Source organism: Amaranthus tricolor, chromosome 5 (assembly GCF_026212465.1).
Source record: "Amaranthus tricolor cultivar Red isolate AtriRed21 chromosome 5, ASM2621246v1, whole genome shotgun sequence".
In the NCBI taxonomy this organism is placed as follows: domain Eukaryota; kingdom Viridiplantae; phylum Streptophyta; class Magnoliopsida; order Caryophyllales; family Amaranthaceae; genus Amaranthus; species Amaranthus tricolor.
This window is the reverse complement of record NC_080051.1, coordinates 15,663,664-15,804,677: the sequence shown is the minus strand read 5'-3', so window position 1 is coordinate 15,804,677 and position 141,014 is coordinate 15,663,664. Positions and strand designations below refer to the sequence as shown.

Genomic DNA, 141,014 nt, shown 5'->3' with positions numbered 1-141,014 from the left:
TGGAAAACAAGATATGCATTATGCAGTATACGAGGTGGAGTACATGATGCAAGATCCATAACCAATAGCTAAATCGAAATTTTTTAGCTAAAGTTGACCTTTTTATGACCTTTTGTAATCTAAAGGATAAACTCAATGGAACATGAAATAGTTAACTAATATTCATTTGTCCCTAAGCTCCATAATGTTCAAAGTTTCATAAACTTTTTATTTTAAAGTACAATGGTGATGAAGATGATGGTGGTGAAGAAGATTGTGAAAATGATGATGATGATGAAACGAAGGTCTGATGAAGATGATAAAAATAAAGTTGTGTTGAGTCAAAGAAGATGAAATTGAATGAAATTTATCATGTCGTACAATGGTGGTTTCCTTTTATTAAGTTTAAATTATTTTTCTTGATTTTTAGAGTTTAGAATAGGTCAACTTGAATCTCTTTTTCTTTTCTTTTTTTTTTCTTTTTCTTTCTCTTTCCTTTTCTTTTTCTTTTTATATTCAATGTTACCTGCTGTAGCAAGTTAACTTTTAACTAGTGATGTTCTTGGGTAACTTTCAAAGTTGTAATTATTGAGGGTTGATTAAAAAGTGGGATTATTGTAGGAAAATGTGTGAAAGATGGGATTATTTTTGGTAATTTCCATTAATTTTTAACATTTAAATTGATGAACACTCATTACTCTTTAGTTTCTTCTTTTTTTTTTTTTTGCAACAAAGAAGTTTGGTTACTTCATTTTAATTTTTGTATAGAATAATGGGAGACTAAGATGCTTCTACTGTATTTCCATTGCCATATGCAGGATCTTGTTGATTCATTGAGCATAGAAGTTGAGGTAGGTGGTGATCTTGAAGAAAAAGATGTGTATCTCACAAATGGCAACCTCAAGAAGCCTCTCTTAGGGGCTTCTAATCATGTATAGACAACAACAATTCCAAAACCTTAATGCTGTTAACTGCAAAATTACACAAGCTCTCTTGCTGTTAAACCTCCATGTATATAATTCTATATGCATTAGAGAACTTCACTTTCCTTTTGTTTGTGCTCAGAAAAATAGGTGCTTATCGATATGGCTTTTGATGCTTGTTTTCCTGAGTTTGTAAAATTTAATAATGGTGAACCTTAAGATGTCCCAAGTGCTCCTATTTTGGTCATATTGCTTAAAATTATAGGTATGTTAAGAAAGCTTCCACTGATGAAGGCGAATCTTTGGTTACCTCTCCTTTAGCAACACATGAAGTGCATTCAGGGTGCCCTTAAGGTTTTAGATGCTAAGGAGGTAGGTGATTTAGGTTAACAGGCTGTTGAGGTTATACCTGTTCAATTCCTTAGGTTATGATTAAGGTTTATGTGTTTGTCCCATCATTTTTCAATCTTCTGAGGTTCTGGCCAGTTCTGATTATATTCCTTCTGGTTCAACGGTTCTGTTCCTTATGGTTTTGTGGTTTTGATTAGTACTGGTAATGTCCCTTAACTATGGCTGTGGTTAATTTGGTTTTCGTTCTTCTGGTTTTCAGTCTTCTAGTTTTGTTGCTGCTCACTATCTGGCAGGTGCTTTAGTGCTAAGTGATTGGATACCTACTCTTATGGACTTGATGTGTGTCTTAATTCTTTTCTGGTTTTGGTTGAACAACAATTTATTTCCTCTGATTCTTCTGAACAGGTTATGTCTGATGATCTTTATAGAAAGAAGTGGATGATATAGGGGTGATTCCTCCATCCTTTGATATCTAATCTTCTGGTTTGTAATGCTAGAGGTCTTAACATGGTCTTAGGAAGTTAAAGTCTTGACAAGTGCAAGAATTGGCACTTGAGGATTGGGTTGCACTTGAGGATTGGGTGCACAATCCAATCTGGTCTGGTTTGACACTAAAATTAAACTGACCAGAAATTTCGGTTTGAAAACGTTTTAGACCATATCAGACCAGTTAAACACCAGACCAAATCAATCTTGTTGTATAGTGTAAAAGGTTATCTTGGTGCATTCTTAGTAAACAGCCCCTATAGTTGGTGGTATTTATGTTTAATTAAAAGTTGAGATTTTTATAGAAAAATCAGTAAAAATTGGATTATTTTGAGTAGTTTTTCTTAAATTTTTCAATAAAAAATTTCAAAATAAAAAAAATTATGAAACTCAAACCTTAAAGGGCCAAATCAAAAAAAAAAAAAAAGAACTAAATTTCTGAAAAAATTAACAAAAATTTGAACTCAAAACCCAAAGGAAGAAATCAAACAAAACAAACAAATCAATTACATAAAATTTAAACAGAAATTTGAAAAAACAGCTCTATTTATCGAGAAAATATTTGAAGAGAGTAATATACTTAAATTAAAAGATTCTACACTTGAATCCATTTAGAAAATTAGAACTTATGAATTAGAAGAAAGAAAAATGAGAAGGGAAAAGAGGGGTGACGACAATTAGTGTATGAACTAGGGGTTGAAAGTGGAGACGAGAAGGAAATGTGTATGCAGCAGTAATAATGAAATGGAACTTTAGAAAATTGATTAAATGTTCAGAAAATAATAATGGGGCATGGCCGCCAGACATAACATAATTTTTTGAGTGTTTTTCAAGTTACTTCAGCCTATAAGTACTATAGTCTATGGTCTTCGGTTTACGGTTTACAGTTTACATTAGATCAAAAAATATTATTGTTTTTTGTCTTGTCCTATTTAAAAATTTTTAAAACCTAGATCAAACCGAAAATCGTAATTCTTAAAATAAAAAAACCATATCAGACCATTTAGATTGTAGACCGGACTAAATACTTAAATTACGGTTTGATCTAGTTTGCTTTTTGGTTTTGACCAAACTTTGTTCAGCCCTACTAAAGATGATTAACTTGTGAAGGGAAGGTCATTTGCTTGACTAGCAATAAGTTGAGACATTTGGGAACCATGTGTACATATTCCAGTCCATGGTTCAGTCCAAGATAATGACAAAACTAATCCAGCCCAAACTCAAGTGCATAGCTCAACCTATGATGATGATCCAACCCCAGAACATGATACAGGCTAGGATAGATCAACCCATGGTCAATACCCAGCCCAGAAGGACCAAGGCAAACCAGCAGCAATATCATTTCATTCACAGAATAACAAAGCCCCAGTTTACCAGTTTCCTGATGACCAGCCCACCTTGCAGCACTGCCTGAGCCCTAACCAGATGAGCCAGGACCTGGACAACTCCAGAAACGTCATCTCTACACATGGACCTAGCCACAAAGGCCCAAGAACCCTATTAATGGTGCACACAGCCTACTAAAACCCAAGCACAAGGTGGCCCAGCCAACGGATCAACACTGATAACATATCTGAAGACTTACTTTGTTTTCTGTTTAAAGCAAGTGATGCTTGTCACATGAGTTTGTAAAATAGTCGTTAAAACATTAGAAACCTATATATAGGTCTCTAATCATTGTGTAAAGGGCAGATTTCATTCTTAATATTCATTACTCATTTTTTCAGTTGAAGTGTTGAAATTCTCTCTTTCATTTCCTTGTGTGTATGCGTGTGTGTGATCAATCAACCATTGTAAAGAAAATGTGGAACACTTTCTGTTTTCTAGATTGTGGAACAATTTAGAGTGTAGCCTTTTATTTCATTGAGTGAAACTCAGAGGAAGTTGTGTGCAATCCATCCCATTGGTGAGTGAAGCCTGTAGGGAAGATTGAAGGCTGGCCTAAGAACCAAGAATTGGTTTCTTGGGTTCACTATTGATCAGATTGTGCGTTTGTGGGTCATTCAACCTTACTCCATTGATAAGGCTGGTTGTGTGCAAGATTAGGAGTGTGAAGGACTCAATCTTGGTGCAAATTGGTATCAGGGCGTAAGTAACGAGAGGGCACAAGACACCATTGTTGAACATTTAAAGCATTCTGCACAGAAATATCAAAGGAAACTGAGAACTTCAACACTACGCAAAAAAAATTGGTAAAATCGTTCTAATTCCTTCCTTTAGATTACATGCAACTGTTAATCTATATAAAGGTGGTATAAAACTAATCAATTCTACAGTTCTTAGAGGATAATTCAATTTCTAATTGAAATAGATGATTTTTTTACAGATATTAGTGAAATCGTATTCTGAATTTTGTGTTATTCTGTTTCATTTAATTTTCTGTGGTTATTTGATTGCATTTGATTGTTTTATTGGTTTTCACGAATAAATTTGTGTTTCTTTACATCATATACATTAGTAATCATTGCCCTAACCATCAGAGAACCAAATTTTGAGAAGATCAGTATCATTTCAGTTCTTGTTGCAAGTTCTGATTTCTGTGTTGTCTGGAATTTTAGTAAATACATTTTTGTTTTCATTTTTACATCATTACATTCATCCATATAATAAATCTTGTGGTGAATTTCAAAAAAATCTGAGTATCTTTTGTTTGTGCTGTGTTTTCTTGATTTTTGTCAGAAATATTGTCATTGCATCTTGTCTTTGTGTTCATTGCTATGCTGGTTCCTAGCTGTTGAGACTTAGAACCATGGATGCTAGAATGGAGGCCATAGAAGAGACTCTATACAGAGTGACCCAACTCTAGCCTAGGTTGGATTAGAAAACCTGGAAAGACCACCTATTGCCGACCCTGATGAGCAAGAGGATAGGACAGTTAGGATTGACATCCAAGAGTTTGATGGGCAGTCCAATAAACCTGAGGCATACATTGAATGGGAAGCAAGCCTGGACAGATATTTAGAGTACAAGAACACCACACCTGAGAGGCAATACAAGCTAGCCAAGATTAAGCTAACCAAATTAGCAACTGTGTGGTTAGAGGGCATTCAAAAATAGAGAAGGAGGGAAGATAGGGCTAGGATTGATACTTGGGATAAGTTGAAGAAGCATTTGAAGAGAAAGTATGTACCCAATAATTACAAACACCAATTGTACATACAATGGAGCACCTTAAACCAAGGGGGAATGAGTGTTAGTGAATACATACAGGAGTAGGAGAAGCTGACTGTTTTGTGTGAGATTAATGAGACAGAGGATTTGAAAGTAGCTAAGTTCATAGCTGGTTTAAGGGAAGACATTAGGAAAAAGCTTATTTTAATACCTAATCTTGATCTACAGCTAGCCTTTAACATGGCCACCACTATTGATCAAACTTCCACCAAAAAGAAAGTGCCTAACAACAATTACCCAAGGACCCCTAGGAGATTTACACTCAGGAACAATAACAGTCCACCTAACCTACAAAAGAAGGATAGTCAAAACCCTAGCACCTCAGGTAAGGCAGTTGTACCCATGAGGAAGATAATTTGTTTTAAGTGCCATGGTCATGGACATTATATGGATGTTTGCCCTAATGCTTGAGCCTTCACTGCATAGGAGTGGAGAGATATTAGGGAGGACACTAAGCCCAAGGTCATGCTTGTAGCCAAGAATGGGGGAGAGGAAGAGAGCTGGCCTTCAGTACCTAGTGATGAACTCGAGGGATCCTACAAATTGACTGAATCAGGAAGGCTAGTTAGGTTTGAGCATAGTACTGAGGAGAGTGAGTCAGAGGAGGAAAGAGAAATGGTTTTGCCTGAGGATGAACACTATAATTTGATAGTAAGAAGGAGCCTACACACCACACTTGAGAAGAAGGAGAGCAACCAAAGGGAAAATATCTTCCAAACCAAGTGTGGAGTGAGAGATAAAGTGTGTGATTTGATCATTAATGCAGGTAGTGAATCTAATTGTGTGAGCTTAGACCCGGTTACTGAGCTAAATCTAAAGACTAGACCTCATCCACACCCTTACAAACTTAAGTGGCTAGACAACAATGCTAGTGGATCAGTGAGCAAACAATGTCTTTGTGGGATTTGCCATAGGATCATACAAGGATAAAGTGTTATGTGATGTATTGGAGGTGGCAATATGATAGGAAAAGCATACATAATGGTTTCACAAACACCTATACTGTCAGACATCAGGGAAGACTTAAGGATTTGATTCCCTTGCCACCACACAAAGCCATACCATTCCCTACCAGGAAACCAGTCCATTTAATGAGTAGGAAGGTGTGTGAGAAGGAGCTTAAGAGTAAGGAGATGATCTATGTGTCGTTCACTAAGGAAGTAACCAAAGCAGCTACTATACCATCTGAGGTTCAGCCTTTACTGCAGCAGTATGCTTATGTTTTTCTGATGATCTTCCTATAGGTTTACCATCTATTAGGGGAATAGAGCACCAAATAGATCTCATCCCTAGGGCAGCCCTACCAAACAACCAGCCTATAGAACCAATCCCACAGAAACCAAGGAACTGTAGAGGCAGGTTGAAGAGTTATTGCAGAGGGGGTATGTGAGGGAAAGCCTTAGCCCTTGTGTTGTACCTACTCTCCTGGTGCCTAAGAAAGATGGAACCTGGAGAATGTGTATAGACAGTAGAAGTGTCAATAACATCACTATCAAGTATAGATTTCCCATCCCAAGGATAGATTACATGCTTGATGAAAAAGGTGGATTTTAGGAGTGGTTACCATCAAATCAGAATGAAGGAAGGGGATGAGGGGAAGACTACCTTCAAGACCAAGTATGGGTTGTATGAGTGGTTAGACATGCCATTTGGATTGACAGGAGCACCCAGCACATTCATGAGATTAATGAATGAAGTGCTAAGACCTTTCCTAGGCAAGTTTATAGTGGTTTACTTAGATGACATTCTGATTTATAGCAAACACCTTGAAGAACACCTTGATCATTTGCAGCAGGTGTTTGAGACCTTAAGAAAACAGAAATTATATGGAAAGTTGGAAAAATATAGCTTCTTAATGCAGGAAGTAGGGTTCTTAGGGTTCCTCATAGGTAAAGAAGGAGTGAAAGTAGATCCCTGTAAGGTAGAAGCCATAAAAAACTGGCCTACACCCACCACTGTCACCCAGGTCAGATCATTCCATGGCCTTGCATCATTTTATAGGAGATGCATAAAGAATTTTAGTGCTATCATGGCCGCTATCACAGAGGGCACAAAGAAAGGCACCTTTAGTTGAATCCCAGAAGCTCAACAAGCCTTTGAGCTAATCAAAGACATCATGTGTAAGCCCCCTGTTCTGAAATTACCTGATTTTACTAAGCCTTTTGAAGTTGAATGTGATGCATATGGCACTGGTATAGGTGTTGTATTAATTCAGGAAGGGAGGCCAGTAGCCTTCTTTAGTGAGAAATTGAATAAATATAGGCTTAATTATTCCACATATGACAAAGAGTTTTATGCTATGATTAGAGCCTTGGAAAATTGGTCTCACTATCTTAAAATGCAACCTCTTGTATTATATACTGATCACGAGTCTCTGAAAAACATACATGGGCAGAATAAACTCAGTCCTAGGCATGCTAGGTGGGTTGGATTTTTGCAAACATTTAACATTGCAATTAAGTATAAAACAGGCAAGACTAATGTGATAGCTGATGCACTAAGTAGGAGACATGATTTGTTAGCCATCCTTGAGACCAAGATGATTGGGTTTGAGGTGGTTAAAGAACAATATATAGGTGACCCTGACTTCAATGACCTATATACAGCATGCTTAAAGGAACCTCAGGGCACATTTCACATACAACAGGGATTTCTGTTTAAGGGTAATAGACTATGCATACCTAAAACATCACTTAGACTGTTTTTGGTCAAAGAAATACATGAAGGGAGTTTGAGTGGGCATTTTGGAATTCAAAAGACCTTAAACATGTTAGGTGAGTACTTTTATTGGCCCAAGATTCTAAGGAATGTAGGAAAGCACATATTTCTGTTTAAGGCTGAATACATACCCTTACATGTAGCTAGTAAGCCTTGGGAGCACTTAAGTATGGATTTTGTCATGGCCTTGCCTAGAACACAGAGAGGAAAAGACTCTATCATGGTGGTAGTTGATAGATTCTCCAAGATGGCACACTTTATTGCTTGCACAAAAGTTGATGATGCTAGGCACATAGCTAGGTTATACTTTGCAGAGATTGTGAGGTTGCATTAGGTGCCAAAAACTATTGTGTCTGACAGGGATAGCAAATTCCTTAGTCATTTTTGGAGAACCCTATGGAGACTGCTAGGCACCATTTTGTTGTTCAGTACAGCCCATCACCCTCAAACTGATGGAAAAACTGAGGTAACAAATAAGACCCTAGGATCCATCTTAAGGACATTAGTGAGCAAGAACCTTAGGGATTGGGATCTTAAGCTGTGTCAAGTAGAGTTTACTTACAATAGAAGTCCTAGCTGTGCCACCAAGCATTCACCTTTTGAATGTGTGTATGGGGAGAACCCCCTATTGCCAATTAATCTTACTCATGCTAATTTGATTAACAGGAAGCAAAGGGATATAATGGAGCAGGCAAAGGACTTGATGAAACTACATAGAGCCATCCAGGAGAATATCAACAAAGCTAATAAGAGGTATAAACAGAAGACAGATAGAAAGGACAAAGTCAGAGAGCCCTTGAAAGTTGGAGACTTGGTTTGGGTTCATTTGAGGAAGGACAGATTTCCACAGCTTAGGAAGAACAAGTTGATGCCTAGAGCAGTTGGCCCTTTCCCAATCATTGCAAAATATGGTTACAATGCTTATAAGGTTGATCTCCCAGCAGAGTACAACATATCTAACACCTTCAACATAGGGGATCTGCAACTGTACTAAGAAGATCAAGAATTGAGGTCAATTCTTCTCCAAGAAGGAGGAATTGAACCATGTGTACATAGTCCAGTCCATGGTTCAGTTCAAGATAATGACCAAACTGATCCAGCCCAAACTCAAGTGCATAGCTCAACCCATGATGATGATCCAACCCCAGGACATGATACAGGCCAGGATAGATTAACCCATGGTCAAGACCCAGCCCAGAAGGACCAAGGCGAACCAACAGCAATATCATTTCATTCACAGAATAACAAAGCCCCAATTTACCAATTTCCTGATGACCAACCCACCTTGCAGCACTGCCTGAGCCCTAACCAAATGAGCCAGGACCTGAACAACCCCAGAAATGTCATCTCTACACATGGACCTAGCCACCAAGGCCCAAGAACCCTATTGATGGTGCACACAGCCTACTGAAACCCAAGCACAAGGTGGCCCAGCCAACGGATCAACACTGACAGCATATCTGAAGACTCACTTTGTTTTTTGTTTAAAGCGAGTGATGTTTGTCACGTGAGTTTGTAAAATAGCCGTTAGAACATTAGAAACCTATATATAAGTCTCTAATCATTGTGTAAAGGGCAGGTTTCATTCTTAATAATCATTACTCATTTTTTTCAGTTGAAGTGTTGAAATTCTCTCTTTCATTTCCTTGTGTGTATGCGTGTGTGTGATCAATCAACCATTGTAAAGAAAGTGTGGAACACTTTCTGTTTTCTAGATTTTGGAACAATTTAGAGTGTAGCCTTTCATTTCATTAAGTGAAACTCAAAGGAAGGTGTGTGCAATCCATCCCATTGGTGAGTGAAGCCTGTAGGGAAGATTGAAGGCTGGCCTGACCAATAATTGGTTTCTTGGGTTCATTAGTGATCAAATTGTGGGTTTGTGAGTCATTAAACCTTACTTCCATTGATAAGGCTGGTTGTGTGCAAGATTAGGAGTGTGAAGGACTTAATCTTTGTGCAATTTGCCTAACAACTGATACAACAATCATAGATACGCATGGTAGGGTGGAGCTCGACTATTTGACTATCGAACAAATTAAGGCGGCAACCCTTCTCGGCCACATTTTAAATCGTTAATTACTTAGGAAAGAAAAGAGTTCATTATTCAAAATTCTATGAATAATCAAAAAACAGGTTATAATAAAAAAAAACCCCAAAAAAAGGTACAATAAAAGAAAGAGATAAGCAAATTGGGCTCCAAGCAAAGCTTACTTGCATGAGACCCATTTTTCGCGGTCAATTTATTGACGACTTCTTCCCCTTCTCTTCCCTTCATCGTAAAAAAAGAGATTCAACATCGCCATCGAAAGCGAAAACAAATAGCTTTTCTTACCCAGCAAAAAATCCACAAAAATTAAATTGCAGTTAAAAGACTTGGTCTAAATTGATTTTTATGGGTAAAGATCGTAAAAAAAAATGTATTGTGTTTTCACATTTTAATTTATGTTAGGTGAGGATTACTGTAAAATATCTTAACTTTTAAACATTTATTTGATTTGGGTAGAACAATGATGGATAAGATCAAAAATTAGGAGTTTAGAGAGAAGTTAGGTGTTGCTCCACTATCTGCTAAGATACGTAAAAATAGGTTAAGATGGTTTAGGCATATGTAAAGAAAGCCAATCAACTATCCCATCAGAAGGATAGAAACCATTATAGTGGAGGGTTAGAGGATTCCTCTGAAGATCTAAGTAAACGTGAGTTGAGCAAATAAAGGACGACTTGAGTGAGTTGCACCTCTCCAAGGACCTAATTAGGGATATAAATAGTTGAAGACGTCAGATTCATATTCTAGAATATTAATAGTTTCTTTAGTTGTCGTTCTTGCCCTGATGTCTAGCTATTTCTTACCTACCCATTTTTGTCCTTTTTTTACTCAACGGATTTATTATATTGTGTCAACCCTTGTTTTGGCTAATGTTTTTCTGCAGGTAGTTTTTTCTCTTGAGACAACAGTGTCAGTCACATTCCTCTCTATGCAGGGTTCTTACCTTTTGGGAGTAAAATTGACCGTTTTCCTCTGGCACTCCCTCTCAATTGGTATAAGTATGGATTGTCCTTCACCTTCCCTAGTTCCTTTACCCAGACCTTATTTTAATAATTAGGATCCTTATATTTTTCCACTATTTTTATTATTTTTAATGCTTATAAATTTTATTTTTCTTCATTAATTTTATTATTTAATTAAATTTTATATATATATATATATATATATATATATATATATATATATATATATATATATATATATATATATATATATATATATATATATATATATATATATATATATATATATATATATATATATATATATATATATATATATATATATATATATATATATATATATATATATATATATATATATATATATATATATATATATATATATATATATATATATATATATATATATATATATATATATATATATATATATATATATATATATATATATATATATATATATATATATATATATATATATATATATATATATATATATATATATATATATATATATATATATATATATATATATATATATATATATATATATATATATATATATATATATATATATATATATATATATATATATATATATATATATATATATATATATATATATATATATATATATATATATATATATATATATATATATATATATATATATATATATATATATATATATATATATATATATATATATATATATATATATATATATATATATATATATATATATATATATATATATATATATATATCAGACCCTAGCTATAAATGGATAAGCAATCCCTGCACATTGGTACTGATTTGCGCATTTGATATATTCAGGGTTGGCCTTGAGGATAGGTCTAAATCGCTACCGCTTAGGACCCGATTTAAAAATCAAAAGACAAATGTTGGAGGGAGCCTCTAAGCCGGCATTTAAAAAGCTAAAAATTAAGCTTGAAACCCAAAATTTATAAGGAACTAGGCCTAAAAATAAGAGGAAAAAGAAAACATGTGAATAAACAGCTTGTCTTGTATGAGACCGTTTAATCATGAGACAGATCCATATAATAGCCCATTTCTTCAATTGATTACTTTAAGATTATTAGTAATCGTTTTAAGGTTATGAGTAGTCACTCTAAGATTATAAAAAGTGATTATATTAAAATTATAAGTGGTCACTTTAATGTTATAAGTGATCATTTTAAGACAAAAAATGTATATTGGGCCAGCTCACTAGAGATGGTCTCACCATGAGAGCGTCTCATTTAAGGATTAGTGATGAATAAAAAGGAATTGAAACTTCCGACATGTAATTATTGCAACTGCTTCCTTTTTATTTTTTTCTTGGAAAACTAAGACTTAGAGGCTAGAAGCTCTGTAACAGGCTCAAAATTTCTAATTTTAATCATTTCCGATTAATTTTTAAGTTATTCAATTTAATAACTAATTCATGATTATTAAGCTCCAACTTTATCTAATTCCTAAAATCTTATATTCCTTTTAATCATAAATTTTTTTCTTATTTATTTCTTAATTTAATTTCTTATTTAATTTCCAATTCGATTTTCATGTTCTTTGCTTATTTAATTCCTTTAAGTTCCTAATGCTTGCTCGATTTCTTAAATTATTTCGAATATGAAAATTTAATTTTCTTATTATTTTTTAATACTATTTTATGAGCCCAAACTTTTTGATTATTACTTTATATTACAAAAATCTCAAAATAGTTTAATTAGTTTACGGTTTAGTAAAATTTTACGTTTAAAAATTCTTATTTTCTTAATTAACTTTGTTAATAATTATTTTAATGACTTTAACACTTTTATTTAAACTATTTTAAACTAGTATATTTTTTTTATTATTATTTACTTTAAGTAAGTTTCTAAGCTAATTTTGCACCTAAACTAATTTAAATCACCTAAATTAATTTTAGTCAAAACCTATCCAAATATTTAAATACTTTAGATGCTTACATAAGTAAAGAAAAGTTAGAAAAAATTTCAAAACCCATATCCTCCATGTTGGCCGATTATGACCTGGTGATTTGGGAAAGATTTTTGCAATTTTTTTTATCCAATGGATTACCCTTTTGTCCCATGAATATCCACCTTAAATACTAGCTTTTATCCAAGAGATTTAGTTGGTAAAATTGAACAAAACCATCAAAAGACACCTTTTTTCCATGAGTCTCTACTCCATTTTAGCCATTTAATTTCTTCACTTTTTCCTCCAAACTTTACTTCATAAAATCGCTTACTAAATTTCCTAATATTAATAGTTGAAGAAACTCAAGAAATTGGAGCTTAGAACACTAGCTAAAATCATTATCATTTTGGAGTTGAAAAATTATTATAGGAGCTTATAAGAACATTACTTTTGGAGCATTTTATTATTTTCCTAATTAGTACTTAGTACTAATCATTGGTGTTAGTATGGTATAACTTCTTACCCTACTCTTTATGTGAAACTTTACATTATATTTACTTTTCAATATGTAAAGTATAAAATATATTGAGTATGTTTAAGTAAGAAGTTAGTTTAAGGAAATTATAATTAAGATTAAAGTTAATATGGTTATGCTACAAATATTTTTAGTATGTTAAATTAATAATATTTGGACATGTTTAGGAAGTTGGATAACTATTATATGCTAGTGATATTAAGTACTACCTATGTTATAAACTAGTATTACTATGTATATGAGTTATGTAGGAATGTTATTATGTTTAAGAATGGTTATGTTAGAATTATGTTAATATTTTTATGTTAAATTAGTTTATAAAGATGTGTATTATTTTATTAACGTATTTTTTTTATTTAATATATGGTTATGCTACGAATGTTGTTATTATACCTTATCTTTTATATTAAAGCTTATCCCTAAAGTTTTATTAGTTATTGTGTAATAATCTTAGTTATACAAAATTAATTAAATTAAGTTATTTAAGTGAAAAAGACCAACAATACCCATGGCCCATTCAGTCACTATCATATTAAAAAAAAAAATTATTTAATATTTTAAATTACTACAAGCTATGTTTTTATAATAATAATAATAAAAAAGTTAAAAATATATATTTGGAAAATTTTTGTAAGTTATTATTATTAAAGTGTTCTCTTGAATACCCGAGATTCTATAATAAAAAGTAACTTTTGTGATATTAAATAACTAGTTAGTACACAATATTTCTTTAGTTGACTATTAATAAACCTGTCTTTTTGTAAAAAGATGTAAAAGTACATTTAATAAACATGTCTTTTAAAATTACGCGTGAAATTTTAATTTTATGAAAATATTGATAAAATAAAGTTTTACTTAATTAGTTTATAACAAGAAATATTGATTTTCTTGTGAAAATATAAGTTTTATCTATTTTATAACTAGAAGTATTGATTTATGTGAACTTATCAAGTGCTACTTGTTTTATAACTAGAATAATTGATTTCGTGAAATTATTAGTTTTATTTGTTTTATCATTAGAAATTTAATCTTTATTTTGTGAACTTAATAAGTTTACTTGTTTGAAAAACTTGAAATATTCATTTTTGGTTGTTTGAGTATTAAAATTTATCCAAAAAATACAGTTTTACTTGATTTTTAATTAGAATATATATTTTGTGAAAATAATAAGAATTTTATTTGTTTTAAAGTTAAATATGTTGATTTGAGAACTTATTTCAAGAGAAATAAACTATTTAGTAGCTACTTGTAAAAATACTAATTTGGAGACTATTAATAAAATATTAAGTTATCAGTGTGAATTTATTTAACAAGTAAACTATTATATATAAATTTTTAAATAAATTTTAATGAGTAAAAATTTAGTAGTGAACTTATAAGAGTATAAAGGGTAAATTTAATATTCTGATTAAGAATCTTATTAAATAAAGGAAGTTACCACCTAAGTTGGTCAAAGTCAAAGTCAACTTATAGTGATTAAAATGTGATGTGCTTGTGTGAACTTATCTAAGTATTGATTGAATGACCCTGATAATAAGGTAAAATCGAACAATAGACCGGCATGTAAAATCCCGGCGCCCGTGTTATCCGGCACTTAAAATGCGGTGTAAAACAGGGGGTTACCCACCTATCTTGTAGATTCTCAAGCATAATTTTATTGGAGGGGTGACGACTCCCATAGTTAGATGTAGGGCTTTAGCCCTAATCTAGCCAGACCCTTACATATATCAGGTGTCATATTGTTGTGCTTGTTGATCAGTGATAAACTTGATTACTATGGACGCTATGATGCATGGTACGGTTATGAGTATTAACCAAATGAACCTGCTTAAGTATTAAGATTATCGAATTGTATAAGTGGCAGTAATGTGCTTCTGCCAGGGCTGAAAATGGTATCTCAATGACTTAAAAGTATGGAACAGTAAAAGAATATAGTAAAAGTATACGGTGGTATCAATTAATTATAAGTTCTTACTTTAATTATTATTTTGTAAATATGGTGTATAAATTTTGTATGTTGAGCTAGATAGGGAATTATGCTCGGCGTTAAGCGCTAACCGATTCAATCGGCTGTCATCTGTATCATGGATGATAGCATTTTGCAGGATTTAGTTTCAGGTTCCAATCGAGACCACAGTTACAATTAGTTATGATATCAAGGACTTAACTGCATTTTGTTATCCCTTGATATTGATGATCTTGATGTACTTAAATTTACTTGTTTTTGGAACAAACGATATGTATTTGATTTTCCAACTCTGATGTAATATTTATCGTTTGTCAATTGTCATAAATAGTTTTCAGTTTTTTAAAATTTTAGCAGATCGACATTTTGAGACTTTCACATTATTGAAAACATTGTCATTAATGTTAATTAGATACTGAGACTGTCGCTTCCTGCTACAAGCTCCATGTTCAAGAATTCATTTAATGCGTCTGAATTTCTGGAGCAACAATTTAAAACACCAAACTCATTCAATAAACAATCTTTCACCTTCTCTTATCAGTCTTCATCAATGGTGATGATAAGTGTTTTTTTCAGTTTACAAACAGGCGAACTCCTCATTCATCACTCATCAATGGTGGTAGCGTCTGGACTACAATATCTTTAAGATTTCTGCCTCATTTGGTATGACTTGCAAATTGCAATTCTATTAATTGGAATTTGTAATTTTGTATATTCGTTTTATATTTGCAATTGTCTTCTGCCTCTTTCGGTATTTACTTGCCAATTGCATTTGCCTCATTTTAGTTTTATATTTTCCTTCGTTTTCAAATGGAAATTAGGATGAGGTAGTATTGATTATTTGATTATTTGAATTGCTAATTGCAATTGTCTAGAATATGATTTCCTTGTATACCGTATAATTTGGTAGTATCTTTACTATGTAGTAGTATTGATTATATTAAATTTAAATGGTACTTCTTCCGTTTCAATTTACTCGCAATATTGAAAATACTTGCACTATATATTTATCTTCCTTGTATTGTGATTAATTTGTAATTTATAAGTTAAAATATAGTTAAGTGAGATGATTTTGTTTGATTTGTTTCAATGCAAGGTTTATAAATCTCAAATTTTTATATTTTTTTTATTATACATAAATATAGATATTAAGGATTGAATTAGTACATTGGATCGCATGAAAATGCAAACATTATACGTATTTTGAAACAAAGGAAGTATAATACTAAATTGTACTAGATAATAGATAAACGGAGTATCTTTCTAATATTATACTTCTATTCATTTCACTTTTTACATTTATTTTTTCACATTTGCTAGGTAATTTTTTAACCATTAAAGTATCTAATTATACATAATTAATAATTATGAAAAATTAAATATTAATAATTCTTGCATTCAGTTGAATGAAAAATATTCCATTTGATTAGATTTTAACCAATAAATTAAAAATTAAATATAAATTTAAATTAAATAGAAAATAGTGACAATAAAAAAGTAGGACAAGTGAAATAAATAAGATGCCAAATTTAAAGGTTTTTGAGTTAGCACTGACATATGAAAAATAAGTAATTCATACCAGGTGCTATTGTTTTATATCATATAGAAATAATTTTTAAAAATTTTTCTATTATTATTCTTTAAAGACTTAATTATACTACTTCGCCTAGGACGTCAAAATGTTTGTCAGAAACGACGAACGACCCTGAATATATTACACAAAATGATGGTCACACGTATTTAAGTCTTTTTGCACATCATTCTTTTTTTCCGGAGTTACTTCATATTTTTTCAAAATTTCCTCCCCTCTCTTCTTTAAAATATCAACCTTTTTACAACTTTTTTCTTAAACCATTATGGATGATGTACAATTTTTTGTTTATATTCATTATCAAGCTACAAAAATCTAGATTTTCTTTAATTAAACTACTAATTTTAGAAATCAGGAATGTTTTTTTTGGTGCATTGATTTTAGCAATAACCATGGTTTTTGTATTTAAGAGGGAGTAATAAATCTAATACAACACATTTTCATGTTTTTGCATTTTGGTTATTCTATTTTGTATTTTATCTTTATATTATTATTATTATTTAACGTTAATATATAGTTTTGAAAGTGCTAATGTTATGCCATTGCGCCATGCAATTATTGAAACTGTTTTACGAGAACATCATAACTTGTTTAATACTCCCTCCTATTTAGCTTATGTGTCTCATTTTTTTTATGGTCAAGTCACCTTAATTGTTCCATTTCTATTTTGGGTATAGGTTTTTTACTTTTATGCCCTTAGTAGCTTTATCTTATTTTCAATTATACCCTTCATTACCCATACTAATTTTCTCCCTTACATTAAAAACTCATAATATCACTCTCTTTCCTACCCTTAGGGTCTCACTTTTGACTTTTTTTAAAATCCGTAAAAAGTCAAATGAAACTCCTAAGGTGAATAGGAGGGATTAATATGTTATACGTAAAAGAATAGTAAATGGTTTAAATGACGAAATCTTGAAACACACGAATGCTTTATTTTATTTGAAGCCGATCGGAAACAACTGTTTTTTTTGTTTTGCTCCAGCAGAAAACTATGATAAAAATTTCAGAGAGATGATTTTGATAAATAATGATTCAGCTTTTGAATATCTCAAAAATTAATACACATTTTACCCATTAAATTAAAAGAAAATTTATTATTATAGATTTTTTTTATGATACTATGAAATACAACTAATAAGAAATCTTTTGACTTTTTAATTGATAAATTACTCATAAATCACAATTTATCATTTATGATATATGTAATTATTATATTATTATTTGACTCTTAAATCATTATTTTATAGAAATGATATAATTTTTGGTGATACAAAAAATAAAAAAAATTATAATCAATAAATAGATTAAATAAATAATAAGTAAAATTATCAATAAAATTATTGTAAGAAAAAGTCGAAAACCATATTGGCTCCCGGTGAAACAAAATTAGAGAGGGGAGTGATAATTTAAAAATTACAAATTTATGGGAAAATTTCTTTCAGGATAAAATGTGAACCAGAGGCCGAAGTAATAGGTCGTCTTCGGCAATACTCATATTTGGGATCCATAACTTCTCGTACTTACTCCTATTCACCTTAGGAGTTCCATTTGGCTTTTTACGGATTTTAAGGAGAGTTAAAAGTGAGACCCTAAGGGTAGGAAAGAGAGTGGTATTATGGTTTTTAATGTAAGAAAGGAAAATTAGTATGGGTAATGGATGATATAATTGAAAATAGGATAAAACTACTAAAGGCATAAAAGTCAAAAACCTATACCAAAAATAGAAATGGAACAATTAAGGTGACTTGACCATAAAAGAAAATAGGACACATAAGCTGAATAGGAGGGAGTATTATTTTTAGGTTAGACAAAGACCAACATTAAAAAACATTAAAAAAAAAAAATACAACCACTACAATGATACAAGTTGTTGAACCAAAAGTTTTAAATATATTTAAGAGCAAATGAAATCAATAAAGAAATACTAAACATCAACGTTTTGAGATAAAATATGAAATGTAACAACCAACATGATAATAACATAAAAATGCCCGAAAGAAATTGGATTTGAGTCATTACCCTCCCCAATAAACACTTAAAACAGATTTATTTATTTTGAAATACATTGAGAAATATAAATTCTTGAAAGTTTATTTTTTATGTATGATTTAATAGTTTAAAATACAATAAACATGTTTAATGCTAAAACCAACATACTAATATAACAGTGGATTTTTGTAGTATATTTTTTTTAATTGATATTAGATGAATTCCTGTGCATATTTTTAATTAATTATTATCCTATGACTTTTAAATCATTGTTTTAAGCAATAATACATTTTTTTGGTAATATAAAAATGAAAAAATAAAAAACATTATAAGCAAAATAAATAGATTAAATAAATAATACTCCCACCACCATTCGGTTATTTGAGCAAAAACATTATAATCAAAATTAGGAGCAAAAACTTTTCTTCTTACAGTGTTACTTGAGCTGTAAATTCGGTTATTTGGTCGGCTTTTGGGTCAAATTTTATCGGGTTCAGATATTCTCGGGTTCGGGTTTTCCAGGTGATTTAGCGCTTTGAATCGGGTCGATTCGATTAAGGGTCCAATCGGGTAAGGGTCTATATCGAGATAATAAAACACCGGGTCAGTTTCGTTTTCGGATCAGATCCATTTCAGTTTGGATTTGTATCGGGTTCGGTTAATACAATTCGGATCCAAATCGGTTATGTTGCAGGTCGAATCGAGTTCGGTTAGACTATGGGTAAGGTCATTTTTGTTTTAGGTTTAACATTAATTCGGGTTATTTTGGTTCGGGTTGACTTTGGATCGATTATATCATTTTTTAGTTGCGCATTTGGTTATTCTCTGGATTCGGGTCGATTAAAATCCAATTTAGTTGAGTTTTACGTCAAATGAACTTTATGTTTATTATAAAATTTATTTAATTAGAAATCTTTGTGATTGGAGCATGACGAGTTGTAGTCAGTTAATTAAGTTGTCGATTACTAGATATATTTGGTTTAGCCTAAGATAAATTCGGTAAAATTTAATTCTGGGCCTGCATTTGTTGTTTAATTTTAGCTAAACTAAACTTGATTCAATTACATCAAACTTATTATTAGTTGAATTAAACTTGATACAGCTAAATCTAATTACATTTTATGTAAATATTGTTGATGGAGCTGTATCAAACTATTTTTAGATAAACAAAACTTATTTCAGCTGAATCAAACTTATCTTTAGCTAAACTATACTTGAAGTCCTTGAACTAAACTTTTTTTTAAATGAACAAACCTTGATGCAGCTCAATAAAACTAAATTTTGGCTTAAAAAATTTGATTCAGTTGAATTAAATATTTATTTTTTTCGAAACTAAACTTGGTTCAGCTAAACAAACTTACACAATATAAATTAGAAATTCTTTTACTTGTATGATCTCATTAATTTTGATTTTATATATTTTCTTTTATTTATAAATATCCCACTATTTTAATTCACTATGATCATTTTATTAGTATTTGTGCTAAAAGCTAATAAGACTAAATGACATGGACAAAGTCTAAAATAATAATAATGATAATTATTATTATAAGAATAATATTTAGAAATTTACTTTCAAAAAATAAAAAGAGTAACGCCATTATCAAAATTAAAATAAAATAAATTAAGTGATATAAATTAAAATAAAAAGTGACACAAAATAATAAAAATCAAGTACAAATTAGTGAATGACACGGCTAACCGTTAGGTTCTACTTTTCATTTCCATTACTCCTCACCTTTATTCCCAATAACCATTCCTTAAAACTCAACTACTCCATAATGTTTTTGAGGGTATTCAATTATTTTTTCTCAAAACTACTCACAAAGCAGCAATTCGAGTACCTATTAGGTTAAAGGCAGGTTCGAGTTGTAACAAGTCCGGTCTTCGTGTTCGGTTAACCACATTGTTGGGTTAATCTCGAGGTGTTGATTATGGGTCATTTTGAGTGGGATTATGTCGAGTACCTATCGGGTTAAAGACGGGTTCCAGTTGTAACAGGTCGGGTGCAAATTGAATTCGGTTAACCACATTATCGAGTCAATCTCGGGTGTGGGTTGTTCTCGAGTCGGGTGCTGGTCGATTATGGGTCTAAAATAATCGGGTACATGCAAAGTTGTAAAAATCGCGACCTGGATCGTAAAATCGTATGATTTTACAATTCCAATTACACCTATCAAGTTGAATCGAGGTTAAAATAGGTCATGGGTAAAATCGTTGGCAAAATCGTTAGAATAGGTTAAAATCGGTAAACTCGTAGAATCGTAAAATCGTATCGTTTTACAAAATGGGCATTTCAAGCGAAAATTCTTAAATATTATAGGCCATGTGACAATTCTCGACCTATTTGATACTTTTAAATTAGAAGAAACATCTTTTCACATCTTCTTTTCACCTCTATTTGTCATTCTGCAATTATTCTATCATTTTTCTTCTTGTTCATATCTACTCAAATTTCTAAGTCATTCTTCCCCTACCCTATTGTAAGTGATTTTTATAATGCACTTAAATTTAAAATACTGGAAAATAAGTTTCTTAGTGGTGAAAATTAGTGTGCGCACCCTATTTGTCTAGATTTATGTAGATTGACTAGACTCTAAGTCAATTTGTCAGTTTTTTGTTAAGTGATAGAATTAGATATCTTATGAATTATTGCAAAAATGATGGATAAAAATGAATCTAAGTGTATTTTACATTGAAAATATCTCAAAAATACATACAAACAATAATTACGTCTTAAGCCTGCAAAATTTGTAGAATCGATCGATTTTACGATTCGACTTTACGATCTAATTCTGAGAGCTGCTTTTGATTCAAAGTAAAATCTCAATTTTAACAACCTTGGGAACATGCATGATTATTAAAATCACGATTCTAATTTACGATTCTACGATTTTAGGATCCAAAAAAAAGCGAGCGATTTGAATTGTAGGTAGAATCGTAAGCTGGTAGAATCTTTTGATTCTAATTACAATAAAATTTGTAGAGGTAGAATCATAACACGATTCACCGATCTTACGATTAAGCGATGCGATTCTACAAATTTATTCTTAATTTTTATTATTTTTTCAGAGTTTCATCTTTCATTAATTTTTCTTTCGATTCAACGATCCAACATCATAAATTTTAAAAAATAAATTGCTTCATTTGTATGAAGATTCAAGATAATTATTAATTGTTTCTTTCATTTTATTCTTAAAAATGAATTGAATAAAACTTTAAATCATAAACTCAAACCTTTGAGATGAAAATATTATGATAAATAGCAAATTTAGGTTTATTGTAGAATCTTATGATCCTACGATTTGATTATACCGATTTGATTCTACCTCTCTAAACGATTCTAATTAGAATCCTGATTTTAATAACTTTGGGTACATGTCGAGTTACGGGTCAACATCAAGTCGAGTTTCGGTCGATTACTGGCCACTGTACTTCGAGTCAACCAACGAGTCGAATACAAGTTGATTTCGAACGGTATTACAGGTTGAGTCAATTTTTTTACATCCCTAGCAAGTACTTAGTTAACATACTTAACAAAATACATAGAGATATTGTGAATAACTACTTATGGACATATTACAGTAAAAAAATAATACTTAAAAAAAATTTAGTTAACAACATGCTTGACCTAATATTTTCACAAAAGGTATATAACATATATAACATCAATGATGTAAAAGTAGCTGGACAATTATTATTTTAAGTTACTCTAGTGAGAGATCGTATCTTGCTGAAACGACCTCAAATAAGGAGTTTATTATGTATGTATGAGTTGAGCTATTTAATCCATGTATAAGGTGTATATTTCAATGAAACTGTCTAATTCTTATTCAACAACTTGTGAATTATTTTGGTTTTCACAATCCAAGGCCGCTAATCCCTTTGGTATTTCATTTTTTTGAACCAAATAAACTTCAGGAGTCAGGAAACTCCTTATAACTGGAGAGTATGCACGCCAGCTCAGAAGTACCCCAAAAATACAATACCTACATCCTCATTTAAAAATCCCAAATGTCATTTGTAGACAATACAATGGAAAATCAATGTAAAGGGGTGAATAAAATTAACTGAACTAGAACTAAACTGTATAGGCATAGCGTAGCTTGAGTAGCAAAATAGCATGAAACAGTAATAAATTTGGAAAAGTAAAATAATATATTGGCGTCGCCCGGACTCGAACCGGAGACCTTCAGTGTGTTAGACTGACGTGATAACCAACTACACCACGACACCATTACAGTATGAAAATTGAGATTGTTTATATTAAATCTATACAATAAAAAAGTCTCAACTGATTGCATTTTAATGAATAACATCTGTTATCTATTACAATTAACAAAACGCGCATGCCAACACTGTTCACTACTGTTCATTTTACTCTCTATGGATGAACAGTAACCTCCCTTATGAACCGCCATCTGCCCTTCATAGTCCACAAACCTCAAAGCCATCCCAAACTCATTTCCTCTTTTCTTCCTCCTGCTATCCCTATCCATTCCCTCTTTTTCTCAGTCTGCTTCTCCTCTCTCTCTTACCCAATTTTCTCTATTTGTTTGTTTCTTTAAGTATTAAGTCTCTCAGGTAAGAGAATGATTAGCTTTATTTTTTCTTCATTCATGAGTTTGGTTAAGTGTTCATTTTACTGTATTATATACTAACAATTTAATTGTTAAGGCTTTAAATCTTTCAATTACATTGCTTAGATCTAGGGTTTACGGTGGGTTTTGTGAATTTGATTGTTGTGGCTTTAATTACCTTGCTTACCTGTTGTGGGGAGTATGTAATTCATGATATTAAGGAGTATGGAAACACTGTTTCATATCAATTTCAGGTATAAGTAGAACTATGATTCAAAATATTTATCTGAAGAAAACAAACTGTTCGGCATGGGGGGACAAGTAATTGACTCCATTTTTTTGTTGGTCGAATTTAATTTGCAGTTTGCTGGAAGAATTTTAATGGGTTTTTGTTAGCATTCGGGAAATCTATGGTCAAAGTAATTTCGTTTTCTCATTTTATTGTTCAACAATTTACTCCAATAAATTACATCTATTTCTTTTCCCTAATTAACAAAGCATGGAGTTAGATTATTGCATTGTTATTTGTTAGTAATCATAATGTAGAAGGAAAACAATTACTTAGTTTTGGGAAGATAATAAATTGTAGGACCGTTCAATTAAGTGAACGGTGCGAAGTTTCAATTGGCTAAGGTGGGACGGTAGCAGCTAATGCGTCAGTTGCCTGCGTTAGTCTTCAATTTATGTTGTTGTTCAAAGTTATTTTACAATGTGTTTGACTAATTGAGCTGTAATTTACATTGATAATTTTCAAGAGAACATTAATAATACAAAATTTACATTTTGGACGTCCAATTTCTAAATTCAAAGTTCATTTGCATTGTGGTAGAAGCATTTACATGAGATTTTGTTTTTATTTGATAAGTCTCTTTATAAGTTTCAAGCCAAGATCAAAATAATTCAATCGATAATTCTGAGGTTGGGTTTTTTTTTTTTTAATTTTTTTATTTACGAAATCTTATGGTAAGTTTGAAGAAAAGATCAATTGAAAGTTTAAGTCGACTAAAAATTATGATATCAAAGGGAGAAATAATTTTAATTTGGGGTTGAATTATTGATTAACCAAATTGACTGCATAAAAACACGACTTTTATCCATGATTTTATTGTTGGAATAAGAAATATATCGAATAAAAATAGTAATAATGTAATGTCTGAAATGTTTACTATAAGAATTGGGATTGAAAATTGAAATGTAAGAAGATATACATAGGAAAAGAACGGTGTGTTACTCAATTTTTTTTTTTTGTTTAAAGTTACTTTACATTTTTCTTACAACAATTTAGATGACATTTTTGCTGGCACTTTTAATTGTATTCCCTTTGTCTTTGTCTCTTAACTTTTTTTTTTTCTTTAGGGTTAATTTACAATGTGTTGGAATAATTTTTTTTTGTCTTTGTCAGAGTGTGTTTAAAAGCAATATTGATAGGCAACGTGGAAGGACTTGGCATGACAAAAGTTGACACGAATTGCTAATCCGATCTGAACTTAATTCGAAATAAGTAATTTTGAGTTAAAATTTTTGACCCAATTAATTAAATGGGTCAATTCAGCCTGATCTGTTTATTAAATGAGTTAGATTTATGTCAAAATTTTTTAACCTGAAACAAACTTGTATAACTTATTTAATAAAACGTGTTAATTCTGAGTTAAATAAATAAGTATAACCTAAACTTTATTTAATATTTTCTTATTTTTCATATTAAATACAAAATGAACAAAAAAAACATAAAGTTCAATAAAATGTTAAAAACCTTAAAATGAAAACAAAAAACTATAAACGGGTTAAGTGGGTTGAAATTAGGTCGACCTGATCTGTTGCAGGTCGGGTCAACGTTGTAATTTTCGACCCAATTAACTAAACGAGTTGGGTTTGGGTCAACGGTTTTCTGACCTGTTTAAATATAACCTGAACTCGAACCTAGCCCAACCTAATCTGTTTGACAGGCCTACTTTTGGCCATGGATGCATCTTGCCTATATGTTTTTCTAATGTATATTAAGGAGAATTTAACGGCAATTTTAACATAATTTCGTTTGTAAAATGAAGAACTAAATTTTTTCTTTTCTTTTTTCGTTGCTGAAGGGTTGAAGATAGCTATGGACATTCATATCTGTTTCATTTTTTTGAAGGTTGAAATTAATTACAAAGGAAAGAATATTTTTAAAACTTCAGTAAGCAAAATCTTGGCCTAATTTTTTTCACAAAAGGTATTAATATTAATAATGTAAAAGCAGCCCAGAAAATAATTATTTTTCTGAACCAAATACACTACAGGAGTAAGGATACTCTTTATAGTTATAATTATTTTTCTGAACCAAATACACTACAGGAGTAAGGATACTCTTTATAGTTATAATTGGAGAGTATGCACACCAGCTAAAGCCAAGCTAATAAGTACCCCAAAATTTCAATACCTTCATAAGTTGTAACGTTCGTACACCTCCATCTTCAATTATAAGTCTCAAATAGTGATATGTTTTGTAGGAAAATATCAATTGTAGACATGAAGCCATGAAGGGGTGAATTAAATCAACTGATAGAACTAAATTATATGCTCGCATAGTATAAATAGTAATGTAGCATGAAACAGTAATAAATATATGAAAAAATAAAATATAAATTCGGCGTCGCCCGGAGTTAGACTGACGTGATAACCAACTACACCACGACACCACAATATTAAAATTGGGATCACATTACATGAGGTGCTCCAATAAAAAAAAGTCTTTTAATAAATACCATATTGTTCAAGGGCTAGGAAAAGACAAGTCAAATAAGGAATGAAGTCGAAATGCTCTTGTAGCTCAGTTGGTTAGAGCACCCGTTTAGTAAGCGGGAGGTCTTGAGTTCGACTCTCAACAAGAGCATAAATCGACGTAATGACCACCCTGGGACATCTTTTAGCTTTTACGTTTTAGACATGATAATGCCTATTGTTTAAGTTCATTCACTCCACAAACAAGAAATAAGCAATGAATGTTGCCAGGATGATAAGAATGCCAGTAAATCACCACCAGAAAAGGCAGCAAGTGTAACATAAACAAGAAAGCTGTACTTGAATGTTAATAAGCTCACCAGGATAACAAGCTAAGGGTGTCTCCTTGCTACTCTCTGGCTGCAATGCTAAATTTTAAGGATCAGAATACCATTTCGGCTGCTGGGGGTTTGAGTGCAGCGTGAATTTCAGACACTGCAAAACTACACCCATCCTGATTAAATAGAGGAAAATCAACATTTTATAAACATAGGATTTCGTAGATCAAAGCAGACCATCAAATTCAACACAGAGAAGGTAGGCATTAATAATTTATTTTATATGTCAAGGTTGTATTTTATGGCTACTGCCTTGTATAGCCAACAGTGAAAACAATCCTTATCTTGAAACTCTGTCGGACTCCAACCAAGTATGCCAAAGTCTAAGGCCGAGTCAGTGAAGAAGAGAATCCATTAACAAGTTATTGTGATCATTCACAACTGATAAGTAAACGTTCTCCATCTGTAAAAGAAGAAAGAATCCATTAACCCATTGGTTCACCAACCAGAAACAGTGTTCTATTCTGACTACTAATCAAGGTATTTCTAGTATTGGATTCAGAAAATTCATCACATACCAAATCATTACATGATACCATTTGGAAGGGATATAAAAATGATTTGTAACACTAGCTGAAAAAATAAAGACTGTAGTGTAAAGTAGAAAAAATCGAGTTTAATAAAAATTTAATCTCCCTGATAAAACTTTCAATGCATGGATAACCAAATTGACCAGTTCAACTACAGTTCTTCGCTCAACTTACTGAGTTTATGACGATTCCGGTAAATCGGATGCAGAAAACCTATCATATACAAATATAATCTTAATTGGAAGAAACACCAATTTCTAATGTGGTTACACATGTCTCAAGAATAAATGAATACAATATACAGCATCAGGAGTTGTCCAAGAAGAAGATCATCATATCTTGGAAATATGAAAAAAAAAATTAAAAGACAACAAAATCTGACCTGCCGGATTTGAAAGAGCAACCCAGATCATTTGTTTGACCAATTACAGTCCTCCGCTCTACCAACTGAGCTAAGATCGGTTCTTGAAGTGTGATTATAGAAATCATTATAAGACAAATAACATAAGGATCATGTGGTTGACCAACTACCGTCCGCTCAACCACTCTACAAATCTAACCTTCATAAGTTGTAATTTTCGTACACCTCCCTCCTCAATTACAAGTCCCAAATAGTGATATGTTTTGTAAAAAAATGTCAGTTGTAGACATGAAGCCATGAAGGGGTAGATAAAATCAACTGAATAGAACTAAACTATATAGCGTAGCTTGAGTAGCAAAATAGCATGAAACAGTAATAAATTTGGAAAAGTAAAATAATATATTGGCGTTGTCCAGACTTGAACCGAAACTTTCATTGTGATAGACTGACGTGTTTTAACCAACTACACCACGACACCTTACAATATTAAAATTGGGATCGGATTTTAATAAAAAACTCTCAATTGATTGCAATAACTGATATATTGTTCAAAGGCAACAAAAAGACAAAATAAATAGAAGTAATGAAGTCAAGATGCTCTTGTAGCTCAGTTGGTTAGAGCACCCGTTTAGTAAGCGGGAGGTCTTGAGTTCGACTCTCAACAAGAGCATATATTAATAGTAGTTTATTTATCTTTATGAACTTTCTTTTTACGAAAAGCATTCTTCTTAAATAAGAATTGTTCTTTCCCAGTTTAATTTGTGAAATGCAAGTATACTTTGTTTTTCACAAACAAAAATCTGGGACATCTTTTAGCTTTTGCATTTTTACAAATTCTTAAATGAAATAATCTCATAGTGAGACCATCTCTATTGGGTTAACTTATGTACATTTAGTGTGTTATAGTGATCGATTACAATTTTAAATTGATCAATTAGAAAAATAGGCTAATTGTAATGGTAAGAAGGTCTCATGTAAGACGAGTTGGGTACAGTTCTCTGCTCTTAACAAGTTATCAAAGGTTGTTAAACAAAATTACAAACCACTTCTCTTTTATCAAAGCATAAATTAGTAAAAAGTTTACAACTAAGAGTGGTAAAATTCTACTCCTATCACCCCCTACCTATTAGGCTAAGTGCAATGATGAATCTTAGCAGTAATCTTCTCAACTAAAGGCCTACATTGGCTCTCCTATCACCCCCTCCCTATTAGGCTAAGTGTAAAAGCATTAATTACTTGCCAACCTTTGTTGAATTTTGGAGCATTGCTAGTAGTATAAAATAGGATACTCATCACTTGCATTTTCATCATCCCAACACAACATACTTGAGTGGTAAAGCAAAAGTGAGAGCAATATTTAGAGTGAGTTGTTGTAAGAATAAGAGTAAGCTACTACAATATAGTAGTAATATATACATTGTATTCTTATATGTTTCTAGTGCTATTAATATTACTTTAAGCATTAATACCACAATACCAACCGATGTAGAAGAGTAAAAAAAGTGGAAGATTAAAGCCGGAAAAGCGATGTACGTGTTGGTAGCAACTGTCGAAGATGAGTTGTTGCACCGCATCAAGGATGCGAAGACACCTAAGGAGACGTGGGACACATTGTTAGGGTTGTTCTCAAAGAAAAACGATGCTCAACTTTAGATGCTAGAGAACGAGCTAATGTCAATCCAACAAAATAAATTGACAGTGAACCAATATTTCACTAAAATCAAGACTTTGTGTGAGCGAATCAAAAAGTTGGATCTGGAGAATCCGATCACGGAGACTAGGATGCGAAGGATCATTATGCGCGACTTGAAACAGAGTTTGAAGCTAATCAGGAAGCTCTAGGTTATCAAATGTCCAGAGTTTCTTTCAAAGTTGGAAAGATTGCTCTATTTGGAAACAAAAATCCAAATAAGAGTGGTGAGAAGATTGGTCAGTCGAGTAATCCATTACTTGGCAAGTCAAATCAAAAGTCAGGAGGATTTCGAAAAAGACGAGGAAAAGAAGGCTTTCATCAAGGGGGAGCTCGAGATCGACAAGAAAATCAGAATAAAGATAAGACCCAGACACGACGACAGGTTGTGTGCTACAAGTGTAGTATAAGGGGACATCATGCTCGAGAATGCTGGTCTAAGTCAGTAGAAGAGAATGCTGCAACTTCGGTAGAGCTAGAAAGCCGAAGCGAAAAAGAATGGGATTTTCAAGCTTCCTATGCCGTTTAAGAGTCTAGTTCAAAATGTGAACTAGATGTGGAAGAATAGTCTTTCGACATTATGGCTGTGTCAACCTGCAACACCAAGCCAAAGGAAATTGCATTTTCCACAACAAATGATAAGATGATCAATTAAAAGGATGATTGGATCATCGACTTTGGTTGTTCGAATCACATGATTGGAGATAAAGAAAAGTTTGTGTAACATGTCCGAGTATAAGCGTGGTCGAGTAGTTATTACAGCAAACAACTTAGAGTTGCCAATTACTCATATTGGCAAAGCGGTTGTAACTCTGCGATTTAGCAACAAGCAAGTGCAATTGAATAATGTCTACCATGTTCTAGGTATGACAAAGAATTTATTGTCAGCATCACCACTAACTGCCTCAGGAAACTATGTGCTCTTTGGACCTCGAGATGTAAAGGTGTACCGGAATTTGGAGGATAATTCAACACCGATATTAGAGGGACAACGTTTGAAATCTGTCTATGTAATATTTGCTCAAACACTGCTGACGATGCTGTAAATTTAGATACTCCATGGTCTTACGTGTTGTATAAATCCTTATTTACTTGTATTATAGAAATGATTCAATTTGTATATAGTCCATAGTTATACTACTGTATATAGTGGTTGTTATAGAAAATATAGAAGACATTCATTGTGTATAGTAACGATGTAATCATGAATTAAATGTGATGTAAATAGCGTCGACGAAAATAAATACAATCATTAATGTATAATAGTTTAAGTACAGACTATGAAGGGCCATGCCCTTTAAAAATTTGCCATTCGGCAAATAAATCTCTACAATCATTAAGGTATATTTCTAACGCATGTCATTGACGGGGGTTCATATCCGCAAGCGAAGGAGGTAGTCTAGCCACTGGAGCGAATCGACTGAGCCATTCATTGAGGAACTGAAGAAACAAAAGGAAAAAAGGAGTTAACAAGATATAAAACATCATCAAACAAACACAAAGACATAGCAAAATTCCAGGAATTTTCAAAACTCACGTACTCCGCTCTGCTCTGAGAAGAACCAGGACCTGAAGTCGGGCCTTCGTCGGGGGCTATGTACGGGTGCGAGCACACTCTGAACTAGTCAACGTAAATAGGTTTCGCCTCTGATGGACCAGATGCCCGGTGAAGGCCCTGCTCAACAACGCGGGCACTAAAGGGGAACCTACTCCATGCCTCCAAATAAACAGCAGAAGAAGCAAAGGTCACGGAGTAGGTCCCGTGTGCCGATCGGAGAGCGTTGGTTGGTCTCATAGGAGCGGGGGGAATAGCCTGCACGAACCCGATCTGTCGCAAAGTCCGTTCCGGCAAATACACCTCGATGATATCAAAGCACGTGGAGCAGAACTGTACGGAGTCCATTCCACCTGCATGCAGGCCAAGTTAACAAATAAGAATAATGTACAATTAAAAACACATGCATAACAAAATTAACTTTAGGTACAATACCTGAGTCTCCGTCATTGAGTCAAGAACCCTGCGGCAGTCCCTCAGCCTGTCCACCTCACGACATGGTTTCTTCGTTGACCACATCTCCGCCCTAGTCATGTTTGACACATCTTCTCGGCGAGGATGAGGGCGGAAAGCGGGCAAGTACTCATAGATCCATGTCTGGAGCAATGTCAGGCATCCCGCAATGGTCTTGCAAGCAGCCCTAGATGCCATTCCGAGCTGCCTATACAAGTAGGCCAAGGTAAACGCACCCCAGGCCACCTCCTGTTGATTGACGTTCACGGCTAGTATCGGGTGAGGTCGCATGCCAATTCTGGTCTTATCCGCCAGCAAGGTAGAGCCGACGATAGCCATGTAGTACGCTGTCATCTAGGTATCCATGGCCTGCGACCTATGACACAGCCGCATTAGTTCAGCAACGTTCACGCAGCCGCAGGTGAACGCACCCCTACGTCGAAGCTCAGACATAGGCTCCCCGAACAAATTGGTGATACCGACGTGCCACTCCGCCTCAGAAGGCTCAGCCGGCAGAGAACCTTCAACAGAAATGCCCAGTATGCGTTTCACGTCGTGCAACATAATCGTCATTTCCCCGCATGACATGTGGAAGGTGTTCGTATCCGGCTGCCACCTCTCCACGAACGCCGATATCAAAGCACAGTCGATGTGCTGGTGCATAATGTCCGGTAGTCGGCCGAGGGAAGTGGCAGGTAGAACATCGTTTAGCGCATCGGACATATCCCTCAGTCGGATGATGAACTCCACCGGCCTCTTCCTAATACGGCAATCCAGTATCGGAGGCGTACGCTCGGAGCCGTCGAAAATAAGTTTAGCTATGTGCCCGCCATAGCTAGGGATCAGTCGCGTATCTGTCGTCCCCCCAAGCTGGGGCGATGTGACTAACCAGTCCGTGTTAGCGGACTGTGAGGGCTTGCTCTCTCGTGGCAGCTCATTATCGACGATACTACGTCCTGCGCGCTCAGATGCGACAGAAGAACTAGGGCCGCCACGTGCGAATCTCCCGTCGGGCCCCCAAACAACAGTCCAGTCCAATGGGTGAGAATCAGGAGCTTCGTATTGAACATCTTCAGCATCATTATCATCATCACTAGAAACCCCCCAACTACTCTAGATGCTGCTAGACTGGTCATCAAGAGGGGTTCAGACAAGGTCTAGCGCACTCGACCTTTGGGCAATACTATGTTTGGCATCCTCTTCCTGCCTAGCCCTCCTAGCAGAACCCGTTACCCCCCTCTCATGCGGGTCCCCTCTGAGTAAGGTAGGCCTAGAACTACTACCTCTCAACAATTGTCTAAAAAAACTCTTTCCTTATCCTTGATTACCAGCCATTTACTACAATTTTTGATAATTTCATTAAATATTAATAATAAATGAACATAATCAAACATTACGTTACATTAATCAGATGAACAAAAAACAATATTAATTTTCTAAATTGACAATAATCATAAAAATAATAACAACATTAACAAAAGTAATAACATTAATAATAATCATAACAACAATAACACAAATAATAACAATAATCATAACACTAATAACAAAAAAAATAATTATGAATAAAATTAAAGGATAATATAATAACAATAATAATAATAACCATCATTATAATAATAATAAAAATAATAAGAATATCAGTAATAATAATAATAACAATAATAATATAAATAATAATAGTTATTATTATTCTAAAAAACAAAATAATAAAAAATAAAAAATGGAAAAAAAAAAATAAATAAACCAAACAACACCAATAATAAAAACAATTTTCAACACAACATACAAAGTTTATTAATAATAATAATATTAATTATAATAAACATATTTAAAATAATAAATTAATAATTAAAAGAAAAATAATTATTTAATAATAAAAATAATAACAATCACAAAAATAATAAAAAAATTATTAATAAAATCAGTAATAATAATAATAATAACAACAATAATAAAATTAAAAATAACAATAATAATTATACAAAACAAACGAAAAAAAAAAATTAAATGAATCGCCCAGATCTGAGTGATTGGACCCCGGTTCAATCGCCACATTTTTGGCGATTGAACCGGGGTCCAATCGCCCAGATTTGGGCGATTCATTTTACTTTTTTTTAATTAAATTTAAATAATTTACATTCCAAAAATAAAAAAAACCACAACAATAACAATAATAATAAAAACAATATAAAAAACTTAATAAAAATAAACATAATAATAATTATTATAACAAACATATTTACATTAATAAATTAAAAATCAAAACATAAAAATATATTCAATAATAAAAATAATAAAAATCACAACAATAATAACAATAATAATAAAATTATTAAAATAAGAGTAATAAAAATAATAATAATAATAATAATAACAATAATAGTAATAATAATAATAATAATAATAATAATAATAATAATAATAATAATAATAATAATAATAATAATAATAATAATATTAAAATTTATAATAATTATACAAAAACAAACGAAAAAAACAAAAAAAAAATTGAATCGCCTAGATCTGGGCGGTTCAACTTTAATTTTTTTTTTCGTTTGTAAATTTAAAATAATTAGATTCGAAAAAAAATTACCTCGATTAATTGTTTGCAGATTGAACTTAGTTTTTTCTCTAACAATTTGTTTTTGTAAGTTGGTTTTTAAGTGTGGTAAGAAAAATTTTAGTGAGAATGGGTATATATAGAAAATTTTAAGTTTAATGGCAAAATCGTAATTTTTTGATTATTCAGGGGCAAATACATAATTTCCTCAGGGGTGGTGATAAAATAAAAAGAGTGGCAAAATTTAAGGATTGAGTTTCTAGAATTGGATCTAGAAAATTCATCACATATCAAATCATTACATGATACCATTTGGAACGGATATAAAAATAATTTGTAACACCAGCTGAAAAAAAATTGCTGCTGTGTAAAGTATAATACAAGCAAAGTTAAAAAAACAAAAAACAAACCTGCCTGATTAAACAAGCAATGCATGGATAACCAAATGAGCAGTTCAACAAGTACAATCCTTTACTCTACCTACTGAGTTTACGACGATTCCTGTAAATAGGATGCAAAAAACCCATCATATACAAACACAATCCTAATTGGAAGAGACATCAATTTCTAATGAGAATAAATGAATACAATATACAGCATAAGAAGTTGTCCAAGAAGACCATCATATATATTGGAAATATGAAAAATTAAATAAATAAAATAAGACAACAAGATCCGACCTGCCGGATTTGAACCAGCGACCTAAGGATCATCTGTTTGACAAACTACAGTCCTCCGCTCTACCAACTGAGCTAAGGTCGGATCATGTAGTTTAGCTCTAATTAATCCATGGTATCAATTCATAACAAATTACCAAAGAAAATCATTTGGTTTAAGATTCTAATGCTGATTCACAGTGATCTTTGATAAACTAAGAGCTAACCGAAAACAATAATGCTCGATCAGGGAGCAAAAATGTAATGAAAACAAAGTGGAGAAAGCCAGATTGGAAATCAATCATGCAAGAAAGACAAGGAACTAAACAGTTGTAAGGTAGCTAACCATTCAATCAATCATTGCCCAACCAGCAACGTAAGGAAAATATTCATGAACTACAAAGCGTATCAACAACTAAAGATAAGGCTGCATGGACAAGATCAGCAGAACATCATGCTTACAGAAAAAAGAACGATAAAATCTAATCCAGTGGTTAAACCAGTAACCTTAGGTTCATCTACTTGACCAACAACAGTGATCCATTCTCATGACTTATCAAGATTTTCTTGTACCTGGGTCAAAAAATTCATGACATACCAGATCATTACATAATAATATCATTTGGCACTATTGAATTTTTTTTTATGTATATTTCTATTCTATTTTTATTTTATTTTATTTTATTTTTATTTATTATATTTTATTTTTATTTTTATGCATTTTATTTATTTTTATTTAATATTTAACGATCACATTTGCAGGATAAGATACAGGCTTATGGACTTGTCGTCAGTTTCAACCAATCTTATTCGTTGCAGGCACTATTCTTGATCTTTCTCATGTTAAGGGACTCACTGGCCGTGCTCTCCCTTTATGGGTATGAGTTGTCGCCTTTCTTTCCTTCCCAGACTCTGCTTATAGTTTTTATGGGCGGAATACACTGAGCAAGATGATGATGATGATGATGGCGGGAATTTAGTTTTAATGCTCATTCACCATGATGAAAATGAAACTTAAGAGCTAACAACGTTCCAAAGCACTAGACCGAAGAAAAGGATGCATGTAGAGTAAGAAGAACAAAAAAACAAAGTAACATAAATCCGACCTGTCGGATTTAAACCAGCGACCTAAGGATAGTCTGTTCAACATTTCTCCGCGTCGGTTCTTGGACAGAAGATGTAGAAAATCATTCTTATACAAATATATTTCTAATTGGATGAGACATCATTTTCCATAGTGGTTACACAAGTGTTAATTATAAAGTCAGACAAATAATGAAATTGATGATTGGCCAAGTCATATCATGGAAAGAAGAAAATAAATCAAAAGCAAAAAAATTTGATCTTCCCGATTTGTACAAGCGACCTAAGGATCATTTGTTAGACAAACTACAATGCTCCACTCTACCAATTGACCAAAAGTCGGTTTTTATACGAACTGAGAATCATATGTTAGAAAATCTAAGAATAACCTCCATGAACAAGAGACCTCCACCAATCAGCTAAGCTAAGTTTGTAGCGTGTTCATTGCTATATAAATCAATCATATGCCAACATAATCCTAATAAAATGGAAAATGATATTTTAATGTACTAATGTAGATATAAAGGATTAAGGGTGTATTTATTTAATAATTATTACAATTTTCAGATTTTGCTGAAGAATTTTCCTAGATGAAAAGGAGAAGAAAGAAAGAGTTTAGAGAGAGAAAGAGTAGTAATCTTATTACTAATGTAATTTGTGATTATCAATTCACATTTTAACGATGATGATCAGCTTAAGTATTTTTACATCAATGATACTCTACAAATACAGCTTCCTTTATTTCAGGAAGTTTGTTACAGAAAGTTGTTACAACTGAGAATTCGTTATAACAGAATAACAAATCAGTTTTAGGGTTTGCCACATCAACTGAGGTCTTCCTTGTGATCCTTCTGGAAATCAGTGCGTATATTGAAGGTTGTTTGTGTCATTCTTTGCCAGATCATAAGCATCGTGTAGCTCTGAGAAGTCATAGTAAGCAGCTTCATCATGCTTGTCATCATGATGATCTATATCAGAAATATCTGGTCTTGTGTGTGTAAGAAAATTCAATTTTCCTACCAGACATCTGTATTGAGCAGGATCATGGTAGAAATCACCTTCATCTGCCAACAATTTGCAATTTACAGGTATAGGAGTCTTTGCTAACTTGGAGACATCCATTTCACAATTTTCAAGAAGCTCTTTAGTAAATTTTTCTCTAGGTCAATATGATTCCTGTGTCAACTCTGGAGACCTATATACCAAGGGAATAGCTCAAATCACCCAAATCCTTAATGCTAAATACAGTATATAGATCATTAAGGATTGCTGTATATGTGCCTGTGAGGATGATATCATCCACATATACAGCAGCAACACATAGATCTTCATTTTCTTTGTAAATAAACAAAGAGTAGTCATTCTTGCTTTGTGTGAACTTCTTCTGTTGTAGTTCAGAAGTTAATCTAGCAAACCACTGTCTACTAGTTTGCTTCAAACCATAGAGAGATTTAACCAATTTGCAGATGTTATCAGTAGGATTAGAAATCCCTTTTGGCATCTTCATGTAGACTTCTTCATCAAGTGTGCCATGCAGAAAAGCATTGTTGATGTTAAGTTGAAACAAAGGCCATTGTTTACCATAAGCTATAGCCAACAAACATCTGATTGTAGCCATTTTGACCACAGGGGAAAAAGTTTCTGCATAGTCCACCCCAAGCCTTTGAGTAAAGCCTTTAGCTACTAGCCTTGCTTTGTATCTCTAATGAGCCATCCTTCTTTAACTTCACCTTGAAAACCCACTTGCAACCAATGGCCTTCTTACCTTTAGGTAAGTCTGTAACTTCCCAAGTATTGTTTGCAGTGAGTGCTTCTATTTCTTTCTGCATTGCTGTCACCCACTCAGGATGTTGTGCAGCCTCAAAGTAAGTAGCTGGCTCCGTAAGGACATATATCTTTGATATAAAAGCTTTGTGAGTTGCTAGTATCTTTTTAAGTTGTACAATGTTACACCAATGTTGTGTACCATTGTAAGCAACACAAACATAGTCATCCATCTAGGCAGGTCTTTTGTGTGGTCTTTTATCAATTAAGTTGGTTATGGGTTGAGAAGTTGGTGAGTTTGGTTGAAAATTTAGAGTATTTGGAATGGAAAGGGTTTTGTCAGGTATGTTATCTGGAGTAGGTGTATGTATTTGTGTGTTTTCTGAGGAGGAAGTTGGCATGGTTTCTATGTCAGGTTCTGTTTCTGTTGTTGGTAGGATGAAAGCATCAGGTAAGAGGTAGTCTTCTGGTAAAATGGGGTCTGGGTTTTTTTGAGGAAAGTTAGGAAAATGGAATTTAACATCCCTTAAAACAAACAGTTAGTTTGTTTCTAAGTTTAAGAGCTTGTATCCTTTCTTCCCTGTCTAATACCCCATCATTACACAAGGTATAGATCTAGAGTCAAACTTAGACCTATTTGCCTTCAAGGTTGAAGCATACACCAAGCACCCAAAGACCCTTAGATGATCAATGTTAGGCTTTACTCCATATAGTTTTTCATAAGGTGATTTATTTTCTATGGAGCTCAGAGGCAGTCTGTTGATCATATGAGTAGTAGTAAGCAAACATTCACCCCAGAATTTTAATGGAACCTTAGATTGAAAATAAGAGCCCTTGCTGTTTCAAGGAGATGTCTATGTTTCCTTTCCACAACTCCATTCTATTGTGGTGTATCTGTGCAACTTCTCTAATCCAAAATGCTAAACTTCTGGTAAACATCTAAAACCTTTCCTTCACAAAGTTCCTTAGCATTATTACTCCTTATTGCTTTTACAGTAACATTAAACTGATTTTGTACAAAAGCAATAAAAAAATCTAGAATATCAACTGAGTCACTTTTATTTTTCATCATGAAAGTCCAAGTGTGTCTTGAGAAATCATCAACAATTGTCAAGAAATGGGTACAATCATCATGAATTCTAACATTATAAGGACCCCAAACATCTATGTGTAAAAGATCAAAACAATTGTTACTTTTACTTCCTACTTTAGGAAATAAATTCCTGATTTGTTTTGCTCTAGGACAAATTTGACACACACAATCCGTGCAATTCTTATTTATTAGACTATGATCAACAAACTGTAGCCTATTGAATGGTATGTGACCCAACCTTAGATGCATCAACTTCATCTCTTCTATGAGAGCAACATTGACTGAACTTTCTGTCTTGACATCATCAGTTCCTACTGCATAAAGTCCAGAGTCCAAATTACCAAGAACCAGGGAACTTCTCTGTGAATGATCCTGGATCATACACTTATCATGTGTAAAAACTATGTCACAATTCATGTCTTTACACAGTTTATGTGTGGAAATCAAATTAAATTGCATATTTGGCACATGAAGCACATTTTTTAGTATGATGCCATTTCCAAGTTTCACAATCCCTATGTTTTCTATCTTCAATTCCTTTCCATCAGCAACTGTTATCTTACTAGGTGACTTGTCAAAAACATTATAGCTATCAAACAATTTCAGGCTAAAAAATATATGATCAGTAGCTCCACTATCTATTATCCATCTTGAATTGAAACAGGATACTAGACAAACATTATTACCTGCCATGTTTGCCTTCCCAGCAGTCTGTGCATCATCATCCTCATGCTTGCTTTGTTTAATCAGATTCACCGATTTCCTGTACAGAACAACTTTCTGATCTTGTTCATTATCTGATTCATCATCATAGGCCACAACTGCTACCCGTTTTCCTCTTGCCATCTTTTTGCTTTTATCATTCTTTGGATATTCATGCAGTTTGTAACATTTGTTAACTGTGTGATGTGTCAGCTTGCAATAATCACAAAACAGATTGTTTCTCTTGAAAGTTGTTGAACTGTTTGTTTCTCCTTTAATCCTATCTCCAGCAGTAAAAGCCATGATTGAATGCTTGTTGTACACTTCTGCAATCTGTTGCTGCCTTTCATCTTGAATTAGTAAATTATAAGCAACAGAAATTGTTGGAAGAGGGTTCATCATTAGAATGTTGGTTTTGACTACATTGTGTTTATTTTTCAATTTCATGAGAAATTGTACTACCCTTTCATCCTGCTGATTCTTGAAGAACTTCTTGGTTAGACCACATGAGCAGCCATTATAGGTGTAGACTAGTATAGGATTTACAGCACTGATCTGATCCCAAATTCCTTTGATCTTTGTGAAAAATTCAACCACAGAGCTGTCACTTTGATTAATCTTGCTGAGATTCTATTGTAGAGAGTATAATTGAGGTTCAGAAATTACTGAATACCGATTTTCAAGATCCTTTCAGATCTCATAAGCAGTTGAAAAATACAGAACACTTTTTGCTATTGTGTTATCCAGAGATCTCAGCAAGTATGAAATGATCATGTTGTTGCATCTCTCCCAAGCCTTGAAAAGAGGATTTGTAACCTCTGGTTTAGTTAGGCTTCCATCAATTAAAGAAATCTTGTTCTTCATAGACAACGCCAGAATCATGCCTCTTTTTCAGTCTGCAAAATTATCACCATTGAACTTTTCTGAAACCAATGAAACAGTAGGATTTTCATTCGGATGAATGTAGTATACAGAGGTAGGATTTGTAACTGGATTTTGTGTGGAATTTTGTGAAATGTAGCTTGAATCAAACATTTTGACTGAAAGAAAAATCTGAAAAAAAAAGCTTAGATAAAAAAAAAGCTTAATATTTTGAGAATTTAAACAATTATGTTGAAAATGAATTCTGACTTTGATCAGTTTTTGCTACAAATTCAATGTTTCTTGAAAATTTATGCGGAAGATTTGATAAATGGCAGATCTAACTGCTCTGATACCATATTACAATTTTCAGATTTTGCTGAAGAATTGTCCTAGATAAAAAGAAGAAAAAAGAAAGAGTTTAGAGAGAGAAAGAGTAGTAATCTTATTATTGATGTAATTTATGATTATCAATTCACATTTTACGATGATGATCAGCTTAAGTATTTATACATCAATGATACTCTACAAATACAACTTCCTTTATTTCAGAAAGTTTGTTACAGAACGTTGTTACAACTGAGAATTTGTTATAACAGAATAACAAATCAGTTTTGGGGTTTGCCACATCAGCTGAGGTCTTCCTTGTGATCCTTCTGGAAATCAGTGTGTATATTGATGGCTGTTGTGTCATCCTTTGCCAGATCATAAGCATCATGTAGCTCTGAGAAGTCATAGTAAGCAGCTTCATCATGCTTGTCATCATGATGATCTATATCAGTAATAATAATCTTTGATTCAATCTCTTACTACCTACTCCAATGACAATTCTCTCCCTCGATTGAATTGAGATTGAAAATTAGCTAAAAGTATGATAAATCCCTTGCTCGACTACAAATATATTTATCAATTCATCATCATTATACACAATATATCCCGCTCATTATAGGCAAAGCCACACCGGGCGCCGGCGGAGGCTCGATCCCTTTGCCGAAAATACAATCCTTTGTAATAGTTGCTTCGGCCCCCGTTAATAATATATATTATATAATTCAAGAGTGCACAATTGTAACAAAAATTACTATATGTCAATGGTTGAGATAACATATTTGTAATTTAAGGTAATGAATCAAACTCAAATTTAAACTACTACTCCTATTTTTTAGTAGACTAATAAATTTAATTATACTATAATGTCATTACTATTTATCTTCCATAATTTCACATTCATCCTTTTTAGTGTGTGTCTTTATATTTTTGTTATCTTAATTTTAATAGTTTTTTTTTTCCAGCTAATCTCTTAAGAGACCGTCTCTTGAGACACATATCTTAAGCCCAGCCGATTAAAGATGAATACCTACTTACTTTATTCTTAATGTCTTCTTACATTGTCCTTAATGCTTACTAACCGTATCCTTATTGTCTACTTTTAATATCTTAAATGTATATATTACATCATTCTTAATACCTACTTACAATATTTTTAAAAATATATAATGGACCAGCCAAGTTAGAGATGGTCTCTCAAAGAGACCGTCTCTCACAAGAATTTGTCTTTTGTTTTAGAATTAAAAGGCAAATATATGAAGTTAAAAACACTTATTTTTTTTCCAAAAAGTGTAATTATAGGAAAATTTTAACTCCTTTTGTTAAATATAATTTTTACTATGATACAAGTTAATTTCAATCTATATGATTTTAAAATTTTCATAGTTTAACTAATTTTTATATATTATATAACTTGCTAGTATATCGACAATTTGACCCCCTTAACTGAAAATCCTAACTTTGCCCCTGCCGCTCATAAGCACTATAAGGAGGATCCTATCATTCATGAACTAACATAAAAATTGGGTTGAAACTCGAGTCTTACCTAATTAATCATCAGCAAACAATTAGAATATATGTCAGCCAAAACTGAGGAACTTCTATTAAATATAATAATTGCTCACATGAATTCACTTTAATAATCAGACAATTACTAATTAAAATGCAAAAAATCATTCAGAAATGCATAATTAAAACCAGAAACTGAATGAAATCAGGTTGAATCGAAAAATTAGGGTTATTATATTAAAAATGTAAACACGATTTCTCCACAATTTATAAACAAAACATACGATATGATACTGAGACAGCGAGAAAAAAGTACAGATAGCCTTTACAAATAATAACCGTTCGAACTTTCTCCCTCCAATTCATACTAGCAGCAATTCTCTATGGTGTGGTACAATCACCACAGCTACTGATCTTGAATGATGAATTGATGAGTAATAAAGGACAGAAAAGTAAGAGGGAGGAGAAGAAGAAAACAGAAAAGAGAGAAGAGTTTATGATTTTTATTGATTGAATGAAATGAAATACAGCAGCTCTAATACTATATATACACATGAACAATTGAATAAACTTAACTAACAAACTCTAACTGTCATAACTAACTTGACAGTTTATTAACAAACTACTAAAAAACACACGTGCCTTGCACACACCATGAACTTGAGCTACTGACTACAACATACCCTCCCCCTTAAGAAAGACTTGTCCTCAAGTCTGGTGCAGCATAAAGTCAGGAAACTTGGCCTCAAACTGTGGTGCATTTTCTCAAGTTGCTTCATGAACCTCAAATCCTTCCCATTGAACTGAGTATTGGCCCATTGGCTGATAATTATGTTTAACCATTCTTCCGTCCAGAATGGCAAGTGGTGTGGTAGGCTTGGGATTGCTGCTCATTGAGCCAATGAGGTAAATGAGTTACTACAGGCAGTTGACCATGAAACCATTTAAGTTGTGACACATGGAATACATTGTAAATTTTAGCATCTGGAGGAAGGGCTAACTTGTATGCTACCTTCTCAATCTTGTCAAGCACCTGAAAAGGCCCAAAATATCTAGGTGACAGCTTGTTATTTGGCCTGTGTTGGACTGAGTGTTGTCTATAAAGTTGAAGCTTGAGCCATACCCAATCAAATACTTGAAATTGCCTATCAGACCTTCTTTTATCAGCTTGATTCTTCATCCAGACTTGTGCTCTTGTGAGGTGAAATATGAGTAATTGGATCATAAACTCTCTCCTTTGTAGGCTTCTGTCTAATGTATCATTTCTTGAATTACCTGCAAGATATGGCAAATGTGTAGGAGGAGCTTGGTTGCAGACCACCTCATAGGGAGTAACCTGTATTGATGTATTGAAAGTGGGTATAATACCACCATTTTGCCAGTGGAAGCACATACACAATTCCCTAATCTTGTCACCGCACATGCAACTCAAATATGTCTCTAAACACCTATTGACAACCTCTGTTTGGCCATCAGTTTGAGGATGATAAGATGAAGAGAGCAAAAAATCTGTACCATGTAGAGTAAACAATCCCTTCCAAAAGTTGCTTAAGAATATAGGATCTCTATCACTAACAATGCTTCTAGGCCACCTACGTAGTTTAAAAACATGGTCTAGAAAAACTTGAGCCACTTGAATAGCAGTAAAGGGTTGTGCAAGGGCCATAAAATGAGCATATTTGCTTAGCCTATCTACGACAACAAAAATGACATCTTTCCCCATGGATTTTGGAAGTCCTGTTATAAAATCCATGCTAATGTCAACCCAAACCTCCTCAGGAATAGGCAAGGGTTGTAACAGTCCTGGACTTGCAGCACAATCATATTTAGAAGCCTGACATATGGAGCACTCCTTAATAAATCTCCTTACATGTTTATGAAGACCCTTCCAATGAAAGAGTTATTTGATCCTTTTTAATGTGAGGTCTCTTCCAGCATGCCCACTTTCTGGAGAAGAATGTTGTCAATGCAGTAATTTGAACCTTAATTGTTCATCTGGTCTAATGACTATCCTGCCTTTCTTCCTTAGTAACCCATCCTTTAATGTAAACCCTTTGAACTGAGTTAGATCTTAAAACCGCAGCATTTGTTGTCTTTTTTTTTTTGCCTAATTCTTTTTCCTATTTATTGCTGCGTATATAAAAAACCGCAACAAACGATTAGCAGCAGATACGTTTTTTTTCCACTAGTGCATGTAGCTCTTCCACGATTGTAATCAGATTGTTGTCTAAGTGTTAGCTGTTCTTGATCAGAGAAGTAATATTAGTGTCTACCTTAGAGATAGACATGCAAAGAATCTCAGAACTAGAAACTCTGGAAAGTGCATCTGCAGCTAGATTATCTTTACCACTTATATACTGGATATCATAGTCAAAACCCATCAACTTTGAGAGCCAAAATTGTTGAAAAGGTGTGGAGATATTCTGTTCCAAGAGCCATTTAAGACTTTTGGTCTGTCCTGATCAAGAAGTGACTCCCAAGCAAATATTGTTCCCATTGTTGGATAACATACACAATGCCTAAAAGTTCCTTCTCAACACAGAGAGCCTTTACCATTTGGGTCCTAAAGTTTTACTAATGTAGGCTAAAGGTTTCCCTTCTTGCATCAACACAGCCCCAACACCACAATTGGAAGCATCTGTCTCAACCACAAATTGTTTGCTAAAATCAGGTTCTGCTAGGGTAGTGGCAGTGACCAGGGCTTTTTTCAATGTTTCAAAGACAATTTGAGCTTGCTCAGACCAGGCATAAGCTCCCTTCTTGAGAAGATCATGTAATGGTCTGCATGTAGTACCATATTGTGGAATGAATCTCTTGTAATACCCAATTAAGCCCGAGAAGCTCCTAAGTTCTTTGATATTTTGAGGAATTAGCCATCTGGCCACAGCTGCAATCTTCCTTGGATCAGTTTCTACACCACAAGCAGAGATGAAGTGACCTAGGTATTCCACTTTAGATTGCACAAAAGCACACTTACTTTCTTTGACAAACATTTGATGTTGCCTCATTAAATCAAAGACTAAAGTCAAGTGGTAAAAATGATGATCTAATGAATCACTATAAACCAATATATCATCAAAAAATATGAGCACACACTTCCTCAACAAAGGTTTAAAAACCTGGTTCATCCACATTTGAAAGCAGGCAGGAGCATTTGTAAGCCAAAAGGCATTACAAGAAATTCATAGTGGCCAGAGTGGGTTTTGAATGCTGTTTTATAAAGATCATCTGCATGTACTCTAAGTTGATGATAACCAGCCCTTAAATCAAGTTTGGTGAAGACTGTAGCCCCTGCTAGCTCATCCATTAGTTCTTCCACAACTGGGATTGAAAATTTATCCTTAATTGTTCGTTTGTTGAGTGCCCTATAGTCCACACAAAGCCTCCAAGTGCCATCTTTCTTCCCTACCAACACTACTGGAGATGCAAAAGGACTGCAACTACATCGAATTATGCCTCTGTCCAACATTTCTTGAATTAACTGCTCAATGATATCCCTTTGTTTTATTGGATACCTATAAGACCTAATGTTCACAGGTGACGTATCTGACAGAAGAGGGATTCTATGGTCAAACACTCCCCTTGAAGGAGGTAATTCAGTAGGGTCTTGAAAAATATCTCTGTATTTATCTTTGATAAGCTGCAATTGTTGTGTTTCAGCTTGAGTCAGATCTGATTGTTCACAAGAATAGTCACTTATATCCCCAATCTCTCTCACTTGAATCATGCATAGTTGAGATGCCTGAGTGAGGAGCTTGCAACTAGGGCCATGTTGCAACACTTTTAGTTTACTAGGAGGAATGCCTTTTAAAGAGAAGCTTTCTTTGTTAATGAAAAATTTCATGAGCAGCTTCTCAATGTCCCAGTTGATTTGTCCCAAAGTTCTCAGCCATTGAATCCCCAAAACCATATCACATTCCCCCAAGGAGATGAGTAACACCTTTGTCTCAAACATCTGCTTATTCATGACCGATTGAAACTTCTTGCATTTATACTGACAAGGAATATGATTCCCATCTGCAACAGCAATAGACTGGAAGGTGTTGGTTCCGTCTTACATCCCAATTTTTTGGCTACATCAATATCCAAAAAAATTATGTGTGCTGCCAGAATCAATTAAGATATGAACTGGATGTGTTTGGATTAACCCTAAAACTCTCATGGTACTAAAACTCTAATTTCCTATTAGAGCATTAACAGAAATGTGGACTTCTGATTCCTCTCCTGGATTAACATCTCCACTATCTTCTTTGTAACTAAGAGTTTCTTCATCAAGTGCAGTTATCTCTCCATCATAACTGGCAATCTCCACTGTAAAGAGTTGGGGTTCTTTGAATTTGCACTTATGATTCTTATCAAAATTTTCATCACAGTTATAGCATAAGCCCTTAGCAATCTTTTGTGCCCTAATATCAGCTGGAATATGGGGTAAGGGTTTCTGTGGGTATCTTGAAGAAAAGTTTGATTGTGGATTAGGCAACAGGGGGGGGGTTTTGTGAGTTGACATGGTAATTATTGTGTGAAGGTTTAGGGTAGGCTAAATTTTGATTAGGTTTTTGGGTAGGTTGTTGTGCACAAGCTTTCAGTTGAGATTCTTGAAGTCTTGCATATCTAATAGCTTCAGTCATGTTCTGAGGTTTAAAGGCTCTGACAAAGGGCTTCACATTTTCTTTCAAACCAGCCAAAAAATTCTCAAGAACATATGGGTTTGAAAGCACATGTTGGTTCTGCAGTAATACTGATCTTGCATTCTCAAATTGATCAATATAATTCTCTAAAGAATCAGTTTGAACCAGTTTATGGAAGTGTTCAACAACCTATTCACCTTCATCATCTTTGAACCTTGCAACAACATCTAAAATGAAATCATCCCACTCAACAATCATTTCTTTCTTTACTGCTAAGTAACTAGTGACCCATTTCTCAGCATTATTAGTCATGTATAATGAAGCTAACTCCACTTTTGATTCATCAGCTATATTGCACAAGTTAAATTATCTACTGCACTTCTTGATCCACATCCTAGGATTACTCCCATCAAAAGAAGGAGATTGCAACTTGGGAATCATACTTTGCGGTTTGATGGAATTGACCATGTTGTTACTAGGGATGACAATTCAGTCCGAATCCGCCTATAATCCGACTCGATCCGAGGATTTTAATCAAATTCGACTCCGAGGTGGAAAATATCCGACTCCGAATCCGATTATATAATCCGAGTCCGATTTAGAGTTGGACCGGAGCCGGACCTCATAAAAAATCCGATAATCCGACCGACTCCGACTTGACCCGATTCGACCCGACATCCGACTCAACTTTTAATTTAAGACATTTTTATATTTTGAAAAATTTGAACTTTATAAGAAAATAATTTTATTCTAACAAAAATTGCAAACTTGACATCTGACTATCTGATTGACTAATTACATTGTAAGTGAGATTAAATATTATAAGTTTAATCAAGTTGAGTGAATGAAACTTATCAAAACAATCGATTAGATTATTATAGACTTATAGTCGTACATAGTTTTGAAGTTTTTTTTAAGTATAATGAAACCTAAAACTAACTAAAATAAACTATTCGAAATATTAGTCTATATATTAATTAATATTAATCAATTAGATACTTAATCGATCGTTTAATAAAGATTTAATTGGAACTTGTCTAATATGGACTTGAAGCTACGTCGTTAAATTGTAAGTGAGATTGAATATTGTAAGTTTGATCAAGTTGAATGAACAAAACTAATCAAAACAATCTATTAGACTATCATAGACTTATAGTCTTACATAGATACTTCATCGATAGTATATTAAAGATTTAATTGTAACTTGTAAGTTGTCAATTTATTATGAATTAAACGAAAATTAACCACTTATAACGAATTCAAATTTTATTTAATTATGTTTATATATAAGTTATTTAATAACCTCATAATTCTAAATAATTCTTATTCAATTTTATTGCTAATTAGCTTTTTTAAGAAAATATTCATTTAAATAGTATTTACCATCAATTAAATTTAAGTCACTGATGATGTGTAATGTGGATGAATGAATGGTTTTGATAATGTCCACCTTATCAATCCTTAAAAACTTTCAATAATTAATTGCATACAACTATGAATGCCACATGAATTTTGGATTTTAACCATTGATTTCAAAATGATTTCAATCTTAGCCCTTCATTCACGTTGACATAAGAGTAAAAAAAAATTGATAATAGTAATAACAAGGATAAGGACCAAGGAGTAGTATGAATGAAACCCTTATTTCTTGGCTCTTGCTTGTAGCCGTCAGCCCGTCACTCCCTCACTGCCTCACTGCTTTTCCTTCCCTCTCCTCTTCTCTTCCCTCACCTCTGTGAGCCGCCACAGCCACCAAGGAGCAGCCGGCAGCCCGCACAACCACCAATCAGCAGCAGCCGCAGCCTCCATGCACGCACCAAGCCCGTCAGAAGCAGCCTAGTAGAAGCAGCCCCGCTACACCCGCCTACAAAACAGCAGCACCTGCTGCATTTTCGTGCACCACCACCAGCAGTGACGGCTGTCTGCACTACCACCAAGGCCCACCGCGGTGTCTTGACCCTCCTGTGCACCACCACTACATCAAACACTTATCACCTCATCCCTCTTTTCTTATTACCCCATTGTAAGCCTCTTAAGTTTACTTTAAGTAATCTTCCTAGTATCTAATTAAATTTTACTAAGTTTATGAGTTTGGTGTTAATTTTGTATGATTGTCATTGAATCTTGTTATGGGTAAGAATTTGATTGATGATTTAAATGATATTAGTAAGGCTATATATATAGAATACTTTTGTTCATAGCTTTGAAAGTTTTGTCCTTCTTAGCTTTAGTTTTTTAATATTTAGCTTTGAAAGTTTGTCTATATATAGAATACATTCAAGATTGAAGTTCAGCATTTCCATGTTCTTTGATCACATCTAAAAAGGTTCCATTAACTATTGCTTTAGCCATGGACTCAATTACTCCAATAATTGTTTTTTGAATTAGTATATAATTATTTTTTATTTAAATAGGGATGGAATTTGAGAATGAAATACCTAGTCCGAAAACTCCTATTACTCCAATAATTAATTTCGAAAATAATGAAGATGTTGAATGTGGAGAGGGTTGTATTATTGGTGCTAATGGTAGGAAACTTACTTCTGCTGTATGGAAACATTTTACTCAGGTACAAGTTTGTAAAGAAATAAAAGCAAAATGTAGTGATTGTAAGAAGTTGTTTATTGGTGGTGGTAAAAATGAAACCACACATCTAAAGGATCATTTGAAAAGATGTTTGAAAGTGAAAAACTATGTAGATGTGAAACAACAACTTTTGAAACCAACTATGAAGAATTCTCCAAATACATTAGGAATTGGTAGCAAATACAAGTTTAATCAACAATATTCTAGAAATGCATTAGTCAGCATGATTGTGAATCATGAGTATCCTCTTACTATGGTTGATCATATTGGATTTAAGAGATACTCTAATAGTTTGAATCTTGATTTTAAAGTGATCTCAAGAAACACAGTGAAAGCCGATATATTTAGGGAATACAATGAAGAAAGGTGTCGATTAGAAAAAGTTTTAGCGAGGAACAAATCTAGGATTGCTTTCACAAGTGATATGTGGACTTGCACTAATCAAGGAAAAGGGTACATGGCTGTGATAGCACACTATATTGACGATAATTGGATTTTACAAAATCAACTTATCAGGTATCTTTCCTTTACTTTAATCAAATAATATGTTATATTATTAGGTCTGCAAACTTATTTGATTTTATATGATGTTATTTAGGTTTCTTTATTTACCATGCCCACACAACAAGTACACAATAAGCAAGACCTTGGTTGAATGCTTGAAAAGTTTTAATTTGGATGAAAAGTTTTAATAATAAAATATGGCTAATTTTTAGGTATAAAATAATTAAATCAAAGTTATAAGGTTAAAATAATAAATACTAAAGTTAGTTTAAGGAAATGAAATTAAAACGAACTTTTTAACACAATTGTAAATATGATAATACAATTTTACTTTTCATAATATAAAATAATAATTTAATATTTTAGGGCTTATAAAAGAATTTTTAAAGAAAAAAATATTTTAAAGTTTAATTTTTGACAAAAAAATTACAAAATTGGAAAAAAATCTTAGGAATTAAAGAATGTTTGAAAGGATAACCAACAGATTATGAATTTGAATTGAAAATTCGAATTAATTTATCAAAAGATTAAGATTAAGAATTTTAAATTTGTTACATATGTGGCTATATTAATTTGTTTTTTTTATATGTCGGGTAATTTTGAGTCAGGTTGAGTTATACACAATTTTAATTAATTGGGTTAAGTATAGACATCTCAATTCCTCTGTCTCAATTTTGGACCATAAATTCAATTTTAAAGACTATTTACATTTTATTTCTAATTTATCTTAATTTTATAAGTTAAATGTATTGTTTGACAAAAATGTTCATGATTACAAATAACTACGTAACTCTTTTATCTTTTGTGGACTTCTAATAGAGAAAAAACTGTTAAATTAAGAGTGAAAATTAAGATTAAGCAATAAAAGAGTGAGGAAAATGTTCATTAACCGCTAAAATTTTTCTCTTTAAAACAATTGCCATGTAAAGCAATGATTTATTGAATAATATTTCTGTCCAAAACAAAGTGTTCACTAAGCACTCTAATTTTTCTCTTAAGAACAATTGCCATACACAAACACCGTCTCTTTGTGAGACCATCTTTATTGAACCAGTCGATTATATATTTTTTAAAATATTGTAAGTTGACATTAAGAATGATTTAAGTAGACAATTAAGATATCAAAGTAGACATTAAGAATATGATAAGTAAACATTAAAAATAATGTAAATAGACATTAAAAATATAATAAGTGAATATTAATCTTTAATGGGCTAAATTTAAAATACGTCTCTGACACTAGCTGATTGCCATATACAGCAATCAGAAAATATTTCTCTTCAAAACAAACCATAGTCAAACACTCCGACTTTGTCCATAACAGGAAGTAGTTACGGAATATATTGGTAAATATTGTGAAGTCAAATTTAAGGCCATGAAACGTCTCCTAGCTCAGTTGGGTAGAGCAAGCGGGAGATCTTGAGTTTGACTCTCAACGAGAGCTTTTTATTTTTTATACCCCATTAAATCAACATTATTCGTATTGTAAATGTATAAAAAATGTGTTTTTTGTCAAATAAAAGAGATATTTATTTTGCAGTTTGCTAAGTTTTTTATTTTTACACCTTAAAAGATACAAAGATTATGTTTTTTACAGTGTTGAGTAATGCAATACCAGTCCACATGATATACTCCCAGCCACAATTTCTTTCTCTAAGACACCATAGTTATAGTAGACATGATACATCGCATGTATAGTGCGAGTGTGTAACCAATCAATGTTACATGATTTACTATTCAATTCACTTTTTTTAAATTTATGTTTACCTCAATTGGACTAAGAATAGTCAAACAAAATAGACCAAAACACACCTTTTCCTATGCCAAACCAATGTTACTCACATTGTAAAAGTCTAAAACAAAATCCTTTTTTTGGACGGTTAAAGGTATATCATGTGGTTTTGTCCGGTGTTTTACAATATGAAGGGTGTCTAAATATAACTTGTTCAACTTAAATAGAGAATGAGTAGATCTAAATCCTAAAACTAAAGACACTACTTTAAATCATTGTGTAAATAACACCAAGCTTCCCACACCTAAAATATGACATTCTGAAATTTTGAAAAAAAATTATTAATGTTATTCATTAGAGTTAAAAGAGAATAATAATGAAGTTGAGTGATATTTTTTTAGTAGTATTTCTTTTTATCATAGAAAAATTTAACGTAATTAGATGGTATAAATACTCCAAGGCTTTTCCAAACAACCGTTTTCTTATTTCTATAACTACGTCAAATTGCATACTATTTGAGCCACACTACATACCGCATACTCTTTTCCTGATTTTTTTTATAAGTTCATCCCTGAAACCTATTTTTTTCCCCCCTCAAATATGGCCCTAATTCTATAATTTTGTACACCAAATTTTTTATTAAGATGGTCTCATCGTGAGACAATTTAATATAGGTTGATCCAAATTTTAATTTTTAAAATTTAATAAAAAACTGTTTTTATTTAGTTAACTGCTATGTAAGTTTAACTTTGAGTTGCTTGTATGGGCCCATGTCATGGTGAGATGGTCTCATACAAGCAATCCAAAATTAAACTTATATAGGAGTTAAGTAGATAAAAATATTTTTTTTATTAAATTTTAAGAAATTTAAAATTGGGCATGTCTATATTAAGCCTTCTCACGGTGAGACAGTCTTAATAAAGAATTTGTATAACTGAAAAAGGATAAACATAATATTAATATGATTATGAAATTTAAGATTATAATAATAGTTTCAGAAATTGTTAGTTTATTATTAATTCGATTGCAAGGGGAGATGCAATAGGATAAATTTTAGTAGAGTCAGAGTTTCGTATGACACAATGTATATCGACTCAGTTACCGTTAGTAACTGAAATTATTATTATCTGGTCTAAGTGACGATTTCATAGAACCCTTTTGTTAATCTTAGTAGCTGTTGGTGACCGACGCCCAACAGCGAAGCTACGACCTACATGTGAGTGAATAGCCGCCTCTCTTTTAGAAAGAGACTCGCCAGTCTAATTTTCTATTATGTGCTCTATTGTTAGTACTTGAATTTTTGACATGAAAATTATATACTTGACATTGTTGATTTGTTATGTGGAGTGATACTTTGTTGATTTGTTATGTGGAGTGATACTTAAAAAATCTGGGTCTATCCTCCTTGATTATCTTGTGAGCAGGAGGCAATTGGGTCTCTACTATATTTTGAAGTGAGTTGTCATTGAGGTATTGACTAGCTTCACCTGAGAGGGATATAGCTCTAGAGCTATGGAGCATCCTCTCAACTAGGTACTTCATACGCACGAGGTCTAGGATTTTGTTTTTAATATTATGTGTTATTCTTTTTTCTCTGTTTGTGAAATCATGTTTTAATGAAAAATTGAAAAATATTTTACATGAGTAGATCTGTTCAAAACAAATCCGACCCGGAATCGAAAATTATCCGACCCGAAAAAATGTAAGTTTTTTAGGTTTACCGAACCGCAATTACCCGAACCGAAACTTCACTCGAACCGTTTGATAACCGAAAAGGGCAAAATCGAACTCGAACTGCAACCGAATTTTATAACCGACATATAAACCTTAACCGATGTTACCCGAACTGAACAGTGATCGACCCGAGTCAAATCCGACCCGAATTATGCACGTAACCGAATGCAACCTGACTAAAACCGATTAAGATCGAACTGTTTTTAACCCGAACTGATGCAAACCCGAATCGATTATTAATCGAACTGTTTTTAACCCGAACTGATATCAACCCGAACCGATTGTTAATCGAACTGTTACAAATCCGAATCAATTTTTCACCTAATTTTAGGAAATTAGGTCCAATTTCAGTTTTCTAATTATGATTTTTTGAATATTTGAAACTAATTTCTAATATTGAAAGATTGTAAACAAGATTATATATAAATATTTTAGCAAATCAATTATAAACCAATAAGATTCCACCAATTCTTCAAGCTTTAAGCCCCAAAAATTTACATTCATCACTTATACATCCACCAAATATAAATATACAAATATTAAGTTTTTAACCCCAAAAATTTACATCCATCACTTATACATCCACCAAATTAACATATACAAATATCAAGTTTTTTACCCCAAAAATTTACATCCATCACTTATAAATTAACATAACTGGTGAGGTACGCTTTCCAAGTCCTTCAATATCCTCCTGAAACTCAGTTCTAGTTCGCCTTCGACCTCCAGCTAAAGAAATTCCACCTCTTCCTCTACTAGTTTTTGCACGCTTTGGTGGACGAATAGGACGTTGGACAACTTGTCTAGGGTTCGGGTTCACATTCCTTGGAGTGGATACACTAGTTTGTAATTCTTCAAACGCTGTTAATTTCAACAAAAATAATACACATGCTAGTAATTTATCTCAATATTGAACACAATGCAAAAGAATGATAAAGTACACAACATATAAGGTACTTGAACCATCAGATTAACAAATTACCCGTGTTCGAAATATTGTCAAATTGAAAACCATTAGCTTCATTTGCCTCATTAAAATTCATCTTCCTACAATTAAGAATTAGAGATTGAACAAATTTAATCCCATCTTCTAATTTCAAAAGAAGTATTGAACATTGTTTGAACAAAATTATACATTAATATATATTCAAGATTACTAATACAATTACAAACTATCTTATACTTCTCCGAATAATAAGCTATTAAAAATGAGTGACAAAGAAAAACTGCTTGGAGGACTTATAGCGGGTATTCTGAGACTACTTCAACTCAGACTACACCAACTAAGAGTGCAAGTAAGCCTCTGAATCCTGGGTATGGTCCGATGAGTTTACGCGTAGTTCCCATAGTGGAATGACACCAACAATATTTGAATATTTTTTCAGTACAATGAGCAGATCACAGCTCTCCTTGATCCATCATCAACAAATTTGTTTCTTCGTGATACTGTGAAAATTGTGTCCGATAGAAGCAAAAACATTTACGTTAGAATATTCAGATCCAATATATGATTGTGAATTTTGAAGCAAAAACCATAGTGGTATGACCAATAACAAAGAAAATGATGCCAATTTTGGTCCATTTGATAAAGCTAACTAAAAACACCAAAACAAGGGTTCAACAGATGAACAACTTACAAAAACTTGACAGTTGCAACCATTTCAACATAGGAACAACATATGAACAACATATGAACAACTTACAATTTCAACCCAAACAAGAAAACAGATGCAAAAGTCACTATCATTTGGAGATTTACAGTTGAATTACAAGTCACTATCAGAATATCAATTGCAAGTATTTCACAACGGATAAAATATAATGGGACGATAAAGGGAGTGGAATTGCAGATTTTCCGCAGCACAGCAGTTACCCCAGAAAGGTAGCATGCAGAGTCCAAATTCAGCATTTGCAGAGTCCAACTTACAATAGCTAGCTCAAAACGTGGAAACCTAGATACTTACTTTGTTTGCCTTCTCTCTCAATGAAGACTGTGGACTGTGGAAACTCGGAACATTTGATCACTAGATCTATGCGATCAACCAAGTATGAAGCCATACTGGAAAAATGATCATCATCTTTTTTTCTCAAGATTGCTTCAAGGACACAAATTGCTTTAACTCGAACCTGGAAAAAATAGTCACAAATTGAAGAATAAGGTCTACAAAAAAGACAGCCAAAAGTATTTCGCTCAAAGAACAATTACAACTTATTAGCATACTCAAGCAGTCCTTTATCAAGTAGAGAAGAAACTGACCATTGGAAGAACTAAACAAGAGCATAAATAAGGCTATATACTGTATACATTAATATCCCAACTCTCTACCTCCCTCCACGTTTTAGAATTCAAACGCAAATCAAAGTCAGATCAAAAGGAAGAAGGAGTTTTACAGTAAAACTTGGTGCCTAATTCCAATTACCAGCTCATTTTGAAAGATAAAGAATGCCAAATTGCTACTAATAGATACAATTGCTACGGTACAGAGAAAAAGAAAAAAAACAAGAACTTCATACCTACGTTACTAACAGATACAATTGCTACGTTACCAAAGTCTTTTTTTATCAAATGACGGTGACGTGGCAAGTTGTTGACCGCTGATCTGATATTAGCATTATAATCCAACGGCTAAAACACCTTATCCGTGTGCTATCCAAACAACCAATAACATTTTGTGCAAGTAATGTATCAATTGAGTAATATATATATATTCATCAAATTGGACAATTAGTTATCTAAAATAATTTATTTGAGTAATATAAATATTTTATATCAAATATTTAATATTTTTATTATTGAATTTGGTAAAATTGCATAATTTAGGCTATTTAATTCAAAGTAACAAAAAAGGTGGAGTACTAGTTTCGAATTATGATAACACTTATCATTGATAAGTGAATTACGATCGATTATTAATAGCCTATAAATTACTTTAGAGTATTCAATATCAGTATATTCAGTAATAGCTAATAAGTAATAGCATTGAGTTAACTGTCAATGATAATATGTAACTGTAACTATAACTCTATAAGATAGTTCATTAGTTTGTATTAGTTTCATTCACTCCATTAGGTCTAGTTCCGAACATTATTAAGTTTTAAATTAAATACGATCAATTATTAGTGTAATAGATTTATTATTTTAAAGTATTCAAGGTCACTAATAAGTATAAATACATAATATCACATAAAATGGTTATGATTACTTGATTAATCTAATTCGCTTTATTATATATAATAAGTTTCAATTATCAAACTTAGAAATACAATCGATTATTAGTGTAATAGAGTAATGTATATTCTAATAGCCTATGAGATAGTTTAGATTATTCTTATTCATTCAAACAAATCAAGTTTTAATATTTGATCAATTATCAAAAGTAGCAACATGATGCATTATTAAATAATAGTCTCATATATATATATATATATATATATATATATATATATATATATATATATATATATATATATATATATATATATATATATATATATATATATATATATATATATATATATATATATATATATATATATATATATATATATATATATATATATAAACTAATTGAAATAAATTGATCTGCCATAAAATGAGCATACATCAATTAAAAACCCGACTATTAACTTATTTCGATATTGACCCGATCGATAGTTGTCCGTAACCGATAACTACTCGAAAAATAAAGCTCGAACCCGATTTGTGCCCGAAAAAACCGAACTAATGTAAGACCGATGACAACCCGAGCTCGATTGACACTCGACTCGAATTTCAACCGATAACAAACCGGTTTGAATCCGATAATGCGAACAACCGTTGTTAAACCGACCCGTAACTAACCGATCTGACCCGAGTATGACCCGTTGTTGTATACAACCGAAAATTTACCGATTCGAAAACCAACCGAGCCGAATTACAACCGTCCGAAACCGACCCGATGACCCGAATGAACACCTCTATACATGAGGTATGTTTACTCACTCAACCTTTCACGGTTGACATTTTTTTTGTTTTGGTTTTAGATTGCAGGTAAACTGTGGGAACAGTCGTAACACCCTGTTATTTTATTACGTCATTATTTATTTGAAATGATGATTTTTAGAGATTTTTTTATTTTAATAATTATTTTGTATTAGTTTATATCGATTATTTATATATATGTATATTTATAATTACTCAAATAAAGATGTTCAAATTAAATTTATACTCGTAATTCAAAATTTTTTTAGAATATTGAAAGTTATTTTAATTTAGGTTTGTAAATAAATATATGATTATATAGATGAGCTAGGATGTGAAGTTAAGAAAAAGAGAAAGAAAAATAATAATAATAATAATAATAATAATAATAATAATAATAAGAGAAAATTACTTAAAACTACCTTTTCTATACACTACTTTGCAAAAAACTACCTTTTATAAATTTTTTTGCAAAAAACTACCTTTTATAATACCTATTTTTGCGAAAGACTACCACTTAACGTTTTTTAAGGCTTTGACCGTTTATTGAAACGGTTGACCATCACGTGACTTGCACGTGATGTTCTAAGCTTGTTTGCTGCCATTTCATTCCAAAACACAAAGAACAGTGCGAATTTCACCTTCTCTGCTCTTCAATTCTTCTATCTAAGTTCTTCTATTCCCTTCTCATTTCCTTGCTCCATTTTCCTCTTGAAGATTTCATCATTTAAAGGTATGTCTTCTTCATTAATGGTTATATATTTCAGTTTTTTTTTTCGATAAAAAACAAATTCGTCTTCAAATTTGCGTTTTGGTCACTGCGTTTTTTAATGTTGAATTTCGTGTAAATTATTGTTTAATTTGTAAATTGATTGTTGTTGTCTATGAATAATTGATTAGGGTTCTTTAAATTAGATAAATTCATAACATGAAGAAATTGAAAATCTGGAAAAAACCAACTACTTCGAATTCTGGAAAAATCTGGAAAAATCTGAAAAATCTGGAAAAATCTGGAAAAATCTGGAAGAAATTGCAAAGGGAACTCCACAACGACAATTCTCAGATCTCGAATTTTCGCTACAAGAAGAAGAAGACATTCCAAATTAATTCCAAAAAAAAATTGGCTTGCTTCACTGAATTAATTATTCCAATTGCTGATACAAGAAAGAAGGGAGAAACGAAGATGAAGAAGAAGGAGTTTGGGTTTTCGAAGACTTAGGGTTTGAAGAAATCAGTGAAGAAGAAGGGTTATAAGCCTCAAAATATCACGTGCAAGTCACGTGATGGTCAACCGTTTAAATAAACGGTCAATCCCTTAAAAAACGTTAAGTGGTAGTCTTTCGCAAAAAAAACTATTATAAAAGGTAGTTTTTTGCAAAAAAAATTATAAAAGGTAGTTTTTTGCAAAGTAGTGTATAGAAAAGGTAGTTTTAAGTAATTTTCTCTAATAATAACCCATAAACCCTTACTCCTTATTTCCCATCTCTTTCTTTCTTTCTTCTTCACCTTCCCTTCCTCAACACCATTAATCATCCACCATCAGCTACCAGCAGCCATCGCCACTAGCTTCCACCACTGGTGGTCCCCTTCTTAAGTTGGTTGAAGTTCTTTGCCTTTTCCATCATCCTCTCAACTCTTTGTGAGCATATTCTAACCCAATTTGATTTTGTATGTTCTTGATAATTAACTTCTTGTTATTTAAAGTTTATACTTGTTAAATTCAAGTATGATATCTTAAATTTTTGTTATGGGTTTGAGTGATTATGGTGATTTGAAAATAGAGAAGTTAGGGTTTATATTAGTATGAAAATAAAAGTAGTATGTACTACTGTTTTTTTGGTTTTGATGGTGATTTATTAATTTAACAACCTCGTATAAGCTTTGTGTAGGTGCCAGATGAATGGTGGTAGTATTAGTTATTTAGTAATGGTTAGAATTCTTTTATTTTTTGGAGAAATAAAAAAGCTTTCGTTCATCCACAAAACAATACAAACAATCTAAGGAACCCAAGTACCTACACATGCATCAGTATGAAAATAAGGCTCACCTTTGAGGATGGGTATCCTCACCTCACTCTTCCTATGCAACGGAACAAGGGCCCCCAGAAACAGACCAAAGGTCAAAAACAGATTAGACTACAGAAGAAGCAGAAAGTCTGTTACTCCTAAGACTAACATCCTGACAAACTTTAGCCCCAACTCTATCAACTGAAGATACAGACTTAAGCCAAATGGCTTCATTACGGACTTTCCAAATCACGTAAGCAAGGTATGCATTGTCGAAAAAGTCAGCTGCTTCTTCTATTTGGAAATCTTCCGCTTCCGGTGGTTCATGGATTTTAAGGATCTAATTTGGATGCGGATTTCCAACCAAGAACAGATCCTTTAAATACAGCTCCTGCTAAAATGGCAATGGAAGAAAAGATGATTTGTAATTTCCGGTGCCAAGCCACAGATAGGACATAAATCCTCAGAGATAACACCAAGTGCACATAATCGAGTCTTGGTTTTCAATTTATCAAGCATAGCCAACTGTAAGATGAAATGAGATTTAGGAATTGAAGTACGATTCCAGACTAGCTTATCCCAACGCACTAAGGGAGACTGCTCAATACAGTGGGAATACACACTACTAATAGAGTATGTGTCCTGAAACACCCATTCCCTAAGTTGATCACGCATCTGACATATCTTCCTGAGCGTCCAGCTCGCAGTAGGAGGAGGATTAAAGATCCTCCGTATACCTCCTTTGGTATAAACGCCATGTATCCATTTGACCCAATGCGATTCATGCATAACGCCAATATGCCACACCAGTCCACCAAACTTTTTTGGTTTGCAAATCCTAGACCATGCAATATTCCCAGGTCTATCACTCTCATTGTTACCAAACCAAAGAAATGATCTACAAATTGAATTAATTTGATTAATAACCCTTCGTGGGAGGATAAAGATCTAGCACCAATAAGAGGAAATACTAATAAGAACAGAGTTGACAAGTTGGAGGCGAGCAGAATACGACAAATGTTTAGCCTGCCAAGAATGGATTCTACTTGTCATTCTGTCCACGAGTTGATCACAATCATGCCCTGACAAGCGTTTAGAGGAAAGGGGAACACCAAGATACTTGAAGGGAAGAGAACCAATGGGGAAATCAGTACTCTTGGCTAACTCCTGCTTCAATAAAGGATTAACCCTAGCCAAATACATAGCAGATTTGGAAGAATTAATAACAAATCCAGAAGCACCAGCAAAAATATCCAAGCAACGAGACATAGCCATGATTGATGTTCTGTCCGCCCTACAGAAAAGCACTAGATCATCCGTAAAACACAAATGACTAAGCTTAGTAAGTTTGCATAGAGGATGAAGAGTAAAGGACTTAGCCTTGCTTGCAAATATCAAAATCCTGGACAGATATTCCTTACCAATAACAAAAAGGAGTTACATAGGGTCACCTTGACGAAGCCCCCTTTTAGCTTGAATAGCTAGTATGGGAAATACAAGCCATTATGATCTTAACAAGATGAGATGGGAACTGCAATGCCACTAACATATCCCTAATGAAGTACCAGTCCATTGTGTCATAGGCCTTACGAAGATCTATCTTGAGGAGATAACTAGGGAGACATTGTTTCTTGGTGTAGTGTTTCGCAATATCCTGACAGAGAAGGACATTAGGTAAAATGCTTCTATTAGACACGAACGCCCCCTGAGCTTGATTAATAATATCCCCTAGAACTAATCTGATTCTGGAGTAGATTAATTTGGAGATACACTTATAAAGCACATGACACCATGAAATAGGACGGAAATCACCAGGATGAGACGGGCAAGCAACCTTAGGTATCAAGGTAACAGCAGCAACATTCCAGGCCTTCAACAATTTACCAGTAAGGAAGAACTCTTGAATAGCCTTAACGACGTCAGCACCAACAATATGCCAAGTAGCTTTAAAAAAGCCACTATTATAACCATCTAAACCAGAAGCTTTATTGTCAGGTATGCTCTAAACTGCAGCTCTGATTTCCTCAGGAGAAAACTGAAGAGTAAGTTTATCTCTCATAGCATGATCAAGGACTGGCCCTTCAATAATAACCTGCATCAAGATATTCTTCCTTTCTTCCAGTTTAGAGCAAAATAGATTTAACTAGTAATCATAAAAAGCATCTTTAATAAGAACAGGATCAGAAACAAGAGTATCATTACAAACCAAAAAATTAATGATATTCTGCACTTGTCGTTGGCTAATGCTACGATGGAAGATAGTTGTATTATCATCACCATATGTCAAACATTTCAGTTTAGCTCTCTGACTAAGAAGAGTAGCATAATCCTTCTTAACTTTACTGAGCTTCAAAGCCAAACCACATTCAATAGTCGCATACTCAGGATCGTTCGGATGCAAATGAAGATTATCCTGGGCAGTCTGATACTCAGATTGAATTTCTTGAAGACTAACAAGTTAAGGTTCCTTGTGGAATGCAGCTTTGAGAAGCTGCTTGAGTTTGTGTAACTTCTGGGAAATCTGAAAATTAGTGTAACCAGATATCTGTTTGTGCCAACACTCTTGAACATTAGCAAGAAACCCTTCCTGTGTAGCCCAACGATTGCAAAATCGAAAGGGTCTTTTACCGAGGGTACTATGAAAAAATTTAACAAGAGAAGGGGAGTAGTCAAATTGCCCTTCAAGCAGGAAAAAAACCTCAGCATTAGGAAAAACATCAGTCTAGAGGGCATTGCCCAACACCCTATCAATCTTGCTAAGCACACGATTAACACCCTCCTATTTATTGGTCCAAGTATAGAATCTGCCATTAAACTTAATATCTTGTACATCACAAGACATCATACAATTACGAAGAACCTGAACTTCACTAAGTCTCACCCTAGCCCCAATTCTTTCATTAAGATGAGCAGTACAGTTAAAATCCCCTAGAATAAGCCAAGGACGAGTCACACCCATCACCATGACACCAAGAGATCGAAACAAATCAGCCTTATCTTTTTTAGTACTAGCTGCATAAACAAAGGTACATAAAAAAGAAAATCCCACCAAAGGTTGAACCTCAATAAGAAGAAACTGACTAGAACAAGATAGAATATTCACAGAGATTGGTTCACCACGCCAACCTATGATAATTCTACCATTAGACATATTATGAGAAAAGCACTAAGATGGAAAAAGAGTTTGGTAAAGTGTTCCAAGACTAAAACCCTTCACCTTAGTTTCTAGAAGACCAAACAAAGAAATATTATTAGAAGCAATAAAGTTAGCTACCTCCATTTGTTTCTTGCGTCTATTTATTCCTCTAACATTCCAGCTGAGGATGTTATTCATCATCCAAGATGGGGTCAGCCCCCAGCGCTTGCACAATTGGCTCATCATCATCATTCTCATTGTCATCCTCATGAATACCTTCCAAAACATCAAATCCATTACGTGTAGGAAGTAAATCTACCAGACCAACAGGGGTAGTAAAAGGCTGAGTATGAGAGTACATAGGAACTGGAGTAGCATCGCCAGTAGGCCGTGCCCTTGACTTCACCCTCTAAAACCCCTCATTATCCTCTGCTGTCTTATGCTGCACGTGTAACACCCATGAATTTTCGACCCCTTGTACGAAACCGAAACCGTAAAGGACGAGAGAAAATTCAGGTGTTACATAAAAGAAAAGGAAAAGAATTTAGATAAATGTTAAATATTAACTTTAAAAAGGTTAGTGGAAATTTCAGCAGCATCTCTTCTAAAAATCGAACATGTGGTAAAGCAATTAGCACAATAAAAACATTAAACTAATCTTTGTTGATCATCACTGTTATTATTACCCTATTAGTACCATTAGTACTGTCGTTATATATGTACATGATGCATTACTTTAGTCATACATAAGTTCATGATCTTCATTGATATAAATTCTATACTTTCAACATATCTAATCGTATGGTAAGTGAATAGCTGAAAAATGTTGGTAACCTTTTACATTGCCCTCCATGATTCTAAATCATCCTCATATTGTCATAATTAGAATTTGATATTATAATGGATAAAGGATGTTATTATTGAACAATTACGATATGTGTATTAGTATCATGGCTGTGAACGTATAATTATTAACTACAGTAACTTGCTAAAATGTGGTATATATAATTGGATTATATACTTGAAACATGTATTATGTTATGAGTTATTAATTTGAGTTGTTAATCTACTAATCGAGTCATGATGTATGATTTAATATGTTATAAAATGATTTGATCATATATGATTAATGAAAAGAGCATTTCATGTTAAGTAAAAGGTTAGGATTATGTTATGATAAGTAAAGCCAGCGGTGAATCGATTTGAGAGTTGATAACCAACCAGTTTTGTAAGATTCATGTATCCTTAGGTCTAGGGTGTCTAATTGTAATACGAGTTAAGTGTTGAGCAACTTCGTGAACTTTACTTTTAGGACCTTGTTGTTTTGATATTTTACCCCCATTTATGGTTTAAATTATAATAGTTAAACCTTTCATACATTACAAAATCATCACAAAGTACGACCTTAGGTGATTTTGTAGAAGTGGAAAAGTTGTTTGAAGAATTATATTAGATAACCGGACATTTCGTGTTGTTACGAGCCCAAGTGATACACTTTTTATAAGCCACATGTGCTAGATCCTTTACTTTTGCAAACATTGAAGAGAGTTGTATTACTAAGAGAACATATTGAGACCTAGATACTAAGTTGTGTAGTACTGAGATCATAGATATTAAATAATTAGAGTTCATGGTCTAACTACTCTATCCTTGCCTATGTTTCAAGGTTAGTGAGTTACGGGGTCATAACTAAGTTTTAAGGGGGATAGAATGTGATAGAATTTCGCGCGTTTACACGCATTTTCTCCTGCGTTTTCACGCATTTTCGCCTCTATGATAACAACCTATTACAAACTTACATGCTTTTGATTGACTGTTTGAACCTATCTGTGTGATATCTACATGCTTTTGATTGATTGTTTGAATCAATTAGTGTGATATTTACATGCTTTTGATTAGTTGTTTGAGCCAATTTAGGTGATTATGAATACTCGAAATGAGATATGCTTGAATATTCTGATACATTGAGTATCTTTTTGTTAATAGTGTCAATAAAGTCACGATCTTTGAGTTAATTCCTTAGGCTTAAAATCGTTAAGGCACCTTCTTGAGTTATTAGATATATAAATTTTCATGATTAGTACCTTGGTTACTCTAGTTTCGGGGACAAAACTTCTTTTAAGGGGGTAGTCTACAACACTCCGAGATTTTAATGACGTAATTATTTAATATTTTAATAACTTTTGGGAATTTTATAATTATGTTAAATTAATTTAGAAGTAGTTTTAATAAATTCCTTTCATATACGAATTTAAATATTAACTTATATTTATATTAAAAATATAGTTACGACTTCTAAAATGAAGAGGTTTGAATCAAAATTATTATTTTATTAAAATGTGTGAGCATACGAAGGTGAGTTCTTAGTTGGGCCTCACAAGAAGATGAATCTAGGGAAATAAATAAATAAATAAATAAGTAAATAAATAAAATATATAGGATGGGTTAGGGTTTAAGTGAGTATTACTCCTTGTTCCATTCAAAAAAACGTCACGCCTCTTCCACCTCCTCTCTTCTCTCTTCTCTCCCCTTTCCCTCACTGCCGAGCCACGAAACCACCTACCAGCAGCCCAGCTGCGGCGGCAACCGGTCTCCCACAACACCACCGGTCTTCCCTCTCTCCTCCCTGTGACGCAACTGCTTTTTCCCCTTTAAACAGCCACGGCAGCAGCAGCCTAAGGTGCTGCATTTGCTGCGCGTGCCGCTAGCCACGGTGGCCAGTTTGGGGTCCTCTCTCCAACCGGTTCGGTCCCGTGCCACCACTACCACAACCTTAACTTACCTCTTTCCCCTTTTTGCTAGTTTTAACTTTGTAAGCCATCTCCTCTTCTTTTATTTGATTCTTGTTGTTTTCAATTAAAAGTTTTATAAGTGTGATGTTGATTTTTGTGTTATTTTCGTTGAATTCTTTTGTGGGTAAGAGTTTGATTGATGAATTGAACATATTCATAATTTAAGGTTTGAAGTGTGATTAGAAATTATGGGATGTGTGTTGATTGTGTATTAGTTTGGTTTAATCTTATCATAGGTAATAGAAATAGTGTTATCTTTGAACATGAAATAATTAGAGTTTGATTTAGAAATGAGATTACTAGTAGTGTGTGTGTTGTATGCTACTTTGGTGGTGTGGTGATTAATTGAATAACCTTATAAGCTGTTTTAAGACTTGGTTGATTATGGTTGTGATAATTAGTAATGTTTTTGATTGTAGTTGACTATAGTTATGGTTTAGGTTGTTAATTAGGAGTGATAGTTGCTAATTATTGTGACTTGATTGTAGTGAATTGCAAGTACTCTTAGTAGGTCATCATTGAAGTTATACATACATAATTTTAGTAAAGCCAAGAGTATAATGTCAACTTATCATCGAGGATTACCAAAGTTACTCGTCATGTTGTTTTGATTATAGTTCTCTCTAGCTTGGAGAATGTAACAACTGATATCGCGATTCGATAACTCTAAGATTTGCCTTATCGTTGTATAAGTGTTATATTAAAATTCTAAGCCTTAGTTGTAATTAGTTATTTTTGGGTAACGCGAACCGATATACTCAAAATTAGTTGATGAAAAGGAACGATTCACATAAGCTTTTACTTTTAAATTGATGAAAATACTTATGTTGTGTTGAGTTGATGATTTTGACTTGTTTGGAATGAGTTGTGTACGTGCTAGAGTAATCGGAAAACTCATGTTGAATAGGTGATAGTGGTTACTTGGTATTTAGTTGGTATGACAAAGTAGTTAAGGGGATTTATTAGTTTTATTCCTAATTTATATAGGTTTTCAGTTCATAAGAGGAAAGTAGAACCTTACTTGGGTGAATTTTGTAACTTTTGGTCGTGCAGTGACGCTTACAGGTACGTACACGTAGTAACTAACCCTTATATGCAATTTTCTTTAAGACATTATTGTTTATTGTGATAATATGCATTGTATCGAAACTATGAAGTACTAGTGAGTACACTTTATATAAAGAACTATCGATTATGAAATCCTTGAGCTTAAAACAATTTAGAGAATAAGAGTGTTAGTAGAAAGCGGGGACCACCCCCTTATTTATTTAAGAGTTGGATTATGCCTTACTTGGAGTTAGAATGACTCCTTTATAGGTGAATTTCATATTTTGTTTGAGTTGCTCAGTGGGTTTCGGCGTTCTGCTATCCCAGGGCACTCATTAATAGTCGAAGGTGGGAGTTACTCCATTTGATAAAGTATTGGATTATGACTAGCTGGCATGACTCAACTGGATTATGTCCGGTTGATTTAATAGTCCCCTAGATAAGATCCGACGGGATCACCGTAAGGGGGGTATGAGCATGCTTTTGTCACTGGGCGCCGGATGGCCGATACCGCCCCTTGACCGAGGTGTTACCATGCGGGCCTTGCAAACCCCAATATGGTGGCCTCTTCACTGGTTTAGTACCTCAGTGTGTTAGTTTTTCCCGAAGTTTGGACTCGAGAGGGTCAGCTGGAGGGGGCATGAGCTCATACTTTGCCATGGGCGCCGGATGACTGATAACGCCCTTGGCCGTGTCACTATGCCAGGAAGTAAGAGAAAAGATCCACTAATAGAAAGTTATTCAATGATAGAAAGTTTATTCATTGATCGAGAGTTATTTAATGATAGAAGGTTCAATCTTTGATAGAAAGCTTACACATTGATAGAACGTTTACTCATTGATAGAAAATTTACTCATTGGTAGGATAGTTTAAGCTAGTGAGAAGTGTGCCTAAGTTAAGTGACCTCAAGGGTATTACACACTATGATCACACTTACCTTAAGATAGACCTTAAGATAGACAAGCTCTATAAGGTCATGTGTTAGGTATTCTGTTAATGCCTTGATTGAGTTGATACTACGCGTGTTTTGCAAGAGTTTATGTTTTGAGAAGAGGAGTCTGAAGACCTGCATTCTACCCCAAGAACACATGGTTCGGGTTGGAAAGAACGTAATGAGATTAAGAAGTATAAGTGGCTGATAAACGGTTACTATCTATGCTTGTGTCTTATGAAATCATCTTATGTTGTATAATATAATGTTATCTAGTAGTTGGCCTTATTATATTTGGTGCTAGTTACTAACGTGTACGTGTTTGTGTTTATGTTTAATTGTTTGATGACTTTCTATGATTGTCCTGCTAGGACACATTGGTCTTTGATGCCTTAGATTAGTTTAATGTTTTTATTGTGCTAATTGCTTTACCACATGTTTGATTTTCAGAAGAGGTGTTGCCGAAATTTTCACTCACCATTTTAAAGTTAATATTTAACATTTATCTAAATTCTTTTCCTTTTTTTTTATGTAACACCCGAAATTCAGGGGTGTTACAGCACGTGTTCTGCTGCAGCCCCCACTCTACACATACTGTCAAGATGACCAAATTGAGCACACTTATTGCATCTCAATGGCTTCCAAGCATAATCAACCTTCTGGGATATCAATTCACCATGTTCATTTTCAAAACAGAGCTCATCATGAAGTCCCTGTGAGACATTAACATCAACCAAAACTCGAGCGTACATCATCCGATCCTTTAGCTCCATCAACTCGCAAGACAGGGCCAAGCATACTAGCTATTTTAGTAAGACTCTTCTCCCCCCAATATCTATCATCAAATCCAGGAAATTTGACCCAAATTGGTAGTGAAGATAAATTGTACTTAGAATAAGACATGGAAGGAGTCCAAGGTTTTACAATAAATGGCTTTTTATCAAAAAGAATTCCATTCATCTCACACGCACTAATGCGGTCCTGTTGTGAATGAAATCGAATCAAGAACACACCCTTCTCAACCATACCTATTTTATCTATAGCTAGGTCTTTCCGAATCCTACGAGCATAGCCATCAATTATATGTAAAGGAGGATTAGCTTCAATGACAAAACAAACCACGGCAGATTCCCAAAAGTGAATCTCATCAATGATGTCCTCCATATCAATCTTAATAGGTTTAGGTGGAGGAGGATTACCTGCTGATATTTGGAGCGCCGCCATCAATGGAACAGTAACTGGCTCCATAGTAACCTCCTGCTCTCGCCTACTCCTGAGGACAGAGACCCAGCTAGAACCAGGTACAGAGGAAGAACACACCATACCTCGCTGATTATCTTGAGACTCACCCCCTACCGCCGCCGGCACCACTGATTGAACCGCAGACGCCATTGGAGTAACCGAACCTGAGCTTGTAACTGTCGAGGGGCTTGCTTCCTCGGTCGTTCTCTACCCCTTCCCCTACCCATGGGTGAGGAGATTTTCAAAATCGCCTTTGGAGGAGGGTTTTAAGAGCGAGAAACTAGAGAGAGGACAGTTCCGAGACTTGATCATTATTATTTTTGTTAGGATTCTTGGTCACAAAAAAAAAATAATAAAATAGAAGTGATTGTTAATTGTCATTATTATTTTTGTTGATGCCGGTTTATATTCTTAATACCATTAAGAGGTGTTAGTAATATTGATTGTTAATTAATTTTATTTGATTACTAATCATTGATAATGGGCTTTAGTGGTTCTTGTTATGAGTCAACATTATTTTCATTGCACTTTAGAATTAAATTAATTGTCATTATTACTTAAACTAATCGTTGTTGTAAGTTGTATAGTCTTGGTACAAAAAAATAAGGGATTCTCGATGTTGTGAGCGATATAAGTAATTTCTTGTAGTCTCTATGAACCTTGAATAATGTGGTGAAATTGATTCCATGTCATTACTAGCTTACTATCTTGGGTATTGTCTCTATTGGATGTAATACATTATTTTATTCAATCATATATCTACTAATTCATAGTAATATGACTATGCAATATATATAGTTAAGTTTTGTTCCTTAGAACATACTTTGTTGTAAATAGTGTGAAAAGTGTATGTTGTAATTAGATCAGAATTATTGGTATAGTAGTAAGCAAACCTAGAATTGAAACTATTGCATTTGGCTAATTTGCTTGATAGCATGAACTAGAACTCGCTTTAATGGTAGTAGAGTACTTTATTTTAGAGTAAGTGACTCTTATATGAGGTTAAGTAGACTTATTAATCATACTTTAAACATGCATAAGTGCCCAATTCATAAGAGAAGCTTGAGAATCCCATATTTGAGGATTGTGGTAACTTTTTGTCTTGCAGTTACAATTGCAGGTATGCACACGCGGTAACAAACTCTTATATGCTTATGTTTCAAAGAATTAGCAATATTTGCGACTTTATGCATTGTATTATAAATATGAATTACTAAAGTAATCCTTATACATGAATAGCTATTGATTGCGTATCTCTCGAACTTAGAATGGTATAGACGCAGAGAACTAAGGTATTATTAGATGTTAAGCACAATTTCCTTATTGATAGAATTTCATTATGTTTACTTGGAGTCGGAAGGATTCTTTATATATGAGTTTGAGTTTATGTTTGAGTTACTGGTGGGTCTTGCAAACCCCATGGTTCTCATTAAAAGCAAAAGTATGCTTGAGTTACCGGTGGGTCTTGCAAACCCCATGGTTCTTATTGAAAGAAAAAATATGTTTGAGTTACCGGTGGGTCTTGCAAACCCCATGGTTCTCATTGAAAGCAAAAGTATGTTTGAGTTACCGGTGGGTCTTGCAAACCCCATGGTTCTCATTGATAGCAAGAGTATATTTGAGTTACCGCTGGGTCTTAGAAACCCTAAGGATCTCATTGATAGAAAATTTATTCGTTGATAGAAGTTTATAATTGAGATAGTCGTGGGTCTTGCAAAGCCCAAGGTCTTTATTGATAAAACAGTATGCTAGTGAGAAGTGCCCCGTGAGTCTTGCGAATCCCAAGGGTTTTCCTTCAAAGAAAGATTAAGTCTAAGTTGAGTTACCTCATGGGAGTTAAGAATCCCAAAGATATACTATGTTCACACTTACTTTTAAGTAGACAAGCGCCGCAAGGCAATGCTTTATCATTAGGCGTCAGGTAGTCTGTTAACGCCCTTAGTTAATTTGATATCATACGTGTCTTATAGAGATGTTAGGATTTTTAGAAGAGGAGTGTTAAGATATACATTCTACCCATGAACACTTGGTTCGGGTTGGAAAAGAAGAATTGGGCTTAAGAAATATAGATGGATGATAAATAGTTACTAATCATGCTTTGTAATCATCTTTATATAGTTGTATAACATAATGTTAGCTCAATCGACCTTATTATATTTGGTGTTAGTTACTGACATGTATCTCTTTGTGTTTATGTTTGATTTATTATCACTTTCTATGATGTTTCTGCTATGATACATTTGGCTTATGGTCTGATGTTGAGCAGTAGGATCATCCTAGATAGGAGTAACAGGTATTGGAGCTTCTTCTGCATTGCATTGGGGGAATGTGATGAGTGCGAAACATAACACGTGTTATGCATTGGTCTTTTGACTTCGTAGCTCTTTTATGTCTTTTGTAAACTTTAGGTTGTATACATTTTTGGTATGAGGCATTGTGTCCTCCGTTGTATTTTCATAATTCCGCTGCGTAGTTATGGTCTTGTATGTTTTTGAAGTGTTTTATTCTTTTTAAAACCTCAAGCGTGACACTGGAACCACGATCCATACTTTTCATGATGATTTGGGGAGCCGACGATGAATCATTCCGTCGTGATATGAGATTTTAAAGGCGATGATACCTTGGATGAGTTTAGTTATTTTATTGTGCTTTATATATATTCCGTCACACCCTCGATTTTTAGTAGAAATGCTGTCGAAATTTCTACTCACATTTTTAAAGTTTATTATTATTTTACAGATTTTATTTTAATGTAACACCCGAATTTCCTCCCGTCTTTTGCGGTTTTGGTTCCGTATAAGGGGTCAGAAATTCAAAGGTGTTACAGCAGGCGATTGACAGGCAGGGTATCAAGGAGTGACGTAAAATATAATAGTACTTATTTTATGAATTTGTAATAGCTTTACAGTTTACTCTAGTATTAATTATAGTAATAGTTGACGAATTGTTGGGTCTTGAGACAAAGAATGAAATAGTTGACATTTGAGATTTACTTTTGTCATGAGATTGCAGGAACCTTTAAGTTTATTTAAATTTGAGTTTAAGTTTATATTAGATTATTTATTTGAGTTTTATATTTATAATGTATTTTGGAGATGTAGTAAAGTGTAATTTGGAATACGTTTAATAGTGTCTTAAACCTAAATAGGTAGATATTAGGTTGGGTGTTACACAAAAGATTTCCTCCTCCTTACAAGTTTATGTTTGTTATATTTCCACTTATCATTAGTGCAATATCATACAATATGATTCTATTAAGCATTGTTTATTTGCTAATTTATATTAAAAATGGATTGAACCTATTACTTTTAAACAAGTTTCTATAGATCCTATGTGAATTGAAGTTATGAATAAAGAAATTACAGACTTGAAGCAAACAATACATGAGATCTTGTTGATCTTTCCATTGGTAAGAAACCCATCGGTTGTAAGTGGGCTTATCGAATCAAGCTCAAATGTGAAGGCTCACTTGAAAGGTATAAGACACGTTTTGTAGCAAAAGGTTTCAACCAAGAACATTCTCTTTACTGTGATAATCAATCTGCACTTCATATCACTCATAACCATGTCTTCCATGAAAGAACTAAGCATATCGAGGTGGATTGCCGTTTCACACGTAATGTAGTTCTAAAAGAGCTCATTCAACTTGCTTACCCACCAATTCCCAACTTGCTGACGTATTCACTAAAATTCTACCATCTACTCATTTTAAGAATTTATTGTCCAAACTTGGTACCTTTCTAGCGTTCCCAAACTTGCTGGGGGGTGTGAAATATAGTTAGTGGAATTAGTTAGTTAAATTTAGTTAAGTTTATTTCATACGTTTAGGGGTAAGTTATAACTAATTTTTTATGTTGTTATGTTTTCCAGTCCCTTATAAAAGGGCTCTCCTTGTATTTAGAATGATTCAATAAAATTGAATTAGATTTTATTCAAATCTTTCCCTCTTGTATTGTGTAATTACATAAGACCCTGAATCTAACAAACTCATACAAAAATCAAATCACATGGGCTAGATATTTGAACTCACATGACTCGAGTAAAAGTTATTGGAAGCTTCATACTGCCTTCATCTTTTCATATGACCATTGAACAAGACCAGCCAGAATACAACTATGTTAGTTGCTACAAGAATGACAATACATTTGAGAAAAAAAGGTAACAATAAAGGAAGGAAAGGGATAGAAATAATTTCTGAGAATTATAATTTTAATTGACATATAATTTATAAAAAGTTTTTAGTAAGATGGGTAATACAGATTGCTAAATATATATATACACGAGGTGCATAGGTTGAAAAATCCCCATATATCCAGCCTACCATTTTTGAACGAGCAACATAAATATGACTGGCTATTGTCCTCGACTCTACGTCTCTACCAAATGAGATGTAGTCGGATCTTTTTCCTAGAGCTCAAAGTTCCCACATTAATCCAGCTTTCCTCAATTGAAGATATTACTCGAATAATACTAGTAAACATTGAGGCCCTGTTTATTTTTCATAAATTTCAAAAATTGAGGCCCTTCATAACTAAAAAAAAAGATTTTTTAAACAAAATAAAAACTCAACACAATTTTAATTTCTTAAACTTAAATTAAGTTGTTAAAAATTAAACTTTCTTCTCTAATGTTAAAATGGAAGAGAAAAAATAGCAATAAAATTGATGACCAATAATAAAAAGAGTAAAAGTTTGAAGGGTTAAATAATTTAAAAATAAATTGTTGATTATTTTTATAAATTAAGTTAGTGATAATTTTATATTTGATGAATGTGTAAACATTAAATGAGGTAAGAAAAAAATATTTAAAAAGTAAAGAATTGTTTTTGAAAGTGATAAAAAAGGAGAGAAAAAATGTAATCAATTGCTTTTGAACATATGACCATTGATACTTTAAGTAAAACTTTTACCAACTACTATACTACAATAATATGCTATTTTACACTAGCTTTTTAATATGAGGCTCTTTAGGTTCGGGGGCCTTGTGCGGTTGGGCACCTCACACGGCCCCAGAACCGGCCCTGTGAGTGACTTATGTTCACCAAGTAATTAAGATTTAATTAAGCAAGTTGATTAAGTTTATTAGTATTATTAGAGAAGGTCCAAAACCTGCAATTGAGATTGGTTGAGGGAGAATCAACATAGTACACTTCACCGTTCTAATCATTGGTTGAAGGAGCCTTGGACACCGAGGCTTGAAATCAGAATGTGACAAGTGTACGAGCATCTCGTTTCTGTGCGTGTTATTGATGCCCTGCTTACCCTCATTTCCTCTATATGTACTCCTACCGTCCTACATATCCTAGGTTAAAGGAAAGCCAAAGTTTCATTTGTCTAGTTTATATATTGCTTAAGTTTGTCTCCCTTATTAGCCCCTCTCCTCCTCCTAAACATCCTTTGTAATTCCTTCAAGTTTTTATTTTGTCCTTTAAACACATATTAATACTATCTTAGCTAGATTCGGTGGATGTAGCTTAAGTTTGGTGAACCACCTTAATTCTTGTATCTTTATTTGCTTTGCTCATTTTTGTTACTCATCACATATTTTCATATTTGGTTCATACATTCATACACACTATAAACACCCATCTAAACTCAAAGTTTGATCTTTGGTGAATGAGAATTCCTCTCTTTCAATGTCAAATAACAAGAGCAGCATTAGAAGACAGTCTAGTTAGCTTCAGTCTTCATAAATGAAGAAAAGCAACAAATGAACTTCTAAACAGACAAAAAAAAGTTTTCGCATGTATATCTAAAAATGTAGTCCTACAGATTACCACAAAAAGATTCAGTCAATTATTCACAAAACACGGATAATATATTTGTGCATTCAGAAAAAGTATAAATCTGCAGTTTTGACTAGAACAGGGGTCATTTGAAGAATATAAATTTTAATGGATTGGCAATCCATAAAAATTTTAAAAATATTGGAATGGGTTCGTTGAATGATTTGTGTGCATACCAGAAGTCATTCTTCACGGTAAAAGTTTTAGTAAAGTACTGAAGTCCATACACATGCTTGTACACTTTCAAGGCATCACTTAGAATAAAGTTTTCATGTGCTGTGACAATCAATCATATAATCCAGCTTCCTGAAATCATAAGCCAATCTCTTATTTCAGAACACCAATCAATCTAGACCCCGAGCAACAAGACAAACAACATTCTAGTTACAAAAAATTAGTTTAGATGTTCTTTGAGCTTCCCCAAAACATGAACCAATCTCTTATTCCAGAATCTGACCTGCTGGATTTGAACCAGCGACCTAAGGATTATATGTGGGTTATTGACCTGCTAGAATAGATGTTCTATTATTGGTTCAGACATGTAAATAACATGTTGACTTATATAAAAGTTCAACTTTTCAGAACTTGAATAGATATTGATCATGCATAGAACTATAAAAGCTAGTTAAAAATGAAAGACGAGATAATTGACACCCACAGGATTCGATTTTTGCGACCTATAAATTATCTACTGTAATTTTCCATTCTACCAACTGAAGTAGGGTCGTATCATGTCATATTAACAAGACTAAGATATCATACTGAAATGATTATCATGTCCTCTTAAATTTGCAAACAAGAATCGGAGAACGGGCTAGTTGACTTTCAACTATATGCAATGCATAAAACACCAACATATAAACAATACAAATTCATATTCCAATACGCAATTTATTTCTTACTTAAATTGGAAAAACAATATCTACAAGAGAGAGCTTTGAATTTTTTATATTAATTCTTGTTCAAAGGTTCCAAATGGAAATGAGAATGCCAACACATAAACTAAGAAAAATAGTTTAGGTAGTTTGTGGGGAAAAGGAAGCAATTGTGAAGAATCCAATATAAACTAGTATCTGAGGATTGAAATGCAGCCAAATATAGTCTTACACTCTACCAGCACCAATGAACTGAAACTAGTAAACTACAGACTACAGTTCCCAGCTCCAGCAACTGAGCTGGTCAGTTCTTGTAGGGTCACTGCTGAAGGTCATTAATGATACATCATATATTTAAGTCTCTAAAAAGAAAAGGCCAAACAAAAAAGATCCGACCTGCCAGATTCGCACCAGCGACCTAAGGATTTTCTGTTTGACAAACTACAGTCCTCCGCTCTACCAACTGAGCTAAGGTCGGATCTTGTATTGCTCAAGAAAGTTATTTGTAAAATACAAGAACTTTGTTTGGATGGCACATAATGTTCCAACATGGAGAATAATATTAAACAAGAGCATGATAGGTCAGTTAAATAAAGCACTCAGCACCATTCAGAAAGTTGGAGATTTTAAGTTAAAGGTCTCAGATATCATTCACTTCAAGTTCATAAGTCTCAACACTCAGAAATGCAAATTTTCCGATAATATATAGTTGCATCCACTTACCTCATTGGATTGAATTGTCAGCTTGTAGAGGACAACCATCAAGAGTAATATTATCTCCCCATTCTGCTATTAACAATACCCTGCTTATAAAGCAAGATTTCATGGTAAAAATAAATCCGACCTGCCGGATTCGAACCAGCGACCTAAGGATTCAACTGCTGAACAACTACAGTCCTCCGCTCTACCAACTGAGCTAAGGTCGGATCCTTGCTATACAAATTCATGGATATGCATTTAAACATTCTTTATCCTACATAAAGTCAACACTATATAAAATAACCCATCATATCCACTTGAAATAGATGTTACTTGCTGATTTAATATATTCTAAATCAAGTTGAACAATTCTGTTTCGTTGCTGAAGCAATAACAAAAAAACAGATTCACACTGGCATCATATGATCATCATCTGAAGCACAAAAAGTAAGCAGTTTCAGACCTACCGGATTCCAAACAGCAACTTATGGATTAAACTCCTAAGAAAGCAAATTACAGCCCTCCACTCTACCAACTGAGCTAAAGTCAGACAATGTTATACCAACAAGATTTAAAGCCTTCCGCAGACAAACAAAAGGGAAAATATATCATTTAAAATTTAATTCGGCCATTTTAAGTTTTTCTAATACTCTGACTTTAACAGCCAATTCTTCTGATGATGTTGACTTGTACTAGCTTGGTACCATATCAAGCCTTTCAGCTCAAACTTTATTCATAAGCTTAAAAAATCCCTATGATCCTATCAATGCATTTTCAAAGTAAAAGGACTTGCTAGCTAGTCCGATTTCAATATTCAATTATCAAGAGACTTGCTAGCTTGGTTAATGTCATTTCTCATTCATCAAGAGAGTGGCCAGCTAATGTCGATTTCATATGATAAAGATTAAAAGAAAAAAGAACAATAACAGCAAAGAAAATCCAAAATATCTACATATTTGACAACTTCTAATTTCGAAATCTGAATGTTCATGGGGATACCAAACAATGCTATCTAAAGTGTCAATTTTTCATGTTCTAATACCAGGAACATTGTAGATGTATTTATCTCAAAATACAATTTTCAAGCTGGCGAAAAATTTCATGGGGCGAAAAAAATCCGACCTGCCGGATTCGAACCAGCGACCTAAGGATTAACTGCTCAACAACTACAGTCCTCCGCTCTACCAACTGAGCTAAGGTCGGATCCTTGCTATATCAATTCATAGACATGCATGTATTCTTTATGCTACATAAAGTCATCACTATCTAAACTAACCCATGATATAACATGAAATATATGTTACTTACTGATTTAACATATTCTAAATCAAGTTGAACAATTTTGTTTTGTTGCTGAAGCAAGAACAAAAAAACAGATTCACCCCGATATCATATGATCATCATCTAAAGGACAAAAAGGAAGCAGTTTCAGACCTGCCGAATTCTGACTAGCAACACAAGTATTAAACTGCTAAAGTAATCAAACTACACCCCTCCTCTCTACCAACTGAGCTAAGGTCGGACAATGTCATATCAACATTTAAACCCTTCCACAGACAAACAAAAGGGAAAATATATCAGTTAACTTTAAACTTTATGCTATTTTCAGTGTTTCTTAAACGACTTTTTCACTAATTCCCCTAATAATCATAAACAGCTAATTCTTTAGATGATGTTGACTTGTGCTACTTTGGCACCATATCTCAAACTTTATTCATAAGATTAAAAAATCCCTATGATCCTATTGACGCTTTTTCAAAGCAAAAAGTATTGCTAGCTAGTCAAGAGTCGATATTCAATCATCAGGAGACTTGCTAGCTTGATTAATGTCAATTCTCAATCATCAAGAGAGTGGCTTGCTAATGTTGATTTGATCTGATCAAGATAAAAGGCAAAAAGAACAATAACAACAAAGAAAATCCAAAATATCTCAATTTTCTATAACTTCTAATTTCAAAATCTGAATTTTCATGGAGATACCTCACAATGCTGTCAAAGTGTAAGATTTGCCATGTTGTTTACCAGGATCCTTATAAATGTATTTATCTCAAAATACAACTTTCAAGCTGGTGATAACTTCATGGGGCAAAAAAAAAGTCCGACCTGCCGGATTCGAACCAGCGACCTAAGGATTAAACTGCTCAACAACTACAGTCCTCCGCTCTACCAACTGAGCTAAGGTCGGATCCTTGCTATATCAATTCATAGACATGCGTTTAAACATATTCTTTATGCTACATAAAGTCATCACTATCTAAACTAATCCATGATATACACATGAAATATATGTTACTAACAGATTTAACATATTCTAAATCAAGTTGAACAATTCTGTTTCGTTGCTGAAGCAAGAACAAAAAATAGATTCACCCTGGCATCATATGATCATCATCTGACGCACAAAAAGGAAGCAATTTCCAACCTGCCAGATTCGGACCAGCGACCTAAGGATTAAACAACTAAAGTAATCAAACTACAGTGCTCCGCTCTACAATCTGAGCTATGGTCGGGTAATGTCATACCAACAAGATTTAAAGCCTTCCACTGACAAAAGAGAAAATACATAATTTAACCTTTAACTTTATGCATTTTTCAGTTTTTCTAAAACAACCCTGATTTTTTCACTAATTCTTTTTTCATTAATTCCTTTAATAATCATAAACAGCTAATTCATTGGATGATGTTGACTTGTGCTAGCTTGGCACCATATCAAGCCTTTCAACTCAAACTTGATTCATAAGCTTAAAAAACCCCTAAGACCCTATCAATGCATTTTCAACGCAACAAGACTTACTAGCTAGTATGTTGTCATTATTCAATCATCAAGAGACTTGCTAGCTTGGTTAATGTTAATTCTCAATCATCAAGAGAGTGGCTAGCAAATGTTGATTTGGTCTGATCAATATAAAAGAAAAAAAAACAAAAAAAAAAAAAAGAAAATCCAAAATATCTCAATATTTGATAAATTCTAAATTCCAAATCTGAATTTTCATAGGGATACCTAACAATGCTATTTAAGCGTACAATTTGCCATGTTGTTCTAGTACCAAGATCATAGTAGATGTATTTATCTCAAAATACAATTTTAAAGCTGGTGAAATTTCTAAAGAAAAAAAAAATCCGACCTGCCGGATTCGAACCAGCGACCTAAGGATTAAACTGCTCAACAACTACAGTCCTCCGCTCTACCAACTGAGCTAAGGTCGGATCCTTGCTGTACCAATTCATAGATATGCATTTAAACATATTCTTTATGCTACATAAAATAGATATTACTTGCTGATTTAATATAATTTAAATCAAGTTGTACAATTCTGTTTTGTTGCTGAAGCAAGAACAAAAAACAGATTCACCCTGGCATCATAGGATCATCATATGAAGCACAAAAAGCAAGCAATTTCCGACCTGCCGGATTCGAACCAGCGATCTAAGGATCAAACTGCTAAAGTAATCAAACTACAGTCCTCCGCTCTACAACCTGAGCTATGGTCGGCCAATGTCATACCAACAAGATTAAAGCCTTCCACAGACAAAAAAAAAAGGGAAAATATATAATATAACCTTTAACTTTATGCCATTTTCAGTTTTTCTAAAGCAACTCTGACTTTTTCTCCAATTCCCCTAATAATCATAAACAACTAATTCTTTAGATGATGTTGACTTCTCCTACCTTGGCACCTGGCACCATATCAAGCCTTTCAGCTCAAGCTTTATTCATATTTACAAGCTTAAAAAATCACTATGATCCTATCAACGCATTTTCAACGCAACAAGACTTGCAAGCTAGTCTGATGTCAATATTCAATCATCAAGACTTGCTAGCTTGGTTAATGTCAGATCTCAATCATCAAGAGAGTGGCTAGCTAATGTTAATTTAAGCTGATCAAGATAAAAAGACTTGCTAGCTTGTTTAACGTCAATTCTCAATCATCAGAGAGTGGCTAGCTATTGTTGATTTAAGCTGATCAAGATAAAAAGAAAAATGAACGATAACAATGAAAATCCAAAATATCTCAATATTTGATAACTTCTAATTTCCAAATCTGAATTTTCATAGGGATACCTTACCATGCTATTTAAATGTCCAATTTGTCATGTTATCCTAATACCAAGATCATTGTAAATGAATTTATCTCAAAATACAATTTTCAAGCTGGTGAAATTTTCTTGAGAAAAAAAATCCGACCTGCCGGATTCGAACCAGCGACCTAAGGATTAAACTGCTCAATAACTACAGTCCTCCGCTCTACCAACTGAGCTAAGGTCGGATCCTTGCTATACAAATTCATGGATATGCATTTAAACATTCTTTATCCTACATAAAGTCAACACTATATAAAATAACCCATCATATCCACTTGAAATAGATGTTACTTGCTGATTTAATATATTCTAAATCAAGTTGAACAATTCTGTTTCGTTGCTGAAGCAATAACAAAAAAACAGATTCACACTGGCATCATATGATCATCATCTGAAGCACAAAAAGTAAGCAGTTTCAGACCTGCCGGATTCCAAACAGCGACCTGGGGATTAGACTGCTAGAGTAATCAAACTACAGTCCTGCACTCTAAAAACTGAGCTAAGGTCAAGCAATACTCTAATAGCTGAGCTAAGGTCAGGCAATGTCATACCAACAAGATTAAAGCCTTCAACAGACAAACAAAAGGGAAATTATACTCCCTCCTATTCTACCTATTAGTCCCATTTATTTTTTTTCACCATTCACTTATCACTCTTAATTTGTATTTTATTTTTAGTCTATAAGTTAAAACATAGTCAGGTAATATCTTGTTTAATTTGTCTCAATACAAAGATTATTAATATCAATTTTTTATAATTTTTAATTAAGAATAATTAGAGATATCATTTAACCTTAAACTATATGCCTTTTTCAGTTGTTAGCTTGCCTAATGTCAATATTCACTCATCAAGAAACATGTTAGCTCAATTAATGTCAATTATCAATTTCTCACTCATCAAGAGAGCTGCAAGCTGATGTTAATGTTGATTTTTAACTGATCAAGATGAAAAGAAAAAAACAACAAATAAAATCCAAAATACATCCATAATTTGATAACTTATAATTTTGAAATCAGAACTGTCATGGGGATGCCTAGCCATGCTATTTAAACTCTAAGGTGATAGACTTGTCCTGTTGTTCTAGTACCAGGATCACTGTAAAATTAACCTCAAAACAAAATCATCAAGATGATAAAAAATTGGTGGGGAAATAAATATCCGACCTGCCGGATTCGAACCAGCGACCTAAGGATTAAACTGCTCAACAACTACAGTCCTCCGCTCTACCAACTGAGCTAAGGTCGGATCCTCGCTATAACAACTTCCAAACATACATTTAAACATATTCTTTAGCCTCATAAAGTCATCAAGTCATCACTATCTAAATTAACCCATGATATCCACATGAACTAGATGTCCCTAGTTAATTCAATATGATCCGGAACAAGTTAAACATATATGGTTCATTGCTTAAACAATCACTAAAAACAAGATTCACTCTGACATAACATGATCATCATTTGGAGCACAAAAGGATAACATTTTCCAATCTGCCGGATACGAACCAGCGAACTAACTGCTAAATCAATCAAACTACAGTCTCCACTCTTCTAACTTAGCTAATGCCGGCTTTCTGCCATCTCTAGCAGTGAAATTACTCTTAAGTACTTCTAAGAGATTCAACAATATCAATTTTCAAATATTCCACAATCACTTAGTAAGTAATGATAAATAGAAAAAATAAAATTCATTTTTCCAAACATTACTTTTCTACGTAAAATTTACAAAATTCAAACCCTATATTCCAGATTAATTGATTTTATTTGGACATTTTCGTCAGTCACATAGGAAATCGAATAAACAGTAATTAATACATCAACTATAGAGAATTCAAAAAATTAGGGTTTATATGAAAAGATTCGCACGTTTTCTCCACAACTATACGAATAATGCGCAAAAGCAATAGAATAATAATGTTAATCGAAGAATCGTGCGTACCGTTGACTTTAGATTTGAAAGATTTGGTAGATTTTCACAGAAACGCAACGAATTTATACGCTTAAACAAAAGGTTTGAAATGCTTCAAGCGTTCTACTTTTACTTGAACAGACCGAGGACATAGTTGCCCAAAGTTCCCAACATTACTTATTTTCTGGTTAAACCTCATCATCCATGATCCAACAAATCATTTTCTCAATTATGTCAAAAAATATAAACAAAATTCCCCATCTAATAAGTTGTACGTAAAGATAGTCATAGGTCGAGATTCTATTGATATATCTTGTACTCGGTATTTATTTTGGGGATTGTTAAACATCGTCACCTCTATATTATAAAAAAAAAATGCTTCTGGACTTAAATTTATTTAACACACTTTAATCTCACCTAATAACACTTTTATCGTTAGTCTATATATATTGAATTTTCAGTATTGCCCCTGCATAAGTTACGAACTCAAACACGGTAACATCTCTCTAAAATCTCTCTAAAAATGCTCTCTGAGTTAAAACAAGCTAAAAGTTGAATTCGATTTACAATGGCTAACCAAAGCGACTATAAATCCGATTCGGTACATACTTAAATCGATTCGAATGCTTGTTTTTAAAAAAAAAAATTTAGAGTCGCAAAAAAATGTGCGATTGAGCCACGGTTGAGTCGCACAAAACGTGCGACTGCACCGTGGTCCAGTCGCACATTTTGTGCGACTCAGCCACGGTTTGGTCGCGTGTGACTGACCTTTTTTTATTTCTCTTTTTATTTAAATTATTTTTTATTTTCTTATTATTTAATCTATGTTGTAGTAAATTATTTTATTTCATAATTTATATTATTATTATTATTTAAACTATTTAAATGATTTTTTATTTTTTATTTAAATTATTCTAGTAACTTATAATTTATGTTGTAGTATTTTATTTAAATTATTTTGTATTTTATTATTATTAGAATTATTTTATTTTATATACATTTTAATTTAGTTGAAATTTAAATTATTAAAGTAAATTATTTTTTATTTAATATTGAATATTTTTATTATTAAAGTAAATTATTTTAAATTTAACCTAATCTATGTTTTATTTCATATTTTAAATTTACAGGACTTTGAAAACTTAGGGGACAATGTAGATTACTCTGGTAGATTTGTTACGGATAGGAAATTTGATTTTGTAGATGAATTACATGCTTGGGCCGACGAGATAGCAATAGGAATTGGTTTTCAATTTACACGTGCTTCATATAAACAAAAAAAAAAAGAACTTTCTAAAGTTAGTTTGTATTTAAGATGTCATCGTTATGGTAATATTAGGGGTAGGGCTGAACAAAGTTTGGTCTAAACCGTAAACCAAACCGGAATTTTAGTATTTGGTCTGGTCTACGGTTTAAATGGTATGGTCTGGGTTTTTTTCAAATTAAATTACGATTTACGGTCTGGTCTCAGTTTTTTTATTTTTCAGACCAAACCGAACCGCAAATCGTACTATGGTCAAAAATCATAATTTTGTATTTAAAAAAATTAAGTTGCTACCTAGATATTTTAACATGTAGTTATTTTTATATAGCAATATATACTTGAATGATGTTGATGTTATCAACTAATTATAAATTATTATATTTATTAATTGTAGGTGTGAAATATTTGCATAAATACATGTATTAATTTGGATGAAAATATAAAAATAAAAATCGTAGACCAGACCAGACCAGACCGGACCGTTGTAAAACGGTTTGGTCCGGTCCAGTCTGGTGATTTAAACGGTCCGATGTGAAAAATTTTTAGACCGAGATTTCTGGTTTGGTTTGATTTTAGTGTTAGACCAGACCAAACCGGACCGTGTTCACCTCTAATTAGGGGTGATTTGCATAACCTAGATAATGTTGCCCGACTTGGTTCTAAAAGTAGAACATGTGGTTGTAAATTTATGATTGTAGGAAGTAGTCGTAAACCAAAAGAAAGACCTTAGACTGTGAGGGTGTCTCCTAGTGAAAAAGGAAGATATAACCACCCGTTTTTAGTGTACAAAGTTGGTCATGTAAGGGCAAATAGGTTGAATGTAGATATTCAGCAGCACTTACGAGAGCTTAGTGCAACCGACATGCAACCTGCATTTATTATGACCTCAATTAGACAAAAAGTTTCCTGGTTTTTTTTGCTAGTATGAATCAAATTTATAATGTTAGACGATCAATTAGGAGAGAAGGGATGGAAGGTAGGACTCCCCTTTAACATTGTCTTTATATGGCCACAGAGCATAATTACGTGGTTTGGACAGACTTGGATAGTGAAGGAGAATTAAGCAGATTATTAGTTGCAAATCCTACATCCATCCAGATGATGCGTACGTAGCCCTATGTTGTGTTGATAGATACAACGTACAAAACAAATAAACAAAAGTGGCCGCTGTGTGAAGTAATTGGAATGATGCCAACCAATCACAAATTCTTGGTTGCATTTTATTTGATGCGAGATGAGGCGATTGTGTCATATTCGTGGGTGTTGCAGGGATTGAGAGATATTTTTGGTAGAGCTCAAACTCCTAGAGTAATTGTAAGTGATCGAGACGAGGGTTTATCTGCAGCTATTCGTGATGTCTTCCCAGGTAAAAAGGTTGTGTTGATTAATTATTGTCGTTCTATTTATTGAATATATCTTAATTACATTCAATCTTCTTTTTAATGTAGATGTGCGTCATTTATTATGCTTATGGCATATTGCCAATGACGTAGAGAACATGGTGGAAAAATTGTGTGGCGGGAAAAGAAATCAACAAGGGCAGATATTCAAGAAAACTAGATGGAACCCCTTGGTTAACAGTTCTACGCTCGCCGAATTTGAAAACAGATGGGAATTGATTGTGGCTACTTGGTCGATTAGGAACAGAAAGGTCGTTCGATTAGGAACAGAAAGGTCGTTCGATATTTGGCTGGAACATGGATTCCACATAAAGAGAATTTGTGCGTGCATGGACGAATGACTGTTTACGCATGGGTAACCAGACTATCAGTAGAGTTGAAAGCCAACACTCGTCTTTCAAGTATTATCTTGGTAGCGGTAATAGCTCATTTGATACCCTGTTTAAAAGGGCACACACACAGATAACAAATCAGCAATCGAGGATCAGACAAGCGCTACAAGAATCCATGAATTCTATTTCAAGGTCTTTGCGACATAATTTCTTTAGACCGTTATATCGCTATGTATCCATTTTTGCCTTGGAACAATTGCTTCTTGAGCATAACCGTATGTTAGATTTGGGTGATTATGTATTTGACAAATACAGTTGTGCACTTCAAAGCAACCATGGATTGCCCTGTGCTTGTTATTTCTATTTGTCGATCAGGTCACAAGGTTCGTTGTATTTGGATGATATTCATCCATTCTAGAGAACTTTAACGTACACAGAGGTAGAAGCTAACACCAAAGAAGGAGTACGGCACGCAAACGCCGACGACAAAGAGTACTTTCAATCGTTGGTTGATGAAGTGTTAAAAGTCGATCCCGCAGTTGTACGACACTTATCTCAGGTACTTGAAGATGAATTACACCCTGATTGTGCCGATATACCTGAGCCATATGCAAGTCCACCGAGAAAGGGAAGACCAACGACAAGCAAAACCCTAAGGAGAAATAAAAGCACCTTTGAATACGAAAGATCATCCTCTCGGGGTCGTGGGTCTAGATCTTCATCCCGCGGGAGATCTAGTGGTAGATATAGTGGTCGAGAAACGCAATCCTCAGTTGGAATTAACTTTAGTTTCAACTTATCCGGTACATGACTTTCCTTTCTGTTATTCTCATTAGTTTATTACAGCTGAATCTTACTAACCTTATTTTTAATAATTGCATATGGTTCAGCGGGTCGTGATTTTTCAGTGTTTCCATGGCCCAATCACATCCCGCATATTCTCCCTCCTTACATGTTTGATTTGATTGATGTTATATGTGATGGTAACTGTGGATTTAGAGCTATTGCCGTCACAGAGTTGGGAGGTGAGGAGGCATGGCCTCTTTTACGACGTGCAATTAGGGCTGAACAAAGTTTGGTCAAAACCGTAAATCAAACCAGAATTTTAGTATTTGGTCTGGTCTACGGTTTAAATGGTCTGGTCTAGTTTTTTGTAAATTAAATTACGGTTTACGGTCTGGTCTCGGTTTTTTTATTTTTCAGACCAGACTGGATCGCAAACCGTACTACAGTCAAAAATCATAATTTTGTATTTAAAAAATTAAGTTGCTACCTAGATATTTTAAGATGTAGTTATTTTTATATAGCAATATATATTTGAATAATGTTGATGTTATCAACTAATTACAAATTATTATATTTATTTATTGTAGGTGTGAAATATTTGCATAAATACATGTATTAATTTGGATGATGAAAGTTGATAGGAGGTCAAATACCCTCGGGGGGGGGGGGGGGGGGGGGTTGAATAGAGAGTATGGGCGTTTAAAAATTTTTGTCTGGAAGATCGTTTCAAGAGATTGAGGAGTCTGTCAATGTTGTCTAGAACAATTTTGAGTCAATTCGTAAAACAATAACGTATGTGCGGAAATTAAACTTTAAAGAATAACACACGATATGTTAACGAGGTTCGGTTCTAAACAACCTACTCCCCGCCTATGGGTTCTCTTTCAACCCGTAGGATTTCAACGCCTTTTATTAATCCGACTTTAAGACAAACTAGAAGATCTCACTATCTTCTTTCACCACGTTCTTCCCCTTGAAGAAACGTCTTACAAGTCCCTTTAATAAAAGCAAATCCCAATCTCACAATAGAGATTACAAGTTGAACACTTTGAAAAGTATTCTAAGTTAGGCGTATTAAACTATGAATAATCTAACTCTTTTTAACACTTAAGCCTATTACAAATTGTAAGAGCTAGATGAACTAAGAATTACAACTCTTTAAACACTTAGAGTATATTACAAGAGAGAAAGATGTAAGAAGAGGTGCATAGAGGTGTATCCTTAATTCTGAAATGAAGTCTTGTATTTATAGATGTTACGCCTTAACACATCCTTGAAGAGCAAGAAATCTTCATCCGTTAATTTTGTTGATCTGGATATTCTGAGCCAGTCTTCAAGACCTTGAGCTTTATTTCAAACCGACGTGTACTGACAGCTAAGATAATTTCGTCATTGTGTGCTGTAATTTGTCTTTAATAACCAATGCTATGCTGCCACGTTGGTACTCATACAAGACATTGAAAACTAAGCAAAAACCAGATATATCAACATGTAAATACTTATTCAAATTAATTCCTATATTTAGTATTAATTCAAATAGTCATTTCCTATTTTTAGCGTTAATTCAAATATCATCTTATTAATAGGAAACTCTATAATTATCATAACTTATTTAAATTCAATTATAACCGTATACTATAATTAACAAAACAAGTGTACCTTGTACTTTAACAATTTAATCAACTAAGTATCTTAAACACACATTTTAAATTTAAATTCAAACATAAAATATTCGAACGTTTAAGAATGACGTGTTATAATATATTCAAACTTAATTTCAAATAATATCAAAGTTAATTTTAATGAACCTTGATCTATTAAAATATTTCAAATATAATTTTAAAGAACCTTGACATATTAAAATATTTCAAAGTTATAATTACGAAACGAACCTTATTATAAACGTAATTTTCTTCAAGATATTGAAACGTATTTCAAGACTTATAAAATTAACCGTAAGATAAACTTAAGTTATTTAAGCATATCTCAATAATTCGAACTTAACCATATATCAATTATTCAATTTATATCTAATATGATTTTAGACTAAATTAAACAACTAAATGTAATTACTTAATTTATTGTTTAATCAATATGTGTTTTGAATTATCATCATTTAAGAGAGTTGAGTCTTCAGATGAAAATATAAAAATAAAAAATCGTAGACCAGACCAGACCGTTGTAAAACGGTTTGGTCCGGTCCGGTCTAGTGATTTAAACTGTCCGGTCCGGTCCGAAAAATTTTCAGACCGGAATTTCTAGTTTGGTTTGATTTTAGTGTCAGACCAGACCAAATCGGACCGTGTTCACCTCTACATGCAATGTGTATGGAAATGCAAATGAACAGAGAGCAATACCTACGTGTGTATCTATCGGCTGAGACGTTAGATAATGCTATATTCAGTATTGGTTCACATAGCAAGGGACCTGCACCGTTTATTCACTGCTTGGAAGCACCGATGGGATTGTACTCTGCAGCAACGTTTCTTAACATTGGCATTGCGTATTATGGATCTGCTTACGGTAATCCAAACTATAGTTGTTTAATTCTTCCGTTAAGGAAAACAGCGGGTGTGCATAGTGTAAATAAAATTATACATATTTGTTGGGTGAATAGAAATCATTATGTTCAACTATTAATGAACAATGATTTATCTCTTATTCCTGTATCTTGTGTTTCCATTTGATGCCCAAAATAATCTATTAAATTAATTTTTATTTATATATATGATAAGGGAGAGAAGTATTTCAAGAACTGGAGCAGAAGAACAAAACTTTAAGGGAAGATTTAGGCATGGGAGAGAAGAATGAAGTGGAAATGCATCTCTTGTAGTAGCAGCTAAAGAAGGAAGAGTTTTGGATGTCTTTTGGTTTTTGAAACCTAAAAAGTTAAGTTTGTTGTTTTCGGGGTAGACACCTGTCTTAGTAAGTATCAACCTACTACTGCTTGCTCGTTGTGCTTATTGTTTAATGATATCATTGTTTATGAATGTGCAGTTGTTTCATAAAATTAAACAACTAAAGCAAAGAACACAACAATTTGTGAGATGTAAAAATCTTTCAACTAAATCACTTGAATACTATAAAACACATCCAAACAATTGGAAGCCTATTATATATATGGATGCTTGAGTGAGACAGGTTACAAGCAAAAACCTCTTTCTAATCTCACTTTGAAAACCCTTGATATGTAGTGCTTAATCTTATTCCAAGCTTCCCTTTTGTGGCTCTTAACCCTATTGTACAATTGCTCTCCAAACCCCAAGTGAAGCTCTCAACAACTTTAAGATATAAGGACTTAATGTATGTATAGGGTATGTATTGGGGAGGAAAAGAATCGGATTTTGCAACGTTTTCATAGTCATTCTCACTCGGGCATTGTAATCTTACTCGCTTGAGCTAGCTCTAGCTCAACAAAGTACATTGCAACTCCTACGAATTTCTTATACTACCCATCCTACTAGATACATCAACCATAAGATAAGATCACCAATGCATACTACTCCCTTCAAATTGCCCTATTTGCTTTTTCACTCTATCCACTGCATTTTCAATTCTAAATATCTCTAATTGGGTATAATTTTAAATTCTAATAAATTGATATTAATAAAAGTTACATTGAAATGAATCAATCAAGATCTCACTTAATGATGTTTTCATTTATAGATTAAGAATAAAATAAATATTAGGAGTGATCGATAAATAGTGTTAAAAACAACAAATGAGACAGCTTTGAAATGGAGGGAGTACAATGTATCCGACCAACATACCAAGATAAATTTTTGAGTCACACTCAGAATTGTTAGCACTTTGATATTTAATTCACTTGATGTTGGACTGGTTTGAAGTGAGTTGATGAATTGCAATGAAATTTTCATTTTTTCAATTATAGTAGATTTGATTATCCAAAGAATTCAGTTGAGCTAATTGATGTGGATGAGTTGAAGAAGTTGAGTTCGTTTGAGTTATTTTCATTATTTCGAGTAATGAAAGAACTGTTTATCGAAATGATGGAATTGAACCTTATTTTTTAAAAGCGCACCTCACTTGAGCCATGTGCGCGTCTTGAGCTTAAGTTCACTTGGAAACGCCTAAAGCCTACTACAAAAGGCATGCACCATGGGATGCCTCAATGCACTTCACACGTTGCACCCTGGTGCGCCTCCTCATTGGTTTGGGTAATCAACTTAAGTTTGTTGGTTTGTTTAAAAAAGAAATACAACTTAAAACCCAAATTTAGTTAAATATGAAGTTGAGAAACACTTGCTTATGTACTATAGTAGTGTTTATCGCGATAATAATTAATGTTTTGAAGCTTGTTGTTATTGTAATATGAATGTTATGTTGTTTAAAATGTTATGGAGTATGATTTTAAACTTTTTAGAGAAAAAGTGTGCCTCACTATAAATAGCTCGCCCCTTCGCCCTACGCTTTGCGCCTAGGGTCTAAGAACCTTTTGTGCCAGTGTGTGTTGCGCTTTTTAAAATTAAGAATTGAGCTGAATGATGTGTGGATAAATTGAAGAATTTTAGTTAGTTTGAATTATTTTTCATTCCTGTTTTTATGTGGATGAAATTTGGTTGATTCTAAATTGTCAATATGGTGGATGATTTCCAGAATGAATGGCGTGCAATTGGAGATCAGCAGAGTCGTGGTTAGGTGCACTATGCCGTTCACCGTCCCGAGCCACACATACTGTTCAGGAGGACATTCAACTACCAGCAGCATCAACAGTAGGAAAATTAAGCTCAAGGCATCATGACTAACCAAAAAGAAGTCAATACAACACTATCATAGATGATTTCTAATACTCTAGAAATAATGCATATATTAATGCACTTATCATGGAGCATTGTTTTAAAATATTTAGGTGTTGTGGATTAATAATAATTATTATGGCATCAGGCAGAATCCTTTCAAATAAATTGGACATCTAAAACTTGATAAAAATACATATCTTGTAACTTTATTTGGAAATGTTCAGTTTAACTTGATGTTGGCAAATAATTATAGGGGTAGGTCTCATGTATTTGTTTGTCATTATTTTTGATGAGGCTGACTTATTGCCATTATTATTATGTAAGATGCCATATACAAGGCAAACATTAACTCTTGAATACTAGTCAAATTGACCTATATCGAATTGCATAGCGAATTTTCATAACAATGTCCTTATCTGAAACTATGTAGCAATAGAGTTGAATCTGTACTAATCTGCACTTAAAAAGGCCAAAACTCAACAACTAATGTTTAATGACCAATGAACCAATAGTACTTGAAGCCTAATATGATCTAAGCAAAGACCTAAACTAAGTCGAAACAAACAAGGAATCGATGGTTATGCTTGACGATGGAATCGATGTATGCATAATTTGCTTTCTCATTTCTAAATTTTTTATGCCTATCTTTACATTTTGTCTAAAAAGGTCTAATACATTGGTTCTTCTTAGGTACCCCATGATACAAATTTAATTTAATAAGTTTCATTTCTAAAATTTCAACTCGATTAAAGTTAAGTATCTCGATCTAAATTACTTTTTAAATTGAAATGAGATTTTTCATTCATAATTTTATAAGTCTAAGTTAATTATTTTCACAAATATACATCTCTAACCCGCATTTACATTTTAATTTAATCTAATATTTTCATTCGAAATATGATTGATAAAAGAGTATAATATAGCATTATAGAATTCGACAGTGTAACTTGGAAGACCGCATGCGTAGCACGCGGCCTCACAACTAGTATTGATAGAAGTATCTCTATAAATCATCATAGTACATACTTCATACTTGTACATGTAAAATACTTACTAGTGAATCATTATTCTACCTACTTCTAGTAAAAATAAATACTAAGACTTGTTAAAACAGCACCTTCTAGAGATAAAATGCCTACTATATTCATTATAATAATACCTACTTTCAGTGATAAAATACCAACTTTGATAAGTTAAAATATCAACTATAAATTTGTTTAATCTTCTGATCTAATCTTATTCTGAAGATTTAATTTAATTTTTCTTGATGATTTGATTAAATTTTGATGGTTGAGAGGATAAATGTATGATTAAATAACTGAAGAATGTTGTATTTGATTAAAAATTATACAGAATGTGCATAAGGGAGGGAGGAAGAAAACAATTTTTTTAAATGCGTGATTAATTTTCATTTATATACATTTTTTATAAAACTGTAATGGGATGAGCATCTGAGAGTCGTCTCTCAAAGACAGTCTCTCAAGAGACCTATCGAATTAGATTTGAATAAGCCCAAACACATAATGGGCCTTCAATTTAAATGGGCAAACACGGTTTGCTTTACAACAGGTTTCCTGAGAGACCGCCTATTTGAGAAATATCTTTTTGACCCAACCCATTAAAGCTTAATGCCTACTTACTGTATAATATATGTCTATTGACATCATCTTTAATGCCTCTTCATCATCCTTGATGCCTACTTACCATATCTTTAACGTCTATTTACAATATCTTTAATGCTTACTTACAGTATCTTTAAATGCTTACTTACAGCATCCTTAATGTCTAATTGCATCATTCTTAATGCCTACCTACAATATTTTTAATATATTATCCACCAAGTAAACATGCAGTATTTATAATATCTTAAATGTCTATTTACTATATCTTTAATATCCGCTGATATTCTTAATATCTGTCAAATAACTCACTCTTTTTTTTTATGAGTCGACCCAATTAGAGATAGGGTTTCATTAAAAAAAAGTCTAATATTTGTGATCTAATAAAAAAAAAGTAAAATATTTAATGGCCATCTTACAATGTAGAAGCTATTCCCACAATATTGCAAAATAAAAAAATAATTCCCACTTTCCTTAAAATGGGAAAGTAATTCCCACTTTACCGTCCACGTAGGATTATTTTGAATTTTTTTTTTTAATTTTTAATATAACCGCTACTTGAGGTAGCGGTTTTGTTTAGGGAATTGAAGAAAATCGCCAGATGAAATGGCGGTTTGGTAATTTATTTTTTTTTTTTTTTAAAATTTTTTTGGGTAAACCGCCACTTCAAGTGGCGGTTTTGTAGCAGTACAAAACAGCAGCTTCGAGTTGTTCACTGCATTTCTTATTCCTCTTTGCATCTTCGTGGCTGCTGCTCTTGTTTTTGCTTAAAAAAAAAAAATTTATTCACTCTCATTTACTTCAAATATACAATTCCTCTCATTCAATTAAACTAATCAACTACATTCCCATCCTTTCCTTGTGTAGTAGATCATTTTCAACCTCATTTAAGGTATGAATAACAACCCTAATTTTTTTTTCAATATGCAAATTATTTTTTTTGTTCATTATTGTTGTCAATTGAAGTTATAAATACGTTGTTGGTAATTTACATTCTCTTGTTTTCATGATATAAGCTTACATTTTACACATTTGTAGTTGAATTTTAGGATTTGGTTTGTATGCTTATTAAGTGTTTGATGATATGCTTCAATGAAAGTTTATTACTTTGTATTTGCAGAATATGGATCATTATCCCGTTATAGTGTATTGGGGTGGGGAAGTAAGTTATACTGGATCCGATGTTGGGTATAATGGAGGATTAAATACAGTGATGTTTATCCATCGTCAAAATACGACTTTTGAGGTGTTTGTTAGCAAAGTCTATGATGTAATTGGTTGTGATCGCAACTCTTTTATGTTAAAATTGGAGATGAAATATTCGGTGACTGAGAAAAATGTGTTAGTCCCGATTAAGAATGATGAAAGCATAATTGCTCTTGCTTATGCGGCATCACAAGCCCCTGGAACGGCAATGGAGGTTTATGTTGAATTGGTTGCAAATTTGGATAATGCGAGGGAAGTCATGACTAGCATGGAACTTCCAGAATCAGGTCCTAGTGTTCGCCATAATACATTCACAGAAATGTTAAGTAACCCAAATTACGTTAATGAGCACTTGGATGAGATTAGCTCTCCAACTCATTCACGTGGCATTGGTGGTGGTGTAATGAACACCTTTTCCACGAGTCACTTGGGTAGCCTTAATGCGAACGAGGTTGACTCTTTAGATTAGGAGGATGAGCATACTGATTCTGATTCAGAAGAGGATGATGAAAGAAGAGAAGCTCTAGATGCAGCGATTAGAGATGGTGCTCCATCTCAAGATTGGCTTAGAATTGATGAGGTTGATCAAAGATTGATTGATGCATGGATGACCTGGAACGATGACAACTCCATGAATGAAAATGGAGACTTTAGGATAGGGCAAGAGTTTAGCTCCTTAGACCACCTTAAGAAGAATGTTAAAGCATGGGCGATTTCTAATAATAGAAACTTCCGTGTAATTGAGTCGGAGCCTTCAAAGTACGTTATCCAATGCACTAATGCGGAGGATATAGGTTGTGAATGGAGGATGCGAGCTGTTATGACCGCAACAGGATCATTTAAGATTGTGCGATATACGGGTCATAATCAAGATTGCTCAGTACATTACAGTGACGACCATCCCCTCCTTACTTCTGAATTTGTTGCTGATCTTATCGTGGATATGATTAGAGTTGATCCAGCGTTTAAGGTGAAGTCAATCGTTAATTTTGTAAAAAATAAATACGAATTTGTTATAACATATAAGAGAGTTTGGTTGGCCAAAAATAAGGCTATAACAACAGTGTTTGGGGATTAGGATAAGTCCTTTGAGGAGCTTCCAAGGTACCTGCAGGCATTAATGCAATCTAATCCAGGAACAGTGGTGCAATGGGAAGTCCAACCGACAATGAATCCTACCAAAGTGATGTTTCAGCGAATTTTCTGGGCTTTCGGACCATCCATTAAGGGTTTTCCCCACTGTCGTCCCCTTATTTCTATAGATGGTACACATTTGTAAGGAAAGTACAGAGGCACACTTATGATTGGTATGTCCATAGATGCAAATTCTCAGTTGTTCCCACTTGCCTTTGCCGTTGTGGAGGGAGAGAGCAACGACACATGGAGTTGGTTCTTGGATTGTATAAGGCATTATGTCCCTAAGAGGGACGACTTATGTGTTATATCTGATCGTCACAAGGGAATTTTGCATGCAATGAACAGAGTTGGAAAAGGTTGGGAAGAACCATATGCATTCCATCGGTTTTGTAAACGTCATCTAGCTTCAAACGTGCATAAGAAGTTTAAAAACATAGCGGTTAAGAACTTATTTGGAAAAGCTTCTGAACAGACAAAGATTCGGAAGTATAATTTCTACATGAATCGCCTTAAAGAGCTTAATGAGGACGCGTACAAGTACTTAGTGGATGGTTCTATTCCCGAGCGCCAATGGACTTTGATTCATGACGGTGGGCATCGATATGGAGTGAGAATAGAGGTGATCAAACACCGGGCCGGGCCGAGAGGCAAAAATCTGTCCATTGATACGGGCCGGGCCGGGCCGGACCAAAGTGCGGGCCAAAAAGTTCTTGCCCAAACCCGTACTGTGCGGGCTTTGCGGGCCTATGTAATATATTATTTATATATATTATGTAAAATTTAAATAACTTTATAATTTTTAAATTTTTATGTAAAATTTATTTATCCAATCTAAAAGCACTCATCAATAATGCTTTAAATTAAAAACTCTCATTTTTTTATTTAATAATTTCTAATCAATCACCGTGATTTGTAAATAACCAAAAAAATAAAAATATAAAACTAAAATAAATAAAACCAAAAAAGACAAAGAAATTCACAAAACTACAAATACAATTGTTGCATATTATACATAATTTAAAACACAAATTAAAAATAATTGAAATAATCAAATACAATTGTTACATATTATACATAATATAAAACAAATTTAAAATGCAAATCATGAACAAACACTTTTTCGGGCCGGGCCGGGCCGGCCCGCGGGCCAAACACCAAATCCCAAACCCGTCCCAAAAAAAAATCGGGCCACTTATTTTCTACCCAAACCCGCCCATCGGGCCATATTTTGACACCCAAACCCTCACTTTTTCGGGCCGGGTTGGACCGGGCCGGCGGGCCAGGCCGCCCATGATCACCTCTAAGTGAGAACTACAAACATGTCTGAAGCGTTCAACGGCGTTATGAAAGGGGCCAGGTCACTCCCAATCACTTCATTAGTTAGGATGACATTCTACCGGGTAAACGAATACTTTGCCACAAAAAGGGATTTAGGGAGAAGCAGATTAGACAGTGGACATGTGTATGCGAAGAAACCAAGTGATACGATTGATAAGAATGCTGAAAAAGCACGCTTTCATGATGTTAGGATATATGACACAGTGCGTGGGATATTCGAGGTCACCACTGGTTGTGGCAATAGGATAGCAGGAAAAGGTGGAAAATCCTACATGGCTGACCTCACAGCAACATCATGCACATGTCAGAAACCAACCATCTTCAAGTTACCGTGCTCACATGTTCTTGCAGTATGTCGAGCTCGTAACATATCGTACGATGCTTTTGTGGACCCTTCATTTCGCACTACAAAATACGTATCGACATATAAGAAGTCTTTCATGCCCGTTCCAGACATGTTCACTTGCGATCCTTGGAATGGTCTTACAGTTGTTCCAGATCCCTCAACAAAGCGTGCAAAGGGTCGTCCGCGATCAACTCGTATACGGAACGAAATGGATGCATGTTTTTTTTGTGGATGTAGTGGTCATAATAAGAAAACATGCCCTCGAAGGTCAATAAAGTATGTTTTTTTTTAAAATTTTGTAACAACATGTTGAATCTGATAATATTTAAATGATTTTTATAACACTTATGTATGTTTCAGCGATCATGGCGATGCCGGGCCCAGTAGCGGAGGTTGACGAGTTCACACCATCTCATCGACCGGTGTGCAAAACAAAAGGGGTCGGGGGTTGTAGTTTAACAAGCTTTGTATATTCTTATACGACTTGAACTTCTTGTATGAGTTTCCATAATTGTAATATATCTTTGCATTAGTTTCATAATTATTTTTTTCAAAACAAGCCGGTTCGTAATTGATTATTATAGAATAGATGGTATTGAACTAGTTTAATGCATGTTGTGTTCACTATTTTAAAATGAAAGAAAAAAAAAATTAAGGCAAAGAAAAAAAAATAAAAAATCAAGTTACAAGCAAACCGCCACTTCAGATGGCGTTTTTGTGGTTAGGGCAAACCGCCACTTGAGATGGCGGTTTTATCTGAAAAAAAAAAAATTAAATTTTCCACGTGGACGGTATTGTGGGAAATACTTTCCCAAATAATGCAAATGTGAATTATTTTTTTTTTTAAGCCATATTTTGGGAATAAGTCCTACAATGTAGTAGTTTTAATGATCAATCGCCAACATCCACTATAACGCCTCCATCTCTTCTCCTAGTTTTCCATCGAAGAGAGAGAAAGAGTTAGAGAGCAAGAATTGTTCATTCTAGTTGATAATTTGATTCAAAGATGAAGAAAGAAGAAACAGTGAAATTGATTAGCGCTGAAGGTTTTGAATTTGTTATCGACAAGAAAGCAGCCATGGTTTCTCAAACTCTTCGCAATATGCTAACTTCTCCAGGTTTTTATTTTGTTATTGAATTGAATTATTGCTCTAAATTAGGGTTTATTTTTTTAATTTCGTCTTTTGGCTTACGGAATTCAATTGATATGGAGCTGAATTGTTATATGTTATTTTGTTTAATTTGGTAATTTGTAGGCAGTTTTGCTGAAACGGAGCATGGTGAAGTGACGTTTCCGGAGATAAGTACTACTATACTTGAGAAAATTTGCCAGTATTTCTATTGGTCTCTTCAATATGCGAGGTCATTTCTTATCTTTTTGTGATTTCTTTAAACAATTTGAGTTACTTTGATTTTGATTTTGTATTTGGATGATCTTTAGAGTGTGGTTGGCTTTTTGTATTTTCTAATTAGAACATCTCTTTAAGATTTATTGATCATTTAGAGGGATTGAAGTAAATTACTGCGGGATCAGTGATCATCTGTGTGTTTTCAAATGGCTGTCATGTTTTGTTTGGTTGACGGTTATCAAGATAAGGTGTATTAGGTATTGTTGGAAAGCTAACATCCCAAAGTTTGATATGTCACGTTAATCACTGCAAATAAATTTTTATATTAGCAGAGATATGTTTTTGAATTTGACCATATGGTTTATATAATGAACATGTATTTCAAATCATTTTCTATTTTATTTTATTGCTTCTCGAGCTTATTGGTCATAAACTATAAATCATACCAAACCACCCAATTATTATCACATTCTCTAAATATACCAACACTACATAGAATCGACGTTTCACATTAAAGTACAAAATAGACCAAAAAGATACTAAAACATGCCCAAAACACTTATGCATTCCGGAAAAATAGGATAATAAAACCTAATAGCATTAGTATCTATCACTCATTAACTCACTCAAGCATATGTAAAAGAAAAAGATTGGGCGAGGAAATGTAGGTGCAATATCGAGTGATCTTGTTCTTCAATTTGATTATCCACCTTCATATTCTATATACTTGTTTTGTTTATGTATGATTCTCTTATTAATATATATGATTAATCTTCAAAAACTTTGTATGTTTATGTATGATTAATATATAATATACATATTTTATATTTATTATCCTTTAAAAAAGGATCAACAACAACTATGACGGAGTCTTAATCTCAAAGAATTGAGGTCGACTATATAAATGTATCAGTTGCAATGATTGTCCATATAGATTCTACTTCTCCATTCATTCGGATTTTCGACTATCTCAATTTATAAGTTTAGGTCATTTATTTCGTTTCAACTCCTGTCCTTCAAGTCATATTCGGTCTTCCTCGCTCTCTTTATAAATCTTTCGAGTTTCAAATATCTATCTTCCTTACCGGTTTTCTAATACCCTGTTTTTTCACATGCCCAAACCATCTTTAACGATTATCTTTCATCTTTTCCTCAATATTTGCAACTCTTAAACCTTTTCTTATATCTTTATTTCAAATTCTATGTTTAAGGTATGTCCAATCATCTATCGAAGAATTCACATTTCCCGTACTCCCATCATTCTACTGATTCTTTTTAAGTCCCAACATTCTAATCCATACAGTAGCGTCGAGTTAATGGTTGTTCAATAATACTTGTTGTTTAACTTGAAGGGCACATCTAATTCTATGGGTTACATCTTATTGGATATCCCCACTACTATAAAATATGGACCCAAGGTATTTGAAGCATCCACCTAAAGCGATTTTTTTCCCTTCTAGATTTATAGAGCCTCCCGTTATCTCGATTGCGCTAAAATTATACTTCATGTACGCTGTCTTGCTCTAACTTAATTTGAAACCTTGTGACTCGAACGACTCTCTTCTTTGTTCTAACTTAGAATTTACCCCTCCTTAGTCTCATCTACCAAAACAATGTCATCATTAAACAACATGCCCCAAGGTGCATCTCCTTGGGTCGATCGAGTTTTCTCATATTGGACCGCTAAGAAAAAAGGGCTTAGGGCTGAGTCTTGATGAAGGTCAATTATGATGGAAAATCCAAAGTTGCCCCTTCACATGTCCTAACATTCATCTTTACTTATCAATACATATCTTGATACTTTTTCATTGTCCATCAAAGTACTTCTCTTGATACTTTGTCGTATGCTTTTTTCAAGTCAATAAAAACCGTGTACAAGTTTTTTTTTCTAGCCCTATAGTACTCCATCATTAGTTTCATAAGAGGAATTGCTTTCATTATAGATCTCCCTGGCATAAATCTTAATTGGTTCTCTGATATAGAGGTACATCTTCTCATACTTATCTCTATCACTCTTTCCCATAACTTCATAGTATGGCTCATGAGTTTCACTCCTCGATAGTTAGAGAAATCTTAGACATCTTCTTTGTTTTTGTAAATAGGCCCTATAGTACTTCTTCTCTAGTCATTGGCCATCTTGCTCGTCCTCCAAATCTTGTGGAATAGCCAAGTCAATCCAATCGTCCCTAAGCATCACGACACCTCAATAAGTATACAATGTGGCCCAACTGCTTTTTTAGCTTCATTTTTGTTAAAACCGCATCCACCTCTGATTTTTGTTGTGTCCCCTACAACAATTCTTTTTTCTCCATTAAATAGTTCATCAAAATACTCCTTCCATCAATTCTTGATATTCTCGTCTTAAACTAAAATGTTCTTATTCTTATCATTAATGCACTTCACTACATCTATGTCATTAGTTTTTGATTGCTTCCTCTTTTCGATCCCAAGTATAATCTCGATCTTGATCTTCTTGGTATAGACATCACAATTGATATGCTATTGATTACATACATGTACTTTTGAAATGGCTTCTTTGGGTTTTTCCTAGGGCGAGACAATTGATTATTATATGTGGTCTTGGAATCAGTTCATAGGTGTGGATATGATGTACTTTTTCTTGCTATGCTCTGTTGGTTACTTTGCAAAAATACACTCTTTTTTGTTTCTCTCTTACTTTTGTCTCTAAATGTGGCCAAGAGAAGCCCACACTCAAACACAAATGGCATATTGCTTTTTGACATTCTTTTTCATGCTTATTAATGGGAAAATATGCTTATCACTCATGGGTTTATCATGGACAAGCATTGGCGAAACAATTTTGGGAGAAGCGAGATTTACTAATAATTTTTATTTATGATAATATTTAATAATTAAGTAAAAAATCCTTAATACATATATCTTGAAATAAAATTTAAATTGAAAATGAAGACACTACTAGCATCAATCGAAACAAGTTTAAAGATTAGAATATTTGTGTTAGTGAGCAACTTTTGTATGAGACTGTCTCACGGTGAGACAAATCCATAAATGGAGTTCAAATTCAAAACAACGAATATATTAATACATCAATTTTAACATTCAAAACGGTGTATTAAACATTGAATACCTATAGTAGATATTTTGAGTATGAAAGTGGATGTTCTAATTAATTTAGTTGGACTATTTAATTCGATTTAGGATTGTCTTACGATGAGAACGATGAGACCATCTTAAACGAGAATTTTAGATTATGAAGAAAATCAGATTAATAAAATTACCAATCATGAATTTATTCAGTTTTTAAATTGGTAACTATCAAATTAGATTAAGAATGAAATAATACCGATAAGAATGAAATTTATAGCATGCCTACTCTAAGACTTTATACTAGTATACTCTTGGCTTGATTTTACCGATAGAAACCAACAATTTCTAAAAACAAGTTGTAAAATGTTAAAAAAATCAGGGGGGCAAAGCCCCTACCCGTTCCAATTATCTTCCGCCATTGTGGACAAAGGTAGGCCCAAGCCCAACATCAAATATGTGTATTCTAGGAGGAAGAAAGTTGTTACACAGGAATGAAATCTGTTATTTGCTTTTATTAGATTTTCTGTTATACAAAAAAAACTTTCTATTACAGATATGATGAGCTGTAAAAAGGGGCATTCTAGGATAAGATATAGTTGCCTATATAAACAAAAGGGGAAATAGATTCATAGTATGCATGTAATACACTTTGGAATGTTGTATCACTATGGAAGTCACTGAGCGACTCTAAGAGCTCGGGGAGTACACTGCTCTCTATATTTATTACAAGCATTCTGTTCTCTACTTATCTACTACTTCCCTTGCTTCTATTCTCTGTCTGATTCTGCCATTACTCTTGTTCTTGCTGCTTCTGATCTTTCTCTGTCTTAACTAATCTGCAACCACCATCAAGTTCTAAAATGCATCACCCTTATTTGGATACTTTGTTGAGTGATGGCTACATCTCTAAAAGGGCAACATAGTTATGTGAATAGATTTCACAACTTCTGTCCATTTATAATGAACTTTGTGTTATTCTGCATCCAATTTTGTGCCAATTCCGTTTATAAAAGATTGTGACAATATGTTTACATTGGATACTCAAATGAAGCCATTCATTTTAGGTGACCCTGCTAACAGGTAAGGTCTTGGCCTATATATTGTACCTTTTTGCATGACCTGCTAAACTCCTTACACTGGTTTTCAGCTAGGATTTCATGTGTCTGTATGGCCATTGTCTAGGCTTGCAATCTTTTTCTCTTTTGTGTTCTTGTCTCCTTTTCATGATTTCATTTATTGAAAAAAAAGATTTTAAAAATCTGGATAAGAGCAATTACAATTTAGGATCACCACTTGCATAACTGATGTTGTGATGCAAGAATGCATACAGATGAAACATGTACTGGTTTCTCACACAATCACACTCAAGACTTGAAAACCTGTTTTTTCAGTATATACATTGAGGCGTTAATGTAGTTGTCTTCTTTGTTTACGTCCTTAAATTTTCTCATAAAGCTTGTAAAGATTCAATTCAATGTGCATTATACTGGTTCTTAGCTCTTGTATTGCTGTTGCTCTCTGCAACACGAGATTATTTGTTGCTGTCATCTGAAAAGTGTATGGTTGTTTCATCATCATGTAGGGCTTGGCTTACTTCTTGAATATGTCTGATTGTAAGTTTAAACTTATTCTGAGGAGTGTTAATTTTACTTCTTTTTAAATGTGTGCCCATAGGCCCTATACCCAATGAAAAGTTCCAATACACTTAACTTAAATGGGGACAATATTTAGGAATGCAGGAGTAAATAATTAACACGAGGGATTGCATCATATTCATAAACAAAACTTTATTTGGAAGACACCTCAAATAGGGGGCTCATAGAGTAGTACAAGTAGTAATGTTGAACTGCAACCTGTGCGTTCTGTGGATAATTTTGTGAAATGAGAGAATATTCAGTATGAGATTCGAAAATGCTCTGTTTCAATAAGCTCTGTATATGGCTTATGGCTTGGGTTGTTAGATTGGATCTTCTTGTGCTGAGTTCAATACACATCCCCATTGCTTTCTCTTGCACCTAATTTATTCATTCCCTTCCTAGTTCAGAACACAAAGCATTTAAGGTGGTGTTGGAATCATACATATTCTATTGCATAGCGTAAGCCTATAATAAGTGAATTGGGTAGAATAACTTTCTCAAGTAGTGTAAGTGATGCTTATAATTTTTAAGAAACAACGACTTCAGGAGAGTTTAAGTTGAAAATTTTGCGATGATGTTTTTTCCAAACTATGGAACAATGAATATTGTGGGTATACTGTGAAATAGAGGGAGTATGGTGATTTTGTTGAGTGATGAATATTTGAGATTTTTAGGCTTTAGCCATCTATGTGGTTTGTGCTTCGCCATGACGAGCCTCTTATGTTTATCTCTATATATTCTTTGTGGTTTATCTTTACAAAACTGGAAATTTCTCCAAGTGGTAGTGATCTGATTTGCAAATATATCTGCAATCCATTTTCTTTTGCTCCATAATACTTGCTTTTGCATTTTGCTTGTCAATTATGGATAAATCGTTAGCCCAAATGACTTGGGAGACAATACTTTGAGGACTAGATTTTGCAAGCTTCTCAAGGAACCTGTTGTTTCTGATGGCTGAGTCGGCTATTGCACTAGAGCTGTTAAAATTAAACGAAGTTATCCAGATTAAACTGTGAAACACAACTATACTTGGTAGTTTGATTGGAGAGTCCATGCTTCTTAGTTCTTTTCAGTATCAATATGGTAGTGTATTTCTTTGGCGTAGTGTAATTCTGAACTCTTCATCTGGGCAAGGAGAGTTCTCTTTAGTTTCTCAAACTTGCAACTGTGCTTAGTGGTCATTTGTATTAATTGACTTCTGTTCTTTAATACCATTTTGGATGCTGTTTCCTTCATTCTTTTTGACTTACATGCCGATCTGTGTAATGTAGTGGGAAGGAGACTGAGTTCCACATTGAACCTGAAATTACTCTGGAGCTGATGATGGCGGCTAATTATCTACATACGTAAATGAATATTGCTTCATTGATTTAAGGTAATGTTTTTGAGGTGTATCAAATGATTCATTTAATTATATTGCCGTATATAGGCTTTATCTCCCCCTTATCAATTCCATCTTTTTCTGTTTATAAAGGTACACTTGTGGACGCCACTCAAGAAGTATGGGATTCAAGAGTGTTACCATCTATCTATCTTCCAGTTCTGGTCCCACGTAGCTCACAGCACTGGGACGTCGCATAGGAGTAAGCCTACTTGTTTATAACATTCTGAAAGTTTATCTTGGGTGTTGAACCTGACATAAGCCCTGGATATTTTAGTCTAACATAACATGTATGATAAACATTGAGCAACACAATGATATTTGCGTCAAGACACTCGCTTGAATAATTCCTTTTTTCTGTTTTTTTTCTTTTTTTTTTTTTTTTGGGGGGGGGGGGGGGGGGGGGGGGGGGGGGTGAGAGAGCCAGAGAAGTGGGCAGCGAGATTTGAAATCAGGTTTTTTCATGCGAAAAGCGGTACATGCTCCAATGGAGGGAGGGGAGAGCCAGAGAAGTGGGCAGCGAGATTTGAAATCAGGTTTTTTCATGTGAAAAAGCGGTACATGCTCCAATCGTGATAAAACCTGCTTCTCACTGCCTTGAATAATTTCTTAATTCTATTGCTTGCATTTTTATTTGGGAAATTTCACATGGTAGCATCGAACTTTTATGAAACGCCAGTGATAGCACTTTTGTAAGATTTTTCTACATGGTAGCATCAGTTTATGCCTTTATCTAACTTTCGTAGCATTTTCTGTAAAATTCTTGTCAATTTTCGGTTAATTTATGATTTTGACGTTTCTACCCTTATTAAGTATTGGTTGTTGTCTTTATAATTTGTCTGAACATTTGAGAACGTTGATGAATTAAACATCAAAATGATAATTGAACATTTGAGAGCATAAAAATGGTTTAGGGCAGAATATAAAGACAACAACAAATACTTAATAAGGGTAGAAACGTCAAAATGGTAAATTAAACGGAAAATGCTACGGCAGTTAGATAAGGCATAAACTGGATGCTACCATGTGAAAAAATCTTATAAAAGTGCTACCTTTTTATAAAAGTTCGATGTTACCATGTGTAATTTTCTTTTTTATTTCCTCCTTAAGCCTTTATATTTGGGGATTAACGTTCTTATACAAGTGTAAAAACCATCAAAGGATGTTTCTTCCTTTGTCCCCAAAGGCCAAATGTTTATTAGATCCATAGCTTGCCCAACGTGACCTTAACTCTAATAATGTCTCTGTGGTGGCTCGTGGGCTTATCGATTAGTGGCTAATAATGTCTCCTTGTTGGCTTGTGAGCTTATCTTATATGCCCCTGAAGCAGACTCTATAGATGTAAATGTCTTGGTCCACAATACTTTATAGTGAATCCACCTTAAAATTACTAATTATACGTTGCCCCATAGTGGTTAGACTTTTATAAGTCACTTGATACGTGTTGTTTTGGAAGCAAAGGATTTTGACATTCAGCCTACTATTCTTCTCTAATTCTTTCTCTTTGATTTACTCTCTTCTCTGCTTCTCCATCTTCTTCTCTATTTACATTCTTCATTCGTCAGTATTCAATCAAAATCAAATGGAGATTTTGATTTGAATATAAGTTAAATTTCTTAGACTTAAATATAGCAGTTGAAGAATTTGATTTGATGAAAGTAATTAATTTTATTAATTTTCTATGCTTTTCTTTAAATTTTCTGTTGATTTTCGTTTAGTTTGGAAGAAATTTGTCTTATGAAACACATTTTGAAGAATTTGAACCACTTTAATTCGTCATTTAAGATAATTCATGATTTTAAAGCAATGATGGTAAGCTCACATTGTCTTGTTGCCGGTGTATGTTTTTTAAAATGTTGATGTATGACACAATTTTAATTAATGTGAGTAGGGGTCATTAGAAAGTTTAACTAGGGATAGCTACAATTGAATGTAGGGGTAACTATGGATGTATAGTTCTTGTAACATCTTAGATGCGTAACGATTTCAATCAATTTGGTTAGGGGTCACTTAAAAGCTTGAGTAGGGTTAATTACAACTGGATAAATTAGTAATTATTAAAAATTTAATGTATGACATAGTTTATTCGAATTCACTAAAAAACTTGCCTCAGGGTAAGTACAACTGAATACAAGGACAGTTATGGGTATATGATGCTTGAAATCATAGGACACAATTTAAATCAAATTTAATTAGGAGCCACTACAAAGCTTAAGATAATTACAACTAATTCTATGGGAACTAAAATAAGAGTTATTCTTATGAGAGATCGTCTCTCGATGAAATAATTTCAAAACAAGAAGTATATATATGCTAGAAATTTTTTATTATTAGGTTATTTAATCAAGTATAAGATGTATCTTATGGTGATATTATTTCATACAAGGATTTATGCTAAAGTATATGACTATTAAAATCTTAACGTAAGACATAATCCTAATCAATTTGATTAGGGGTCCTCTAGGGGTAACTATAACTAGATATAAGGGTTTCATACATATGGTTTTTAAAATCGCAATGTATGCAAATTTAATTAATTTTAGAGAAATTTTATATAATAATTCTAAATTTTTTATTTTTCCACGTGGTAAACGAACCTTTTTTTATTTTATGTGGTAATCTTGACCTTTTAATTTTTCCACCTGATAGACAAAAGTGAAAATTTTTTTTAATTTAATGCTATTTTTACCCAACGTGATGACATTTTTTTCGAAAAATAAACGTCGTAATCATCCTATTTGATCACATATTTTAAAATCCAATTGAAATAAGTACTTAACTTAACCAAAAACTTAACATTTTGCATACCACATGAAAAACTTAAAAATTTAAGTTTACCACGTGAATTTTACAAACCAAAATTTTAAATTAGTAGGGTAAAACTGACCTAAATGTTGAGTTAGGGTTACTAAAAATCAAAAGATATTGAGCATTGAATTTGACAGATGATAAAGAAAAAAGGAAAATGATTGAAAAGGAAGAAGGAAGAAAAAGACGAGCAAAATGTTCAAAAGGAGGAGAAAGGTGGAATATTCGGCTAAACTCGTGATTCAAATGGGGAGCAAAGTGACGCGAAATCGGTCTATAATAACTTATCACTATTATAAAACCCGTGCATTATTTCTTATTGTAAACATCTATAAAAGTTTAGATTTTTAAAACAACGGGAAAAATATATATTAACCTCATAAATTTAATTTTTTAATTTAAAGTGTAACATATATTATTGATTGAATCTAAACTTTTCCAAATTCAAGATTATTTAGTATATCAATTAGAAAAACAATCTATGTAAATTTGTCTCAGCCAATAAATAACTGTTACCCAATAAATGCAATTTTGCCTCAGTCAATAATTAGGAAAAAATATGGCAACCATCTATTAAAACTATAAATTAATTATTATACAAAATTAAAATTTTGTTTAAGATAATCAAAGCTTTTGTGTTTTGAAATGCTAATAATATTGTTCTAAAAGACTTCATGCAAATTATATTGTAGTTTATTTTTTTGATAAATATTTTGAAGATTCTATGCAAATTATTATATGATTTGTTATGTTATTTAGTATATAATAATATGATTTTAATTAATGCGAGTGCTTATCAATTATCAATTAATTTATGCAAATTTGTCTCATCTAGTAAATATCGATCAACAAAATAATCAAGGCAAATTTGTCTCAACCAATAAAAAAGGAAATACAAATGCAATAAAATTTTGAAATTGCAAGTTATTTTATTGTAAAAATCATAGTCAATCATCCTTCAATCTGTGCGAAACTACATTAGACAATAAATTACAAACAATACAAAATCTCTACTAATAAACATTCAGCCAATAAAAAAATTACATCAAAATTACCACGAATAATTCAACCTTTTTCTGATTTCTTACAATAATTTTAATTTTTATTAACCATAAATAATCTCATTTATTAGGTTATTTACCCAAGAATGTTGTTCCTCTAATAGTAACTTGCTTTTGTAGGTAACTTGTAAAAAAGATTAAATAAAAAAAATAAATTAAAGAGTTTTTTGACAAAAAAAAAAAATCAGATTATATGTTGGCTGCTACACCGTTCACACCTTCAACCCCCTTGCCCAACCCACCTCCAACACCACCCCCACCATCGTCACCCACCCTCGTAACTTGCCCAAAACCACTCCACCCTTCTCTTAGCAAGATAAACTCTATTCTCCCTGTCAAAAAAACCATCACAGCCAATGAATATTCTTCATTGTCTTCAATGGGGTGCTTCATAAATTAACAATGGCGGCGTGGTGATGATATGAAATAACGAAACAATGAAATATGTTCCTCAAATTCGCTGGTATGAATAATCAATTCCTATGAATGCAATGTTATTAATTCTTAAAAGTACTCTAACCTGGTGAGATTTCTCATGAATTCATGAATTTGCACATCAATCTATTTGAAATTTGTCATGGTATTGTTTTTAATTAAATAATTAGCATCATATCCCTAAAATACCCTTTGACCTTTCGGGATTTGACTTTGACTTTTAGTCAATAGACTTTTTGGCTGGACCTCTTTTCTTCTTTGGCAGGCCCATGGGGTTTTACCTCCAGAATACTTAAATCCTTTGCCATCCCTCTCCTGTGGCTATCCTCCTTTTAAGGAGAATAACCACCCACCACCTTCCATTCTTCGTATATGCTTGGCTCTCCTTGCTTCAGATGAATAACTGTCCATTCTTCCCCTGACCAGTCCACCTCCCATTACTCCCACTACTCCCATGTTAGTCCACTTCTTCTCAGAAATAACTCCCCTTCTTCACCATTATAAATAGAGGCTACCATCAAGGAGGGAGGATCATCTGAAATAGCTTTCCTAGTATCCTTGCTTACATTACTTCCTTAGCCTTCCTAAACTCTAGCACTAGCACTAGCAATCCCAATCCCGACCTTCCTTCTTGCATTCATTCTACAATCTGTCATTCATTAACTTCCGATCTACGTTCTAACTTGAGCGTCGGAGGGGTATTCCGGGAGATCACCCCCCGGACAAGGCTAACGTGTTGTATTGCAGGAATTCAAGTCGCTTTCTCTTATAAACCGTTTCACTGGATCACTCTTCCATCAATCTCCAGGTATTTTAAGTGTCTTTTGCACTTCCTCGTTTCATTACCGAAACAGTTTGGCGCCGTCTGTGGGGAGTTGAAACAAAAAGTCATGGCTCCTAAAAAGAATCCTACACAAACTGCAACAGTGCATAGCACAGATACAGACACTTCCGCAGGTCACGCTAACAATCAAGCCGTGACCCGTCGTGATCTGGACATGCTAGCACGAAATCTCACGGCCGCGTTCTCTGAACAACTTCGTGCCGTCATAAACAATACCCCTACTCAGCAACGAGTACTGGAAGATATGGCTGCACAGATAAAAAACCTGAAGGAACGAATCGAGCCCCATCCTGAGATACCAAAATCCCATGAATCTCAAGAAGGGAACTCGAGGACTTCCCACTCCAGCAGACGCAACAAGAATAGGCGGGAAAGGTCCAAGACTTATCCACACCCTGGCACCACAGATACACGAGATGGCGACTCCAAAACCGCCACTCCAGATGCTCGAACTTTCCTAGAGAGCAAAAAACGAAAAGCGTCCGAGAGCGTCCAGTCCCTGCTAGATAAAAGAAGGGAGGAAAGAAAGAAGGCGGAACTCGCTGGTTCTAGCCGCCCCCTCATTTCCGCCACCATGCCGCGGAATGAGGCCACCAAGAGTGTCCTCCCCGAAGAACCCATATCATTAGTCTCCCCCCTGGCCATGGAGATACTAAATACTCCTAATCCCGGGAAAATAAAGGTACCAAACATGGCTGCTTTCGATGGCACGTCATGCCCACAGGAGCACATGACGGCGTATAAGAATCTTATGCTGTTATACACCACCAACTCATCGTTATGGTGTAAGTTCTTTCCAACTACTCTTACAGGAGTAGCTTTGACATGGTACACCTCCCTTCCCGGAGGAAGCATCCACAAGTTTGCCCAACTAGAGGACAAGTTCTTGGGCCATTTTGTAGCCTCAAAAAGGCAGGAGAAATCAAACTTCCACCTGCTTAGTGTCACTCAGTTGGAAGGAGAATCCATATCCTCTTATCTCAAGAAATTCCATGAGGCAGTGCTGGAAGTAACTGATTTGGAGGAGTCAGTTGCGCTAAACGCCCTAATCAACGGAATGAAGGCTCAACGGCTGAAGTTCCAGTTGGTTGAAAGTCAAGTAAAAACGTATGCAGAGGCCATGAAACAATGCCAAAGCTACGTCACGGCCTCGGAGATATGTCAGGCCCATGACCCGAAACGGCGTAAATCCGAAAAGAAGGAAGCCGGATCCTCTCTTCAATCCTCACGACGTAGAGAGGAACATTCTCCGAGGGGGAAGAATTACATGCCGCGTCGTCCTGGCCCACCATCTGATATGGGACCTCCACGAGCCAGACAGGTATATGTAGCAGGAGGGGAGACTAGGACGCGGAATCTGGGGGATGGAGGCAACGACCCAATGTTCAATCGAAACAGGAGGGACATTTTCTTCGCTGTTCGAGATCAATTGCCGGCTCCACCTCCTGTTACCACCCCCTCTAATAGGCGCAACTATAATCTGTGGTGTGACTACCACAAAGAACATGGCCATACTCTGGCACAATGCCGCGAACTAAAGCGCATCTTGCATCAGTTGGCTGACGAGGGAAAACTGTCCAGGTTCATCAACAGGAGAGATTATGATGCTGGAAGAGAAGGAGAAAGGAGGCCATGGCAACAAAAACGCCGATCCCCCAAGAGGAACGAAGCCAGACGCGAAAGTTCCGACACCCAAGGAACTATCAACATGATTTTTGGGGGATACACTGAGGAATATCCCACTATCCGCGCGGCAAAAAACAGCGTCCACACTTTGCTGAAAGGACCTCCCATGGCCGCATCTAAAGGACCGGTCATGAAGTTCGATGCCACGACTTCCCAGCCGCTGCAACAACCCCATACCGACCCCCTGGTAGTCACTCTTAAAATCGGGCAAATGAAAGTCAGACGGGTGCTGGTAGATACGGGAAGCACGGCTGATCTTATTACAATGGAATGCTTGAGAAAGATGAAGTTCGAGGAGAAGCACTTGCAACCCCTAGACAAACCACTGATTGGGTTTGGAGGGAGTCAGGTCATTCCGTTGGGAACGATCATTCTCCCCGTACGAGTAGGGGAGAAAAATGAAAGCCGTACCATGCCCATACGGTTCACAGTGGTAGATCTCAACTTTCCCTACAATGCCATCATGGGGCTCCCACTCATTAACAAGATCAAGGCAGCCATCTTTCCCCATCAACTCCTGCTGCAATTCGAAACAGATAACGGGCAAGTTGGCATTCTGAAAGGAGACCAGGTGACGGCTCGCCAATGCCTCGTTAACACCCTGAAGCGCAGGTCTTCCGAGACACCTGCAAAAAGAAAGAGGGAAGACAAGGTCCCCGCTGACATGAGCGTATACAGGGAAAATCCCAACACGCATGAAAGGTCCCGCCCCATAGAACGATACGAGGAAGTAGATATGTTCAAGGGGAAACAAATCAAGATAGGGAAAGATCTTCCTGACACGGTCAAGCAGGACATAGTGGCCACCATTGCTGAATTCCGCGACGTCTTTGCTTTTTGCACGGAAGAAATGCCTGGCATCCCTACCAGTGTCGCGTGTCATAAACTTGACATCAAACCAGGCCATAAACCCGTGAAACAAAAGCTACGACATCAAGGAAGAGAGCGGACTGAGGCCGCAAAGGAGGAAGTTGAGAAGTTATTGAGAGCCGGATTTATCAAAGAATGCCAATACTCAGAGTGGCTATCCAACGTTGTTCTGGTAAAAAAACCAAATGGTAAATGGAGGATGTGTGTCGACTTCACGGACCTGAATAAGGCATGCCCCAAAGACGATTATCCACTTCCAAAGATAGATCGTCTGGTCGACTCTACGGCAGGCCATGCATTATTAAGCTTCATGGATGCCAACGCCGGCTATCATCAGATCCCATTGGCCACCGAAGATCAACCTCACACGGCCTTCATTACTAGCACAGGGGTCTATTGCTACAAGGTCATGCCCTTCGGATTAAAAAACGCGGGAGCAACTTATCAGAGGATGGTCAACAAGGTCTTCCAATCTCAGATTGGACGGAATTTAGAAGTATATGTGGATGATATGATCACAAAGAGCAAACAAGCAAGTCAGCACGCCGCGGACTTACGAGAAACCTTCCTTACCCTTCAAAAACACCAAATGAAGCTTAATCCCGACAAGTGCGTGTTTGGAGTTACCGGAGGTAAGTGCCTCGGCTTTCTGGTAGACGAGCGGGGCATTGAAGCAAATCCCGATAAGATCCAGGCCTTACAAAACATGAGATCCCCCACCTCAGTAAAAGAAGTACAAAAACTCACGGGGTGCATAGCCGCTCTCGGAAGATTCCTTTCCAAGTCTGCGGATAAATGTTCCCCCTTCTTTAAGACAATAAAACAACAGAAGTTCGAGTGGACAGCAGAAGCAGAAGAGTCCTTTCGCCAAATCAAAGAACACCCGTCCACATTACCGAAACTAGTTTCTCCCATCAAAGGGGAGAAACTAGTCCTATATGTTTCTGTCTCCGAGTATTCGTTATCCGGAGTACTGGTTGCGGAAAGGGAAAAGAAACAGTTTCCCGTATACTACGTAAGTCATGCATTCCGCGGCTCTGAGGGAAACTACGGCGAAGTCGAAAAAGTCATATTCACAATCGTTATGGCAAGCAGAAAATTGAAGCCCTACTTTCAATCCCATCAGATCATCATCCGGACTGATCAACCTTTGAAAAAGATACTGGAAGGAAAAAACAAGTCAAGCCGCGTCACAGATTGGGCAAACCAGCTAGCGGATTTCGGTATCGAATACGAGCCTCGAACGGCAATCAAAGCTCAAGCTCTGGCTGATTTCATTGCTGAAAGTACCTTCCCCTGTCATCCTGAACCCAATCAGAAGTGGAAGTTGTATGTAGATGGGTCCTCAACACAATCAGCTAGTGGAGCTGGACTCCTCATCATGTCTTCCGCGGGGGTCCGTATGGAAAGAGCAGTCAGGTTCGAGTTCGCAGCATCTAACAACGAGGCAGAATATGAAGCATTATTGATGGGATTGAGAATTTGCTACGAAGCGGGAGCGAAAAACTTGTCCGCTTTCTCTGACTCCCAATTGATCGTGGGACAAGTCAACGGAGAATTCGAAGCAAAGGATGATAGCATGAAGATGTATTTGCAGCAGGTGAAAGAATTTGTTCAAAAATTCGACAAGTTCACATTGGAGCACATTCCAAGATCCCAGAACGCACAAGCTGATTCCCTAGCAAAACTGGCCAGCTCAGCAGAAACATCCGCGGCTCGAGACATTATCTGGGAAGTACTTCCTAATCCCAGCATCAACTTCATGGTCAACACCATCGACAGATCAGATACATGGATGGAACCGTACATCGAATATTTGCGAAATCAGACGCTTCCCCAAGATAAAAGCCAGGCCAATATGCTCCAGAAGAAAGCAAGATGGTTCGAACTCCACGAAGGAACGCTCTACAAGAAGTCGTATACACACCCCCTCCTGAAATGTGTATCCCCTGAAGAAGGAAACTATATCCTTCGCGAAATACATGAAGGAGGATGCGGTATACATCAGGGAGTGCGAACTGTCATCGGGAAAGTCCTGAGAAGTGGATATTATTGGCCCTCACTCCGAGAAGACGCGGAATACTTGATCAAGAGATGTCCTGAATGCCAATACCATTCAAAGATAGGAAGGAAGCCGTCTAATTACTTGACTGCCATACAAGCCGTCTTGCCTTTCGACAAGTGGGGCATGGACCTCCTTGGTCCCTTCCCTCCGGCAAAAGGGCAACGCAAATTCATCATTGTGGCCATTGATTATTTCACAAAATATGTAGAAGCGGAAGCCCTTAGTTCAATCACGGACAAACAGGTCTGTCAGTTTATATGGAGAAATATCATCACAAGGTACGGCATCCCCCGGGTGATCATAACAGATAATGGAAGGCAGTTCGTCAGCAAGAACACTATCGAGTACTGCGACAAATTTAACATCCAAATCAGATTCAGTTCAGTATCCAGGCCGCAAACTAACGGTCAAGTGGAGTCCGCAAACAAAGAGATCCTGAATGGCATTAAGAAGAAGATAGAGGGAGTCAAAGGTAATTGGGATGAAGAATTACCAGGCATCTTATGGGCAAGCCGAACAACCATCAAAGACGCAACGGGGCATACACCTTTCTCTTTAGTATATGGATCTGAAGCCGTGCTCCCAGTTGAAATAGGCATACCCTCTACAAGGGTCACCTACTACTCACACGACGAAAATGAGGAAGGAAAAAGAGCAAACTTAGATCTGCTGCCGGAAACAAGAGGAAACGCGATGCTGAGATCAATAGCACAAAAACAGAAGATGATCCGTAGCTTCAATCGCCACGTAAAAACCAGACGCATTCAAATGGGTGATTTGGTCCTTCGAAAAATAGAAGCTACGGGAAAGATCGTGGAAAAAGGAAAGTTAGGAGCCAAATGGGACGGCCCTTTCAAAGTCACCCGCATCATCAAACCGGGAACTTTCGAACTAGAAGACATGAAAGGGAAAAAACTACCCCGTCCATGGAATGGAGACCACCTAAAGAAATTCTACATTTAATAAAATTTGCAAGGGGCAATCAGTTACTAGTATCAGTGTTAGCAGCATCAATCCGCGACTACACTCATCCCGCAACGTAGTTGCGTTGTCATTCGAATTCACTTTTGTATTCTTATCAATCCTTTATAACAGAAGTTTCAATTTCAGATTATCTGGCACCTATGTTCGCAACTATTTGGTAAAAATCTATTGCAAATCTTATTAAATCAGTAATATCCAAAAGTCGGACCCCTTGAGAGAGGTCCCATTATCAAGTTATTCTAAGTCACTAACGAACCTATGACTTCGATAAGTCGGACCCCCAGTTTGGGGTCCCCTAGTTCAAAATATTCTAAGTTTTTACAAATGATGTTTCCCAACCGGGACATCGATAAGTCGGACCCCCAGTTTGGGGTCCCCTAGTTCAAAACATTCTAAGTCTTTACAATGATGTTTCCTAACCGGAACATCGATAAGTCGGACCCCCAGTTTGGGGTCCCCCTAGTCCAAAATATTCCAAAAGATGTTTCCCAACCGGGACGTCGATAAGTCGGACCCCCAGTTTGGGGTCCCTGAGTTCAAAAGAAAATCCAAGTCTCCCAAAAAGATTACCCGCGACCGGGACATCGACAAGTCGGACCCCCCTACTGGGGTCTGTAGGCTGAAAATATTCTAAGTCCAAATTTCCTTGATGTCGCCTATACGTGACATCGAAAAATCACGTCCTTTAAGTAGTGTTCCGCGGCCTCAGAGGAAAGAAGCCACGGCTCAACAAATAGAAGCATGGATATCACGAAAAATCAGGAATATATACATCGAATATTCAAAATATAGTTGAATGTTTACAAAAAACAAGGTTACTAAAATACAAGATTATACATCGTCAAAAAAGACCTCGACATCTTCACCCGGCGGCGGAGGAGATTCGATCCTTCCCTCTTCAAAACTCGGGGTGAAGCTGACATAATCTTCAACATTGAACGGCTCCACCCCGATCTCAGACAACTCCCGGGACAAGCTCTGGAGGTTCCGGCCTTCGTCAATAATGAGATTCGATAGATCAAGGCATAGAACCTCCAGGTTGGAGAGCGTCAAGTTCTCTGGGACATCTGACGCCGGAGGAGAAGAGAGAGCCAGCTGCTCCAAGTCAAGACTTAAAGCCTCCCTCTCAGCCTCGGCATTTATCTTTTCAGACCAGGCCCTCTTCTCGGCCGCGTCCCAGACCGTGTCGACCAGTACCGCCGACTCCCCGTCCAAGACAGGAGCAAGGTTGGACAAAGCTTCACTCCCCTTTTGTTCAGCAGTTTGCTGAAGGGAAGTAAAATCCATGCCCAACTCTGCGGCAGCCAGACGATACTTCTCGTCACTAATCATGGTTCCGGCCTTCACCATCTCGGCCGTCAGATCTCCGAGAAACTTCGACGCTTCCGGCTCATCCGAGAGAAGCCAATCTCGAGCTATCCGGGCCTTCCTGGTTAAGCACAATTTGTATACTTTAGCCGCGGATAGAATCATTTTGAAGTGGGAAGAATCGGCCGACACTTGCTGCATTAGTTGCTGGTTCTGATGAACGAGCTTGGCATGAGTATCCATCAGCAAGCCGACCTCATGGCTGATGCTCGCGGACCTGGTGGAAGCAGCATCCAAGTTCTCGACGATCTGATCCAGCTGCTTCCTCGCCCTTTCCCGCCATTGTTCGGTTCTAACCAAGCGTTCTTTCAGCTCAGAGCACTTGGCCAGTTTTTCTTTGAGGCTCGGCAGGTCCTCCCGCAGTTTTGTTAATTCTTCGTTTAGCTCTTCGCAGCGGGAGGTAAGGGCGGCCATGGTTTCCTGGTCCGCGGCACTTTGACGGTTGGCGTCGAGCTCAAAGGCCAACCGTATGAACGCCTGCAAAGGAACGATTATTAAAGAAATCCGGAAGCAAAAAATAATCATATTACTAAGTTTAAAAGTTATTACCTCCGCCGCCGAAGCTTGTGCTTGACGCACCCTATCACGGGGGGGCATAGATTCTAAAAGGTCGACGTCCACTTTGCTGATTAAGTTAGACGTCGCCCTGTTAAAGCGGACTACTAAGCCCTTATGCCCCAGCTCCGGAAAGGGTGTGTCGCGTCGAAAAGGGGAAACCTCCCGACGACGGTAAACCTCGGCATACTGAGAGGAGGGAGCCGCGGAAGATTCCCCCATTTTCTCCTTCCCTTTATCTGAAGATGGCCGTGGAGAGTCTTGAAGGGGCGAGGTCTCCTCTTCAACTGGCCTTATTTGGAGGGGCCGGGCGGTAGGGACCGCGCCCACGGAGGGCCTCTTTGCCGACTTCTCCTTGTGGGAAGAAGAATCCCGCTTCCTCTTCTTCTTCCCACTCTTTTTTGTCGCACCCCTCGTCTGAGGAGGAACCACCCTCTCAGATTCATCGGGGATATGAACCTGCTTTCTTTCTTCAAGAAGTCGGAGAGCCTCTTGCTCCGAAGGCACGTCCTCCAGACCCTTCTCCACGGTTGCCGAGTCCTACAAAAGAAGAGGTTAGGAAGAATCAACAAAAATCTTTTTTCAACAGAACTCTGTATAGAGATATACCTTTGGAGGAAGGGGAAGAGGCTTATCCTCGGCCCGCTGGATGGCCCCTGAAGCAAGTCTCAGAACACTGAATTTCTTCATTAGTTCAGGACTCTTGGCTCGAAGATTTTGCTTGGCTATCCCTGTAGAAGCATGAGTTAGCAACAGTCAAACGTACTATAGAAAAGGAAAGGAAGAAACTCGGCAACTCTTACTCCGATCGATAGCCAAGCTAATGCCGAAGGCTGAGAGGAGGTTCTCATTCTCCAGCTCAGGACGACCAGGTATCCAATTAAGTTGGACGTTCATTGGTTTCCTTCCCAATTGAACGTCCATCTTTGCATATTCTATGATCACCGCATCGTTAAAGGAACATTGCGGGATCCCATTATTAAAACCCGAGAGATTGGGCTTTATATCAAAAGAGGTCTTGATATTCCATCCCTCTGAGTTGTATAAGTATGCGAATTTTGTCCTATACCCCTTCTGGTTATCGGGGAGGTCTTGGACTATCTTCAGTCCTCGACGGTGGGTGAAAGTAATCCAGCCACAGCCGTATGATTGGGAATTACATAGGCGGGCTCTGAATATATATCTAAAAGCTGTGAGTGTTGGTGGCACGGCCAAAACTTTACACAAGATCAAAAAGGCCACCATACAACCCCAGGCGTTCGGGTATAACTTGGGCACTGAGACGTCCAAAAACTCTAACACCTCTCTAAAAAACGGGTGAAGAGGAAATCTAAGCCCTAATTCAAAAGAAGGGAAGTATACGGCTATACAATGTGGAGGGGGAAACCTAACGGTGTCATAATTCCCCGGGGTAATAATATTTATGTTATCTTTTAAACCCCATTTTTGAGAGATGGCCTCCCGACGGTTGTCTAGATCTCTCTTAGTCTGTACGTCAATAAAGTAATTTAGAGGCCCGCCGTCTGGAATGTAGAATGGAGGAGGAGCTGGCGCCGCACTCTCTCTTCCTGAAGACTCGGCTGATCCTTCAAGGTTTTCCATATCTACATACAATAACCCTTCTAGGTCAGGATTTATTCGCGGCAAGTAATTTGGAAAGAAAGCAATGCTCACTTCCCAAGGAGCAGTTTTCATAATCTCCGGAGGGTATATAGGAGATACGGACGACTCATCCCCAGCTTTTATTGGTTCATAATGGGGGGTAATTCTCACTGAACTACTTTCATCCGAGTCATCCATTGGTAAACCCTTTTTATTAAGACGCCTACGTACTATCAAAGGAGTTTCCGGCAAGTTAGTAGGGTTGGTGTCTGGGTTAGTAGTCGCGACATCCATGATAATAATAAAGTAAAAGCCGAAACTTGTAAAGAATGGAGACTAGATTCATAAACAAATTCAAAGTTCTAGGCTAGCATTCATGAACAGATTGAAGATATTCAAGAAATTCGAGAACAGTTTGAAGAATAACTTGAAGAAATTCGAAAAATCTGGGAAAAGTTTGAATACCTTAGAGAAATGTGAAGATTCGTCAGAAATTTGGTGAAGATCTGTCAGAAACCTTGAAGATCTTCGAAGGATTTGTCAGAAGTTTGAAGGAGGGATGAGGATTGTCCGAGCGTCTCTCTCTACTTTCTCTCTTGCAATTTGAAGATTTGAAAAGAGTTAATGAAGATTAGGTAAGATGGAACTATTCCAACTACCCTATTTATAACAGCAATAAATGCTTCACTTTGGGTTTGAACAGTTGAAAGAAAAGTTGAAATTCCAAATGAAAGCTGGGAAGTCGATAAGTCGGACTCCCAATGAGGGGAAGCCAACAGATTTCTTCTTAAGTGTTTAATAATGTCCGTAAGGTCTATTAGTCGGACCCTAGTTGAAGGGGTGATTTTGCAAATTTTTTCTAAGTGTTAAATCCTTGAATTTAGCTGGGAGGTCGAAAAGTCGGACCCTCAATTAAAGAGCAACATCATCAATTTGTTTAAGTATCAAACCATCCAGCCGGTGAGTCGATAAGTCGGACTCCCAGGGAAGGGTAGAATATGTATAATTATTCTAAGTCCTTCAGACAATGTCCGGAGGATCGATAAGTCTGACCCTAAATTGAATCTCCTGAAAGGGAAATCATTTGAAGAATTAAGGTCACACGTTCAGCTGTCCGACTTATGGACACGACAAATGAAATGTGATGGAAGGAAACATGAAAATTTCTTAAGAGGATTTCCGTATGGTCGATAAGTCGGACCCCCAAATGACCCTAATCCAAGTAAAAAAAAAAAAAAAAAAAAAAAAAAAAAAAAAAAAAAAAAAATTCTAAGTATAGAACCTCTCATATGTGTCCGTGGGATCGAAGATGCGAGTTCTGGGGCTCATTCCGTATCATGCTGGAATAAAGAGGGCTGCTTGGACCAAGTACTGAATATTTTTAAAGATATCCGTGTGGTCGATAAGTCGGACCCCCAGGTGGTCCTTCTCTTTCTCAAAATATTCTAAGTATTGAAGGAGGATTCCCGTGCTGAACTTACGAATGAAGACGCAAACTATTAGTTCGCGGCATAGTTCAACCATAGGGGTAAAAATGTTGAGAAGAATGCAATGCCGCGTCATTACCAGGAATCTGATTCGTAAATACCCTTGACGTTACGCGGTATCAGTTCAAAACAGACAGTTGATTTAATCCGCACAGTCGATAAGTCGGACCCTCCTTGGGTGTTTTGTTGAAAACCTGATTTCTGCAATATCAGTAAAAGCAAGGGCCGAAATATGATGTCGCGGAATCTAGATCCCACATTCACTATTTCGCTGTTGTATTAACACGTCTGGGGCTACTTCGCGGCATACTTCAAGCCGCGGCTTCATATATCCGTTTGACCCGCATTCAATGTGTTCTTGCCTGACAAGCTTAAAAGGTCATATCTTTTTCGTTACAATTCGGAATTTGGCATATGAACAGTCGATTCAAAGCTTTCAAGCTCAACTTTCATGATTCATCAGAAAATTCGCCAGATTGGGCATGTGTTCATCCTCATGGGGCTTTCGCATGTTCTCTATGATCGTGTCCCTTCACTAAATCAATTACGATGGGCGCATATTTATCCGCATAAAGGAAGATATTTTAGGGCGTCGGGACTCCCCCCTCATATTGTCCTTCATGCGTGGGGCTAAATGTCATGGTATTGTTTTTAATTAAATAATTAGCATCATATCCCTAAAATACTCTTTGACCTTTCGGGATTTGACTTTGACTTTTAGTCAATAGACTTTTTGGCTGGACCTCTTTTCTTCTTTGGCAGGCCCATGGGGTTTTACCTCCAGAATACTTAAATCCTTTGCCATCCCTCTCCTGTGGCTATCCTCCTTTTAAGGAGAATAACCACCCACCACCTTCCATTCTTCGTATATGCTTGGCTCTCCTTGCTTCAGATGAATAACTGTCCATTCTTCCCCTGACCAGTCCACCTCCCATTACTCCCACTACTCCCATGTTAGTCCACTTCTTCTCAGAAATAACTCCCCTTCTTCACCATTATAAATAGAGGCTACCATCAAGGAGGGAGGATCATCTGAAATAGCTTTCCTAGTATCCTTGCTTACATTACTTCCTTAGCCTTCCTAAACTCTAGCACTAGCACTAGCAATCCCAATCCCGACCTTCCTTCTTGCATTCATTCTACAATCTGTCATTCATTAACTTCCGATCTACGTTCTAACTTGAGCGTCGGAGGGGTATTTCGGGAGATCACCCCCCGGACAAGGCTAACGTGTTGTATTGCAGGAATTCAAGTCGCTTTCTCTTATAAACCGTTTCACTGGATCACTCTTCCATCAATCTCCAGGTATTTTAAGTGTCTTTTGCACTTCCTCGTTTCATTACCGAAACAAAATTCATTAAAAATATAATATGGCATTTCTTTTTTAATTTTTTTTAATTTTTTTGTTGCAAATTATCTAATAAACAGGTAGTATGTTACCTTAGTTTATCAAGGAAAATCTTCCTAATTTTCTCGTGTGCCAAGGTGTATTGAATTGTATCTATAAATAAATTTCCTAATTTTTATCTCATTTCCTTCTAATCATCTCTTAACAATAGAAAAATTATGAGTATATCATTTCTTGTCCCCTACTTATGTTAGACTAGCTGACAGAGTATGTTATATCAAAAGAGAGAGCTCCATATAACTACTTCCTCTGTTGTGAAATACTTGCTATTAATGGTGATATGTTCAATAAAAAAATGTTACTATAAATGACAAGTATAATAAAAGAGAGAAAGTATATAAACTTGGCCTGAACTTGGATCTTGATTACGCTTCAAAATAAAATCGACCCTTAACTTATCTTTAAGCTAGATAGGTCTTATGATTCATTACCAAGGATCAATGTTGAACACCAAGAAACAATACTATACATAGAGAAACAATATAATATAAAATTGCAAATCTCAATCGACTAATTTTGCAGTAAATCTCCTGTAAGATCGGCGCATATGTGTGACCACTCACAGGTTCAGGTCATAATTTTGAAGTTGCCATTTTAATACTTAAATTAGATATTTTAAATTTTAAAATAGACATTTTAAGTCTTGAATTTGAGAAATTTTAAACCATTGGAGTAAACATTCTAAGTATTAGAATTAATATTTTACAGTTAGAGTAGGTAAGTAAAATATAAAATTAAGGGTTAGAGTACAAGTTTTAAGAGTTAGAATTGGCATTTTAAGTGGTGAAATTGGTGTTTTAAGTGTTAAAGTCGATAGCTAAAAAATTAAATTAAGTCTCTGGAGAACGAAAATTGAGGCTTGGAGTAGGGGTTTTAAGTGTTAAATTTGGCTTTTGAAATAGGTGTAAGATTCGAATTCGAAAAGTATAAATTTTGTTTTTTATCGCATGCGTGAGGTAGCCGCATATAAATTTTTGTGCTAATTTTGGGCAAATTATGAATTTAAACCGCAAATTAGATAACAAACTTAAATTAATTCATTTCTCAATGTTATATTTTGAAACTTGCTAATCTCAATCTACACTAATGCCAACATATCATCATACCAAGCAATTAAATCGATAACCCAATCATAAAATAACCTTCATGAATTACTATTTGTTTCTAAAAGCTATTCTCATGCTTATTCTTGAATCCTATCAATCACAATCAACATACAATTTGTAATAACAACACATTCACAAATCATTTAATTAGATTGAAAGAATTATATAAAGTATCCTACATAGATAATAAATAGATATTTGAAGCTGTGTAACTAAATGTGGCAACATTTATCGGATAAAATTATTTTATAGTGGAAAATGGATTTTTTAGATTAAAAAACTCTCTTAGTTGATGGTCATACAAAGCTAATTTTAGTGGTTCCACTTAGTTCTTTTTAATGTAAATTACTAAATTTAACGTAGAAATAAATTTTTGATTTTTTATAGATTATAGATTATTTTTATTTTGGGATATTCATATGGTATCAACGAACTTTTGCGAAGGGCTAATGGTAGCAAATCTTAAAATAATTCACAAAACAACATTGTACTTTTGAAATTTAAGCTGTTGTAACTTAAATACCCCAAAAACGTTAGATCATACGTTAAGTTGTGAAATTTCGTTTTTACTCTTCTTTTCTTAAAATACAGTAACCTTCTCCATTTTCATCCATCTTCTTCGTAATATAGACAAGATTTGGAAGACAAAAGTTGAGCTCATTTTATGCTTGAACCCAGAATTAAAGTCCATGCAAAATCCTATATGGTTGATTGGTATTATAAATAAGAGGAGTTACAATTTTGGAAATACTTCACATGTGAGACAAGATTCTACATTGTGGACTTGCATATATATATTGGTGAATTAATTCTCCTACTGTGTAACACCCTTGAATTTCCGACCCTCTATACGGAACCAAAACTGCAAGGGAACAGAGGAAATTCAAGTGTTACATTTAGAATAAAATATATAATAAATAATTTGAAAAGAAAAAAAGGTTAAGTTGGAATGATTTAATTAAAGGAGTACAAAAACTTCCAAACAAGATTGTGCGCAAATTTCGACAGCATCTGCCCAAAAGTTGGACGTACTAGAAGAAAGCAAAGAGCAATAAAACATAATAAAGAAGAGGCATCATCGATCTTGTAACAAAATATCATGACGGAATGATCATCGCCTAATCCTCTGTCGACATGCAAAGCATGGATCGTGGTTTCCATGTAAACACTTGGGTTTCAAAAATAACCAAGCTATAAAAGTCATTCAAATGAAAATAACGATATACCAAAAGTCGTTCAAATTAAATCTTTGCAGCGGAAATCGAATTGCACCAAAAAGAGGGCGGCTCAAACTCAAAACTTAAACAATTCAAATGAAAAGAAGCTAAATCTAAAGTCAATAACAATAAGACTATTGCACACTTCAAGATTCTCACTAATTTTCCCCCGTATGCAATGCAAAGAAGCTCCAAAACCTGTAACGTCTATCTATGATATCCTCGCAGCTCAACGTAAGATTATAGACCAATGTGTCATAACAGGGCCATCAAAGATGCCATCAACAATGAAAACAAATAGTACACGTCAGTAACTAACAACATATTATCTATATAACCAATAATCAATATCAAAATAATAATCAAAGATAAAGGAAACATTTTAATATGTAAGTATCAACTCTAACTACTCCTCATTTCAATGTACTTCTCAATACCTTCACCTTCTTTCTTTTCTTCTTGGATTTCATATATTTTCTTATGTGATAAGAGGCCACCATATTGGGATTTGCAATACCCACATGGCAACACTTCAGCCAAGGATGGTGACAGCCATGCCGGCGCCCAATGGCAAAGTATGATCATACCCTCATACAACGATCATATACAGATGATACATTCCTTCAGGAACTAAATCAACTGAGGTACCAATCTAGTGGAGTCACAATAAACAACCAACTTAATATCTCATCAATAAGGGACTCATTCCTATTCATAAAACATACTTCACAACTTATCAATAAGGGAATCATTCTCATTCCATCTCATATACTCCAACATTCCACTCTCGCGACATCAAAACTCATTCTCTATCATCGCTACATCCTAATCCACACTTGAAACAAATAGTCAACAAAACTCATATAATATTGTTACGCAAAGAAAACATGTTCATGATGCATGCAAGAGTTAGCTACTGCGTTACGTACCTAACGCTGCTAGCACTCTGCAAAAGTCAAAACAATCACCAATACAAGGTTTTATAACCTCTTATGAAGTGAGAACCTACCAAATTTAAAGTAGGTTTTATAAGTCTACTAATCTCATCAAAAAGTACCCTTTAAATCTACACCAAGTAAGTGTTTTAAGACTCTTTTCTTGATGACTTGAAAAGGTAGCCAGAAGCCTACATACAATGCCAATAGTTTTCAGTCCACAAATATGATTAGTCTTGTACTGATCTTGATCAGGACCCTTTCAATTCACTGTTAATTAGGCTAAGATCTCCACGTTTTGGGAGAGGCTTCACTCACCAAACCCTCAATGGACTATTTTGAATATCCCTCTTGCTTTACTCACAATGGGAAACACTCAGGTTGGAAACGGAATCCTCTGAATCCCTTGAAAGTCAAACTTTCTGAAATACCTCTAGGTAACTTGTTATTCAAAATCAAAAGTGAGTTTTTACAAGGGGAAGGAAGCTATATATAGGTTCCCATATACAAACACACGTGACTTGGCACGCCTTTATTTAAAAGAAGCTGAAATAGCTAACTTAGCTATTACAAACAAAAGTGAATGATTTTACAAAGTCATTGTCTAAGGCTCAGAAGTGTGCACTGTCCAGTTTCCCTTGGTCCATGAGTCTTGGTTTCTTGACTCTGATTAATCTCTATGTCTTTGTTGGCTTGCATGGTTAATGATGAAACTACTTTAGTAGTTGTGTTGTCTGTTAGTCTATCATCCAAGGCTATTTTGTCCAAGCTATTTGAGTGTGACCTTAGGCTTAGTGGCATAGATTGGATATCCTCTGAAGTAGATAACTCTTAAGCTATTGGATCAGCTTGATTTAGACTTGTAGATACTGGATTTAGACTTGTAGATACTGAACTTGGTTCAACCCCTCCTTCTTCAAAAAGAATTGAACTCAATTCTTATTTGCCATGGTAAGGAAGCAAGTTTCCAATATTAAATATAGGGTGGATACCAAAAGTATCAGGTATATCCATTGTATAAGCATTGTCTTCAGTTTTGGCCAACACTTTGAAAGGTCCTTCCGTTTTAAGTTTCAGTTTGTTGCTTCTTAACTTAGGAAATTTGCTTTTTCTGAGGTGTACCCATAGAAGATCTTGTGCCTGGAATTTTCTCTTTTCTTGAAGTCCTCTATCAGCTTTGTGTTTGTATCTTATGTTTGCTTGCTCAATGTTCTTCTTGATCTGCTCATGGATTTTTAGCAGCATAACTAGGACTCTTGTTATAAGCAAATTCTGCATGCCCTAACTTGTTATCTCAGTCTTTGATGTTCTTCTAAACTCGGGTTCTAAGGATGGTCCCTAATGTTTTATTTGTGACTTCCGTTTGCCCATCTATCTGTGGATGATAGACAGTGCTAAATAAGAGTTCCGTTCCCAATAACTTTCACAAAGTGCTCCAAAACACACTAAGAAACTTACCATCTCTATCAGATACTATGGACCTAGGAATTCCATGTAGTCTCACTATTTCAGCAAAATACAGTTAAGCTATGTTCTAAGCATCATCATTTTTGTGACAAGCTATGAAATGGGCCATCTTGGTAAACCTATCTACCACCACCACCATGATTGCATCCTTTCCTCTTTGAGTCCTAGGCAAAGCCACTATAAAATCCATACTTAAGTGTTCCCAAGGTCTTTCAACCACTTGTAAGGGTCTATACTCCTCTTTGTGAAAGGTTAACTTAGCTTTGAGGCAAGTCTCATATCTTAAAATGTACTTTCCTGCTGTTCCTAACATTCTAGGCCAAAAGAAATTTTGAGCTAACATGTCCAATGTTTTTTGGATCTCAAAATGTAGGGGTGTTCAAAAATACTCGACCCGCTTGACCCGACCTGGTGACCCGTTGACCCGCAACTTAATTTCCGGGTCATTTTATCGAAAAAAACAATATATTGCAGGTCGGGTCTTGGGCTGCAAAATGAATTTAGGCGGATACCCGTTGACCCGTTAATATCACGAAAAGTAAAAGCTTCAAAAATTATCACTTTTCTTCTTGTTTGAAGAGCACTCAACAACCACCTTCTAGGATTCCACTTAAAACACCCTACTCTCATTTCTCTTTCTCAATTTTCATTTCTCCAAGTGCCGTTTCACGTTTAATTTTACCTATTTTTGATTTCTTCTCCCAAATTTTGATCTAATCTAAAAATTCAACCTAACCTATTGCAGGAAGAAACACTTACCATGCGCTGCTACAAAAATCACAGAAGAAAGATCAAATAAATATAATTATAAGAGAATTCTAACAATTCCATACATGATACATAATACATTATCCAAACACTCTTTTGTAAGCACATGTCGCTTTAATGAAATAGTTTTCATACTTCTATTTGCTGATGGAATCATATATGGGTTTTTTTTATTATTCTTCATGATGGTGCTAATTTTATTGTTATTAGTTTCTGTTGGGATGAGTTATCCCACATCGATAAATTGAAAATGGTGTGCTCGCTTTATAAGCTATTAGAGACCTTCTTCCCATTGCCATATGGTTTTGGGATGGTATATATCTCCTTGGCTTATAAAGTGTGTGCACTTGTGTCCCCCAGTTAATATGCTGGCATTCATAATAAGTCTAGCCTAATTTAACATGGTATCCGAGCCGATGGTTCGATCAATAATTTAAAAAAAATGGTAGGTTCGAAAAGAATGGTGTTCCTACCCTAATTGATTACTCCCACATGCGAACTTGACGGGGGTTCGCATGTGAGGGGGGTGTTGGGATGAGTTATCCCACATCGATAAATTGAAAATGGTGTGCTCGCTTTATAAGCTATTAGAGACCTTCTTCCCATTGCCATATGGTTTTGGGATGGTATATATCTTCTTGGCTTATGAAGTGTGTGCACTTGTGTCCCCCAGTTAATATGCTGACATTCACAATAAGTCCAGCCTAATTTAACAGTTTCTTTACTTTATTTCTTACTTTTAATTAGATTAGGGGAGGTGGGAAATTGAGTGGATTTGCTTATCTTTTTTATTGATTTTTTTGTCCATCCTATTGTTAGTTAATTCCAGTAGACTTTCTAGAACAAAATGCCTTTTGATTAATTTAAAATAGAAAATTCAATTCTAACCTTATGTTATGTCTGAATTGCTAATGTTTTATATAGTCAGCCAAAGTTTTTTAGTTCATTATTTGAAGGCAATTTTCATATTCTCGACATTGAATACTGCTAAACATATACAATTCATGATACTGGGTACCCGTTGTCACTACTCGATTGATCCGGGTACCCGGTCAAATTGGGTCGGGACATGGGCTGACCTAATAACTACCTGGTTAGCCGGGTACTCGACTTTGCGGAAACCCGAAATGCTGGGTACCAGGTTACGAACACCCCTACCAAAATGTTGTCTTAATGTGCCTTCATGCACTTCTTTAACTAGCACATATCTTAGAGGGGTCTTAGGTATATACAGTCCATTTCGACAAAAATCCATCTTGCACTGTGAAAGGTCCTTGAGGTTTTTGCAAACATTTGTTATATAGTTCACTCAGTTCAGGGTCAGTAGGGTACAACTCTTTGAGCATCTTAAATCCTAATACCTTAGTTTCCAATAAAGACAGCAAGTGACTCCTTCCACTCAAGGCATCAACATTAATATTAGCTTTACCTGCTTTGTATTTAGATGAAAAATTAAATGACTGTAAGAACTCCACCCATTTGGCATGTTTAGAGTTTAATTTCTTTAGTCCATGGATGTGTCTTAAGGATTCATGGTCTAAGTATAAGATGAAGGGCTGTACTTTAAGGTAATGGGACTAGTTCTCCAATGCTCTCATAATAGCATAAGACTCTTTGTCATAAGTGGAATAGTTCAGTCTACTTCCATTCAATTTTTCACTAAAATATGTTATTGGTTTTCCTTCTTGCACTAACACTGCTCCAATCCCCTTTCCACTTGCATCACACTCAACGTCAAAGGGTTCAGAAAAATCAAGAAGTCTTAAAACAGGGGCCTTACACATCTCTTCCTTTATTTTCTCAAATGCTAGTTGTGTCTCCCTAGTCCACTCAAAACTAACTCATGGTAGTGCAGAAGTTTCTGATGAATCTTATATAAAAAGAAGCCAACCCATGGAATGGCCTAACTTGTGTGATACTACTACTATAATACTACTATTTATAATAATAATAATATCTTAACTATTACGTCTATTATTTATCATCAACAAAAATATTACAATATAATTAACTATACAAAATCAAATATGAACAAATCAAATCAGATCAAATTAGACTAGACCAGATCAGAGCAGACCAAACTAAACAAAACCGGATCAAATCTAGAGTCTATTCTCATAATATAGTTGTTTCGGTAATGAAACGAGGAAGTGCAAAAGACACTTAAAGTACCTGGAGATTGGTAGATGTGTGATCAAGAGGAGCAACTCGAGGGAGGAAGCGACCTGAATTCCTGCAACACAACACGTTAGCCTTGTCCAGGGGGTGATCTCCCGGAAAACCCCTCCGACGCTCAAGTCAGAACGTAGATCGGAAATTAATGAATTACAGATTGTAGAATGAATGCAAGAAGGAAGGTCGGGATCAGGATTGCTAGTGCTAGTGCTAGTGTTCGGGAAGGCTAAAGAAATAATGTAAGCAAGGATACTAGGAAAGCTATTTCAGATGATCCTCCCTCCTTGATGGTAGCCCCTATTTATAATGGTGAGGAAGGGAAGTTGTAGAAGAAGTGAACTATCATGGGAGTAGTGGGAGTAATGGGAGGTGGACTGATCATGGGAAGAGTGGGCATTCATTCATCTTGAAACAAGGAGAGCCATGCATTGTGGGAGAGTGGGGAGTTAGGGTTTTTAGAGGTAATTGGCCCATGGACCATTCAAGGAAGATGGGACTTCCAGAAAAAGCCCATTGACCGAAAGTCAAGGTCAACGGAAAAGGTCAAAGGGTATTTCGGTAATATGATGCTAATTATTAAATAAATTAATAAAAGAATAAATATTACCATGACATTTAGCCCCACGCATGAAGGATGATGTGAGGAAATAGCCCCAACAATCGGAGACATCTTCCTTTATGCGGGAAAATACATATTCATCGGAATTGATTTAGCGAAGAAACATGACCGTAGAGAATATTCGAAAGCCCCACGAGAATGAACACATACACAATCTGGCAAACCTTCTGATGGATTATGAAAATTGAGCTCGTAAGCTTCAAATCGACTGTTCATATGTCAAATTCCGAGTTATAATGGAGAAGTTATTGACTTTTCAAAATAACCGCAAGAGATGCTTCAAAGTAAAGAAAAATGATTAACACCATCAAAGCCGCGGCTTCCAGCATGCCGCGGAATATCTTGAGCTATTCCTCTTATTTAACCTCGGAAGAATAGATGTGGGAGTCGGACCCCGATACGTGACCTACAGTTGTCGCGGAAGTCTCAGTACTTGGAAAATTTTTGAATAAGGCAGCCCCCAAGGGGGGTCCGACTTATCGACCTCACGGACCTCAAGGACTTGGGTATCTTCCTTTTCATCAAGGCTTCGAGCCGGAGAGTAGGAAGAAAACATGATACCGCGGCATAGTTGAAATGACCCCCTAGCTAAATGAGCCACATGTATGGAAGACACAACTTGAACATATACTTTGATTTTTATTCTTCATTGAGGCACTTGGGGGGTCCGACTTATCGATGTGGCGGAGAATATTTAAAACTAGAAGTCGTTTTGAATCCCCTCGTTCTGACATGCCCCCCTTCTATCTCTAAAGACGTGGAAAGATTTTGTAATTCCATGTCACGGATGACACTAAAGGTACGGAAGCATTTCTCCCGTACTTAGAAGTTTTTACCTTAACTGGGACCATTTGGGGGTCCGACTTGTCGACCATGCGGACACCCAATCAAGGAATAATTCGCATTCGTTCTGGAGTGTAATTTAGGGTCCGACTTATCGACCTTTCAGAATATTATCAATACTAAACCACAAAACAAATCCATAATCTTTCCTATGACGCGGAAGGGGCATTTAGGTCCGCGTCTTCGATCATACGAATAAAGGCAGTTTATACCATACTTTTTACATGTCAGTGCTCCAAGGAGTCCGACTTATCAATCATACGGACTCTGAAATATTTCACCTCATACATACGACGGTTTAGAGCAAAAGTAATGCGGCATGGCGTTCGCCGTATCCATAAGTCGGATAGCTGAATATGTAACTTTTCATACTTGAAATAATTTTCGTTCTTGGAGGTGCAGTTTAGGGTCCGACTTGTCGACTTCCCGGACGTACTCAAATGTTGGAAGACTTAGAACAAATTTCCACACTCTCCCTCTCTTTGGGGGTCCGACTTATCGACCCGACGGTTGCCTGAAAGTTGGTTAACTGGATACTTGGAGAAATTTGATGTTCCCCTTTCATTGGGGATCCGACTTATCAATCTCCCGGCTGTAGTTTAAGAACTGACACTTCAAAGAATTTTCAATATTTCCTTTCTATTGAGGGTCCGACTTGTAGATCTTACGAAACGTGTTGAACACTTAGAAAAATTTCCCAACGATTCCCCCTCATGGGGAGTCCGACTTATCTTTTTCTCGACTCGTTTGGGATTCTCCTTTCCATATATTGTACTCAAGTCCCAAAGGCATTTATTGCTGTTATAAATAGGGTGGTTGGAACAGTTCCTTCTCACTTAATTCTCATTACTTCAAAATTTTTTCATTGCTAGAAAGAGAAAGTAGAAAGAGACGCTCTGACAATCTTCATCCTTCCTTCAAACTTCTGACAAATTCTCGAAGATCTTCAAGATATCTGACAGATCTTCATCAAGTTTCTGACAAATCTCCAACTTTCTTCAAAGGTATTCAAACTTTTTCCCAGATCTTCGAATTTCTTCAAGTTAATCTTCAAACTGTTCTTAAATTTCTTCGATTTGTTCTTGAATTTCTTCAAATTATTCTTGAATGTTAGCCTAGGACATTGAATTCGTTTTATGAATTTAGTCTCTGTCCTTTACAAGTTTCACCTATTACTTTATGATTCTTGTTAACATGGATGTCGCGGCTACTCAAGAGACCATAGCTAACTCAGACATCAACCCTACTAACTTGCCGGAGACTCCTTTGATAGTACGTAGACGTCTTAATAAAAAGGGGTTGTTAATGAATGATTCGGACGAAAATAGTTCGGTGAGAATTACCCCCCATTATGAACCAATAAAAGCCGGGGATGAGTCGTCTGTATCCCCTATATACCCTCCGGAGATTATGAAAACTGCTCCTTGGGAAGTGAGCATTGCTTTCTTTCCCAATTACTTGCCGCGAATAAATCCTGACCTGGAAGGGTTATTGTATGTAGATATGGAAAACCTTGAAGGATCAGCCGAGTCTTCTGGAAGGGAGAGCGCAGCGCCAGTCCCTCCTCCATTCTACATCCCATACGGCGGGCCCCTAAACTACTTCATCGATTTACAGACCAAGAGAGATTTGGATAATCAACGGGAAGCCATCTCCCGGAAATGGGGTTTGCCGGAGAACATTAATATTATTACACCGGGGAATTACGACACCGTTAGGTTTCCCCCCCCTTATTGTATAGCTGCTTACTTTCCTTCTTTCCAACTAGGACTTAGATTCCCTCTTCACCCATTTTTTAGAGAGGTGTTAGAGTTGTTAAACGTTTCGGTGCCCGAGCTATATCCTAACGCTTGGGGGTGTATGGTGGCCTTTTTGATTTTATGCAAAGTTTTGGCTGTGCCACCAACACTGACTGCCTTTAGATACATTTTTAGAGCCCGCCTATGCAATTCTCAATCATACGGCTGCGGCTGGATTACTTTTACGCACCGTCGTGGGCTGAAGATAGTCCAAGACCTCCCCGATAACCAAAAGGGGTATAGGACGAAATTTGCGTATTTATATAACTCAGGGGGATGGAATATCAAGACCTCCTTTGACATTAAACCCAATCTTTCGGGTTTTAATAACGGAATCCCGCAATGTTCTTTTGATGACGCGGTGATTATCGAGTATGCAAAGATGGACGTTCAACTGGGGAGGAAACCCATGAACGTCCAGCTAAATTGGATTCCGGGTCGTTCCGAGTTGGAGAATGAGAACCTCCTCTCGGCATTCAGCATCAACTTGGCTGTTGATCGGAGTAAGATTAATTGACTTCTCCCTCCCTTTTCTACTGGATTTAGTTTGTTTCTTACTCTTTGTTTTTCAGGGATAGCCAAGCAAAATTTAAGGGGGAAGAATCCGGAGCTGATGAAGAAATTCAGCGTTATGCGATTCGCCCAAGGGGCCGCCCAAAGAGCCGCGGAAAAGCCGTTGCCAACTCCCCCCAAGGTAAGGACTTGATATTTTTCTTTATTTTTTAACCTCATCTGCTTATCGACCTCTTTTTTTTTTTTTTTTTTTTTTTTGGCAGGACTCGACGACTGTGGAGAAGGGCCTGGATGACGTGCCCTCAGAACAGGAGGCTCTCCGTCTTCTCGAGGAGAGGAAACAAGTCCACATCCCCGATGATACTAAGAGGGTGATTCCTCCGCAGACGAGGGGGGTGACAAAAAAGAGTGGGAAGAAGAAGAGGAAACGGGATTCTTCTTCCCACCAGGAGAGCTCGGCCAAAAGGGCTTCTGCGGGCACAATCCATACGGCCGTGCCTCTCCAAATGAGGTCGGCTGAAGAAGAAGCGTCGTCCCCCTTGGACGCTCCAATGCCAGTCCCGAGCAAGGGGAAGGAGAAGGTGGGGGAGTCTTCCGCGGCTCCCTCGTCGCAGTTTGCTGAGGTTTATCGTCGTCGGGAAGTTTCCCCTTTCCGACACGAGACGCCCTTCCCAGAGTTGGGGCACAAGGGCCTGATTGTTCGCTTTAACAGGGCGACGTCCAATCTAGTCAGCAAGGTGAACGTCGACCTACTAGAGTCCTTGCCCCCCCGTGATAGGGTGCGTCAAGCGCAAGCTTCGGCGGCAGAGGTAATGACTTTACGCTTAACGATGATTATTTCGTGTTTCCAGGTTCTTTAATAGCCGTTCCTTTGCAGGCGTTCATACGGTTGGCTTTTGAGCTCGACACCAACCGTCAGAGTGCCGCAGACCAGGAGACCGTGGCCGCCCTTACCTCCCGCTGGGAAGAGCTGAACGATGAATTATCAAATTTGCGGGAGGACCTGCCGAGCTTAAAGGAGAAACTGGCCAAGTGTTTTGAGCTGAAAGAACGCTTGGTCAGGACCGAACAATGGCGGGAAAAGGCAAGGAAGCAGCTGGACCGGACCGTCGAAAACTTAGATGCTGCTTCCAACAGGTCTGCGACCCTTGGCCATGAAGTCGGCTTGCTGATGGACACCCACGCCAAGCTCGTTCATCAGAACCAGCAACTTATGCAGAAAGTGTCGGCTGATTCTGCCCACTTCAAGATGATTTTATCCGCGGCCAAGGTGTATAAATTGTGCCTAACGAGGAAGGCCCGAATAGCTCGAGACTGGCTGCTTTCGGATGAGCCGGATAATCTGAAAATGAAACTTCTGTTTATAAATGATTGATAAGGATACAAGCGATGATTGAAGTAATTTTGAATGACAACGCAACTATGTTGCGGAATGAAGGTAGTCGCGGATTGATACTGATAAGTCTGTTACTGATGAAGCTGCTTACGCTGATACTAGTTACTGATTGACCCTTGCAAATTTTATTAAATGAAGAATTTTTTCAAATGGTCTCCATTCCATGGGCGGGGTAGTCTTTTCCCTTTCATGTCTTCTAGTTCGAAAGTTCCTGGCTTGATGACGCGGGTGACTTTGAAAGGTCCGTCCCAGTTGGCCCCTAACTTTCCTTTTTCCACTATCTTTCCCGTAGCTTCGATTTTTCGGAGGACTAAATCACCAATTTGAATGCGTCTGGTTTTGACGTGGCGATTGAAGCTACGGATCATCTTTTGTTTTTGTGCTATCGATCTCAGCAGTGCGTTTCCTCTTGTCTCTGGCAGCAGATCTAAGTTTGCTCTTTTTCCTTCCTCATTCTCGTCGTGTGAGTAGTAGGTGACCCTTGTAGAGGGTACGCCTATTTCAACTGGAAGTACGGCTTCAGATCCGTACACTAAAGAGAAAGGTGTATGCCCCGTGGCCTCTTTGATGGTCGTTCGACTTGCCCATAAGATGCCTGGTAGTTCTTCATCCCAATTGCCCTTGACCCCCTCTATCTTCTTCTTAATGCTATTCAGAATCTCTTTGTTCGCGGACTCTACTTGACCGTTAGTTTGCGGCTTGGACACAGAACTGAATCTGATTTGGATGTTAAACTTGTCGCAATACTCGATGGTATTCTTGCTGACAAACTGCCTTCCATTATCTGTTATGATCACCCGGGGGATGCCGTACCTTGTGATGATATTCCGCCATATAAACTGACAGACTTGTTTGTCCGTGATTGAGCTAAGGGCCTCTGCTTCTACATACTTGGTGAAATAATCAATGGCCACAATGATGAATTTGCGTTGCCCCTTTGCTGGAGGGAAGGGGCCAAGGAGATCTATGCCCCACTTGTCGAAAGGCAGGACGGCTTGCATGGCGGTCAAGTAATTAGATGGCTTCCTTCCTATCTTTGAGTGGTACTGACATTCAAGACATCTTTTGATCAAATATTCCGCGTCTTCTCGGAGTGAGGGCCAATAATATCCACTTCTAAGGACTTTGCCAATGACAGTTCGTACTCCCTGGTGTATGCCGCATCCACCTTCGTGTATTTCGCGAAGGATATAGTTTCCTTCTTCAGGAGAAACACATTTCAGGAGGGGGTGTGTATACGACTTTTTATAGAGCGTTCCTTCGTGGAGTTCGAACCATCTGGCCTTCTTCTGGAGCATTTTGGCCTGACTTTCATCTTGGGGAAGCGTCTGATCCCGCAAGTATTCGACGTATGGTCCCATCCATGTTTCTGATCTGTCGATGGTATCGACCATGAAGTTGATGCTGGGGTTAGGAAACACTTCCCAGATTATGTCTCGGGCCGCGGATGTTTCTGCTGAGCTGGCAAGTTTCGCTAGGGAATCAGCTTGGGCATTCTGGGATCTTGGAATGTGCTCCAACGTAAACTTGTCGAATTTTTGAACAAATCCCTTTACTTGCTGCAAGTACATTTTCATGCTATCATCTTTAGCTTCGAATTCCCCGTTTACTTGTCCAACAATCAATTGGGAGTCAGAGAAGGCGGACAACGTTTTGGCTCCTGCTTCGTAGCAAATTCTCAGTCCCATCAGCAATGCTTCATATTCAGCCTCATTGTTGGACGCTGCGAACTCGAACCTGACCGCCCTTTCCATACGGACCCCGGCGGAAGACACAATAAGGAGTCCAGCCCCACTTGCTGATTGTGTTGAGGACCCGTCTACATACAACTTCCATTCCTGATTGGGTTCAGGATGATAGGGGAGAGTGTTTTCAGCAATGAAGTCAGCCAGAGCTTGGGCTTTAATTGCTGTTCGAGGCTCATATTCGATGCCGAAATCCGCTAGCTGGTTTGCCCAATCTGTGACGCGGCTTGACTTGTTTTTCCCTTCCAGAATCTTTTTCAAAGGTTGATCAGTCCGGACGATGATCTGGTGGGATTGAAAGTATGGCTTCAATTTCCTACTTGCCATCACGATTGCAAATATGACTTTTTCGACTTCACCGTAGTTCCCCTCTGAGCCACGAAATGCATGACTCACATAGTATATAGGGAGCTGTTTCTTTTCCCTTTCCGCAACCAGTACTCCGGATAACGAATATTCGGAGACAGAGACATATAGGACTAGCTTCTCCCCTTTGATGGGCGAAACTAGTTTTGGTAAGGTGGACAGGTGCTCTTTAAGTTGGCGGAAGGACTCTTCTGCTTCTGCTGTCCACTCGAACTTCTGTTGTTTTATTGTTTTAAAGAAGGGTGAACATTTGTCCGCGGACTTGGAAAGGAATCTTCCCAGAGCAGCTACGCATCCCGTGAGTTTTTGCACTTCTTTCACGGAGGTGGGAGATCTCATATCCTGAATTGTCTTTATCTTGTCAGGGTTTGCTTCTATTCCTCTCTCGTCAACAAGGAAGCCAAGGCACTTTCCTCCAGTAACTCCAAACACGCACTTGTCTGGATTGAGCCGCATTTGGTGTCTCCGGAGGGTTGTGAATGTTTCTCGGAGGTCTGCTGCGTGTTCAGACGCTTGTTTACTTTTTGCAATCATGTCGTCCACGTATACCTCAAGATTTCGGCCTATCTGAGACTGGAAGACTTTGTTTACCATTATCTGATAAGTGGCTCCGGCGTTTTTTAGACCGAAGGGCATGACTTTGTAGCAGTACACGCCGGCATTCGTAATGAATGCTGTGTGCGGTTGATCTTCAGGGGCCAATGGGATTTGATGATAACCCGCGTTAGCATCCATGAAGCTCAACAGGGCGTGTCCTGCTGTAGAGTCCACCAAACGATCTATCTTGGGGAGAGGATAATCGTCTTTTGCGCATGCCTTGTTTAGATCCGTGAAATCGACGCACATTCTCCACTTCCCGTTAGATTTTTTGACGAGAACAACATTGGAGAGCCAATCAGAATATTTGCATTCTTTGACGAATCCGGCCTTCAACAACTTCTCTACCTCCTCTTTGGCAGCCTCTATTCGCTCTCTTCCTTGATGTCGCAGCTTCTGCTTCATGGTTTTATAGCCGGCTTTTATGTCAAGTTTATGACACATGACACTTGGAGGAATACCAGGCATTTCTTCCGTGGAAAAAGCGAAGACGTCACGGAACTCAATGATCGTGGCCATGATATCTTGCTTGACCGCATCAGGAAGATCTTTCCCTATCTTGATGGATTTTCCCTCGAACACTTCTACCTCCTCGTATCGTTCTATGGGGTGAGGTTTAGGTGCGTTCGAATTTTCCGTGTATATGCTCATGACGGATGTTGGCTCATCTTCCCTCTTTCTTTTGGAGGGGATGACAGGGGTTCCTCGTTTCAAGGTGTTGATAAGACATTGTCGGGCTGTGACTTGATCTTCTTTGAGGATACCTACTTGTCCATTATCCCTTTCAAATTGCAGCAGGAGTTGATGAGGGAAGATGGCTGCCTTTATTTTGTTGATGAGCGGGAGTCCCATGATAGCATTGTATGGAAAGGCGAGATCCACCACCGTGAACCGTATGGGCATGGTTCTGCTTTCATTTCTTTCTTCTACCCGTACGGGGAGAATGATCGTTCCAAGCGGAATTACCTGACTTCCTCCAAACCCAATCAGCGGCTTGTCTAGGGGCTGCAAGTGCTTTTCCTCAAACTTCATTTTTCTCAAGCACTCCATTGTAATGAGATCAGCCGTGCTTCCGGTATCCACGAGTACCCTTTTGACTTTCATCTGTCCAATTTTGAGGGTGACCACCAGAGGGTCAGTATGGGGCTGTTGCAGTGTTTGCGAGGTTGTGGCGTCAAATTTCATAACCGGTCCCCTGGATATGGCCATTGGAGGTCCCTTCAGCAAAGTGTGGACGCTATCTTTCGCAGCGCGAATGGTGGGATATTCCTCAGTGTATCCCCCAAAAATCATGTTGATAGTTCCTTGAGTGTTGGAACTTTCGCGTCTGGCTTCGTCCCTCTTGGGGGATCTGCGTCTCTGGTGCCACGGCCTCCTTTCCGCTTCTCTTCCAGCATCATAATCCCTCCTGTTGAGGAACCTGGACAATTTTCCCTCGTCAGCCAACTGATGCAAGATGCGCTTTAGTTCGCGGCATTGTGCCAGAGTATGGCCGTGCTCTTTGTGGTAGTCACACCACAGATTATAGTTGCGCCTATCAGAGGAGGTGGTAACAGGAGGTGGAGCTGGCAATTGATCTCGAACAGCGAAGAAAATGTCCCTCCTGTTTCGATTGAACATTGGGTCGTTACCTCCGTCTCCCAGATTCCGCGTCCTAGTTTCTCCTTCAGCAACATACACGTGTCGGGCTCGTGGAGGTCCCATATCAGATGGCGGCGCAGGACGACGCGCCATGTAATTCTTCTCCCTTGAAGAATTCTCCTCTCTGCTTCGTGAAGATTGATGGGAAGACCCGGCATCTTTCTTCTCAGATTTTCGCCTTTTCGGATCATGTGCCTGACATATCTCCGAGGCCGTGACATAGCTTTGGCATTGCTTCATGGCCTCTGCGTACGTCTTCACTTGACTTTCGACCGACTGGAACTTCAGCCGTTGGGCCTTCATTCCGTTGATCAGAGCGTTTAATGCAACCGACTCCTCCAAATCAGTCACTTCCAGTACCGCCTCATGGAACTTCTTTAGATAGGAAGATATGGACTCTCCTTCCAATTGAGTGATGCTAAGTAAGTGGAAGTTTGATTTCTCCTGCCTTCTTGAGGCTATAAAGTGGCCCAGGAACTTGCCTTCTAGTTGGGCAAAGTTGTGGATGCTTCCTCCGGGAAGGGAGGTGTACCACGTCAAAGCTATTCCGGTAAGAGTAGTCGGAAAAAACTTACACCATAACGATGAGTTAGTGGTGTAGAGCAGCATAAGGTTCTTATACGCCGTCAGGTGTTCCTGCGGGCAGGATGTGCCATCGAAAGCTGCCATGTTTGGGACCTTTATTTTCCCGGGATTGGGAGTATTCAGTATCTCCATGGCCAGTGGAGAGACTATTGATATGGGCTCTTCAGGAAGGACACTCTTGTCGACCTCATTCCGCGGCATGGTGGCGGGACTGAGGGGACGGCTAGATCCAGCGAGTTGTACCTTCTTCCGTTCCTCCCTTCTTTTATCCACCAGAGATTGGACGTCCTCAGACGTCTTTCGTTTCTTGCTCTCCAGGAAAGTACGGGCATCTTGAGAGGCGGTTTTAGATTCGCCGTCTTGTGTATCCATCTTGCTGATACGCGGGTAGGTTCTGGATCTCTCCCGCCTATTTTTATTACGTCTACTGGAGTGGGAAGTCCCTGAGTTCCCATCTTGAGATTCATGAGACTTTGGTATCTCATGATGGGGCTCGGTTCGTTCCTGCAAGTTTTTTATCTGATCCGCCATGTCCTCCAATACTCGTTGTTGAGTAGGGGTATTATTTATGACGGCGCGGAGTTGTTCAGAGAACGCGGCCGTGAGATTTCGTGCTAGCATGTCCAGATCACGACGAGTCACGGCTTGATTGTTAGCGTGACCTGCTGAAGTGTCTGTATCTGTGCTATGCACGGTAGCGGTTTGAGTTGGATTTTTCTTAGGAGCCATGACTTTTTGTTTTCTTCCCCACAGACGGCGCCAAACTGTTTCGGTAATGAAACGAGGAAGTGCAAAAGACACTTAAAGTACCTGGAGATTGGTAGATGTGTGATCAAGAGGAGCAACTCGAGGGAGGAAGCGACCTGAATTCCTGCAACACAACACGTTAGCCTTGTCCGGGGGGTGATCTCCCGGAAAACCCCTCCGACGCTCAAGTCAGAACGTAGATCGGAAATTAATGAATTACAGATTGTAGAATGAATGCAAGAAGGAAGGTCGGGATCAGGATTGCTAGTGCTAGTGCTAGTGTTCGGGAAGGCTAAAGAAATAATGTAAGCAAGGATACTAGGAAAGCTATTTCAGATGATCCTCCCTCCTTGATGGTAGCCCCTATTTATAATGGTGAGGAAGGGAAGTTGTAGAAGAAGTGAACTATCATGGGAGTAGTGGGAGTAATGGGAGGTGGACTGATCATGGGAAGAGTGGGCATTCATTCATCTTGAAACAAGGAGAGCCATGCATTGTGGGAGAGTGGGGAGTTAGGGTTTTTAGAGGTAACTGGCCCATGGACCATTCAAGGAAGATGGGACTTCCAGAAAAAGCCCATTGACCGAAAGTCAAGGTCAACGGAAAAGGTCAAAGGGTATTTCGGTAATATGATGCTAATTATTAAATAAATTAATAAAAGAATAAATATTACCATGACAATAGTCTTTTTACAAAATAATTTCCATTTTACGTAACAGGAAAACATATTTCCCTCCATACCGTCTATATAGGATAATATATTTTGTTTTATATTTTTTGATAGCAAACCGCTCACTCAGAGAAAACCGCTATCTGAGATAGCGATTTTATTGTAAATTGATAAAATGAAAAATTAAAAATTATAAGCTAAATGCTCTCTATTGGTCTCGATTCGACGTTCCACATTACAAGGTGCATAACATGGAGTGCCTTCCAACTATCTGCGCTACAATCATCCTTTAAAATAAATTATTGCCTTTCATTTAAAAATTTTAAATAAAGAAAACTGCCATGTGAGATGGCGGTTTACTCTTATATTTTTTTTATTTTTCATTAAAATTACAGTGTGAATCAAACCGCTATCTTACTAAACAAATAATACCAAATCATCACTTGAGATAGCGGAAATATGTTGTGTGCTATCCTACGTGGACAATATCATGGAAAATAAGTTTCCTATCATTTTGATAGAAATATGTTCGTAAAACACATTATTGAGAAAAAAAAATGCTAGAAACCAACGTGCTCTTATTTGACGCTTGTAGATAATCCACAAAATCTAAGATATAAACAGAAATTTTGAACTCAAAAGTATTTACTAAAGTATAATAAAAGTATATATTTGTTTAATACTTCTTCCGTTCTAATTTACTTGCAATATTTGTTTTTTCACGCAATCTAATGCACTAATTCAATCCTTAATATTTTTAATTATGTATAATAAAATAATTATAAAAATTTAATATTAATAGTCTTTGCAATGAGACGAATCAGACAAGATTTCATTTGACCATTATTTAACCTATAAAACTAAAAAATAATCACAAATTATAAGTGATGAATGAATAATGCTATTTTTACCAATATTGCAGTCAATTTGGAACGGAGGAAGTATACTCAAATCCCATCATTCATAGCCTCTGATTCCTCAGCGCGGGACACACACTACATCTAGAGAGATACTAGTCTTGCACATATTTAGAGAGAGAAACTTTCAAACCAGTTATAACTTCTCCTGCCAAAGTAAATTTGTTAATTCCAGAAAAGGGAAGAAATTCAGTATTCAATTTTCCCCAAATGTGAAATTAAACCTTGAAATCTCTTAATTTCTCCTTTTTCTACTCTAATTTTCACTATCTAGTAATCGTTTCAAAGGTTTTCTCTGAAAATTTGGTATCGGCTATGTATTTCATCATTCTGGGTTAATTTCGGCTGGATTCTCGATTAGGGTTTATTGTTTTTTTTTGTTTCAGAATTTCGGTCGAAGTTTCAACTTTTCAGGTAATATGCGCTTAAAATTGTTTACAATTTTCAAATTAGCATGAATTTTGATGATTTTTTTTAATTCGCTGTAATTTTGTTGGTGAAGGATGCCTGAGAAAATGTGTAGAATGTCGGATAAAGATAAAAGCAGAATAGCGGAAAAAAGTAAGTAATTTCTCTCTATTATGATTGTTTTTGTTAAATATATTCTTCCTTGCAGATTTATAATTAGTTTTTTTTTGGTTTACGTTTGGTTTGCTTGCATTACAGTGTCTGAATTCATATTGTTAATGGGGTATAATGCTGATTTTCAAGTTGTGATAGCAAAGGAACTAAATCGTCAAATATGGATGAGTACAGAAAATTTAGGTAGAAAACAATGTAGGGAGTTGTTGTATCTATTGTACATGGCTGATAATGCAACCTTGTTGTCGTTCACAGTTTCATTGGGGAGATTAATATGGGTAAATCATTTGAGGGCGAAGAGGAGGATTCTTAAAAGGAAAGTTTTTCAGAAGGTTAAACAGCAGGAGCGAAGTAGGGAGAGGAGGAAGAGGAGAGAAGGGGTACGGCTTGTGGTGATGACGAATAGGGGAGGA

The 141,014-nt window shown here is 35.5% G+C and overlaps 7 protein-coding genes and 11 non-coding genes across 19 annotated transcripts in view; 7 read left to right on the top strand and 11 right to left on the bottom strand.

The window, feature by feature from the left end:
* LOC130814069 (glycine-rich RNA-binding protein RZ1A-like) overlaps positions 1 to 1,031 on the top strand; it is an 18,878-nt gene extending 17,847 nt beyond the window's left edge. Inside the window, exon 9 of one of the 2 annotated variants that reach the window (XM_057680064.1) lies at positions 798 to 1,031. In XM_057680064.1, coding sequence (XP_057536047.1) covers positions 798 to 917 — 120 coding nt within the window. In that variant the 3' untranslated portion in view covers positions 918 to 1,031. The remainder of the gene's footprint in view (positions 1 to 797) is intronic. The other variant, XM_057680065.1, reaches the window with a different exon arrangement.
* A 21,775-nt stretch (positions 1,032 to 22,806) lies between these two features.
* On the bottom strand, positions 22,807 to 22,880 carry TRNAV-AAC (transfer RNA valine (anticodon AAC)). The gene has a single exon. It is a non-coding gene; the product is annotated as a tRNA-Val (tRNA).
* A 3,139-nt stretch (positions 22,881 to 26,019) lies between these two features.
* On the top strand, positions 26,020 to 26,093 carry TRNAT-AGU (transfer RNA threonine (anticodon AGU)). Its single transcript has one exon. It is a non-coding gene; the product is annotated as a tRNA-Thr (tRNA).
* A 1,713-nt stretch (positions 26,094 to 27,806) lies between these two features.
* On the top strand, positions 27,807 to 27,880 carry TRNAT-AGU (transfer RNA threonine (anticodon AGU)). Its single transcript has one exon. It is a non-coding gene; the product is annotated as a tRNA-Thr (tRNA).
* Positions 27,881 to 34,145: 6,265 nt separating this feature from the next.
* Positions 34,146 to 34,233, bottom strand: TRNAY-GUA (transfer RNA tyrosine (anticodon GUA)). Its single transcript is given in 2 exon segments — positions 34,146 to 34,181; positions 34,197 to 34,233. It is a non-coding gene; the product is annotated as a tRNA-Tyr (tRNA).
* Positions 34,234 to 40,443: 6,210 nt separating this feature from the next.
* LOC130813476 (uncharacterized) lies at positions 40,444 to 44,474 on the bottom strand. The gene is made up of 5 exons (XM_057679311.1): positions 44,042 to 44,474; positions 43,740 to 43,924; positions 42,386 to 43,300; positions 42,150 to 42,269; positions 40,444 to 40,521 (listed from the first exon to the last, which is right to left on the bottom strand). The coding sequence occupies exons 1-5, from the start codon at positions 44,472 to 44,474 to the stop codon at positions 40,444 to 40,446; spliced, it is 1,731 nt and encodes a 576-aa protein (XP_057535294.1).
* Positions 44,475 to 46,404: 1,930 nt separating this feature from the next.
* On the top strand, positions 46,405 to 70,138 carry LOC130813475 (uncharacterized). Its single transcript, XM_057679310.1, has 5 exons — positions 46,405 to 46,645; positions 47,169 to 47,182; positions 47,760 to 48,117; positions 48,992 to 49,196; positions 70,033 to 70,138. The coding sequence occupies exons 1-5, from the start codon at positions 46,405 to 46,407 to the stop codon at positions 70,112 to 70,114; spliced, it is 900 nt and encodes a 299-aa protein (XP_057535293.1). The 3' UTR covers positions 70,115 to 70,138.
* Positions 70,139 to 74,816: 4,678 nt separating this feature from the next.
* TRNAY-GUA (transfer RNA tyrosine (anticodon GUA)) lies at positions 74,817 to 74,904 on the bottom strand. The gene is given in 2 exon segments: positions 74,817 to 74,852; positions 74,868 to 74,904. It is a non-coding gene; the product is annotated as a tRNA-Tyr (tRNA).
* A 360-nt stretch (positions 74,905 to 75,264) lies between these two features.
* Positions 75,265 to 75,352, bottom strand: TRNAY-GUA (transfer RNA tyrosine (anticodon GUA)). Its single transcript is given in 2 exon segments — positions 75,265 to 75,300; positions 75,316 to 75,352. It is a non-coding gene; the product is annotated as a tRNA-Tyr (tRNA).
* An 889-nt stretch (positions 75,353 to 76,241) lies between these two features.
* On the bottom strand, positions 76,242 to 76,328 carry TRNAY-GUA (transfer RNA tyrosine (anticodon GUA)). Its single transcript is given in 2 exon segments — positions 76,242 to 76,277; positions 76,292 to 76,328. It is a non-coding gene; the product is annotated as a tRNA-Tyr (tRNA).
* An 894-nt stretch (positions 76,329 to 77,222) lies between these two features.
* TRNAY-GUA (transfer RNA tyrosine (anticodon GUA)) lies at positions 77,223 to 77,310 on the bottom strand. The gene is given in 2 exon segments: positions 77,223 to 77,258; positions 77,274 to 77,310. It is a non-coding gene; the product is annotated as a tRNA-Tyr (tRNA).
* A 934-nt stretch (positions 77,311 to 78,244) lies between these two features.
* Positions 78,245 to 78,332, bottom strand: TRNAY-GUA (transfer RNA tyrosine (anticodon GUA)). The gene is given in 2 exon segments: positions 78,245 to 78,280; positions 78,296 to 78,332. It is a non-coding gene; the product is annotated as a tRNA-Tyr (tRNA).
* A 973-nt stretch (positions 78,333 to 79,305) lies between these two features.
* Positions 79,306 to 79,393, bottom strand: TRNAY-GUA (transfer RNA tyrosine (anticodon GUA)). The gene is given in 2 exon segments: positions 79,306 to 79,341; positions 79,357 to 79,393. It is a non-coding gene; the product is annotated as a tRNA-Tyr (tRNA).
* A 972-nt stretch (positions 79,394 to 80,365) lies between these two features.
* Positions 80,366 to 80,453, bottom strand: TRNAY-GUA (transfer RNA tyrosine (anticodon GUA)). The gene is given in 2 exon segments: positions 80,366 to 80,401; positions 80,417 to 80,453. It is a non-coding gene; the product is annotated as a tRNA-Tyr (tRNA).
* Positions 80,454 to 96,171: 15,718 nt separating this feature from the next.
* Positions 96,172 to 103,106, top strand: LOC130814068 (uncharacterized). Its single transcript, XM_057680062.1, has 4 exons — positions 96,172 to 96,422; positions 96,561 to 96,666; positions 102,631 to 102,734; positions 102,834 to 103,106. Exons 1-3 carry the CDS (start codon positions 96,311 to 96,313, stop codon positions 102,707 to 102,709), a joined length of 297 nt encoding a protein of 98 aa, XP_057536045.1. The 5' UTR covers positions 96,172 to 96,310; the 3' UTR covers positions 102,710 to 102,734; positions 102,834 to 103,106.
* A 3,629-nt stretch (positions 103,107 to 106,735) lies between these two features.
* Positions 106,736 to 114,981, top strand: LOC130814067 (uncharacterized). Its single transcript, XM_057680061.1, has one exon. The coding sequence runs from the start codon at positions 107,935 to 107,937 to the stop codon at positions 113,470 to 113,472; it is 5,538 nt and encodes a 1,845-aa protein (XP_057536044.1). The 5' UTR covers positions 106,736 to 107,934; the 3' UTR covers positions 113,473 to 114,981.
* LOC130813474 (uncharacterized) lies at positions 114,325 to 117,417 on the bottom strand. The gene is made up of 4 exons (XM_057679309.1): positions 116,220 to 117,417; positions 116,026 to 116,147; positions 115,411 to 115,956; positions 114,325 to 115,338 (listed from the first exon to the last, which is right to left on the bottom strand). The coding sequence occupies exons 1-4, from the start codon at positions 117,310 to 117,312 to the stop codon at positions 114,325 to 114,327; spliced, it is 2,775 nt and encodes a 924-aa protein (XP_057535292.1). The 5' UTR covers positions 117,313 to 117,417.
* Positions 117,418 to 139,995: 22,578 nt separating this feature from the next.
* LOC130814065 (uncharacterized) overlaps positions 139,996 to 141,014 on the top strand; it is a 6,467-nt gene continuing 5,448 nt past the window's right edge. The window contains exons 1-3 of the mRNA XM_057680059.1: positions 139,996 to 140,433; positions 140,522 to 140,580; positions 140,686 to 141,014. The exon at positions 140,686 to 141,014 is cut by the window's right edge and continues 388 nt beyond it. Coding sequence (XP_057536042.1) covers positions 140,523 to 140,580; positions 140,686 to 141,014 — 387 coding nt within the window. The 5' untranslated portion in view covers positions 139,996 to 140,433; position 140,522. The remainder of the gene's footprint in view (positions 140,434 to 140,521; positions 140,581 to 140,685) is intronic.

Excerpts from the sequence above, each read along its gene's own strand:
- LOC130813476 (XM_057679311.1), bottom strand. The coding sequence starts at position 44,474 with ATGAGGCAACATCAAATGTTTGTCAAAGAAAGTAAGTGTGCTTTTGTG. Across the intron at positions 43,925-44,041 it reads GAAACCTTTAGCCTACATTA|GACAGACCAAAAGTCTTAAA; the intron begins GTAAAACTTTAG and ends CTTCTTGATCAG. Across the intron at positions 42,270-42,385 it reads TTCATGGTCAACTGCCTGTA|TTCAATGGGAAGGATTTGAG; the intron begins GTAACTCATTTA and ends GCCAATACTCAG.
- LOC130813475 (XM_057679310.1), top strand. The coding sequence starts at position 46,405 with ATGTATAATGAAGCTAACTCCACTTTTGATTCATCAGCTATATTGCAC. Across the intron at positions 48,118-48,991 it reads TCTTTTCTTATTACCCCATT|TGATCTCAAGAAACACAGTG; the intron begins GTAAGCCTCTTA and ends TTGATTTTAAAG. Across the intron at positions 49,197-70,032 it reads TTACAAAATCAACTTATCAG|TAGGATCATCCTAGATAGGA; the intron begins GTATCTTTCCTT and ends GATGTTGAGCAG.
- LOC130814068 (XM_057680062.1), top strand. The coding sequence starts at position 96,311 with ATGAAGAAAGAAGAAACAGTGAAATTGATTAGCGCTGAAGGTTTTGAA. Across the intron at positions 96,423-96,560 it reads CAATATGCTAACTTCTCCAG|GCAGTTTTGCTGAAACGGAG; the intron begins GTTTTTATTTTG and ends GGTAATTTGTAG. Across the intron at positions 96,667-102,630 it reads TGGTCTCTTCAATATGCGAG|TGGGAAGGAGACTGAGTTCC; the intron begins GTCATTTCTTAT and ends TGTGTAATGTAG.
- LOC130814067 (XM_057680061.1), top strand. The coding sequence starts at position 107,935 with ATGGCTCCTAAAAAGAATCCTACACAAACTGCAACAGTGCATAGCACA.
- LOC130813474 (XM_057679309.1), bottom strand. The coding sequence starts at position 117,312 with ATGGATGTCGCGACTACTAACCCAGACACCAACCCTACTAACTTGCCG. Across the intron at positions 115,957-116,025 it reads CTCTTCCCCTTCCTCCAAAG|GACTCGGCAACCGTGGAGAA; the intron begins GTATATCTCTAT and ends CTTCTTTTGTAG. Across the intron at positions 115,339-115,410 it reads CACAAGCTTCGGCGGCGGAG|GCGTTCATACGGTTGGCCTT; the intron begins GTAATAACTTTT and ends GTTCCTTTGCAG.